The sequence below is a fragment of the Hibiscus syriacus genome, unplaced genomic scaffold (assembly GCF_006381635.1).
Source record: "Hibiscus syriacus cultivar Baekdansim isolate YM2019G1 unplaced genomic scaffold, ASM638163v2 tig00000773_pilon, whole genome shotgun sequence".
Taxonomy (NCBI): domain Eukaryota; kingdom Viridiplantae; phylum Streptophyta; class Magnoliopsida; order Malvales; family Malvaceae; genus Hibiscus; species Hibiscus syriacus.
The window spans coordinates 939,760-1,054,385 of NW_024061823.1; the positions used below are offsets into that span (position 1 = coordinate 939,760).

General features: G+C 35.5%; 4 protein-coding genes, 2 long non-coding RNA genes and 2 pseudogenes across 6 annotated transcripts; 4 read left to right on the plus strand and 4 right to left on the minus strand.

The window, feature by feature from the left end:
- Positions 1–17,439: 17,439 nt before the first annotated feature.
- On the minus strand, positions 17,440–29,184 carry LOC120218143 (coatomer subunit zeta-2-like). The gene is made up of 6 exons (XM_039215114.1): positions 29,060–29,184; positions 28,500–28,659; positions 28,085–28,232; positions 27,900–27,977; positions 17,775–17,859; positions 17,440–17,622 (listed from the first exon to the last, which is right to left on the minus strand). The coding sequence occupies exons 1-6, from the start codon at positions 29,060–29,062 to the stop codon at positions 17,563–17,565; spliced, it is 534 nt and encodes a 177-aa protein (XP_039071045.1). The 5' UTR covers positions 29,063–29,184; the 3' UTR covers positions 17,440–17,562.
- A 2,834-nt stretch (positions 29,185–32,018) lies between these two features.
- On the plus strand, positions 32,019–33,042 carry LOC120218159. The gene is made up of 3 exons (XR_005525215.1): positions 32,019–32,122; positions 32,211–32,254; positions 32,624–33,042. It is a non-coding gene; the product is annotated as an uncharacterized LOC120218159 (long non-coding RNA).
- Positions 33,043–35,169: 2,127 nt separating this feature from the next.
- Positions 35,170–35,862, plus strand: LOC120218154. The gene is made up of 2 exons (XR_005525214.1): positions 35,170–35,283; positions 35,645–35,862. It is a non-coding gene; the product is annotated as an uncharacterized LOC120218154 (long non-coding RNA).
- Positions 35,863–38,518: 2,656 nt separating this feature from the next.
- LOC120218134 lies at positions 38,519–41,598 on the minus strand (annotated as a pseudogene).
- Positions 41,599–60,817: 19,219 nt separating this feature from the next.
- On the minus strand, positions 60,818–62,305 carry LOC120217411. Its single transcript, XM_039214516.1, has one exon. It carries the CDS (start codon positions 62,303–62,305, stop codon positions 60,818–60,820), a length of 1,488 nt encoding a protein of 495 aa, XP_039070447.1.
- Positions 62,306–75,968: 13,663 nt separating this feature from the next.
- LOC120218166 (two-pore potassium channel 3-like) lies at positions 75,969–78,540 on the plus strand. The gene is given in 3 exon segments (XM_039215136.1): positions 75,969–76,023; positions 76,026–77,079; positions 78,041–78,540. Coding segments are annotated over 3 exon segments (1,242 nt in total). The 5' UTR covers positions 75,969–75,983; the 3' UTR covers positions 78,189–78,540.
- Positions 78,541–78,616: 76 nt separating this feature from the next.
- Positions 78,617–81,766, minus strand: LOC120217421 (annotated as a pseudogene).
- An 11,884-nt stretch (positions 81,767–93,650) lies between these two features.
- On the plus strand, positions 93,651–94,594 carry LOC120218175 (chlorophyll a-b binding protein of LHCII type 1-like). Its single transcript, XM_039215146.1, has one exon. It carries the CDS (start codon positions 93,697–93,699, stop codon positions 94,492–94,494), a length of 798 nt encoding a protein of 265 aa, XP_039071077.1. The 5' UTR covers positions 93,651–93,696; the 3' UTR covers positions 94,495–94,594.
- The last annotated feature ends 20,032 nt before the right edge of the window (positions 94,595–114,626 follow it).

Consider the following 114,626-nt stretch of genomic DNA (forward strand, 5'->3'; position numbering starts at 1 on the left):
CATCCTATTGGAATTGATGACATATTTTAGAAATGATTGAGCTATTTCAGGTAGGATAGAAATTTAGCCCTAGAGCCTAGGGGCAAACAACGTTACTTCCCCCCCCCCAAATATTTAGATTGCGTGATACTTAAGATTTGAGAAGATTAAGGATTATGTTATCCATGTAGATATAGGCAATTTACTCATTTGAAACACTTAGTCGTGCCAAAAATGTGAGATCGAATTGGGTTGTCTTGAGATAAGGACTTAAAGATAGGAATGGATCAGAAGATGGAAACTTCGAGATAATCTGGATTTTTCGCAATGGGACCTACCTCATGGTTAGGTGGCTCCTTCAGCTTTGCTTAGAGTATAAGAAGACGAAGACCATATTGCCTTCAGCAAAACCTGAACGAAGACCATATTGCCTTCAGCAAAACCTGAACGAAGATCATATTGCTTTGTGATAACATCCTTTGAGTTTGATCATCTTTACTGTTTTGGATTCCTTATGTGCAGGTGTTATGATGAACATTACTAGAGTATCTGCTAATGGAAAAATAGGTACGCAGAATTCCATCGCTACGCCACTTTTCTTCCTAATTTACTTAAAATTATAGCTACTGACGTTGAATGATCCTGACAAGCCCCCCTTCTTCCTGAATTTTCGATGCCATTATAAGAACTAGTGATGAATGTAACTTTTAGATGATAAAGATGATTTTTGTCATTTATAGTGTAATGTTTACTTTTTCCCTCCATCTCCTACTCTTATATGGTAGGAGGTGATTTAGAGGTTAACAGAGTTACTTTATACACCTTGGACCCTTCAAAAAGCTTTCATATAACCGATAATTTTCTTATCAAAATTGTACATTTTTAATTTTTTGTATATTCTTAGTTGCCACTTATTTATCAATGCATTGATTCATTTTGTTCAACTCTTGTGGTATCCTTAGACTAAAATAGTTCAATGCAGCAACAATTTTTCATTCTACTTACATTTCTTTGTTTCTCTCCCATGAACAAAACCAAGTTGATGAGATTTATATTTCTGCATTTGAATATGTATCATGTCAGGCTCTTAATGTTGGGAGATAAACGAGTAATTTCATTTCCGAAGATAGTTGCTCTCTCCACAACTGAAGTAGAATATGTCGTTGTTACGGAAGTCAGCAAGAAGATGGTTTGGCTCCAAAGTTTCTTAGAAGAGTTAGGCAAGAAATAAGAAAACAATGTCCTTTATTGCAATAGTCAAAGTACTATCCATTTAGCGAAGATTTTGTCTTTTCATTCTAGGACAAAGCATATACAATTGCGATATCATTTTATCCAGTCTCTTCTTGAAGATGGGATTTTGAAACTTGAAAAGATTAGTGGAGCTCAAAATCCGGCAGACATGTTAACAAAGACGGTGACTATGGACAAACTGAAGTTGTGTTTAGCTTCAGTTAACATGCTAGAGTAACAAGACCAGAAATGCTGCTGCATTGATCGAAGTGTGAAGACAGATTAAAATCAGTCAAGTGGGAGATTGTTCAAAAAGTCAAAATTGGGGCTAAGAAAAATCAATTAAGGGAGTATCGATTAAAAAAGGGTGGGCACCGAATTCGGTGCCCAATTTTTTATTGAAAATAAAAATGGGGAAATTGCATTTTAATCCATGCACACTACAGGGTATTTATAGTTGAAGCTTAAGGACTAATCAACTATAAATACCTTAAAGTATGCATGGACTAAAATGCAATTTTCCCATTTTTATTTTAAATAAAAAATTGGGCACCGAATTCGGTGCCCACCCTTTTTGAATAGGTGCTCCCTTAATTGATTTTCCTTAGCCCCCAATTTTAACTTTTCCAACAATTTCCCAATTGAAGACTGGTTTTAATCTATCTTTATACCTCGATCAATGCAACAACATTTCTGGTCTTGTTACTCTAGCATGCCAATTGAAGCTGAACACAACTTCAGTTTGTCCGTAGTCACCGTCTTTGTTAACATGTCTGCCGGATTTTGAGCTATACTAATCTTTTCAAGTTTTAAAATCTCATCTTCCAGAAGATGAAAATGAAAGTGGGGAAATTGTTCTAGCATGCTAACTGAAGCTGAACGCAACTTTAGTTTGTCCGTAGTCACCGTCTTTGTTAACATGTCTGCCGGATTTTGAGCTCCAATAATTTTTTATTGAAAATGAAAATGGAGAAATTGCATTTTAATCCATGTACACTTTAAGGTATTTATAGTTGATTAATCATTATGTTTCAACTATAAATACCCTAAAGTGTGTAGGGACTAAAATGCAATTTTCCTATTTTCATTTTCAATAAAAAAATTGGGCACTGAATTCGGTGCTCACCCTTTTTGAATCGATGCTCCCTTAATTGATTTTTCTGATCCCCTAATTTTGAGTTTTCCAATAATCTCCCACTTGAAGACTGATTTTAATCTGTCTTCACACCTCGATCAATACAACAACATTTCCAGTCTTGTTACTCTAGCATGCCAACTGAAGCTAAACACAATTTCAGTTTGTCCATAGTCACCGTCTTTGTTAACATGTCTGTCGGATTTTGAGCTTCACTAATCTTTTCAAGTTTCAAAATTTAATCTTCTAGAAGATGAAAATGAAAATGAAAATGGGGAAATTGCTCTAGCATGCCAACTGAAGCTGAACACAACATCCGTTTGTCCGTAGTCACCGTCTTTGTTAACATGTCTGTCGAATTTTGAGCTCCACCAATTTTTTTATTAAAAATGAAAATAGGGAAATTTCATTTTAGTCCCTGCACACTTTAGGCTATTATAGTTGAAGATCAACTATGATACCCTAAAGTGTGCAGAGACAAATGCAATTTCTTCATTTTCAATAAAAAAAATTGGACACCGAATTCGGTGCCCACCCTTTTTGAATCTGTGCTCCCTTAATTGATTTTCCATAGCCCCTAATTTTGACTTTTCCAACAATCTCCCACTTGAAGACCGATTTTAAGCTGAATACAACTTCAATTTGTCCGTTATAACAGGCCGAGTACATCAACAAAGTACTCTCCAGGTTCAACATGTGAGATGCTAAATCAGTAAATACACCTTTAGGTGTTCATTTTAAACTTTCCAAAGAACAGTCACCAAAGACGGAGGAAGAACGTGCACACATGGTGAATGTGTCGTATGCCTCAACAATTGGAAGTCCAATGTATGTCATGGTTTGTATTAGACTAGATATTGCTCATGCAATAGGAGCTGTTAGCAGGTACATGAATAATCCGGGCAAGGTACACTGGGAAGCAGTCAAATGGATCCTCAGATATCTGTGGGGTACCATAAACAAATCACTTTGTTTCAAAGGTGGAGATACGATACTGATAGGCTATGTAGATGCTGATTTAGCTAGAAATGTTGAAATTAGAAGGAGCACTACAGGGTATGTCTATACTCTAAGAGGTACTGCAGTGAGTTGGGTTTCTCAACTACAGAAGATAGTTGCTCTCTCCACAACTGAAGCAGAACATGTCGCTGTTACAGAAGCCAGCAAGGAGATGGTTTGACTCTAAAGTTTCTTGGAAGAGTTAGGCAAGAAATAAGAAAATAATATTTTGTATTGCGATAGTAAGTGTTATCCATCTAGCGAAGAATCCGTTTTTTAATTTCAGGACGAAGCACATACAATTGCGATATCATTTTATCGGGTCTCTTCTAGAAGATGGGATATTGAAACTTGAAAAGATTAGTGGATCTCAAAATCCGGTAGACATGTTAACAAAGACAGTGACTACGGACAAAATGAAGTTGTGTTCAGCTTCAATTGTCATGCTAGAGTAACAAGACCAGAAATGTTGTTGCATTGATCGAGGTGTGAAGACATATTAAAATCAGTCTTCAAGTGTGAGATTGTTGGAAAAGTCAAAATTGGGGGATAAGAAAATCAATTAAGAGAGCATCGATTTAAAAATGGTGGGCACCCTAAAGTGTGTAAGGACTAAAATGCAATTTCTCCATTTTTATTTTCAATAAAAAATTGGGCACCGAATTCAGTGCCCACCCTTTTTGAATCAGTACTCCCTTAATTGATTTTTCTTAGCCCTTAATTTTGACTTTTCCAACAATCTCCCACCTGAAGACTGATTTTAATCTGTCTTCACACCTCGATCAATGCAACAACATTTCTGATCTTGTTACTCTAGCATGTCAACTGAAGCTGAACACAACTTCAGTTTGTCTGTAGTCACCGTCTTTGTTAACATGTCTGCCAGAAGATGAAAATGAAAATGGGGAAATTGCTCTAGCATGCCAACTGAAGCTGAACACAACTTCAGTTTGTTCGTAGTCACCGTCTTTGTTAACATGTCTGTCGGATTTTGAGCTCCAAATTTTTTTTATTGAAAATGAAAATAAGGAAATTATATTTTAGTCCCTGCAAACTTTAGGGTATTTATAGTTGATTAGTCCTTAAACTTCAACTATAAATACCCTAAAGTATGTAGGGACTAAAATCTAATTTTCCTATTTTCATTTTCAATAAAAAATTGGGCATCGAATTCGGTGCTCCCTTAATTGATTTTTCTTAGCCCCCAATTTTGACTTTTCCAACAATCTCCCACTTAAAGACTGGTTTTAATCTGTCTTCACACCTCGATCAATGCAACAACATTTCTGGTCTTGTTACTCTAGCATGCCAACTGAAGCTGAACATAACATCAGTTTTTCCGTAGTTATCGTCTTTGTTAACATGTCTGCCAAATTTGAGCTCCACTAATCTTTTCAAGTTTCAAAATCTCATCTTCCAGAAGATGAAAATGAAAAAGCGGAAATTACTCTAGCATGACAATTGAAGCTGAACACAACTTTAGTTTGTCCGTAGTCACCGTCTTTGTTAACATGTCTGTCGGATTTTGAGCTCCACTAATTTTTTATTAAAAATAAAAATAGGGAAATTGTATTTTAGTCCCTATACACTTTAGGGTTTTTATTGTTGATTAGTTCTTAAGCTTCAACTATAAATACCTTAAAGTGTGTAGGGATTAAAATGCAACTTTTCCATTTTCTTTTCAATAAAAAATTGGGCACCAAATTCGATGCCACTCTTTTTGAATCGGTGCTCTCTTAATTGATATTCCTTAGCCCCCAATTTTGACTTTTCCAACAATCTCCCACTTAAAGACTGATTTTAATATGTCTTCACACCTCGATCAGTACAACAGTACTTCAGTTTGTCCGTTATCACAGGATGAGTACATCAACAAAGTACTCTCCAGGTTCAACATGCAAGATCTTAAACCAATAAGTACACCTTTAGGTGTTCATTTTAAACTCTCCAAAGAACAATCACCAAAGATGGAGAAAGAACGTGCACACATGGTGAAGGTGTCGTATGCCTCAACAATTGGAAGTATGATGTATGACATGGTTTGTACTAGACCAAATATTGCTCATGCAGTGTGAGCTTTTAGCAGATACATGAATAATCCGGGCAATGTACACTTGGAAGCAGTCAAATGGATCCTCATATATCTGCGGGGTACCACAAATAAAACACTTTGTTTCAAAGGTGAAGATACGATACTGACATGCTATGTAGATGTTGATTTAGCCAGAAATGTTGACATTAGGAGTACTACAGGGTATGTCTATACTCTAGGAGGCACTACAGTGAGTTGGGTTTCGACAGACATGTTAACAAAGACGATGACTACGGACAAACTGAAGCTGTGTTCAGCTTCAGTTGGCATGCTAGAGCAATTTTCCTATTTTTCATTTTCATTTTCATCTTCTGGAAGATGCGATTTTGAAACTTGAAAGGATTAGAAGAGCTCAACATATGGCAGACATGTTAACAATGAAGGTGACTAAGGACAAACTGAAGTTGTGTTCAGCTTCAGTTGTCATGCTAGAGTAACAAGATCAGAAATGTTGCTGCATTGATCGAGGTGTGAAGACAGATTAAAATCAGTCTTCAAGTGAGAGATTGTTGGAAAAGTCAAAATTGTGGGCTAAGGAAAATCAATTAAGAGAGCACCGATTCAAAAAGGGTGGGCATCGAATTCGGTGCCCAATTTTTTTATTGAAAATAAAAATGGAGAAATTACATTTTAGTCCGTACACACTTTAAGATATTTACAAGATTAATCTTTAACCTTCAACTATAAATACTCTAAAGTGTGCATGAACTAAAATGCAATTTTTCCATTTTTATTTTTAATAAAAAATTGGGCACCGAATTCGGTGCCCACCCTTTTTGAATCGGTGCTCCCTTAATTGATTTTTCGTAGCCCTCAATTTTGACTTTTCCAACAATCTCCCACTTGAAGACTGATTTTAATCTGTCGTCACACCTCGGTCAATGCAACAGTATTTTTGGTCTTGTTACTCTAGCATGTCAACTGAAGTTGAACACAACTTCAGTTTGTCCGTAGTCACCGTCTTTGTCAACATGTCTGCCAGAAGATGAAAATGGGGAAATTGATCTAGCATGTCAACTGAAGCCGAACACAACTTCAGTTTGTTCGTAGTTACCGTCTTTGTTAACATGTCTGCTACAAGATGAAAATGAAAATGGGGAAATTACTCTAGCATGCCAACTGAAGCTGAACACAACTTCAGTTTGTCCGTAGTTACCGTCTTTTTTAACATATCTGCCGGATTTTGAGCTATAATAATTTTTTATTGAAAATGAAAATAAGGAAATTATATTTTAGTCCTTGCACACTTTAGGGTATTTCTAGTTGATTAGTCCTTAAGATTCAACTATAAATACCCTAAAGTGTGCAGATACTAAAATGCAATTTCCCCATTTTTAATAAAAAAAAATTGGGCACCGAATTCGATGCCCACCCTTTTTGAATCAGTGCTCCATTTATTGATTTTCCTTAGCCCCAAATTTTGACTTTTCCAACAATATCCCACTTGAAGACTGATTTTAATCTGTCTTCACACCTTGATCAATGCAACATCATTTCTGGTCTTGTTACTCTAGCATGCCTACTGAAGCTGAACACAACTTCAGTTTGTCCGTAGTCATCGCCTTTGTTAACAAGTCTGCCAAATTTTGAGCTCTACTAATCTTTTCAAGTTTCAAAATCTCATCTTCTAGAAGATGAAAATGAAAATGGGGAAATTGCTTTAGCATGCTAACTGAAGCTGAACACAACTTTAGCTTGTCCGTAGTCACCGTATTTATAGTTGATTAGTCCTTAACCTTCAACTATAAATACCTTAAAGTGTGTAGGGATTAAAATGCAATTTTTTCATTTTCATTTTTAAAAAAAAATTGGGCATCGAATTCGGTGCCACACTTTTTGAATCGGTGCTCTCTTAATTGATTTTTCTTAGGCCCCAATTTTGACTTTTCCAACAATCTCCCACTTGAAGACTGATTTAATATGTCTTCACACCTCGATCAGTACAACAGTATTTCTGGTCTTGTTACTCTAGCATGCCAACTGAAGCTGAACACAACTTCAGTTTGTCTGTTATCACAGGCTGAGTACATCAACAAAGTACTCTCCAGGTTCAACATGCAAGATGCTAAACCAATAAGAACACCTTTAGGTGTTCATTTTAAACTCTCCAAAGAACAGTCACCAAATATAGAGAAAGAACGTGCACACATGGTGAATGTGTCGTATGCCTCAGCAATTGGAAGTATGATGTATGCCATGGCTTATATTAGACCAGATATTGCTCATGCAGTGGGAGCTGTTAGTGGGTACGTGAATAATCTGGGTAATGTACACTTGAAAACAGTCAAATGGATCCTCAGATATCTGTGGGATACCACAAACAAAGCATTTTGTTTCAAAGGTGGAGATACGATACTGACAGGTTATTTAGATGCTGATTTAGCCAGAAATGTTGACATTAGAAGGAGTACTACATGTATATCTATACTATAGGAGGTACTGCAGTGAGTTGGGTTTCGGCAGACATGTTAACAAAGACGGTGACTATGGACAAACTGAAGTTTTATTCAGCTTCAGTTGCCATGCTACAGCAATTCCCCTATTTTCATTTTCAACTTTTAGAAGATGAGATTTTGAAACTTGAAAAGATTAACAGAGCTCAAAATCCGGCAGACATGTTAACAAATACAGTGACTACGGACAAACTGAAATTGAGTTCAGCTTCAGTTGTCATGCTAGAGTAACAAGATAAGAAATGTTGCTGCATTGATTGAGGTGTGAAGACATATTAAAATTAGTCTTCAAGTGGGAGATTGTTGGAAAAGTCAAAATTGTGGGCTAAGGAAAATCAATTAAGGGAACACCGATTCAAAAAGGGTGGGCATCGAATTCGGTGCCCATTTTTTATTGAAAATAAAAATAGAAAAATTGTATTTTAGTCCCTGTATACTTTATGATATTTATAAGATTAGTCCTTAAGCTTCAACTATAAATACCCTAAAGTATGCATGGACTAAATTGCAATTTTCCCATTTTATTTTTAATAAAAAATTAGGCACCGAATTCGATGCCCACCCTTTTTGAATCGGTTCTCCCTTAAATGATTTTTTTAGCCCCTAATTTTGACTTTTTCAATAATCTCCTACTTGAAGACTGATTTTAATCTGTCTTCACACCTCGATCAATGCAACAACATTTCTGGTCTTGTTACTCTAGCATGCCAACTGAAGCTGAACACAGCTTCAGTTTGTCCGTAGTCACCGTCTTTGTTAACATGTTTTCCAGAAGATGAAAATGGGGAAATTGCTCTAGCATGCTAACTGAAGCTGAACACAACTTTAGTTTGTCCGTAGTCACCATCTTTGTTAACATGTCTATCGGATTTTGAGCTCAAATATTTTTTTATTGAAAATGAAAATAAGGAAATTGTATTTTAGCCTCTGCACACTTTAGGGTATTTGTAGTTGATTAGTCATTAAGCTTCAACTATAAATACCCTAAAGTGTGCAGAGACTAAAATGCAATTTTTACATTTTCATTTTCAATAAAAAAAATTGGGCATTGAATTTGGTGCCCACCCTTTTTGAATCAGTGCTCTCTTAATTGATTTTCCTTAGCCCCCAATTTTAACTTTTCCAACAATCTCCCACTTGAAGACTGGTTTTAATCTGTCTTCACACCTCGATCAATACAATAGTATTTCTGGTCTTGTTACTCTAGCATGCCAACTGAAGCTGAACACAACTTCAGTTTGTCCGTTATCACAGGCTGAGTACATCAACAAAGTACTCTTCAGGTTCAACATGCAAGATGTTAAACCAATAAGTACACCTTTAGGTGTTCATTTTAAACTCTCCAAAGAACAGTCACCAAAGATAGAGGAAGAACGTGCACACATGGTGAAGGTGTCGTGTATCTCAACAATTGAAAGTATGATGTATGCCATGGTTTGTACTAGACCAGATATTTCTAATGCAGTAGGAGTTGTTAGCAGGTAAATGAATAATCCGGGCAATGCACAATGGGAAGCAATCAAATGGATCTTCAGATATCTGCGGGGTACCACAAACAAAACACTTTGTTTCAAATGTAGAGATATGATACTGACAGGCTATGTAGAAGTTGATTTAGCCGGAAATGCTGACATCAGAAGGAGCACTATAGGGTATGTTTATACTCTATGAGGTATTGCAGTGAGTTGGGTTTCGACTGACATGTTAACAAAGACGGTGAATACGGAAAAATTGAAGTTGGATTCAGCTTCAGTTGGCATGCTAGAGCAATTTCCCCATTTTCATTTTCATCTTCTGGAAGATGGGATTTTGAAACTTGAAAAGATTAGTAGAGCTTAAAATCTTACAGACATGTTAACAAAGACGGTGACTACGGACAAACTGAAGTTATGTTTAACTTCAGTTGGAATGCTAGAGTAACAAGATCAGAAATGTTGCTGCATTGATCGAGGTGTGAAGACATTAAAATCAGTCTTCAAGTGGGAGATTGTTGGAAAAAATTGGGGGCTAAGGAAAATCAATTAAGGGAGCACCGATTCAAAGAGGGTGGGCACCGAATTCGGTGCCCAATTTTTTTTATTGAAAATAAAAATAGAGAAATTATATTTTAGTCCCTGCACACTTTAGAGTATTTATAAGATTAGTCCTTAAGCTTTAACGATAAATACCCTAAAGTGTTTAGGGACTAAACTACAATTTCCTCTTTTTTATTTTTAATAAAAAATTAGGCCTCGAATTCGATGCCTACCCTTTTTGAATCAATGTTCCCTTAATTGATTTTCCTTAGCCCTAAATTTTAACTTTTCCAATAATCTCTCACTTGAAGATTGATTTTAAACTGTCTTCACACCTGGATCAATGCAGCAGTATTTCTGGTATTATTACTCTAGCATGTCAACTGAAGCTGAACACAACTTCAGTTTGTTTGTAGTCATTGTCTTTGTTAACATGTCTGCCGGATTTTGAGCTTCACTGATTTTTTTTAAGTTTCAAAATCTCATCTTCCAGAAGAGACCGGATAAAATGATATCGCAATTGTATGTGCTTCATCCTGGAATGAAAAGACGGTTTCTTCGCTAGATGGATAGCGCTTTGACTATCGCAATACAAGACATTGTTTTCTTTTTTCTTGCCTAACTCTTCTTATAAACTTTGGAGCCAAACCATCTCCTTGCTGGCTTGCGTAACAGTGACATATTCTGCTTCAGTTGTGGAGAGAGCAACTATCTTCTGTAGTTGAGAAACCCAACTCACTGCAGTCCTCATAGAGTATAGACATACCATGTAGTGCTCCTTCTGATGTTAACATTTCTGGCTAAATCAACATCTACATAGCCTGTCAGTATCGTATCTCCACCTTTGAAACAAAGTACTTTGTTTATGGTACCCCGCTGATATCTAAGGATCCATTGACTGTTTCCCAGTGTACCTTTCCCGGATTATTCATGTACCTGCTAACATCTCTCACTGCATGAGCAATATCTGGTCTAGTACAAACCATGACATACATCAAACTTCCAATTGTTGAGGCATACGACACCTTTACCATGTGTACACGTTCTTCCTCCGTCTTTGGTGACTGTTCTTTGGAGAGTTTAAAATGAACAACTAAAAGTGTACTTACTGGTTTAGCATCTTGCATGTTGAACCTGAAGAGTACTTTGTTGATGTACTCAGCCTGTGATAACATCAAAGTTCCTGACTTTGTGTCTCTCTTAATCCTTATCCCAAGAATCTGCTTTGCAGCACCCAGGTCTTTAATTGCAAACTGCTTTGACAATTTTTGTTTCATGTTTATAATCTCTTGCATATCTGAGCCTGCAACGAGCATGTCATCAACATACAACAATAAAATAATGAAGTTGTTGTCAAACTTCTTGATGTTGTAGCAATAATCTGCTTGGCATCTGGTAAAATCACTGCTACTCATGAAACTATCGAACTTTTTGTACCACTGTCTAGGAGCTTGTTTTAAACCATACAAGCTCTTCTTCAACCTGTATACCAGGTTTTCTTGTCTACCTTTATGAAGCCTTCTGGTTGCCTCATATAGATTTCTTCATCCAAATCACCATGAAGGAAAGTTGTCTTCACATCTAACTGCTCAAGATGTAGATTATCTACAGCTACAATTTTCAACACCAGTCTGATTGTAGATAGTTTCACGACTGGAGAGAAAATTTCATTGTAGTCAATACCTTCTTTTTGCTGAAAACCTTTGACAACTAATCTTGCTTTGTAGTATTTTCTCCCATCGTACTATTCTTTGATCCTGTAAATCCACTTATTATCGAGCACTTTCTTGTCTGGTGGTAATTCAGCTAATTCCCACGTCTGATTTGACATAAACGAGTCCATCTCATCTTTCATGGAAGACTCTCACTCGACTGAATCCTCCACATGTATTGCTTCATCATAGCACTCTGGTTCACCATTATCAGTCAGAAACAAGTAGTGCAAAGAAGGCAAATAACGCTGGGTTGGTTTAAGAATTCTGGAGGAGCGTTTTTGTTCTGGTGTGCCTGGTTCTTCTTGAACTGCTTCAGGACTGATCTGAACACTATTTCCATAAATCTCCTCAAACTCAGCAAATTCCTTTGTTTCAACTTCGGTATTGGAGCTACTTAATTCTATGGTTGACCTGTCTTTGTACATCACATTCTTATTGAAAATGACATCTCTTCTTCTGATGATCTTTCAATTTTCATAGACTCAAAACCGGTAATCGAACTCATCACCACCATAACCAACAAAGATACATTTGTTGGACTTAGCATCAAATTTACTTCTTTCAGCAAAATTTATGTATACATAAGAATTACAACAAAACACTTTTAAGTGTGAAAGGTTTATTTCTTTTCTGCTCCGAAATTCCTCTGGTATTCCGCCATCCAAGGGAACAGAGGGCCCATAATTGATCAGGTAAGCTACAGTATTGATAGCTTCAGCCCATAGCAATTTGGGCAATATGGCATGTATCCTCATGCTTCTGGCACGTTCATTCAGAGTTTTGTTCATGCGCTCTACTACGTCATTTTGTTGCGGTATCATGGGAACTGTTGTCTCCATCTTGATCTCATTGTTTGCACAAAAATCTCTGAATCTACTATTTTTGTACTCTCCTGCATTATCAGACCTCAACCGCTTGAATTTTAAACCATACTTATTTTTCACCACGACCTTCCATTTTCTGAATGTATCAAAGACTTCTGATTTCTTCTTCAGAAAATAAACTCACACCTTCCTTATAGAATCATCGATGAAGGTGACATAATATAGTGAGCCTGCAAGAGATGGAACTGGAGATGGTCCTCATACATCAGTATGAACTAACTCTAACTTTTCAGTATTGAGTGTCTTGCCAATCTTTGCAAAATTGACTTTCTTTTGTTTGCCAAAGATGTAATCCTCATATAGTCGGACATCTACATTCTTTAGGGGGCGTTTGGATGGGGGAATGTGGGATTCCCATGGGAATGGAATCAACATTCCCCCATTTTGTTAGCCCGAGAATCCCATTCCCGGTAATGTAAGATTACCAAGAGTGGATTTTTTGGGGGTATATTACCGAGAATGTCATTACCTCCATTTCCTTAGGTATTGTTGGATTACCGACGTTTTGGACTAAAATACCCTTAATTTTTTCAAAAATATTATTTTTCTATCATTGAATAATAAAAATTCTACAAATGTTAAATTACAAATTTATCCTTAAACTATGTTAGATTTACAAAAAAATATATAATTAAAATTTTATATGAAGTTCAGGGGTTAAAATAAAATTTTACCATTTCATTAAACCTTTTTATATTTTCAAATTTGTATAAAAATTATATAAATTTTATTATTTAAATTTTTTAAAGAAAATATATAAATATTTTCCAACTTGTTAAAAAACAAATATATAATAAGGACAATTTGGTTAAATATACATTCCAATAATCTTTTATTCCTTTAACCAAACACGGTAATCTTACATTCCTGCTAAGCCAACGAAACACAAAATACAACATTCTCAGTAATCCTATTCCCTGGTAATCTTACATTCTCACTGGTAATCTTACATTCCGTGAACCAAATACACCCTTAGATCTAACAGCTTCCCTTTTGACAAAAGTGTCTTCATCCCTTTTTCGCTCATATGGCCAAGCCTTTGGTGCCATATGTTTGATTTTCCATCAGCATCTGTTACTGCAATGATTTTCTCTAAATTTGAGGTTACATAGAGAGTATCAATTTTCATACCACGAGCTATGACGAGTGCTCATTTGGTAATCTTCCATTCACAGCCTGAAAATGTTGTACTATATCCTTCTCCATCAAGTTGTCCTACAGAAATCAAATTTATTTTGAGGCCAGAAATATGTCTCACTCCTTTCAGCTGCCAGGTGGTCTAGTTTGGCAACTTTAATCGGATGTCTCCTTTTCCGACGATCTTCAAGGTTTCATCATCAGCTAGATGAACCTTCCCAAAATCACCACTGATATAGTTCTTCATGATTTCTTGGCATGGGGTGGAGTGGAAAGATGCCTCTGAATCAAAGATCCATGATTCAATCGGACTGTTGACGCTTAGAATCATGGCATCACCTGACTCCTCTGTCATGTTGGCAGATTCTTGTGCATCAGTATCTTTCTTCGGTGCTCGACAATCTCTTTTAAAGTGACCATTCTTGCCACAATTATAACAGTTAAAATCTTTCTTTCCCATTCTTGATTTTCTCCTTCTGAATTTTGATCTGTCACGATTTGAATTTCTTTCTGAAGTTCTCCCTCTAGACTCTGTGTGCAAGGCTGAGGATCTTGATGCTTCACCCGATTCTCTCTGTCGAATTTCTTCACTCAATACCAGATCCCGAACATCGTCGAATTTCAATATATGTTTCCCGACAAGCTGCTGACTGCTGTAACAGTAGCATTCCAACTATCTGGTAGAGATGAAAGGAGAATTAAAGCTCGAACTTCATCATCGAATTCAATTTCCACGGAACTCAACTGGTTTGTGATTGTGTTGAGTTCATTTAGATGTTGAGTCACTGATGCCCCTTCCGCCATTTGCAATTTGAATAATCGTCTCATCAAGTGAACTTTGTTCGAGGCTGATGACTTCTCATACATACTGGAGAGAGTCGCCATAAGACCCGCCGTGGTCTTTTCCTTTGCTATATTGAAAGCAATATTTCGGGACAACGTCATTCGGATAACTCCGAGGGATTGTTTGTCGAGAATAGCCCAGTCTTCATTCTTCATGCCCTCTGGTTGCTTTCCTGAGAGAGATTGATATAGATTTTTCTGGTACAGAAAATCTTCAATCTGCATCATCCAAAAGTCAAAATCCGCACCATCAAATTTCTCAATTTTCACATTCCCTTCGTCTGCAGTCATTGCTCCCACTCGAATTTGGCTTCGTTTGGATCGTTTCTTACAATTTCTGTGAACCACTGTATATTAGAACACCTCTGTCGACAAATTCGTATCGACGACCAAATTTTTACTATTCACGAAACTCGCTATTCATGTGAATAGTGATGAATAGTAACCTCGCAGAAAAATTGATAAAATTTACCACCAAAAGCTCTTATACCAGTTGTTGGGAAATAAACGAGTAATTTTCCTATAACCATATTAGTGAGAATGTGAAATAAAAGCGAAAAATAATACTTGAAATTGATAACGGAGTTCAGCCAATTATGCCTACGTCTCCGGATTGCTACAGATCTTTTACTAAAGAGAGAAAATTTACAGGTGTTTACAAAACACTCACAACTCATAAGAAAACTCTCTAAACTCTTTAGTAGTGGAAGAAAGAAATGATTTGGGATGATTTTGAAGCTAAATGAGTTAGGGTATTTATAGTTGAAGTTTAAGGATTAATCTTGTAAATACCCTAAAGTGTACAAGGACTAAAATATAATTTCTCTATTTTTATTTTCAATAAAAATTGGGCACCGAATTCGGTGCCCACCCTTTTTGAATCGGTGCTCCCTTAATTAATTTTTCTTAACCCCAATTTTGACTTTTCCAACACCTAAGAAAAAAAAGGTCTTGGACTGGTCTGTCAGATCAGCAAAACTGGGAAATGATGACTTGACGACTTGATGAATGGTATAATCCAATTTCGGAGTGGTTCAATGAAAATATTACACCCCAAACCGAGTTGGGATCAGGTGTTGAGTTCCGTTCTGTAGTTTACCCTTGAAAAATTGAATCATCAAGAGCATCTCATGCTCTCATCAACCAAAATTCGGTTTGAAATAATTGGAGCTAGCGTCCGATTGCGGTTTATGGTAGGATGATGACCACCTTGTGTCCTTGTCTACTGTCATCATCTCAACTCCACAGGAATCGACATTGAAGTCGGCCGCCATTTCTCTTTGCAACTTCATCTCATTGGAGTTAATGGCTGGATCTTCAGGCACAAACACCGGCAATTGAGGGTCTTCGATGTCAAGGGATGAAGAAGATTTCCAATCTCTAACAAGATCTAAGGATTTAGAGTCGAAGTTCATCTCCATAGGTTAAATTAATAAACTCGTCAAGTGTTTTGATATCTTTGACACCCTCATCATCAAGCCAAAGTCATTAGAAGAGTATATTATAATGAAAATTATTACTAAAATGTTAATTCTCAAATTTTGTTGATAATATATATTTTTAAATAAATATGAACGTACCCCGTATATATTTATTACAAAAATTTAATATTAAAGATAGGTGTGCTCTAATAATTATTTGTATACTATGTTCCAGGTACTCCTCAAATCATGGTTTAACCATTTCAGAAGTAAAGATTCCATGTGAAGTTGAGGTACTACAGTGCTATTCTCCTTTGCCTATGTTATTGCATAATTATGTCTTACCGAAGGAGATTTGCCTTGCAGTCAACAATCTCTTATTGATAAAATATCATGCAGCCAGTAATCACGGAATTCATTTTAAAGTTCTTCATTCTATACAAATACACTGCAACAAATTAAAAAGGAAAACAGAAGCCCACATATTATGCTAGAAATCTGCTTTGAAACCTGACGTGTAGAGATTTACAAAGAGAAAATGTAGCAATGGCAAGGCGAATCTGCTTTGGCAAAACATAACAGGGCATGAAAATAAGCATTTTTGGCAGAGGATAATTGCACTGTAATTCCTCAACTCCACAGCTACAGCTATCTTTGTTTCCAAAACAGATGTATTTCCTTGGCTGATGGCTGTAAAGATTCAAGAGTATTATTTGTAAGATTTAATTACCATTGGCTTCATAGCTACTTTAGGAAGAAGATGACATTAATGGAGTAAAATGTTTTGGATATGCCATTCAACTGAGTGGTATATGCCAAGTCAAACCTCTGAAGATTCCCCTCATTTTCTAGGAATTTGGTCCCCATTTTCTTATGTTCAAATATATGTTGAATGTAAGTGTCGAGTACGAATATGTTGATTTGTCCAAACCCTGAACCTTATTACAAAGAATTGTATATTCGAATCAAAATGAATACAAGTACTTACGAAAACTATCAAAATAGGTGTTTAACGTTCATTCCATAATTATTTTCAAGTTGTATCCTCAATTTGATGAGTCATGCAACCTTTTTTTTTGATCCAGCCCACCGTTACAAACGAAATCGAAGTGATTTGAAACTAAATTTTGAGAGTTAATCAAATCAAAGTGTTTGGGAGAACTTTTAGAACTCGTGACGTTTTATTTCAGAAAAGAGAATAAAGACACAAAAATCGAAATTGATGCATGAAAATAGATATGTTATCATAATCAAAGTGTTGAGACTAATGAATTCGATTTTTTAAAAAATAAATAAATTTTTAGAATTCTCCCCTTGTAAATTTTTTTGTTTGTTTCCCTAGAAAATGGAAAAAGAGAAAAGAAGAAAATGAACATGTATCACACCTCACATGTCACATATTCCTTAGATATTTTTTAACAGAAGAGCTGAAAATAAGAAACGAATTATATATCTAATTTAACAAAAACAATTTTAAACACAAAAAAAATGACATTTAAACATATCAAATGGCACCATCGCTTCAATTTCATGAAAGCAAAGCTCAGATTAAGCATTTCCACTGCACCAAAAGAAAAACAAAATCATGCTAAGCACGTCCGGTGTAGTATGCTTACAAATATATAGTATCTGTCCTCTCCTTTTTCTAGGCACTCATCATTTGAGGAGAGATCTTGTAAGATGTTCACGCGCAGTCGCCAATGCTTGCGTTATCGTCTGCACAACACCAAATTTGTTAATATGAGGCAATACTTGGATTTCACTTGTGGAAGAAAAGCACTCGCTTCCGCTTTCTTGTGGAAGAAATAACCAAAAAGACAAAACAGAGGAACAACGATTTGCTCATTTCAAGAACAAGGATCATATACCTGCTCAGACAAAGGAGCTCCAGCATCCATACTATGACTAGCAACCTTCCCCGCAATGACATTTGCATCAGTTTCAAGAATGATACTGCAGAAACAACAAACAGTTGAGTAAAATTACAAGCATATTTGATGTGATCCAATTCAGCATCATGTTTACCATGGCTATTCCATCCTTACAAGGGAAGAAACTTTCTAACTTTACACATATATATATATATATTTATTTCAAATGTTATAATATAGTTATTTTCATATATATAATATCTATGGTTATTATAATAACTCATTACTATATGAGATATAAGTTATTATATACTATGTTCACTTCTTATATTATACTTATATTTTATATACTTAGTTATTTCTTTATGTTATGCATGTAGGTACATTCGGCCTATACTTGGGAGCTACATTGGAGCTAAATGAAGCATGCAACAGCAAGGATACTTACATGGGAACGATTAAGAGAGCATAATGTCACGAAATTGGGCCTTTTCCCCACACTTTGGGCTATTTTGGCTATGTTGGGCCACATTTGGTCTTGGAGGTTGATAGAATAGTGTAGATTATTCTAGAACACTCAAGACTTGTACATATTCTAGAAGCATTCTAGAGTCTTCCATGTTAGGTAGGAAATAATGAGAATTCTAGAGAATCTCTCCCTACCGTAGGATCAAATCAATCTCCATCGTCCATTGAGGAGGTGGGATGCTATAAATAGGTGTAGAATCCTCATTTGTAAATCATCCAAGAGTTGTAAGCATTCAAGCATTCAACAAGCTTTCTCTCTAAGTTCTTCCTTTCTTCTTTGTTTCCTTGTCAATCCTTCTCTAGCACGAGTTCGAGTGAGGCTGACTTAGCTATCGCGGGGCGAAAAGGAGCTAAGGCCGCACGAGGCTTATTGAGCGATTAAGTCCGTGACAGTTGGTATCAGAGCCAGTAAAGGCGTCAATATCGTGCACGTGTATTGTAGGAATGGCCGGAAATTCGAACGAGTCGACTGTTGTGAGGAACGTGGAAGAGAAGCTGCACCCAACAAAGAATAAGAAGAGGGACCAAAGTAAGGCCCGCGAGAGCGCTTCCATAGAACCGATGGTGGCAGAGTTTGGCGAGAAGCTGGAGAGGTCCAACACGACTTCAAGACGTTGGAGGACCATGTCTTGGAGCAAGTTGACACACTCAAAGGAAATGCCGAAGAGACCAACAACGAGGTGGAAGCTCGGTTCATACAACTAGAGGATATGATCCAAGCCGTCGTGAAAGCATCGAGGGGATGCGGGAGGACTTGACGCTCTGCAAGAGCCCGCCGTTAGCGGGAGCGCTAACCATGTCTCCACCCCGAGGTCGAGTGCCCCAAGCCACAAGGGTTCAACGGGGCAAGAGACGCCAAGGAAGTCGAAAACTACCTATGGCGGATGGAGCAATACTTCGAGGGAATCGGCCTTAACGACGAGGCCGCCAAGGTAAGACCGCTGCCTTATATCTTTCCGATACTGCTATGTTATGGTGGCGTAGGAAACATGCCGACATTGAGCGAGGAGCTTGTCGGGTAGATACGTGGGATGAGTTCAAGAAAGAACTCAAGAAGCACTTTTATCCCGAGAATGTGGTCTACGAGGCTCGCAAGAAATTACGGGAGTTGAAGCAACGGGGTATTATGCGGGACTATGTGAAAGAGTTCACAACTCTTATGCTTCAAATTCCAATATGTTCGAAGAAGATCTCTTGTTCTACTTCATGACGGATACAAGGATGGGCCAAGCAAGAGATGCACCGTCGGGACATTAAAACGGTTGATGAGGCCATTGCCATCGCCGAGTCACTCGTCGACTTCCAACCCTATCCCACACCAATGCAACGAAAAATAAAGATAAGTATCCAGCCAAAGGTGGGGGAGAACGGCGGGAGAATTACCAAGGAAACCGAGACCGAGATCACCGAAGGCCACAAGCTAAAGAGGAGATCGTGATCGACGTCCGGGGCGAAGGGACTATGAAGAGAAGAAAAAGGCCTTCGTTCCCAAAGGAGGATGCTTCTTGTGTAAAGGACCGCATCCGATGAGTAGCTGTCCCAAACTTGGTTCATTGTCTGCCATCGTCGATCGTCAAGACACAGAGTCTCAAGCCGAGATGGGGTCACTCCAAGTTCTAAACGCCTTGAAGGCCAAGCCATTGACACCAACATCGAGTAATGGGCTCATGTATGTGGAAGCAGTGATCAACGAAAAGCCGACAAGAGCCATGGTGGACACGGGAGCTACCCACAATTTCGTGTCTAAAGACGAAGCCAACCGTTTGGGCCTAAAGTACACTGGGAGCACAGGATGGCTCAAGACGGTAAACACACAAGCTGTACACTCTATGGCGTGGCACGAGGGGTCGAGCTACGCTTAGGCACTTGGAAGGGCCAAGTGAACTTTTCTGTCATTCCCATGGATGACTTTAAGGTCGTTTTGGGGTTAGACTTTCTCCGACAGGTAACCGCTATCCCTATGCCTTCCTTTAGTTCTGTTTGCATCTTGGAGAAAGGGTCTCCTTGCATGATCCCCACGGTCGAGGCACCGAAAGAGCAAGGCGAGATGCCACACACTCTCGGCCATACAACTTGGTAAAGGCATCAAGAAAGGGGACATTACTTATTTGGCCATGCTAAGGAAGATGACAAGATCGAGAAAAACGGATGACCTACCATTGATCATCCGTGAAGTCTTAGAGGAACAAAGACTGATGCCGCCCGAGTTACCAAATAAACTTCCACCCGAGGCGTGAGGTGGATCACAAGATCGAGTTGGAACCTGGTGCCAAGCCGCCTGCCCTGGCACCCTACCGAATGGCCCCACCCGAACTTGAGGAACTTCGAAGGCAACTCAAGGAGCTAGTAGATATGGGAATGATTCGACCTTCGAAGGCACCGTATGGCGCACCGGTACTCTTCCAAAAGAAGCACGATGGGTCATTGCGCATGTGCGTCGATTACCGGGCACTTAACAAGGTAACCATTAAAAATCGCTACCCGATCCCTTTGATTGCCGATTTATTTGACAGACTTGGAGGAGCCAAGGTGTACACAAAGATGGACTTGCAAAAGGGCTACTACCAAGTTCGGATAGCAGAAGGCGACGAGCCAAAGACCGCATGCATCACCCGATACGGATCGTACGAGTGGTTGGTCATGCCCTTTGGTCTAACCAAGCACCGGCGACGTTTTGCACGCTCATGAACAAGCTCTTCCAACCGTACTTGGACCAGTTCATGGTGGTGTACTTGGACGATATCGTGGTATACAGTAACTCCATCAGAGAACATTGAGACCACTTGAGGATTGTGTTCAAGATACTTCGAGAAAACGAGCTGTACGTCAAGAAGGAAAAGTGCACGTTTGCCACCGAGGAGGTACACTTCCTTGGACATGTAATCGGCCACGGGAAGCTATTAATGGACAGGAACAAAATCAAGGCCATAACCGAGTGGGAACCGCCGACCAAGGTAAGTGAGATGAGGTCCTTCCTTGGTCTAGTAAATTATTATCGCCGGTTTATACAGGGTTACTCGGCGCGAGCATCACCATTAACGGACCTACTCAAGAAGGGGAAGGCATGGGGTGGTCCGAACAATGTCAAAAGGCCTTTGAGAACCTAAGGCAGCAGTTAGCCAAGAACCTGTCTTGGCCTTACCGACTTTACCATGCCGTTCGAGGTGCATACCGATGCATCCGACTTCGCTATCGTGGAGTATTAATGCAAGAGGGACATCCGATAGCATTTGAGAGCCGCAAGCTGAATGACACCGAGAGGCGGTACACGTGCAAGAGAAGGAGATGACAGCCATCATCCATTGCTTGCGGGTATGGAGACATTACTTACTCGGTGCGCACTTCACCATCAAGACCGACAACGTGGCGACGAGTTACTTTCAAACCCAGAAGAAGCTATCACCAAAACAAGCTAGTGGCAAGACTTCCTAGCCGAGTTCGACTACACGTTGGAATATAAGCCAGGCAAAGCCAACGTTGTAGCCGATGCCTTAAGTCGAAAGGCGGAGCTCGCCGCGATCTCTCTAGCCAAGGGAACCGTGTTGGAGCGCATCAAGGAGGGCCTTGAGCAAGATCCAATGGCAAGAGAATTAGTAAAGCTGGCTAGCGATGGCAAAACCCAACGGTTTTTGGGTAGAGGACGGTCTGCTCTACACCAAGGGACGACGAATCTATGTTCCAAAGTGGAACAACTTAAGGCGAGATCTTGTCAAAGAGTGTCACGACACCAAGTGGGCTGGTCATCCGGGTCAAAGCGCACTATGGCATTGCTAGAGACGGCATACTTTTGGCCCCATATGAAGGATAGCGTGGAGCTTTACGTGAAGACTTGTCTTGTGTGCCAACAAGACAAGTGGGAGAACCGACAGCCTACGGATTACTGGAACCTTTACCAGTTCCCCAAAGACCTTGGGATGCGATCACCTTGGATTTCATTAGTGCATTACCCAAGTCCGAGGGATACGGTTCGATCATGGTCGTCGTGGACCGATTTTCTAAGTATGGGACTTTCATACCATGCCCCAAGGATTGCACTGCGGAGGAGGCCGCGCGAGCATTCTTCAAGAATGTCGTAAAGCATTGGGGCCTACCAAGGAGCATCATCAGTGATCGAGACCCTCGATTTACCGGACGCCTTGGACGGAATTGTTCAAGCTCCTTGGCACCGAGTTAAATTTCTCCACAAGCTTTCACCCTCAAACTGATGGGCAGACCGAACGGGTGAACTCCTTGTTGGAGTGTTATTGCGGCACTTTGTGAGTGCTAACCAGCGAGATTGGGCTAAATTGCTAGACGTCGCCAATTCTCTTATAACTTGCAGCGAAGTGAAGCCACAGGCCGGAGTCCGTTCGAGCTTGCGACCGGACAACAACGCTCACGCCGCACACATTGACAATGCCACTGACGAGGGTAAGAGTCCGGGGCGCCAAGATGGCTAAGTCATGGGAGGAGAACGCCGACATCGCCGCGCATGTCTGGAGAAAGCACGAAAGAAGATGAAGAAATGGGCGGACGAGAAGAGGCGACATCGAGAGTTCTCCGTTGGAGACCTAGTCTTTGTGAAGCTTTTGCCACAACAATTCAAAGCCCTCCGAAGCGTTCACAAAGGACTAATACGAAGATACGAGGGACCATTCCAAGTACTTGCCAAGGTGGGAAAAGTGTCTTATCGCTTAGACTTGCCAAGTACACTTAAGATTCATCCGGTCTTCCATGTAAGTATGCTCAAGCCATATCATGCCGACAAAGAAGACCCAAGCCGAGGGTATTCGCATCGAGCACCTCCCGTAGTAACCAAGTCTTATGACAAAGAGGTGGAAACGGTGCTCACAAGCAGGACGGTCCGCAAGAGGAGTCCACCGCGTACCGAGTATTTAATCAAGTGGAAAGGCTACCAGAGTCCGAGGCAACATGGGAGCTAGCTGAAGACTTGTGGCAGTTCGAAGAACATCTCAAAGCGTACGAGGCGACGAGGACGACGCCAGAATAGGTGGGGGAGAATGTCACGAAATTGGGCCTTTTCCCCACTTTGGCTATTTTGGCTATGTTGGGCCACATTTGGTCTTGGAGGTTGATAGAATAGTGTAGATTATTCTAGAACACTCAAGACTTGTACATATTCTAGAAGCATTCTAGAGTCTTCCATGTTAGGTAGGAAATAATGGAGAATTCTAGAGAATCTCTCCCTACCGTAGGATCAAATCAATCTCCATCGTCCATTGAGGAGGTGGGATGCTATAAATAGGTGTAGAATCCTCATTTGTAAATCATCCAAGAGTTGTAAGCATTCAAGCATTCAACAAGCTTTCTCTCTAAGTTCTTTCCTTTCTTCTTTTGTTTCCTTGTCAATCCTTTCTCTAGCACGAGTTCGAGTGAGGCTGACTTAGCTATCGCGAGGGGCGAAAAGGAGCTAAGGCCGCACGAGGCTTATTGAGCGATTAAGTCCGTGACAATAAGGAGCAAATTGGTGAAAAGTGGTCTAGAGGCCGTGAGCTCATACCTGGATTGAGCTGAAGATTTGAGCTACAAGATGACCTCATTTCAGCTGGGAAGCTGCACCATCATCATCACCACTTAGGACACTTCAAATATGTCCTAAGTCAAAATTTGTGAAATCATACCTTTTCGCGAATAGTTGCCACCTCAAGAGGTACCTTTTCACAAGGAGCTGCCACAATGTTCACTATACTACAAGTCACCTATGGCCAGCTCACCTTTACCTCATTCACACCATAAGTAGCTCAAACATGAAGGGTTACCTTTCTCAAACATTGTGACTGTCGTAACCGGTTTTCGTCCGGGCACAAATTTTTTACTTGGCGGGAAAATTTATGTGAATAAATGGTTTTGAAAATAATTTGGGAGTCGCCATCGGCCTTTTGGGTCAGGTAGGTCGAATACCTAAAAATTATTATTTTTTTTAAAAGAGTTTTAAGAAAACACCAATAAAAATGAACTGATCTGCGTTTGTAACCAAAAATTCGTTCTTTTTAATAATAAAAAGGGATTCGTGGTCGATTACGTTTAGGGAAGGATTAGCACCCCTACAACGCCCAAAATTGGTACTTTTTTAATTATAAATTGTCTCTATTATTAAAAATTTAAAAAAATTCAAAATATATTTAATTTATAATCCTATTATTTCAAAATTATAAAAAATATTTAAAAATATCGGAAAAGAACTTCTAGGTGCCTTAAGACAGCTCTTTTCTTTGATATTGATAAATAGTAATTTAAATTAAATAATATTTTTTATAATTTTTTTAAATTTTAAAATACCAGAATAGGACATCCAGTTGTATTAAGACTGTCCTTTTCTTCGATATTGAAAAATAAATATTAAAATAATTTATTTAAAAATAAATTATTATTATATATATATATTTATGAATAAAAATATTTAAAATATAAACAAGTAAAATTAAAACAATAAAAATACAATTAGAACGATATATTTAAAAGCAATAAAATAAATGAAAACATTTAAAATAAATGACTAAATTATAGTAAAAATAAAATTAAAAACCTAATTCATAATTAATCAAAATTATAGGGATTAAACATGCTATTTCTTTAATTTATTTATTTAGTGACTAAAATAAAATTATTTAAAATTCGAATATAAGATTAAAAATATAAACTAGGGATTAAAATATTATTTATTAAAATTAAGGGATTAAATCTGTTATTTATCCTAAATATATTATTTTAATATAAAGGACTAAAATAAATAAAATTAAAATTTAGAGATCAAATTAAAAGGATTATAAATTCGATTTAGTGACTAAAATGTAAAGTTTACAAATTCGGAGGACTGCGGAAAGGATTTAACTATTATTAATTACACGAATAGCCCTTCCCAAAACGGCGTCGTTCGGGAAGGGCTATTTAAGCCCAAAATCAGCTGGCCCGAAGGGCCAGCTTCATTTCTTCTCTCTTCCCTATCTCTCTCTTTTCTGAGAGAAAGAAATTCTCTCGCTTCTCTCTAGAAAAGAGAGAGGCTCTCCGGCCGGCAGCCGCTTGCCGGCGTGGATCCCGCCGCCGGCCACCGTCTTCGGTGGCCGGAATAATTTTTTTTACATTGAAACGTAGATCGGACCGTCCTAATGACGGTTCCGATGATCTTTTCTTTTAAACGGCTCCCGATCGGAGCAAATCTAAGAAATATACCTTCGGTTTTTCGAAGGTTTTGGTGAGATCCGGTGGTCGGGGCTTCCTCGGTAAGTTTTTCTTCTTCCTTTTTCTTTCTTTTCTGTTTCTTTGCTGCGTTGTTGTTGAGATCGTTGGTAGCTTTTTTTTAGTATTTTGTTTCTCTGTATTTCTCTTCTCTGTGTATTTTCTGTCTCTCCCTGTGTTCCTCTTTGCTCGCAGATGGGGTGATGGCTTTATAGCCATCACCGGTGTGGCCATCGGACCGGTCCGAAGAGCGGATTTCGGTGAGTCACCGAACTATGTGGTGACTCACTGCTAGAGTAGTAACGTGGGTGGCCATCTGGGTCTTCTGGAGGCTTCGATGGAGGCGTGGCACTGGCAGCAGAGGCGGTTGCGCATGAACCGTTGGCTGAGGCGGCTGGAGGCAGAGGCGGCTGGAGGCAGAGGCGGCTGCGCATGGGGCTAGGGTTAGAAAACCCTAACTGAAACCCTAAATCTTTTGGGTTTCAGTTTGGTTTGGGCCGGAAATTTGGCTTGTAATTTTTTATTATTATATATATATATATATATATATATATATATTTAATAATAATAATAATAATAATAATAATTATAATAATAATAATTATTATAATTATTATAATAATAAATAAATTAATATGGGTAAAAAATTAGTATCTTCAGTGACCTTTCATGAATGTTGCTGCCCATGAAGATGCCTTTACATCTAAGAGCATGTTGGTGAAGACCTTGTAATCATTGGAGGCTTAAATCACCATGGGACATGATATAAAGCTTCATACATATTCGGCCACAACACATGATATGCACATGAGAGCATTTGGCGCCAACATAAGGAGGTACATCACCATTCGGCCAAAGAGGAGCAAATGGCGCCAAGATGAACAAGCATGCCCATTCGGTCAAGGGAGATGCCTTTCCATCCTTAGCCGAATCATCAAGTCCCTTTATGAAGGGATAGCCGAACCAACACCAAGCCTATAGACATGTTCTTTCTTTTTAAAGCATTATGTATCTTCATAAAGTCATGTATCTAGCCGAAACATCATGTAACCATTCGGCCAAGCCCTCTCATTTTCCTATAAATAGAGTGGCTTGCTTGCCATCATTTGTACTCATCTCATCTCATATATAAAATTTACTCTTGTGAGTTAATTTCTCTTCAAAGTTCTTTGTGAACTTTATCGATTAAACAAGTATAATTCCTATACTTGTGGCGTCATTCCTTCCATCCTGATTCCAAAATTCCTAGATTAATATCTAGAGGGTTGATGACACTATCACCACCTCTCAAACAAGTTTGTGAAGACCGGGATTGTGCTCCTTAGCACTATTTCATCTTTGGCATGTTTGAGATACAACAACAATACCATCTCCATTTCAACATCAACACTATCAACTTCATCCATCAAGACCATCATTTCCGCAGCCATCTCTATCCCTACTATTTCATTTCATCATTTATCTTATTCTTCCATTTATTATTCCAATATTAATCTTCTTTCTTTCTTATCTTATTTGCAGCCCAAGCTTATAATTCAAGGACATCAATACTTGTCAATCCTAGATCGGGGCACAATAAGGCTATCTACCCTCTTCCATCAAAGCGTGTAGATCACCTTACATCAATATTCTTGGGACAGTTGCTACTTTTCCCCTGGTTCTTTTGTTATAGGATGAAAGAAAATCTTTTCAAATTAGTGATTAGTGCAGATGCGTCCTGGTGTTAAACCTAGTCTACCATCACCATCAAAGTATATTCACGGGACGGGACCGTTGCTTCTTGTGACTTTCCTTCACCTTTCTTTTCACTTGGTTATTTGTTATATGATAAAAGAAAATGTGTGATATGTTGATGTTTAACCTAGCCTACCATCTCCATCGAAGCATATTCACAGGACAGTTGCTTCTTGTGACTTCTCTTCACCTTTCTTTTCCCTTGGTTCTTTTGTTATTTGACTAAAAAAATGTGTTAAAATGTGTGATTAGATTAGATGCATGCTGATGTTTAACCTAGTCTACCATCTCCATCCTCAATGGTATTTATAGGACAAAAATAAAATGTGTGTGACTAATGCAGATGCATGCAGATGTTTGACCTAGTCTATCATCTCTCTCCATGGAATTTAAGGGGTGAAAAGGACTGCGAGACAAATCAGGCCAGCAACTTTCTTGGTTTAATGTAATATCAGTGGAATATCATGTCTATAGACTATAATCGCAATCTTGCAACAACCAACTTTCGTTGACCGACGATTAGTCCATTGCATGTCAAACTTTGAATTGTAATACATCTTATATGTTTGCTGATCAAACTCAGAAATATACCATAGTCCATAGATACCTTAATAATCACAAAAGTAAAAGTGTTTACCAAGAGATTCGTTAAACTACAGTAGTAGAATGAATGATAATTCATACCCGCCATCAACAATCTCATCAATGCATAACAAAATGATATCTAAGTTCTCCAAAGCCTCCTTCTTGTCCACGTTGCCTCTGGAACAAGTGGTAAGGAAAACAAAATTCAGCATGGTGATATCACATACAAGCACACATATATCACAAGATGGAAAGGTTGAAGCAGGAAAGTATCATGGAAAAACCTTAAGAGAAGTCCAACTGCGTCAATAAAACCCTGAAGTACTGCGGCCAAGATAATCTCATTTTCATTTTCGCCTCCAGTGACAAAAAAGTGAAGGTCTTGGACAAACTTGTACACAACAATATAGTCATCAAACATTGTTATCTCAGCTGCAAACACAACACAAAAGCACCATGTTAGAATAGCAATATGAAGTGAACCAACAGATACACCAATGTCAACCAGGGTGCTCTACCATTCACCATAAAGAAACAATGAAAACAAAGTTCAATTCCATATTCTTGGTAACCTTCATGATCAGGCTAGAAACTGTTTAAGTTCAAAAATCCAATTGAATTGGTTAACTCATCATTTTCTAAACAAATCTATCTGAAATCTGAATTAAAAATATGCATTCTGTTCCAAAACTAGTTTACCTTCGGTACGGGCATTAGTCTTCTGAGTTTTGGTGAACACAGATTTCTCAAAGGCTTCCTTAGCAGCATTGGTTGGCCAGTCATCTGAATAATACTTAACAGCTATACGTTTCCCTTCGGAATCCAAAAGAAGGATGTTTTTAATTAAAGGGCATAACTCCTACAAACAAGATCACTAAAGCTCATTAAAGAATCATTTTTTCCCATCAAAATAACAATGCATTCAGCTAAGAACTAACACAGCTAATCAGAAGTAAGAAATAAATAACTACAGTTTCAAATCAGTTCCGAGTTCAAAAGTTTCTCCGGTATTCAAATTGAGTTCATTTGGAAGTTAGATCTAAAAGAAAGAGCTCGAATCGGAGTCTAGCTGTTTGAAAATTAAATATTACAGGGGAAATTAAATTCAAATGCGAGTAAAATAAGTTTAGATCTGCCCTATGGATAAACTGAACCCAGCCAAGGAAGATCTCTGAAACGCAAATTGGGAAAAATTATTTAAATTTCGTATAATTGAAAACAGAAAGACTGCGTAGTTGAAAGAGAGGAAGAAAGGTGACCATTTTTTTTTCTCTTTTGGAAATATTTTCTCGGAAACGATGGGTTTTTTGGTTTACTAATGTCCGTCAGAGCTGCAAATGGAGGGTTTTAAGCGACGGGGAAAAAACGGACGAGCGACGGATTAGGTGAATGAAATTATTATGGGTAAACTACAGGTTTAGTTCCTAAACTATCACATTTATTTTCTTTCAATACCTAAACTTTATCTTTTTCGAAATTGTAATCAACATTTAGTTCAGATTTCAATTTAGTACCCATCATTAAAAAATTAACGCACCAATGACTTGAAATAGTTTTCCCTTTATTTTTAATATTCCACGTATGCTTTCATTATCCACATCATCATTATATGTGGAAATGTGGAATATTAGTGGACTTATCTAAGAGAGTAAAACCCTAAAATCAAAATGGGTTTTTTTCTTCTTCTACATATATAATTATATGTTAGGTATAATTTAAAAAAATAAAATTTAAGTACTAAAACGGAATAAAAGTGATAGTTTAGATACTAAATATATCATTTACCAAATTATTATTAGGACTAATTAAAAAAATAAATGTTAAAACTATATATTTTAAGTGTTTAAATTTTTTTAATCGAGTGTTTAATCTATAACTATTTTAAGTATCTTATTTGTCATTAAAGAAAAGGGTTAACTACATGAATTATCATTTATATTTGTGTGTTGTCCACTTTTGGTCATTGATTTCAAAATACATAAGATATGATCACCTTCTTTCTTATTTAATTATGATGTAGTCACCCGAGTTAACTACCGTTAAATATTTTAGTATAATCACACATTTGGTCTCTGCTATTACATATTCTCTCAATTTAGTCATACTTTTAATAAATTAAAATATATTTAATCCGTCAATCGAATGATGCCACATGTCATTGTTATCACTCGTTGTGTCATGTGTCGCTAATAAGTTGGAAGACTAATTTTATTTTAATTTAACAAAACAAAGCAAATTGGTGGAAAATAAATATATTAAATTAAAATAAAGTCAGTCCTCCAACCGAATGGTGACACGAAGCACGACACATGACACCAGTGATATGTGACATCATTCAATTGGATGATTAAATTTATTTTAATTTATTAAAAGTATGACTAAATTGAGAGAATATGTAAATAATAAGGATCAAATATATGATTATATCAAATATCACACCACTTAATCTGTTAACCGTTAACGACAATTAACCTGTGGTTAAGGTTCATCTTCCTAGTTAGTTCGAACAAGTAGGAAATGAAGATGTGTGTTTTCAAAAATATTTAATTTCACTAATCTTGGCATTTCGTCGAGCAGTTGATTAGCATCACTAAAGCTATAGATTTGAATCGATGATGAAGATGAAAGTATTCAACTACTATTAAACATATATATTAGTTTTGTTAAGATTATAACAAGTTCTTAAGTTAACTTGGTGGTTGGGTGTTTGACATTGCTCATGAAGAGCTTTAGTTCAAATTGTTTGGAATGCAATTTTTCACCAAACGAGTCTAATAAAACGACGTCGTTTTGGTGAGGGGGCAACATCATCACTGTCACGGCGCAGAGTTACCATGTCATCGTTTTGTTAATGGATTAATGGCGGAGTGTCATAATTGTAGCTAAACATAAATGTCAGTGTTAAAATTGACATAATTGAAACGTCGGTGACATAAACGAGCCCAAGTCTAAAGGTCAGTGGTATTTGAAGTAGTTAACCCTTTCTTTTATTATCGTCTATGAGTTTTCGGCCGATTAGAGATTTATGTATTAAAGAAATTAGAGGATTCAAAAGATGATAAGGGTGATAGTTGATTAGTAGATGAAGAACTATAGGTGGGTGGACATTCGACGTTAGCGACAATTAATGATGATCGACAATAATAACAAGAGTTTATGATATTTTTAGATTTTAGTAAAATTTAAATTTATTTTATAAAAAAAATTGAGTTTTTATTTAAAAAAAAAATATAAGTGTGCTATGTGTTACATTTTGAGTGATTGATAGATTTTTTTAATGATTGTGAGAGAGAAGACACTAAGAATGATAACGAAGAAGAGATATAATTTAAACAATTATTTTTTAGGGTAAACTATGATTTAGTATCTAAACTATCAATTTTAATATGTTTTAGTAAACTTTTAATTTTTTCAAAAAACATACTTAATGTTCAATTTTTGTTTCATTTTTAGTACATTTCGTTAAAAATTTAACGTATTTAGTACCTAAACTATCAATTTTGGTATATTTTAGTACCTAAACTTTCAAAAAAAATTCATAACTTAAGGTTAAATTTTGAATTGGATACAAAAATGAAATAAAAACTAAACTTTGGGTATGATTTTGAAAAATTGAAAGTTTATGTATTTAAACTTATCAAAATTGGTAGTTTAGTTACTAAATGCATAATTTATTCTATTTTTTAATTTTATCACTATTATTATTGGGAGATAATTGTACGAGAAGTCCCCAAACTATGACACTCATTTTAAATTAAACCCTAAACTTTAAAATATTTTATATTAATCCTCAAACTATAATTCAAATTTAAATTAATCCTTAAACTTTAAGATAATTTATATTATTCCTTAAACTATCAACATCATTACTTTTTGATACTTCAGTTAACTTATTGTTAACTCACTCCCCAGGTTAAAAAAATAAAATTTATTTTTAAACATCTTGAAAATTGAACTCATGATCTTCTAAAAAGTTCTCAATCCCTTAAAAATAATATTAATTTTTTTATAATGTCAAGAAATTCAATTCTCAATACCTTCAAAACTAGATTGAGAAATGAGATATTGACGTGTCACAAAATTCAAATATTTATTTTAATTAGAAGACAATTTAAATATTTAAAGTAAAAGATTATAATTTAAAATTTTATTTTAATAAAAAATAATGTAAATACTGAATAAATAGGGAGCAAAGTATCTGGAAATTTTTTTGTACGGGTTCATTTGATTTTCTTTTGTGGGGTTTAAAATTGAAACCGTCAAAGATTGAGAAATGATCGCACGAATGCTACGAACTCCAGTTCTCTCTCTCTAAATCTCGGGTACTTTACTCATACATTCCAAGCTCTCTTCCTCTCACTTTCCTTGTAATATATCTGCTTTTACTTTCTTCTCTTTTTTCATTTTGAGCTGCCTTTTTGCTCGCTTCAAATCCTTTCCGGCTCTCATGGACGGTAATTTCCCTGAAAATTTGTCTTTTAGTCAGGTATTGAGATTTATTGCTGCTTCTAAGCTTATACGCTAAATTCGTTTAGGTTTTCCCTTGGTTAGGGTTTATATAAACTTGTTTCTTTTCAATTGTATCTTAATCTAGAGTTTCGGTTACGTGTTATTTTTTTTTAAATCGAGTTATTTTGAGGGTATCTTAATAAATTAATATACTGCTATCGTATAAGTTATTACTAGCTGAACTTGATCTTAGTTTCTTTTGATTTTGTGATATTGGAATACTAGTGAGGGATATAGTAAAGTTGAAATAATTTGTCTTGCTAACTTGTTAGAGAATGTTATTGTATGAAGATATGTTTTCTACTTATATGCAGTTCCGGTACTCAAGTGACTGAGATTTTTCGTGATCGTATAGGAATATCATCAAATACGATCTCTATTTATGAATTTAGAACGTATTGCACTAGCACTGATAGAGGTGCGTTGTAAACAATGACCATAGACCATCATCGTATAATGTTGATAGTATGAAGCAAAACCACATTACTATTGATCTGTTTCTTTCTGAATCTAGACTGTGTTTTTTGTTCGTTATCATGGCAGTTTACCATTTTGGAAAAGATTTAAGACCTTCCCTTTTGAACATTTTTTGCAAGAGGCAAACCAAATGCATTTTTAGTTTATAATATTCTCGAGAATGGATTTTAGCATTTTTTTGTGGAATGGTGATTGAAAAGGTCTTAGAATGGACTGCTTTTTAATCACTCTTACATTGGAAGTTGAGAGAAAATTATGCACTCTTTTTTTTTTATAGAAAATTAGGCCTCATTAAAACCCCCTTCGTACCCTCCATTTTGCAACAGTAACATGAAGGACATAGGAAGGAGGAAAAGAGTGCCTATGAACTTTATTAATCAGAACAATAATACACAGCCAGAACCATAACCTACTAATACAACATAACACTGATACATAAGACTTAAACAAACCCCCTACGGAAACAACATTTCCGTACCCGTTAACATACCAGAGCCATAACCTACTAATCAGCCTATTCCATCTTTACCTAACTTATCTGCTTCCCAATTAGCAGCTCTCAGAACATGCCTTGAAATGATATCTAGTCCTTCCATACGAGTAGCTATATCCTTCACCAAAGTCTGAAACATAGGGATGCATAAGTCCAGATTTTTAATCCACTTCAGTGCTGTACTTGAATCCGATTCTAAAATAACCCTCTGACTTAGGGCAGCTCCTAATTCTTCAATAAGAATCAGTCCTTTCTTAATCGCCAATAATTCTGCCATTATAGGAGGACCTCCCCCAACCCTTTCTGAAAACGATTTTATCAAAATACCTCTGCTATCCCTAATCAGCCCACCTATACCTCCTTTATCCCAGTCCCTCACCATCGCACCATCAACATTAAGTTTAACGAAACCATCAGGAGGATGCATCCACCACGAAGAAGTAGAACAGCCCTCGTTCTGTCTTCCTACTGAATCAGCTAGTTTTAAATCTCCCACTAAGGAATCAAACGGGATATTTACATCCTTGAATCTAGCCCCAAACCATGTAGTAGCTCTAAATCGAACAAGAAAGAAAAGCAATACTGCATCCACTTTCCCTTTTTGAAAAATTACCTCATTCCTGCATTTCCAAACAGTCCACATCACTGCCCTTGGAATGAATTTTCAAATGCTTGATTTCGGTAGTAAATCATCCCATAAAATAATGAAATCGATCATATTCTTAGGAACCACAAAAGAAACATTCCATAAATTGAGAAATCTATACCACAGACCCCATACTATCTCACAATGCAAAAAAAATTGTGAAACCGTTTCTTCATATGTACGACACATCGGACATAGGGGGTCTTCGATCCCAGCCACTCCTCTCTTCAATAATTCCTCCTTAACCGCCACTCTCTGGTGAGCAAGCTGCCATACAAAAAAAAATTATGCACTCTTAGTTCAATGGTTAAATTTATTTCTCATTTTGACTTCTTTTTTTTTTTGATAGAATTCATTTTGACTTCTTTGAAAAATATATTTTCTATTCTTTCATGCTCTTTCTTATTGTAGAAATTAAACTCAATTTCTTTGGCAGCCTAAGACTGTCTTAACTTCTTTCTTTACTTTTCCATGCTGCATTCTTTTTTCGGTGCCAAAAGCATCAATTTCTCTTGCCTTTTCATATGATCTTGCACTTTATTTTGACTATGCAGAGTTTAAAATGTAGGATTGAACTTCATTAGCTGAACTTAGTATGAATAAAGGCTATGAGATGGGATTAAGTTGGTCTATGTCCTTAATAAATGACTTTTTTTGGAACCATCCCTAATTTTTGAGGTGTCATTACTTTTTTAGGGTATTAAACCTATATGATATGCTGTGATGCATAGTTACTCTTTTCCTCGCTTGATGGTCTGTATTTTTTATGTATTACAGTAGTGGCAGTTCTACATATTGGCTCTCATTAGTTTCTGACATTTTTGATGAAATTATATTTGATCATAATGGATGGTTCTTGTTGCCTCATGTGGTTGATTTGCTTTGTTAGATTTGTCGACTAAGAAGTGTGTTCCGTGTAACTCAAAGGATCTACGGTCTATGACAGAAGAAAGTGCAAGAAAATTAATCCCAAAGGTATGTCTTCAAAATATCTATTAATTTTTTTAATTATAAACCGCTACCTTTACTGCCTAAGTTTTGATCAGGTGGATGGTTGGAATTTGTTAATGAAGGGGATACATTGAAGCTAAAAAGGTCTTGGAAAGTAAAGAGTTTCAGCAAAGGACTGGAGATGTTTCAGCTCATATCTGATATTGCTGAAGCTGAAGTACATTGTGTAATAATTTTTACTCGATATAGATCTCTGATGAAGGAAATGAACGTGTAATTGACTTGTTTGGAAATTTTGGTCATTGCATGGATGAGTGAAAGGATTGTTGTTAATGCAGGGCATCATCCAGATCTGCATCTGGTCGGATGGAACAATGTAACAGTTGAAATTTGGACTCATGCTGTCGGTAACTATTATTTAGCCCTTGAAAAGACTCTAAATTTTTGTTCTTCCTTTTGCCTCTTTTATTTCATTCTTTGTTTTTTCCTGTACTTGTGCATTTGGCAAGGATGGTTTGTATTTATTTTTCCTTTGTTCATTCATCACCTGGCTTTTACCTGTTTATGCCAGATGAGAAGCAAAGGTTCTCTGTTTCTTGAATGATTTGCGAGCATGACATTAATCTTGTTTTTTTTTAATTATTTAGTATTTACTGTTAAAACGAGTTGAGAGATGGAGCTGGCAAATTTTATCTAGCTTTGATGGAGCTAAGGCTTTAATTCTCCTCTAACTCGTATTGTTCAAATGTGAATATTCCTTCTGAATAGGTGGACTTACGGAAAACGACTTCATACTTGCTAGCAAGATCAATGCTCTCGACCTGCACCATCTTCTCAGAAAGAAAGTTACCAGTTGATAGGTATCCATGGAATGTTAAACTATACGCTCCTAAAAACATGTTTTTGGTTTGTTGAAACTTACAAGTTGGAAACAACTATGTTTTCCCTCTGCAACATTGCTGGTTAATCCTTTGTTCTATTAAATTCTGTCGAGGATTCGACAAACATGGATAAGTAGATAGATATAGCTAAATGAAGCACATGAAATTTGCCAATGCTAATACCTGCATAGAGTTCATGAGCTTCCAATGGTTTGGTTGGTTTTTCCCTTGCATTGTATCGAACTCCTGTGCATTGCCTCCAAATGAGATCCATATAATACAAGTAGCTAGGAGCGTAAATGAATTGGTTATCACTAAATGTAACACTTAGACTCGTCCTAGATGTTCTGATCGAATCTCGGAGATTACTTATTGATAATTTATAAAACATGTTCATTTTTTATGAAAACATAAATGGTTATCAAAATAGTTTGTAAAATAGATAAACAATTAATAACCTCATAAATAAATAATCATTAAATTTCATAATTATAAGGTAATGCATGCTAAAACAATGAGTACAAAGTACCAAAAGTCTAGATACATAATATTTCAGTCTAACCCTATAAAGATCAAAAGTCTAAATGCATCGTTGAGCCATCTTCCAAGTTCCAGAATAATTCTATCGAACAAATCTGAAAGAATAGAACTAAAGGGTGAGTTATAGAGTGAGTTTTTCTATGTGCGGGTTAAACAACACAAAATACAACACACAGTTAGTTCAGGGTAAACGATACTTTGGAAATGGCATGTTCATACAACATCAAACATGATATGTGTGCATTGTAAATCATCGTCCCATTTACATCGTCGTACAGTTCTCGGTGAATCATCCAATAAGGATGAATTAGCCTGTAACTCGGTGATTGAAATTTACCATCCAATAAGGATGAACCAGCCTGTAACTCGATAATTGGAATTTACCATCCAATAAAGATAAACCAACTTGTAATTCAGTTATTCGGTTACTCTTCCTCTTCACAACCCAACCCAATGCAAGATATACGATAAATGTCAATACAGTAAACATCGGTAAATCTTACGCAATCATATTTACGATATGGCGCACGATAAATACATACATTAGTGAATATAGATCATGATTATACATACAAAACATGGTTACAATCTCACACTCGAATAATCATAGAATAACAATTACCTTAAATAAATCAGTATATCATATAATCAGTCTCAAGCACGCAACATACTCTACCACAAGAAACGATAAACAATTGTAGCACTAGACGAGAAACACACCTTTTGCAAACTATGAACTCAAGCTAAGTTATATGCTTCTCACGAGTGGTAACATTAAGCTGAGACTGTTTCAAGTCCACTAATGATTGCTCGAGCAAAGTCGAGTCACCTTCAAACACAAATAACCGTATATGAGTCACTTTTCAAAAGATAATTATAATAGAAAAGTCTAATTAATTAAAAATAAATAAATAGGGGCTTTCAAGTTAGAATTTGATGAAACATACTAAAAATTAGACTGATAGTAAAAAAAATATTAGGGTAGAGGTCTTTAGAAAAAGTCAACAGGTTAAAGTCAAAGTCAAAGGTTAAAGTTAACTCTCAAAGTTAATAGGTAATGGTTAAAGTCAGAGTTAATGGTTAATGGTCAATAGGTTGGGTCAAAATTGACGCGTTAGGTCGGGTAGAGTCAATGGTCAGGTCGGGTCAATAAGTCGATTTATGTTGGACCGATTCGATTGAATAGAATTGGTCCAATTCAAATCGGTTCAGACCGATTCAAACGATTCTCTCCTGGTTGTTGATAACGCCCACACGTAGGGAGCTGCATGTGGGGTGCATGCGATGGCTACGGTTGTCGGGTTTTCACCTAATTATCCAGAATTGAATTTTAAAGTACAAGAGAAATCTCTTACCGAGGTTGGTTCGCGATGAAGAACGACAGATGTGTGATTTCAACGGCACCTGAAGCTTTCCTCTCATCACTCTCACTAACGACGGTAACAATAGCAAATACGAAGACACTGGTAGAACGAGGACGACAAGACGAATACAACAGTACCAAAATGGAAGAGGGGAAAATGCCAAAATGCTATAATGAGCTTTTTATACTCTAAGTTAGGGTTTTTAAAATTGGTTATTCTCCAAAACAATCCTTGCACTTCTCATAGTTTAAGAAATAGGTCATAAATCATTTGAAAATTAAGTTTTGTAGAAAAAATTTGCAAGAATCAAAATCACCTTAAATCCAGGTTGTGGAAGGCTTAAAGAAATAAAGTTGTGTTGTTTATTTTTGAATGTGTTTGTGTTTGACTCATTTAATGTTGACAAAAACATGTTTGTTAACATGTTTGCTAAAGGAAAATAGTGAAATTATGCCACTAGTGGTGAAATTACACCACTAATCCTTGAGCCTTAAGTTTCATAGTTTGAATTTTAAAATTTATTGTGTTCTATTTAATTTTTACCTCAACCAATATTTAAAATGTAAAAAAAAAGTGAATTGGATAAAAAACTTATAAATGAGTCGAAAAAGAACTTATTAGCGATTTTTAAACGAGTTTGTTTGTAAACATAATCAATTAAACACATCTTTCTTTCTTTCGTTTATTAAATGAATCTAAGAATTTTGTTCATACTCGTTTATTTAACTTAGTAAGCGAACATGAAATGAATCTAAGAATTTTGTTCATGCTCGTTTATTTAACTTAATAAACGAACATAAACATAAACAAACGTTATATGAACAACTTACAAACAATTTATCAAGCACACTATTTGCGTACACTCTTATAAATAGTTTTGTTCATTTACACTCCTATATCCAACAAATTATTCACGCTTAAATGGTCCCGGGGTTCTAAGTGGCTCCTTTACGAGGAACTGGAAAGTTGGAATGTACGCATCACGTCCTGGAGATAACAATGTGTATTAATCTCATGGTGTCTATGAAGGTATTAGATCATAAAATTTAATTCTGGAGATGACATTAATCCTATATTAGATCATAAATTTTAACTTTGGAGATAGAAGTTGATAAATGAAATCGGGCCATCTACTTTGACCACGTCAATATATATATATATATATATAGGACATCTTTTAAACGTGAAGATGCTCCTCAACAAACCTAGTTCACATCAGTAGTAAACAAATACGTCCCTTCTGTCACTTGATCAAAGGCTTTTCTTCCAGCTTTTCTTAGTGCAGGTGTGGCTTGTTTCCTTGCACCCAAGTAAGGGTGGTCCGACATTAATATCTATTAGAAAAGAAAAGAAGAATGTCGGAAATTCACCGGTTACAATAAGTAGTAATCCATTAAAAATGTAAACCACGTACAATTCACCCTCTAATTTACCCGGCTCCCTTTGGAAGACCATTGGAAAGGCTTCCAGTGCATCAAAACCGAGTTTTATGACGGATCTGTTGAAACTCTTAATACCAGGAAGCCTTACTAAGGCTTTTATGGTTCAGAGAACGCGTTGAAAGCTTTATCCAGAGATGTGTACAGATTTTTATCATGATAGTATGAATAACAGGAGTGCAAACTATGGTGAACACTCAACAGGATCAAACTAAAACGTTCCTTAAACAAGACACAGAAACTAAAGCTTCAGACTGTTTGAGAAGTTTTCGGTGAACATGAACCAGCATGAACACCAGGTGTCAAGTGAACCAATCTAATTATTGTACCATCCTCGGAAAGATACAGCTCGAACTCTCAATTATATGTACTTAACCCTGCTAACAAGATCATATCATCATAATCTTACTTGGAATGCAATTATGCTCTTGGTTTTCTATGGTGGCAATATGAACCTATCTAATTTCCCTTAAATACTACTAGATATATATATCAAGCATGAGTATGAGGTAAGATTCTCCAAATATATGGAAAAACTAGGAAAAATTTGAGTATGCTCCTGTCACATACATTCTTGTATCCAACACTTATATCCCAATTCCGAGTACCATACGCAAGAGCAGAACAAAACAATTTTAGATGAGGATCAGAGTCGAGAGACAAAGACAGAGGCTCAACGGTATGGAAATGCCAAGAACCAGTAAGGTTTCACAAATCAACATCAGATAGGATGCAAAGTACAGCATTATGAAAACATAGTGTTGTCTCTTAAGGTGATATAATCAAAGTCCTCCTTCTCACATAGTAGGACCTCAACTCAGATCATTCCAGCAACAAACAGAAAACGAGGGACGGATGAATCAGATAAAAATTTCGAATTCAAACGCAATGACTATGATTGAGATATGAAAGCTTATACCATAAGCTCAAATGCTGGTATAGCAAGATAAGCAACACTTACATTCATTATAACACTGACCTTAAACAACAACAATTCACTTCAAGTCTTGAAAATGCCACTAATCTAATTCAATATGAACATGCCTCATCTTCACCTCATAAAAACAGCAACCTTAACCAAGAATGCAGTAAAATTACCTGAAATTCAAAGAATCCTCAAGCCTTGAACCCCCAATCATCACCTTGAAACAGGCTTCTGCAACACAGCAGTCAAGTAAACTTCCCCATTCTTCAAACCACTTGGATCAGTCTTATTAGCCACTGCCCACTTCACTCTCTTATACCCAAGTCTCCCAATCATCGGCTCATAAACTTTCTCCAAATCCACTGCTTTACTAAAGAACCGATCCACCCACAAATAACCTCCTCCTCTCAACACTCTATCCACATCATACAACATAAATTCCATCACCGGTGAAGGTATCCACCGGTTCACCGCCCTCCCGCACCGGACCAGATCCATCGTCCCGTCGAAAACCGGCAGCCTCTGCTGCAACGGCACGTGTAAAGGCACCAACCCTCTTGCTGCTACGGCTTCATTGTAAGGCGCATTGACGTTCATGGTGGTGGTCAGCATCGTGACATTGTAGAAGATTTTCATCAGAGCGGCGAAGGTCCCGATTCCGCCGCCTATGTCGATGCCGATTCGGATCACTGAGTTGGCCGATTTAGCCAGTTGCATGAAACGGTTAACGGGAAGGTCGAGCTCGGAAGCGTATTTCAGCAGGGAAGAGCGTTGGGTATTGAGATCGAACCCTATGGGGTTGTTTTGTAAAAGACAAGCAAATGATTTACACGAGTATCTGTTCCAGATTACGGAGGAGTCGGGAAGGGCGGTCGGGAAAGGGTTGAGAGGAAGAGAAGAAGTGGGTTTTGATGGGGTCTTCGAGAAGCATCGCCGCCGTGGGAGTGGGTGGCAGCCGTTGAGAATAAGAGTTTCCTGGAGGTCGGGATCAAAAGGGCAGGTCGAGAAAGGAGTATAATTCATGTACCTATGGAGAAGCTCAGGGTGGTGGTGGCAGGAAGAAGCAATGGGACCGATTTGGGAGTGAAGGATTAGATCTTGAGGCACGACGGGCTTGCCGGGGGAGGAAGTGGAGGGAATGTGGCGCGTGAGGTGATTGATGGCGGCGCGTATGAGGTCAAGCTGGCGAACGAGGTGTTCGGGGATAGGAATAGGGACATTCGGATGATGTTTGGGAGATTGAACGGTGGTAGAGAGGTGATAAAGGGAGACTATATTGGTAGCCACATGGCTAAGAGAAGAACGAAGTTTAACCCCATAGTAAACCCATCGATCTGTCTTCTTCCTCCTTGCCACTCCTTCATACAAAGATGCTTGCTTTAATTCCTGGATCTTGGTGCTCGACTTTAAGAGGGTTAGTCTTCTTTGTCACTTCTCAATTTCCAAATAGTTTAAAGCTCATCATCTCTCACATGTCAATTTCCCTTTCGCCTTCTACTTGGAGTACTGAATTATAGAGTAAAGATATTATATTTTGTTTTATACCGTTTGAGATTAGATTATGGGATAATGAATGTGAACCAAGTGAGGTCAGGAGCCTGTTAAGAGAAAGATAAGAGTGTGAGATCAAAAGTGAAAAGAAGTGTAGAAAAATGAGGTATTACTGTTTCTTTGATGAAATTATACAGAATCTGGGGGACGAAAACTGCTTTTGTTGATTTGTTTTTTACCTCTAAAGACAAATAATTAATAGTTTGGGAGCTGTCATGCTCATTCTCTTGCATCATGTGGTAGACTGTTGTCATTTTGGCTTCCCCTAATTGCATCATGGACTCGTACTAACCGGTGGATCTAGAATTTGTTTTAGGGAGGATATAAATAAAGTTATAGTTTATTTACGCTCGAAAGCATTCAGTAATTCTTTTGTTAATGTTCGTTTATATTTATTTATTTATTTATATTTAATTTAATTTTTAAATCCATTTAAAATATTAATACTTAATATAAATTAACCTTAATAGAATTTAAACCCAAATAAAAAAAATACTCAAATCAATTAAAGAAAATATAAACAATAAAATTATTTGGAAAGAAAAAATTCTTTTCAAATATAAACTCAATTAAATTGATGTTCATATGTTTATGTTCGTTTACATTTGTTTAAGCTCGTTTATGTTCGTTACATTTGTTTAAGCTCGTTTATGTTCGTTCGTTTGTATTCGTTTATCATTTTAACGAACATGAATGAACACGAATAGGCTACATTCCTTGATGAACTAAACGAACAATAATTACGTTTGCTTAGTTGTTTGTGCTCGTTAGTTTATTCGGCTAAAGTTAAACGAATGAATATAACGTACTTTCGTTCTTGTTCGTTCGATTTATTTACATGCCTAGCGGAGAGGCATACAATTAGGAATCAACAAGGAAAGATGTTTGGATGCCGGGGAATATCTTGATTTTCTAAATTTCTTGCTTTTGTAAAAACTGAATTCATCTGTTTTCTTTGATGATCAAGGCACACATGAATCAGATTTGAACTATGTAGTGTGATATTTGTGAATGTAAAACTGTGAAATTTTATAACTAAATCCGAATAACATAGGTCAGAGGTGCAGATGAGTAATAGAGTTAAGACGTGGTTACATTTTTGTTGCATGCCTAATATATCAAGGGGTGTAATTGTTCTGCACCACATTTATAGAACTTAAAATTTGTAGGGTTGAATCCATGTGAAGGTTCATGAGGAAAAAGGCCTATATACGCTGCCATTTAACTGACAAAAGCAACCATACATTGTTGAAGCATTTTTACTTTCCCCACAATTTATCTAATTTTAGATATGCAGGCGTAAGTGTAGAGGGGCAAGAAATTTTAAACTGAGCGTTTTTATTTTATAAGATTAATTTAAAAAAATGATAGATTTGAAGGAGTCGAGGTCAAGACACAGTCAAATTTAGGATATACTACACCAACTACCCTATAATTTCTTTGTTTCCGATTCTCTCTTCCATAATTCTACGCACCCTATTTCTTATTCTCTATATCTCATTCGTAAATTGCATTTCTGTTATCACTTCTTAGTGTATTGAGTCTTAAGATCTTCAGAGTCCCTTGAAGCCTCTGATGCCCATGAAAGTCTTTGGAGTTCCATATTTTTTGATCAGTTATTGTCTCTTGACGTGATCTTCGATAGACTCATGTGATCATCACCAGTTAAATATACTATATGACAATTAGATTTGTGCACCCTTCTAAGCTACAAATAGTTATTATTACCCTAGGCTTGACACCAACACTAAGGGCAAGTATATAAGTCACCATCTAAGGTTGAAGAATGGGATTCAAACACACACACTCTCAGAATATCTCAAATTGTTCATCATTGTCACAGTAGGAGAAGAAGGACGAGGAATTGAAAAAGAATTAGGGATGAAAAGGCAAGGGTTAGGGATTGAAAGAAGGAATTGGGAATTAAATTAGCTGGCATGTGAGAGGCATGGGAAAATTAATTTCAGTTGACCCAGAAGCTATAAGAAGTCAGCCCAGGCTTGAAAGCCCATCACATGCTGAAGAAAAACATAATCGAAAGGACAAACAACTGGCAATGTTAGATTCTCTAGTACTATTGTAAACAAATAAAACTAGTACCTGTATAGAATCAACTAAGCATATTTTGAATGAAAATCTAATTTCCTCATATATTCTCTCTTCTTCTTCCTACGTTCTTTTCTCTATTCTTCTTTATTCTCTTGCAAGCTATAACAAATTGGTATCCAGAGCCAGGTTTTTGTTAGCAATCATCGTTTGGTATGCCAAAGAAAAATCAAACCATGCTCGAAACACCTGACTTTCCTGCACTACAAAAACAACTTGAGGATTTAACGACCTTGGTCAAACAATCTCAGGATGAAACTACACCTCCTAAATGGTGGGAAAACCAGGAAAATTATATTACCTCATTGGAATCCAGATTGGTCACAAATCAGGGTTATATGAAGGAGCTTTTGAAGATTCTGATTGGCAGAAATAGAGATCAGAACCAATCTGTTAATGACTAGGTACAAACTCCTAATACTTCTAAAACGGATGAAAAGAAACCTATAAAGGTCACAGTGATTAACGATAAGTCCCAGTTTACTTATAAACATAATGAACCTGAGATTCTAAAGTCTAAACCTGATTATTTGCCTGTTCATATGACTAGTTTTAAACCTGATAATCAAATGGGAGAGAACAATGCAGTTAGACCCAATATACTTGGCATAGATGAGGATAAACGAGGCACGGGATACTTCGGGAACAATGTGGCATAGACCCAAGATTGAGATATCTTTCTTTGAATGAGTCAATCTTCAAGGGTGGATACAAAATGCCTTAAGTATTTTTCTCTCTGTAGTATTCCTAATGATCAACAGGTGGAGGTGGCCACGATGTATTTAACGGGTAAGGCAGAGATGTGGTTTGATGGCTATATCATGCAGAAACACCATGTGACATAGCATGAGTTTGAGGCAGATCTTTTTCATAGGTTCAGTGATAGATCATTTGTTGATATAGTAAAGGAGTTTACAGAACTGGTGCAGAAGTACCGGGACCGATTTGAAGAACTACAACCTCATATGCTCTTACAAAATCCTACCTTATGTGAGGATTTCTTTGTCTCTCTTTTTATCAGTGGACTAAGAGAAGACATTAAACATAGAGTTAAGGCTCTAGACCCTAAAATAATTATTGAGGCATACAGGCAAGCTAAACTATATGAGCTATCGGTCGAGTTTGAAAACAGACGAATGCGACCATCTTTTAGAAACCCACCCTACCCGAACCCAATACATGCTTCTAAACCAAACCCACCATCATTACCACAAAAGGGAACATGCATACCACCTCCAAAACAGAATCTCATTGACTACATAAGACAAAATAACCTATGTTTTAAGTGTGTTGAGAAGTTTGCTCCAAGCCATCGGTGTAAGACAAGGCACCTAAACATGATTATTGAGGAAGAGGTTGTTATACCTTCAGAAACCTTACCTAGTGATTCAGATCAAGAACTGTTACAAGAAGAGGAAATCCTAGAGATCTCTATGAATTCTATTACTGCTGCATTGGCCATAATACATTGCAAATCCATGGAACCATTCAAGGCAGACCATTGAACATTTTGATTGACAGTGGCAGTACACCGTTTTTTAACACCACAATGGGTTGATGTTGGTATTCAAGTGACTACCCCTTATCCTTTGGCCATTACAATAACTAATGGATAACAACTTTTCAGCTCAGCTAGATACAACAAGGTAGAATGGCAGATGCAGAGTCACTCATTTTTACATGATTTCAGACTACTTAAATTGGTTGGAAGTGATATGGTGTTCGGGCTGACTGGATGAAATTATTTAGTCCAATCTTAATGGACTTCAATAACATGACCCTAAGCTTTGTACACCAAAGAGAACATATTTTTATACAAGGCCAACAACCTTCTACTACTTTGCAAAATATCTCAGGGGCAACCTTGTTGAAAATGAAAGCCTCGGATCCAACTATTTTGGGTCATGTGGTAATGTCGAGTATAACAGGGAATTCTCCACCTATTCCTACAACAATCCAACCTCTACTGGAGAAATATAATTCTATTTTTGCTAAGTCTACAGGCCTACCATCTACAAGAAGCCATGATCATGGTATTCCACTCAAACCTAAGGCTACCCCTGTTAATTTAAGACCATACAGATTTGCCCATAATCAGAAGGCTGAAGTAGAAAGGCATATTGCTAGCATGTTCTCCTCCTCCATTATCCAACCTAGAAAGAGCCCATTTGTATCTCCATGTCTCCTAATCAAGAAGAAGAATAGTACTTGGAGATTTTGTGTTGACTACAGGCCATTGAATAGTATGACAGTAAAGGATAAATTTCCTATTCTTATGGTTGAGGATCTACTGGATGAACTAAATGGGGTAGTTTACTTTTCCAAGATTGATCTGAGATCAAGTTATACTGGCAAATTATAATTAAGGTTGAACACATTTACAAGACAACAGTCATAACTCATTAGGGCCATTATGAATTCAATATAATGCCTTTTGGTCTTACAAATGCCCCTGCTACATTTCAAGCACTAATGAATTATTTGTTTAGCTCTTTCCTTAGAAATTTTGTATTGGCGTTCTTTGATGACATCCTAGTATATAGTAATTCTATGACATACCATATTACTCATTTGCGAATGGTTTTGGAAGTTTTGCAAGTAAACCAATTATTTTCCGAGTTGTCCAAATGTTTCTTTGGACAGACTCAGGTGGAATATTTAGGTCATATCATTTCAGCTGTAGGAGTGGCTACTGATCCTAGCAAGGTGGAAGCAATGAAGAGTTGGCCTGTGCCTAAATCCTTAAAATCTCTACGTGGGTTTTTGGGTTTAACAGGCTACTATAAAAGATTTATCATAAATTATGGAACCGTCAGCAAACCTTTGACACAGATGCTAAAGAAAGACAATTTCAAATGGAACCCTGAAGCTTTTATAACTTTTGAAGATCTAAAACAAGCTATGTGTGCTGCCCCTATTTTAGTTTTACCAGATTTTGATAAGAGCTTTTATTTAGAAATAAATGTCAGTTCTGAGGGTATAGGTGTTGTACTTTCTCATGATGGCATACCTATAGCCTATCTTAGCAAAGCTCTAAGCCCTAGACATTCTGTCCTTTCCATTTATGAAAGAGAATATCTTACTATCTTACTAGTAGTCTCTAAGTAGAGATATATTTAGAGAGCAAACATTTTGTCTTTAAGACATTGCATGAACCTCTGAAGTATCTTGGAGCAAAAATTAACTACCACCATCCAGAAAAAAGGATTGACTAAAATACTAGGGCTAGGCTAAACTATTCAATACAAAAAAGACAAATCTAATGTGGTAGCAGAAGCTTTATTTGGCAGTGGGAAGATCAAGCTCAATGTCTTGCCATGGGAACTACTTTATTAATACCATGCTGGGTTCAAGATATAGATGACAGTTATAAGGAGGACACACTGACTACTGAATGGATTTTAATCTTGATTGTCAATTCCAATGCTGACCCTAGATGGAAATATTCAAAGGGTATCCTTAGATTTAAGGACATAGTTTATATTGGTATTGCTGAGACTCTTAGACTACATATTCTTCAATCCTTGCATGATTCCCCTTATGGAGGTCATTCGGGAGCCCAATCCACTTATCACAAGATTAGATCTTATTTTTATTAGCCTAGACTTAAGGCTATGGTGGCTACTTATGTGAGGTCCTGTGAAGTTTGTCAACAAACTAAAGTGGAGCATATAGCAAAACCAGGCCTGCTACAGCCCCTACCTATTTCTCACCAAACCTGGGAGGTAATTATAATGGATTTTATAAAAGGCCTACCTACATCATTAAGGAATAACTGCATTCTGGTTGTGGTAGACAAGTTCACTAAATAAAACCATTTATTGGCACTGTCCCACCCTTATTATGCAGCTGATGTAGTTAAATTATACTTGGATAATGTCTATAAACTACATGGCTAGCCTAAAATGGCCATTTCAGACAGAGACAAGATATTCACTAACCTCTTTTGGAGAGAACTAATGAAGTAATTGGGAACTAAAACCCTGTTTAGTACTGCCTACCATATAAAAACAAATGGACAAACAAAAAGGGTCAATCAATGTCTCAAACAGTATCTGAGAGAACTATGTTTTTTTCAACCTAAACAATGAGCCAAATGGTTGCTTCATGTCAAGTGGTGGTATAATACCACTTACCACACAACCCTAAAACTTACCCACTTTCAAGCTCTATATGGCTACAAACCTCCTACAATGGTATGACACACAGAATCATAAGTAAGTGAATTGATGAACAGCAGAGAAGAAATTAGACAGCTAGTTAAACAACAGTTAGAACATGCTAGCAATCGAATGAAGCAACAAGCAGAAATAAAATATCAGAGAGAGTTTTTGAAGTGAGAGATGAAGTTTACCTCAAACTGAAACCTTACAGACAAATTTCCCTCGCCTTGCGCAAAAATATAAAATTAGCAGCTAAGTATTATGGTTCATACAAGATTGCAAAAAGAATTGGAGAAGTTGCATATCGTCTAGACTTACCAACGACATCAGGACTGCACCCCGTTTTCTATGTGAGTCTCCTGAAGAAACATATTAGTGAATCCACAACATCTCCAACTGATCCTCATATAATATATGAAGACAGTCAGTTCAGGATCGAACCTTCAAAGATATTAGACAGAAGAATTGTTAATCGAAATAACAAAACAATGACTCAGCTACTAGTTCGATGGGCAAATATAGATGAAACGAACGATACTTGGGAAGATTTCTCCGTTCTCAAAGGTCAACTTCCCACATTTGATCCTTGGGGACAAAGATCATCTCAAGGGGAGGGTATTATCATAATATGAGAAGAAGGATGAGGAATCAAAGAAGAATTATGGATGGAAAGGCAAGGGTTAGGGATTGAAAGAAGAAATTGGGGATTAATTAGTTAGAACATGAGAGGCATGGAGAAAATGAATTCCAGGTGACCCAAAAGCTATAAGAAGTCAGCCCAGACTTGGAATCTCATCACCTGTTGAAGAAAAACATATTTGGTTAGCAAGGTCAACCACCTAGCAATGTTAAATTCTCTAGTACTATTGTAAACAAATAAAACCAGTAATTGTATAGAATCAACTAAGCATATTTTGAATGAAAATCTAATTTCGTCATCTCTTCTCTTTTCTTCTTCCTATGTTCTTTTCTCTATTATTCTCTATTCTTTTGCAAGCTATAACAATCATATTTCGAATCTCATTTATTCTCTACCAACTTCACATGACCAATGATCGTGATTCTCTATCCAAATTAGAAATTATGAATCTTCAAAAGCCATCACAACATTATTTCTTTCATCAATACTTGGTGTGATGAACATGGACAAGTATTGTACGTCATTTAGACTTCTTCTGCAAACTGGCCTCCATTGTCATTCCTCCCTCCTATTAAGTCTTAAGACCTCCGGAGTTTCTCGAAGTGTAACTTCCCAAAATCTGGGTCAGTAGAATCGGTCTCATAATCGGGTAATTTTCATTATTTTCAATAAAAATATTATTTTCAAATTTTAAAGTGGAAAATAATTCTAAAATATTTTTTAATATTAATTGTGATTTTTAATAAGTTCAATTGAATTATTTAAGTGACTAAATTATACTATTTTTATAATAAGAGAATTAGGTGACTAAATCGAATGATTTCAAAATCTTAAAAATCCATAAAGCAATTTCACCAACGTTGTGATTGTTCTCTTTTTCTCTTAATTCCACCATGTTTCTTTCATCCTTATCTATGAATTTTACTATGTTATTTTATTAATCAAAAGTTAGTTTTAATTTCCATATTTTATCATTCACCTTTTGTGCAACCCAAAATATTTTCTTTATTTCCTTGATTTTCCTTCTCATGGCTAACAAAACTTCCTCTTTCAAATGTCCATCTCCCTTGCTGATTTTTAGTTCACTTTTAATTATCCAATTCTAAATTTTATAATATTTTCATCTTCTTTAATCATCATTTTTGGCCGATTCTTCTTAAAGGTATCTTATACTTCTTCTCCAACTTCATATTTCTCTTTTCCATGGATTTTATAATGACATGTGAAATGATTATTTTACCCCTGCATAGTTAATAGCATTCATCTTGTGATGCATGAGTGTACAACTGCAGTAAGTGATAAAATGCATATTAGACATATATTCTATGATATTTTCCTCATATTTGAATAACTAAAATTACTTAAATCATGGATTTTGATCATATTTTGTATTTTGTGGATTAGGTTAAAGATTTGGATAAAACAAGTTCAAAATCTAACGATTAGCATGATCTTAAAAAAATCCCCAAATTAAGGAAGAAAAATCGAAATTCAAGAAGTTGGCAAGACCAGAAGAGGTTTTCGCATAAGGCATGGGCACAACTTTTTCATCCTGAGCTATCGCAGAAGAAGTCTTCAGTTAAGGCGTGGGCACGCCTTATCAATCCGTATAACTCTAAATTAGGGTTACGAATTTACAAGGGAAAAAGAGTTTAATGACTGATGTAAGACTCTTTTGAATTATTCTTATCTTTAGAAAAGGATAAGGGCATTTAAAACTCCTATTTTTGTGGTATTTTCTTTAAGGGAAACTTCCTTATCTAGAGTAGGAAAATCCTTATAAAAGGGGAGCTAGGGCATAAGTTTTACATCAAGTTTCATTAAGTTTTCTTTAAGTTTTTCTTTTGGTTTTATTTAATTATGAGTAGCTAAATACTTTTATTCCAACTGGAGGATAATTGAAGTTTTGGTTCTTCAAGGATTGTGAGATCTAAATAATTTTCATTGTTCTTTTACTTCTTTGCTATTTATATATCTTCTTTTTTATTAAGAATTATTGTCTTGATTGATTGTGCAAAGGTTCCGTTGTTCAATTATCAGGTTGATAAATTGCCATTTAGAACTTTAAATCCATAATTGTTTAAACGTTCTAATATTAGTGGTAAAGTAACATTGTTGATTTTGATTATGTTATGAAGGTATATATCTAGTCTAAATGAATCAAGCTTGTGTATTCGTTAGCTAGAATTGGTGGTCCCTCTAGTGGTTAATGATGTTGGTGGATTAAATCTTAAGAGCTTGTCTACAGTTGTTCATTAACAAGGGAAATAATCAAAGAGCTTCTCTTGATTATCAAGAAACTAAGGAGAGACATGTTGTTAGAGCTTCTCAATAACCATAACCAATTTAGTGAAAAGTAGAAGATTTTATCATTGCATCTATGATCAATTCTCTGAACCAAATTTGAAATTATACCTTTAGTTGGATATTTGTTTTATATTGATTTCTCTAAATTCTTAGTTGATTATAATTGCTTTTTATTTTTATTTTTCTCAATTTTAAAACCCCCTTTATTTACTTTACTTTTCATTAAAATAAGTCTACCCAATCCCTGTGGATTCGACCTTGCTTATCACTACTACAATTTATATTTGTAAAAGCAAGTATTATTATTTGTTGGTTTCGAAACCCACCAAATTTTTGGCACTGTTACCGGGGATTAGTGTCATTTAGACATATTTTGATGCTCCATTCTTCTCGTGCAGGTGAACTCCAATACGATCATGAGATCGAGAAGATCGCTCGCATGTTAAGAAAAGAAACTAACTTGCACAACAAACAAGCTTCTTATTCTTCATCACCCAAATCAGAATCCGCAGTCAACTTGGTTGATTCATCCAGCAATTCTGAAATAGATGGAACAATGGCCAACGAAGAAAGAACTCTAAGAGAATTGGTTGCACCAAATGTGAAACAACAACCGCTTTGTATTGACTACCCAGCCTTGGAGGTCGCTTTTGAATTAAAATCTGGTTTGATTCATTTGTTGCCTACTTTTCATGGACTTGAGAATAAAGATCCTCATAAGCATTTGAAGGAATTCCATGTGGTATGTTCAAGTATGAGACCGCAATGAGTGACTGAAGAGCAGATAAAACTGCGTGCTTTTCCGTTCTCGCTAACCGATAGAGCTAAAGATTAGCTTTTCTATTTACCCCCTGGTTCTGTAACTACTTGGGCCGAGATGGTGAAGATGTTCCTTGATAAATTTTTCCCTGCTTCAAGAGCCACTAAAATTCGAAGGGAGATATGTGGAATAAAACAAAAAGATATTGAGACCCTTCACGAATATTGGGAACAATTCAAACGACTGTGAGCCAGCTGCCCTCAACATGGGATTTCTGAGCAACTTTTCATCCAATATTTCTATGAGGGACATCTACTCATGGAGAGTAAGATGATGGATGCAGCCAGTGGAGGTGCCATAGTGAATAAGACTCCTCACGATGCTAGGGAATTGATCTCCATCATGGCCGCCAATTCACAATAATTTAGCTTTAGGCAAGACACATCTTCAAGAAGGGTGAATGAGGTAGGTTCGTCCTCCATTGAACATCAATTATCGCATGTCACCTCCCTTGTTCAACAACTAGTTGTAGGAAAAACACAGCAAGTGAAAGCTTGTGGGATATGTGCCGTGATCGGTCACCCAACTGATATGTGCCCTACACTTCAAGATGATTCTCATGAGTACGCCAATGCAGTTGGAAGGTTTCTCGATCCTCTACAAAGGAAATGTGATCCTTACTTAAATACCTATAATCCAGGATGGAGGGATCATCCTAACCTGAGCTATGGACAAGATCATCTCAATTCTAGCGTTTTCCACCTGAGCAGTCTTCTTCAAAGCCATGTATGTCCCTAGAAGAAATTGTTAAATCACTTGCAACTAGTACAAAAAAATTCAGCAAGAGACAATAACAAGCATACAAAATTTGGAGAATCAAGTGAGTCAATTGACATCCTCTATGAGTCAGTTAAAATCCCAAGGTAAGCTACCTTCACAAACTATTGTTAATCCAAAGCAAAATGTTAGTGCAATCACATTGAGAAGTGAGAAGAAGTTGAAGGAACCTAGTCCATTGGCACATGGGAAAGACTTAGAGGAAGAAAATGAAAAGGAAGTTGTTGCTCCCCAGACTCATAAAGACCAACCTAAAGGACTCAAAAGCGAAATGTCGAAAGAATTTGTCATAAAACCACCTTTTCCCGCAAGATTCGCTAAGTCCAAGAAAAAAACAGAAGAGAAAGAAATTCTTGAGACATTTCGCAAGATCGAGGTAAATATTCCTTTACTTGATGCAATTAAACAAGTACCTCGATATGCTAAAGTTCTTTAAGAATTGTGCAACAACAAGAGAAAACTCAAAAGGTAAGTATGGGGGAGAATGTTTCAGCTGTCCTCCAGAAAAACTACCCCCAAGTGCAAAGATCCAGGTATATTTACTATCCCTTGTAAACTCGGTAATGTTAGGATTGAGAGAGAAATGTTGGATCTAGGAGCCTCAATAAATATCATGCCTCTTTATATTTATTCATCTCTGAATGTTGGTCCTTTGAAAGAAACATGAGTGATTCTTCAACTTGCTGATAGATCTAATGTATATCCTGAGGGAGTTTTAAAGGATGTTTTGGTGCAAGTTAATGAATTGGTTTTTCCTGCAGCTTTTTATGTGCTTGATATGCAAGAAGATGATTCTTCTAAATCAACATCAATTTTGTTAGGAATGTCATTTTTAAAAACAACTAGGATAAAAAATGATGTAAATGATGGTACACTTACCATGGAATTTGATGGTGAAATTATTAAATTCAATATTTATGATGCCATGAGATATCTTAGTGATGTTCATCTATTTTTGTCATGGATGTTATTGACCCTTTAGCACATGAAACTTTTGATCAAAATAATGATGACAAGTTGAAAGATACACTCAACATGAATTTCACTTCTGAAAGATTACAAGGAATCATGAAAGAGTTTGTGTTGGATCTTGATTTGCAAGATACAATCCAAGAACTAGAATCACTCAAACCCATGAGGTATGATGTATCTTATATTGAGTCACTTCTTTCTCACACCAAGCTTCTTCTTTCTCTTGTGCAGACACCCAAATTGGAAACGAAGCCTTTGCCAAATCATCTAAAGCATGTATATCTAGGAGAAGAGGAAACTATTTCGGTGATCATTTCTAACAAACTCTCTCGCTTAAAAGAAGAAAAGTTGATTCGAATGCTTAGAGAGTACAAGGAAGCTATTGGGTGGAGGAAAAATTTCTATATCAATGAAATACAAAGTTTGGATAAAAGTCAATTATTTAAGGTCGATGATCATCGTTTCAAACCTTTTTATGAAGGTTCTCTGGTGTATACTGCTGGTCAAACCATTTTGGAGTACCCAACTTAGGATGACTAAGAAGCTACGACGACTAGCCAAAGACGTTAAAAAAAGGCGCTCTTGGGAGGCAACCCAATTTTTCCTTTTTCAATTTATATTTTCTTTCTTTTTATTTTTATTTTATTTTTATTTGTTTCCTTGATTTTTCGGAGTACCATTAATCTTGTTTTCCTCTTTAGGTCAGAAGATAAATTTTTTTAACCCGTGGGCATGCCTTACAAAAGCAGAATTATTCCTAAAGTCTCTCACTATCTAGGAGATATTTTTGTTTAAGACGTGCCCATGTCTAAACTCAACACCACTTTTGGTTTATGAAGCAAGATTCAAAGAAACTTTTTAAAATATAAATGTGTCTTATCCTTTCTTGATTTTCTGTGCTCCTTTAGAAGAATGCGCGTCACAAACCGTACCTCCCGCTCCACTCGACCCACGTCTCCGCTCAGTCCGAGAACCAGCCCAGCCGACAAACAACACCTTCACCCCCAGCTCGTGACAGATATCGTGGTTGATGTTCAACATTTTCAAGGGAATTTTCCACTCTTATTTTTTTATGGTTTTTGAGCATCTACTTTTTATACATTGAGGACAATGTATGGATTAAGTGTAGGGAGAGTATTTCATACATGGTTTTGCTTTGAACATAATTTTGCTTCAATTTTTTTTCAAAAACAAGTATGATTTAGTTCTTGTTTGTGATTTTCTCTACGAAATTCCAGATTCTTTCGATGTTTGTCTTTACATGATTTGGATTGTTGTGAATTATCAAATTAAGTTGAAGCATAATAGGGGATTAGCTTGAGTAGTTGAATTCTTATTTGCTACACACTGGTTCATTACTCTTGATGACTGATTGAATGAAAAATGTGTGGGATTTAATACATGTTTACCCTTTTGCGAGATTTTGGGCCAATGAGCACTCATTTTTCAGCATGCTCCATTTCTTGATTGAGTGATTGCCATACATAGTTAATTTTTCTAGAACTTGATTTTCTATACAAGTCGAAGACCGCATTTTATAATTTGATACATCAAGAACGATAAGGACATTTAGGTGAAACCACTTTTAGCTTTCGTAAAGAGCCTACCCTAATTATCATCCTTAGAAAGCCAATTTTGAGTCTGAGCCTTTTTGTTTGAAATTAACCATGGTACAAGCAAATATCAAATCCTTTTTGTTAATTTCCCCTCTTTTGAACCTTTAATTAGAGGATTTGTAGGAGCTTCTTCACATGGGAATTCAAATTATCTTGAGAATATCGGAAGAAGTTGGAATATAGTGATTCGAGTTACAATCTATTTCATTAAAAAAACAAAAAAAAGAAGAAGAAGAAGAAGAAAAAGAAGGAAAAATTGTGCAAAGAAAAGAAAGAAAGAGAAATTGTGCAATGAAAAAAAGGTTATGTGGCTTGAAGAGAACATTTGAAGATTGAGTTTCATGTGGATAAGTTTGTATGACTCCTTCAATAAAACAACTCAAATTCATTTCCTACCAAACCTCACCTAAGCTCCATTACACCCTGTTTAAGACCTTGAGGTTTTTATGCATTCAATTCATTGATTAGTGGTGGGGATGTGATAGGTTAGTAAGCCTATGGTAAAACTTTTCTATGTTTTGGTTTAAGAGTTTATTGACACCCTAAACACTTCGAGTGTATTGAGTGAATCCAATGTGAGGGTATTAGATCCCACTGCATTTTGATTTCGAAAAGATTGATGGAGTGATTATTCATATGTGTTGGTTTATGAGAATTTCTTCTACGAATTGCTCATTCCTTACTTGTGTCTAGATTTGAGTCTTTAAGGCATGACAATTTTGATTGTGGAATGATGAGCAAAGGAAGAAGAAGGATTGATGTTGAGAAGAGTTATAAATTTGAACTATTGTATGCTTGAGGACAAGCATTGGTTTAAGAGTGGGGGAATTTGATAAGATGCATATTAGACATATATTCTATGATATTTTCCTCATATTTGAATAACTAAAATTGCTTAAATCATGGATTTTGATTATATTTCGTATTTTGTGGATTAGGTTGAAGTTTAGGATAAAACAAGTTCAAAATCTAACGATTAGCATGATCTTCACAAAATCCCCAAATCAAGGAAGAAAAATAGGAATTCAAGAAGTTAGCAAGACCATAAGAGGTTTTCGCATAAGGCGTGGGCACGGCTTATTCATCATGAGCTATTACAGAAGAAGTCTTCAGTTAAGGCGTGGGCACGCCTTATCAGTCTGTACAACTCTAAATTAGGGTTATGAATTTACAATGAAAAAAGAGTTTAATGATGGCTGGAAGACTCTTTTGAATTATTCTTATCTTTAGAAAAGGATGAGAACATTTAAAACTCCTATTTTTTTGGTATTTTCTTTAAGGGAAACTTCCTTATCTAGAGTAGGAAAATCCTTATAAAAGGGGAGCTAGGGCATAAGTTTTACATCAAGTTTCATTAAGTTTTCTTTAAGTTTTCTTTTGGGTTTCTTTCAATTATGAGTAGCTAAATACTTTTGTTCCAACTGGAGGATAATTGAAGTTTTGGTTCTTCAAGGATTGTGAGATCTAAATAATTTTCATTGCTCTTTTACTTCTTTGCTATTTATATATCTTCTTTTTTTATTAAGAATTATTGTCTTGATTGATTGTACAAAGGGCCCGTTGTTCAATTATCAGGTTGATAAATTGTCATTTAGAACTTTAAATCCATAATTGTTTAAACGTTCTAATATTAGTGGTAAAGTAACATAGTTGATTTTGATTATGTTATGAAGGTATATAATCTAGTCTAAATAAATCGAGCTTGTGTATTCGTTGGCTAGAATTGGTGGTCCCTCTAGTGGTTAATGATGTTGGTGGATTAAATCTTAAGAGCTTGTCTACGGTTGTTCATTAACAAGGGAAATAATCAAAGAGCTTCTCTTGATTATCAAGAAACTAAGGAGAGATAGGTTGTTAGAGCTTCTCAATAACCATAACCAATTTAGTGAAAAGTAGAAGATTTTATCATTGCATCTATGATCAATTCTCTGAACCAATTCTGAAATTATACATTTAGTTGGATATTTGTTTTATATTGATTTCTCTAAATTCTTAGTTGATTATAATTGCTTTTTATTTTTATTTTTCTCAATTTTAAAACCCCCTTTATTTAGTTTACTTTTCATTAAAATAAGTCTACACAATCCCTGTGGATTCGACCTTGCTTATCACTACTACAATTTATATTTGTAAAAGCAAGTATTATTATTTGTAAAAGCATGAGTGTACAACTGCAGTAAGCATGATTATGGTATATATATCGTTGATGTGTATTGCATGATGAATGTTTGTTTTTAATTTTTTTCGCTTGGTACGCATGATTAGGGTTTTGGATCTATCCGACTTTATCAAAATCTAATATGAAATCAGAATATCCAAGTCATCCTACGTGGCTGGGTATAGGGTATTACATTTGCTGGTATCAGATCCATGTTTGTGTATGTTTGAATGTGTGTCAAGGTGTAATTTGGGAACCATTTGCCTCGTAAAAGTTTTTATTTTTCAGGAACTTACCTTTGATCATCGGTGTCTCTCTCACTCCAGGTTTGGTTATATGCATGCTTTGATTATTAAATTTGATATTTTATACATTTAATTTATTTCCATATATATTCGGATGTGTTAATTGATTCATTTTACCTTGAATGTATTCTTTTAAACCTAATGAGTTATTGGATTTATTGTATTCGAGATTATGTAAGTGTTAATTGTTTGATTAGGCAGTCCGATTGAGTCAAGTGACGTCACTATGGTTGTTTTAGTGTCTTGGTAGTAATATCTTGGTTGATAAGGAAAATAAGAGATGTTCATAGGCGTTCCTAAGTATTGCAAATCATGTCGTTTTTCAGAATTTTCATTTTGAGGTTAATGAAATTATTTGTGTGTGAAATAGTAAGTGTGTTTATTAAGTGCATCCGAATTTCAGATTATTGTGTTGATTTTGGATTGATTTTAGTTTTGTGATTATGAATTGATTGTTCGAATTCTTTTCGTATGTTGATTTAACATTGGAGGTGAGCTAGTTGTTAAATTATGTTGAAAAAGTAACATTTGAGGTGAGCTAGTTGTTAAATTATGTTGAAAAAGTAGCTTGGTTTGGTTATTTAAATCGATTAGTAATGAGTAACATGTGTAAGATATTTTGGTCGAGCTCTAGGTGTAGTTTCAAAAGGGTTTTCAGGTTTTTATTGGAGCATAAAGTTGAGTTTTGCACCAAGAATTTTTATATGACTTTTGTGTCTGTTGTTTTTCGTCGTGTGGCATCAAAAGAATCATAAGAAATGAAGTTTGGGTTGTAAAATTCGTTGGATCATGGTTTTCTTTAGGCAAGTGTTTCCTGAAGCGTGTGTTCAAAAGAAGGTTAGTGGTTATTGCTTGGTTATCAACGTATCTCATGTTAATTAAGTAGGTGGATAGTGTAATGTGTAAGTGCATTGACTATCGTTGGCAGAACAAGTTCGTAATTTTGAATCGGTACCCTCATCAAGGATTAATATCTTATTAGGTTAAGTTTTGAGGAGCTAAGGTTTTGTCAAAGATTAATTTGCGAACGTGTTGTTAGCAGTTGATGGTTTGTGAGTCTGATCTGAAAGAAATTTATTTTCGATGCATTAAAGTTGTTATGAATTCTTGGTAATGTCGTTTAATTTGGCGAACATTCCTATTGTTTTGAAAGTTTGATTAGTTGAGTGTTTCGCCCGTAATTCACCTAGTTCTTACCGTTGTGAAAGGCTATCTTGCATGCTTTTATGTCGAAAAGGAGTGTGATCGTGTCTCTGAGATGTTATTCAAGTTCGTGCCAAAAGTAGTTAGATATAAAGTTATGTATTGTGAGTTTTGGTTTCAAGGAATGACGTTTATGGGTTGTGATGTTGCAGGTAAAGGTAACCATATTAGTTTGATTGATGCTTAAGCTGTTATGAATTGGAGTTCGTTGAGGAGTGGTAATAAGGTTTGTAGTTGTTGTGTTTGGTTGGTTTCATCATTAAGTTGTTGAAGAGTTTTTTGTTATTGTTGCTTCTTTGTTGATTTGCTTTGAAATATTTGCTTAGTTTGAGTGAACTAAAGTTCATTATTGTTTCAGTTGGATTTGGGAAACTTTTGTGATTTTTATGATGTTCGATTTAGAGTTGTTGATATATATTAATGTTAGATGGTAAGGCGGTTATATGTTTTTAAGATGGATGAGGTTATACAAGTGCAATTATCTGATGTATAGCATTGGGCTATTTGTTGTCGAGTTTTTGAAGGATTGTGAATGATTGATTGCGTATCGTTTGGAAAATCTGTGATTGTTGTCAATGTTATGAGTTAAAGTCAATGTAAGAGTTACGTGCCTCGTTGTTGGGTTGAGTATCCATATGGTGGTGTATGGTTCATTGAGTTTTGGTTTGATTGAAATTGTAACATTGTGTTTAGTGTTTGGAATGAGTTGTTCTAGATTTTGTTGTTAAGGAGTTTTTCTAGGGTTCGAAAGATTTATCAGAGTGACGTAGGGAAGCATGGTAGTTCGAGCTAAGTTGTGCATTGTTGAGATTGAGAACCTATATGGTGTTTCGTTTTGATCATTCTAGATTGTAATTTGAATTAGTGATGAGATTCAGGTATTGGTTGTAAGAAGTTTTGGGTTTGAGGATATGCTTGGTTCGATTTATGTCTCATTGATTGGTGGTTACTTCAAGGACTTATATGTTCAGAGGTGTTGTATTTTTTTATTTCGGATAAAGAGTTGGAGGGTGTTATGTTGTTGGTTTTGTTCAGTTCGCAAAGTTGATGTTAAGTAAAGTCGTTTCTTAGGCTAGTTAAGGTTGTGTTTGATTGTCGGTAATTGTGTGATAAATTGCAATGTGGTGAGATTTCGTGTTGGTTTAGTAGCTTTGTTTCCAAAAGGTTTTATCGTAGAAGAAGGTTCTGAGAGGGAAATTTACAAGAAAGAATCTAGTTAGTGGTTTACTAGTTATGAGATTGTTGTGTGTATTCGTTTTGTTGCTCATTGTCTATGTCGGTCTTTTGAGTTGGGTTATGTCTATGGTATTTCTATGTGTTGATGATTAGGAAGAATTGTTTTATTATTCATGTGAATGAAGTATGTGTTTATTTTCCCTTTGACAGAAAGTTTATTAAGATTTAGCTCATATTTCAGGTAAGAAGTTTTCTTTCGGTATGTTATAGTGGTATTACCATGACTACGGGTAAGTTACTTGTGGGTATGTTAAATTGTCATTAATTTGATCTTCGTATTTGTTTCCTTAAGTTAATTTCGAGGATGAAACTATTTTTAGGAGGGGAGAGTTTTAACATCCCAAAATTCATGTAAGTAGAATCATGCTTATAATCGGGTAATATTCGTGATTTTTGACAAAAATATTATTTTCAAATTTTGAAGTTGGAAATATTTCTAATATATTTCCAAATGAGTTTTTAATATTAATTGTGATTTTTAATAAGTTCAATTGAATTATTTAAGTGATTAAATTATATTATTTTTATGATAAGAGAATTAGGTGACTAAATCAAATGGTTTCAAAATCTTAAAACTCTATAAAGCAATTTCACCAAGGTAGTGATTGTTCTCTTTTTCTCTTAATTCCATAGTGTTTTCTTTCATCCTTATCTATGAATTGTACTATGTTATTTTATTAATCAAAATTTTATTACCCAAAGTAAAGTTTAAGTACAACCAATCAACCAATCAACAGTAAAAAAAATCAAAAGAAATCGACATATACAAAAAAGATTGGTTAGACTATACCCCAAAAATCACAAAGCTTAAGATTAGTACTATCAAGTCTATTAATATTAGTACCCCTAAGACGGATCCCAACAACGTCTTTAACTTCCTTGAGCAAGCATTCCACCATTCTATGACGTCCCAAGAAGATTCTTTGATTTCTTTCCTGCTAGATGAAGTAAAGAAATACAGTCCAAGAAATTTTCAAAATGGTGGTAAGGAGTGACCTTCCTTTCCATGTAGAAGAAGCCTTTGAAACCATTTCAACCCATGTCATGGAAGATGAATTCATCCCATTAAGCTTCAGAATAGCATTCCAGAGATCTGCTGCCAGTGGGCATTGCATGAAGAGGTGGTCCCTTGACTCCATATTAGTGTCGCAGTTTACACAGTGGAGATCAGTGCAAATTCCCATTGTATTGAGTCGGTCTCTAGTTGGCAACCGGTTGAGTATTATCATCCAGGCAATCAAACTTAACTTTGGAATGTGTAATGGGAACCAAGTTAATTTGTGCCAAGTTACTTTCTGTTCTTTGAATCGGATCAAGTTCCATATGTCCCTTGTTTGCACAGGATTGGATAAAATAATTGGTGAAGCTTCTGTCCGCAATTTTAAAAGCCTTCTTATGCTCCACCTAACGTTTACACCAGCTTGATACTGCCAAAATTCATGTTCCTTGAATACATAAGCTTTTAGCCAAGCTACCCATAGAGAACCATTGCCTGTAAGAATTTTCTGAATGAGACTCAGCAGGCATGCTCTATTCCAAGTTTTAATATTTTTCAGTCCTAGTCCTCCTTCGGATTTAGGAACGGTAATTTCCCCCCAGCTAATTCTTGCACCAGCAGCAGATTTATCTGCTCCTTTCCAGAAAAATCGGGAGCAGATTTGTTCCACCTTTTTAAGGATTGAAGCTGGAAGAACAAGTTGCCTGCACCAGTAATTGCTAATATTGAATAAAACAGAATTTATGAGTTCTAATCTCCCTGCGTAGCTGATATTTCTCCCGGACCAGATGTGAAGCTTACGTTTAATGTTATCAATAAGAGCTTGGCAGTCCTTCTCGGTTAGCTTGAGGGTAACTAGGGGAATTCCAAGATAGTGAACATGTAAAATTCCGACTTGAAAACCTGTGATTAGTTTTACCTTCTCAATGGTTCTAGCATGAATACCCGCAGAAAAAATTTCACATTTAAAAGAATTCAACTTGAGTCTAGAGACTTCATAGAATTGATCAAGAATACTAAGGACTCCAACCACTGATTCAATATTTCCTTTGCAAAAAATTAGAAGGTCGTCGGCAAAGGAGAGATGAGTAAGACCAATTTTCCTTGTTTTTGGATGAAATCCAAATATACCTCTTTCAGCTGCCAAGTTAAGCATTCTTGATAAGATATTCATAGCAAGCACGAAAAGGTAGGGGGAAAGAGGATCTCTCTGTCTTAGACCTTTAGCGCCTTTAAAATATCCAATAAGAGTCCCATTGAAAGAAATCGAGAATCTTGTTTGTGTGAAACAAGCTTCGATCCAAGCAATGAAAGTGTGAGGAAGATTAAGAGTTTTGAGAATATCAAAAATGAATCCCCAATGGATGGAATCGAAAGCTTTATGCAGGACGATTTTTAGAGAACATCTCGGGGAAATAATCTCTTCCATAACCTTTAACCATCTCTTGAGCAAGGAGTGTATTATCAATTATGTTTCTTCCTCTAATGAAAGCAGTTTGATTCAAGGATATAATCTCAGAAAGGAAATCAGTGAATCTTCTCACAATGATTTTTGTGATAATCTTGTAAATCACTGAACAACAGGAAATTGATCTAAAGTCTTTTACACCACTCGGATTCGGAATTTTCAGAATAAGAGCAATTATAGTAGAGTTAAAAGTCGGATGAATAGAACCATTATGAAAGAAAAATTTTACTGCTGGAATAACATCCTCACCCACAATAGACCAAGTAGACTTGAAGAAATAGGGAGAAAATCCATCAAGTCCAGGGGCTTTATCATTGCCTTGGCTAAAAATAGCTTTTTGATTTTCCTTTTCATGTCTAACAAAACTTCCTCTTTCAAATGCCCATCTCCTTTGCTGATTTTTGATTCACTTTTGATCATCCCTTTCTAAATTTTATAATATTTCCATCTTCTTTAATCATCATTTTTGGTCGATTCTTCTTAGAGGTATCTTAGACTTCTTCTCCAACTTCATATTCCATCTTTTCCATCTTATCTCCTTCCATTTCCAGCAAAGTAAGCTTATTTCCTTGGTTTCCTTAAGCTTTGTTGATTAAAAAGATTTTGATATCAATGGGTAATACATGATTGCATAAGTGATTTGGTAATATTTCATTTTGGAATGATTTTCAGAACAAATAAAAGGGGTATTTTTTTATTTCTATTGATTCTTAATGGATTTAAGATGCTTAAAGGTTGATTATAATGTTATTAAAATAGTTTTTCAAATGGATTTTATTTCAATTTTGATTTGAGCAAGAAATGATGATTTTAGTTATTTTTTGGAAATCTGGGAATGTTTGTGTTAGCTGTTATTTTTGGTAGATTTATTGGGTTTTAAATCAAGTTTTTGATTGTTTAGGGATCAACTTAAGTGTTAGGAAGAAAAGATTCTCAAGTTAGAATGTTTAGATCGCGTGGATGGTTAGGTTTTTGGATTCTTTGTTCGATTTTCGTTCTGTTTTATAAGCAGAATTTTCTGCTCTGTTTTGAAGGGTATTGTGACATGTTGAATTGATTTATAAGGAACCTAATGTGTGTATGTTTGCTAAAAATGGTGCATCAATTGTTGGTGATCATTTGGTTAGCGTTTGGGGTCAGATCATATGGTTTCGTCACTGAGGTGAGTGCCTGTCCATTCACTTGTGATGAATGTGCTTAATGTTGAATGAAGTTTAGTATGTGTGAACTTTAAATCTAAGGTTCTAAATTTTTTTAATTGTTGTTTATAATTAATGATGTAAATCCATGATGTTTGATTTAAGTAAGTGATTATAAAGAGCATGTATTTTATGACATGATTTGTGGCATTGAAAGAATATGATTTATGCAAGCATGTGTAATATGATAAGATGATCACGAGTTGTGGTGTATTGCAAGCATGTATATTTAAGTATGTTAATTATGAGCTATGATGAATTGAATATGAGTGGTTATTGCAAGCATGTACATTGAAACATGATTTATTATGAGTTATGAAGCATGAGATGTAAGTGATCATTGTGAATGTACATGTATCATGATGAGCTGGTTATGAATTATGATGCTTTGGAGGAATGTGATTTATGGAAGGTGAACTGGATATGTGATACGATTTATGATATGTGGATTGCATAAGTTGCTTTTGATGCATAACCGTTTTGGAAAATTATGTTTCAAGCCTATGTGATATTTAGCTTAGGGATGAGTAGAGACAATCTACTATCCATGGACGAGTGGAGACACTTCGTTGTCTAAGAATGAGTGGAGACACTTTACTATTCTATTTGGGTTGATCATGACAACCATCCTTCGTTTGTAAAATTATGTTTAAGAAAATATATATGTCTATGTTATGCATCGATTGTTAACTACTCGTGATGAACTTGGATTGATTGACTGGGACCTTTGGATATGAAAGGCATACCTAGGAAAGAGAACTCTATGTTTTTTATAAGTATATGTGTAAAGGTAACGAGGTAAGGTTTTGCTCCAAGAAGATTATACGAGGTAAGGTTGGTGCGTTGAGATTTGCTCCAAAATGTGGAAGTTGGGACCTATGTGAGTCCAAAATAAAAGGAGTGGTATGGAGTCCGTTTATCCAATGAGTACTTGTGTTTCGAACAAATGCCATTGATCTTATATGGAAACAAATGTGTGTTGCGTGTGAACATTCCAAGAAAGGTAATTGTGCATGAGTGTATGTGATTGACAGAAGTGAATATGTTGTATTTAAGCATGTTTATATTCTGTAATTTGTTTGTAATTATGGTGCATTAAATAGCATTGAATCATGACATTATGGTATGATCCTTGAGATAAAAACAAGTGAGGTTTCATGGCATATAGGTTGTTTTCCTTTAACATTGACATGTGCATCATACTTGAATGTTTAGTCATTCGCTGAACTTTATAGCTCACACTCGTTGTTTTGATTTGAGAGCTTGAGAGGCAAGTCACTTGGTGATGATCAAAGAAAGGAGGCATTTGTAAATTTATTTTGAACCTTGATTTCATTTTGAGGCAATATGGAATCCTTTATTTGGATATGTGTTGGCTTGTACATTTGCTACTTGTTAGTGCACAAGTGACCTTTAATGACCTATGTTGAACTTTGATCCTTGAATATATGATGAAATGATATATTTTGATGTTGAATTTCATGTTATGCAATATGTTCCAGTATGCCTTAAATGACCAAATGTTGTTATATGCCTTAAATAAATGCTTTAACCATTTAGACAAGTGACATTAAGTGAACTTAACTTGTTAGGCCTTTAGGATGCATAAAATGACCAATGATGCACAAAATGGTTAGATTAATTACGTTAGCTTTTTATGCAATTATTGACTTTGAATGCCAAATCTTTGTATGTTATATTAAATGATGTTATGGAGCATGCTACATATGTATTATGACATGTTCTAAGTGGTTTAAGCGTGTCCAAGCATGTTCGTAGACCCTAGGATCAATTTCATGACCAATTGGATGCATATTCTTGCTCATTAATATGCATTTTCTTCATTTGTTTAGAAAAATGACTGATCCCTTGCTCAAAAGGATCGATCCCTTCAAGCAAATAATCAATCCCTATCTCCATTTTTAGTTACTGTTTTGCAAAGGATTGATTTCTGTGAAAAGGGATTGATTCCTTCATTGTAAGATCGATAAAAATATGTAAAATTACATTCATTAAAGTCCTAAAGTTTTCCCCAAGTCCTTGGATGGTTCCTAAATTTTTAAAATATATTCAATTTGGTCCAGAAACTTGATTTTGCGATTAATGATTCATTTTAAGTCAGATTTTGTTGAAATTTGTTCTATGACTCTATATATCACTAATTTAATAATGTAGATTTCAATTTCATGTTTTTGTTTTATTTTCATATTTTGAAAAGTTTATGTTTTAGTCCCTAAACTAAGCATGTTTAATTAAGTCCCTAAATGATGTCAGATTAAGCTCAAATTTTACAAGTGATTAATTAAAGGTTAGAAATACATATTGGTAAGTTTAAATTTCTATTTTCCATGGATTTTATAATGACATGTGAAATGATTATTTTACCCCTACATAGTTAATAGTGTTCATCTTGCGATGCATGAGTGTACAACTGTCGTAAGCATGATTATGGTATATCTATCATTGATGTGTATTTCAAGATGAATTTTTATTTTTAATTTATTCCACTTGGTATGCATGATTATGGCTTTTGATTTGTCTGACTTGATCGAAATCTAATGTGCACTCATAATATATGGGTCATCCTGCGTAGTTGGGTATAGGGTGTTACACGAAGCCTCTAAATCAATATATCTCCTAGTCAACTACAGTCTCTTGAAGTGACATCTAGTAGATCCTCGCGATCATGACAATATAATTCTACTATCCGACAGTCAGATCTATTCACTGTGTTAACCTATGAATAATCATTATCATCCTAAGCCTGATACCATCACTAAGGGTTTGTATATAAGCCACCATATAAGGCTGGAGAAGGAAACTCAGACTCTCTCTCTCTCGAACTAGTCATCACATTTCTGAGCTTGTTTATTTTCTACTTTCTTCACATAACCACCAATTGTGACTCTATCTCCTAATCAGAATAAGTGAACCTCTACCCCAACCTTATTTTTCTTATCAATAGTAATCAACTTTAATTAAGCATTATCGTACATGCTCAAGTAATTTAAAATGTACCTGAAATAAAGCTCAACACTTAAAAAAAAATAAAAGGGTAAATGGTAAGAATTGTCACTTTTGTTCAGTTTTGCTAACTAATTCTATAAAAAGTTAAATTTAATTACTTACATTATCGATTTGTTATATTTTAATCATTGAATCATTAACTCTCATTAATTTGATAATATGTCACATTAGTGAAATAATTAGTTTTAAATTCATACTTCTATATCTTTAATTTTAATTACTTATTGTTAATTGATTTTAATTTAACAAATACTTTTATTGATATGATATATAACATGTCATATTTTAAACTATTAATTATATATGAAAATGTTATGTCAACATTTCAATTCACCTGGATTTATCTCGTCAGATAGAATAGTTAATTATTAATCAATCAATGGTTTTTTCAAAAAATAAGTTGTACAAATTAATCATAAAAAATTAAAAAGAATATATATAATTATTCGTTTAAACTAGAATATTGAATTTTAGTTTTATGACGGTAAAATTGTCATAAACCTTGAAATTTAGATGAATTTAAAATTAAAATAGGAAAGAAAATAGAGTGAAATTTAGAACAACCAATTGGTCTAGTAGGATGAGGCACTAGGTCCCTTAAGTAAGGTCAGAGGTTCGAATCCTACCGTTTGCGATGGAGTAAACTGGGTTGGGAGGGTCGCCCTCGCCTCTACAATACCCGATCTAGATTAATCGATCAATAGATTAAATACCAGTGATTAATTAAAAAATCTATTGTGTCTCCTTTCAAGAAGCCTGCTCGTCCGCCAACTTGTATTATTTTAATAGAAAGATAAAATGGGAATAGAAAGTTTTCATATATAATCGTCCATCTCCTTTACACATTGAAAATGGGTCTACAAAAAACCAAGACGAATAAGTTTTATGGTATGAAGACACTAGTTTTTTTTATTTCATTTGTTTTATTTATTATTATTATTTTGTTTTAATATTATTATATTATATTATATTATTATTATTATTAAATAAATAATTAATATTATTACAAACAGGCCCAATTACAAGATCCCAGAGCCCAGATCAAGTCCAACAGTGACCCAACATGCCCAGACCCAACTCTGGCCCAACAGCCCGGATGCAGAGGAAACCCTAGGGTTTCACATTTCTCAGCTGCATCCTTTTTTCTCTACCGTTGGATCTGGCAAGATTCAACGGCCCAGATAACTCCAGCAGATGAAACCCTAGGGTATCATAACCCTAAGGCCACGTCCCAGCCGCCGCTTCCAGAACAGCTATTGCCGACGTTTTCGCAGCCAGATGTTCGAACCCACTTCAGCCACGACGCCGCCGCCTCGCTGAAAACTCCAGAAGCTTTGCTGCTTCAACACCCGCCGCCCACGTAGCAAGCTCTAGGGGTGAGTCACCACATAGTTCGGTGACTCACCGAACTCGACTTTATACCCGGTCCGACGAGGGCCTCATCGAGGCTATAAAGCCATCACTTGCAAGACGAAAAAGAGGAGGAACAAAAAAGATACCCAGAAATACACAACACAGTAACGACGAGAGCAACCATATCCAAAGAAAACGAAAGACAGAAGGAGAGAAACAGAGAAGAAACTCACCATCGAAGAGCTGCCGAACCACCGTGGAATCAAAAGTTCGGAGGTAAAAAAAATTAGATCTACAGGAACCTAAGGGTTTTTAGGGAAAACAAAGACCGGATTCGGTCTTAGGGTGTTTAGATCTATATTTTAGGTAAATTTGGGAATTTCCGGCCACTGGAGGCGGTGGCCGGCGGCAGGGATTACGGCGGCAGACGGCTGTCGCCCGGTAACCGGCTTCCCTCCGATGAGGGAAGCTAGAGAGAACCGAGAGAGAGTTTAAACTCTCTCAGTTTAGAGAGAGGAAGAAAATGAGAGAAATGAGATCTGGCCCTTCGGGCCAGCCGATTAAGGGCTTAAATAGCCCTCCCCAAACAACGCCGTTTTGGGGAGGGGTCTGTCTGTAATTAACTAAAAGTTAAACCCTTTCCGCAGCCATCATAATTTGTAATCCTTACATTTTAGTCACTAAATTAATTTATAATCCTTTTGAGATGGAGCAAGTTGGCACAAATTGAAGCTAATATCACAAATTCTCATATCGATCTACTGAACAATATGAAAGAAATGATTGAGAAGCACCAGACCGCTGGAAAGAGTCTTGTTGAAAACCCCAGAAATTCTTTGGATGTTACACCTGTTCATATTCCTGAGTTCACCTCTATACCCCAGGAAATTCAATCACCTGTTCACAAATTCAATCACCGATTTACTTCGCTGTTCATTTTCTGATATTTTTAAATAAATAAATATTTTATTGTATAAATTATATTTTAATTATTTTAATTATTTATTTATTTTTTAATATAAAAGAAAAGAGATGTCTTAAGGCACCTAGAAGTCCTTTTATGATATTTCTAAATAAATAAATATTTTATTTATAAATATATATAAATTAATATATATTTTTCATAATTATAATCTTAAAATAATAGGATTATAAATTAAATATATTTTGAATTTTTAAATTTCTAATAATAGAGACAATTTATAATTAAAAAGTACCAATTTTGGGCGTTGTAGGGGTGCTAATCCTTCCCTAAACGTAACCGACCACGAATCCCTTTTTATTATTAAAAAAGAACGAATTTTTGGTTAAAACGCATATCAGTTTATCTTTTAATCGATGTTTTCTTAAAAACTCTTTTAAAAGATGATTTTTAAGTATTCGACCTACCTAACCCAAAAGGCCGATGGCGACTCCAAAATATTTCTAAAACACCATTTTTTATCCATATTACTTTTTCCAACCAAGTAAAATTTGTACCCGGGCGAAAACTGGTTACGACATGGTAGATAGGGGTGGATTGAGAAATACTGGTTTCAAATATTGATAGAATTTAGACACTTTTATATATTTTTAGTGATGATTTCATTTTATATTTTGTATTTAAATTTTAGTATACTTTTTTAAAAAGAATTACAGTCTCATCCTAAAATCTTATATTCCTAACTGATTATAGGAATGTTCTTTTATGGCTATTAGAGCTAAAACAGAAATCTATACAAATCCTTTGATTCTAATAGTGATGCAATGTTATTGTTTGAGTGGTCTGTGGTTAATCTTTGAGATTTTAAGTTCAAATATTGTACAAATAGAGGTATCAATGTTTATTGTTGTTGAAAATCTTTAAATATATATTATCTTAGATTTATAAAGGAAAAGAGTGCAACTTATCTCAGATTTATAAAGGAAAAGAGTGATGTACTCATATTATTAAAGGGGTTTGAAGTGGAAGTTTCATTTGAATATGATAATGAAGGGCATAGTAAATGATATGGGTGTTAACTATTCGGTTTTAACCGAATTAATTGATCGAACTGAATTAGTTCGGTTAATTAGGTCGGTCACTGAATTAGTTCGGTCGGAAACGGTTAATTTGGTTCGAAATCGATTAATTAACCAAAATTGACTGAAATTATTAAATATTATATATATTATAAACATATTTTAAGCTCAAACCCATTAAAAATGAATACCTGATTATTTTTTTCATCACACTAGACTCATTAAATTATCAATACCTAATTAATTTTTAACTCAAATAAAAATATACATCTATTATATTTAAATTAATCTAATTATAATAAATTAATCTAATTATAAAAAATTATAAAAAAATTCGGTTATTTTGGTTAACCGACCGTAATAATAGAACTTTGATCGGTATAATTAATATTAAAAAAAATTTGTTTCGATTAACGATTAAAAAAGTTCGTATAATACGATTAATGGTAATTATATTCGGTCGATGACCTAATTAATCGTGTGAACAACCCTAAATGAGTCAAAACCGAGGGAAGATGAGAAAACCCATTTTTCTTTACACCATTGGTTCACATAAACCGACCAAGCCCGCCCAAAATAAATTGATTTTATACGATTATATTAATTCAATTTAATATTCAAAATGTTAATTCGACCACCGACCAAATTAAGTTACCATTAATTAAATTAATTGAACTTTTTTCTTTAACTGTTAATTGAAACGAACCAAATTTTTCTTTTTGAAAATATTAATTGAACTGAATAAAGTTCGGTTATTTCAGTTGATTAACTGAATTAATCGAATTTTTTATATTTTTATTTAATTATTTTAAATTGAATATAATAGAAGTATTTTTTATTTAGGCTAAAATTTAATCATGTGTTAATAATTTAATGAGTCTAGTGTGATTAAAAAATAAATTTTTTAATGTGTTTGAGCTTAAAATATGTAAATAATATATATAATATATTTAATATTTAATAATTTCGGTTAATTAACCAATTTTAAAATGAATTAACCGTTAATCAAATATTGAAAAAAATATTAATCGTTCTCTGACCGAACTAATTCGGTTCGCTAGATTAATTAAAAATGAAAACGTCTACCAATTTCTAATGCTAACCCGGTTTAGTTTTGATAGATTATTTGATTCAGTAGGATATGAGAAGTCCTATCGTACGACAGCTTTAATATATGGTTAAAGAAAGACACTACCGGTTTATTATTATTATTTTAACAAAACCGGTAAAAATTACTAAAATATTATTATTTCTACCTAAAACATTAATGTTTTTAACATTTCCGGTAAAGTGTCCAATAATAACAAAAACATGTAGGAAAAATAATGTTTTAGGTAGCGTTTTATCGGATATGTTAACAAAATCGGTAAAACGGCCAATAATAACAAAACCGATAGAAATAATAATATTTTTGATAATTTTTTACCCATATTATTAAAAAATAATAACAAAAATGATAATGTATTTCATTAGCTGTATAATAAGACTGCTGTACTCGAGATTTTCCCATACTATATTAATAGAAAAATAGAATCGAATAAAACTATTGGTCCGCTTCCACCGGTAATGGTAAGCAATTAGTTCCCCCATGTTGGAATTAATTCTGGACAAAGATGTTTAGCAGTTTACATTAATTACATAGGGGAAGGAGAGCAACAAGTCTATCAAGAAGGGCATCAGTGTAATTCTCTCTGTTTTGGACAAATCTGGCGTTTAACGGTATCCATAGAGTGATACATAAGCTAATTATATAAAATTGAGGGATTGAAGGAAGTTTGTCATGCCATTGCTTAAAGGATGATTGGAGACTTGAACGGAATTGAGCTTAATTTATTATAATTTTTAAAAATGATTGAGATTTATCGATGAAAATAATTGAGTTACGATTATTATAGATAGATAAAAAGTAATAATTGATAAAAGACGATAGTTAATTATTATGAAAATTTTGCATTTCCGATAAGAAAAATGAGTCGAAGCAAATAATCCATATATTTTGAGTAAACTGAGGTGATTGTAAAGTAGTATTTATTTTAAATACTCTTAACCACTTGGTAATGAACACTCAATGCAGTCGTTGATGCTCGAACCGTAATCTCTAAAAATAACAACGATTTATTTAACCACTTATAACAAGTGTTATTTAGGATTAGAAGTTTATAAAAATCATATATTGTTGAGATAGAGATTTGGTATGAGCCAACCGAGACCTCGTAAGGAAAAACTAGTCATTTGTCGAGAAAATCTCACGTGCGGCAGCCTTAATATACGACTAAGGAAATGTGCTACCGGTTTTATTATTTTTTCTATCGATTTTGTTATTATTTGACACTTTACCGAAAATGTTAAAAAATATTAATACATAATCACGAGGTGATTTTACCGAAAAATCACCATGACATATTTTATTTACGTGTTAGATATTTTTTTAAAATTTTACCGATTTAGCATTTGTAGATAATTAGTTTATGTTAAATCCCCGCGGATGATGACGCGGACTTTTATAGAATGAGTGTTAGATTCGTAAAATATTTTAAAATAGTGTCTGATAGGTAATTAATTTTAGAGTGATTTTGTGTAAAAACGCCAAGTAGCTTTGTTTTGTTTTTTTTTTTTGAAAAAAATAAAATTTAATTAGCCAATTATTTTCATTTTTTATCTTCTGAAAAATTAATTCTTATAACCATAAAAAAGATCATGTGCCTTTCGCGCATATCATTTTCTTCTAATAATTAAATTTTTTTAAATAAAAATTTTCATTAAATCCTGGAAATAATATAATAAAATACCCTTTTTTCTTCAATAATAATAATAATAATGAAAAATATTGCTAATAAATTTTATCTCGTCTCTTGATTTTGTCAATATTTAACCAACATTTTTGTGTTAAATATGTTTTTAAATTTAATTGAGCTTCAAAGTTATTCTTATATACGTTGAGATAATATATATATATATATATATATATCGAGTATATAATTCTTATAAATCTATATTTTAATATGTTTCTGATACGCTGATTGAATGAATAATTAGTGAATTCTTATAAATCACTGTTGGTTTAAAGGGATACACTGCTTAAGGGGATGACACACATTTAAAGGTTCACTAGCATTAACTCATTAAATTTTTATTAATGTGTGATGCCAATAAAAGAATACAAATTAATAACTCAATTATCAAAATAAAACGAATTAAAAATATAATAATAATAAATAATTTTTTGAAAAATCAATGATAAAAACTTAATCATCAAGGTCAACGTCGGTCTTGTCTAAGGTAAGCATCACTAGTTTATTGGTTAAATAATGACAAAATCAATAGACGAGATAAAATTTTTTGACACTATTTTTCATTATTATTATTATCATTATTGAATAAAAAAAAGGTATTTTATTATCTTATTTTTAGGATTTAATGAAAATTTTATTAAAAAAGAAAAAAATTATTTGAAGAAAATGATAAGTGTGAAAGTCACGTTATTTTCTTTATGGTCATAGAATTTAATTTTCCAGAAGATAGGAAATGAAAATAATTGGCTAATTAAATTTATATTTTTTTCAAAAAAAAAAAACTACTTCCTTAATATTTTTGTAGTAATTTTGTACAAAAATCACCATAACAAAAATTGATTACCTGTCAAACATCGTTTCAAAAAATTTTACAGATATTACATACATCCCATAAAGACTCGGATCATCATCCTCGGTTTAACTAAAAAAATATAAAATCGATAAAATTTTCTGAAATGATATCTGACACGTAAATAAAATATGTCAGGGTAATTTTTCAATAAAATTGCCTAATCACGACTGTCCTTGAGTATGACTCAAACAATATCAACATAGATAGATCAAAAGGAGCGGATGGATACAATCATCCTTTAAAAGTTAAAATTATTATATATTTTAATTTTTTATGTATTTTTTTATTAAAAATATATTTTTGTTATTCTTAATATTTTATAAACTTAAGTTCGTCCATCTTATTCGTCTCTTAATATAAAATGTTGCATCCGTCCTTGGATATTAATATAGTAAAAAATAATAAATAAACATTGATGTAAAGATATAAATTTTCAGTTGAAAATAGTGAATATGCAAAGAATTTTGTTTTTTTAAAAAAATTTATCGTCTTGCTATACTATTTTTAATACTTCTCATTAATGGTTTTTTTAAACATTTTTAAATTTTTATTGATTTCCATAATTTTAATATTTTTTATTTTTATTTATTTAAATAATGCTCATTTATTCAAAATTTTCTTATTAATATTTTTTAGATTTATAAATTTATAATTTATATTTAAGAATTAAATAAATCGAAATTTAAGATCAATCACACCCTATTACTTCATTAATTTATATTAATTATCATATTGATACATTAAAAATGAATGTCAACCAAAATAATTTGTTTAATTTTTTCTATCGAGTTAATTTCATTGTGTGTCTTTAAATTATAACTTTCATTTTAAATCGATCCTTAGACTTTTAAATATTCTAATTTCATCCCTAGATTATGACTATTATTCTAAAGTAGTTCTTAAACTTTAGAACATTATAATCTCATCCCGAAACTATGACCCTCTTTCTAAATTAATCCCAAAACTTTTGAATCTTCCAATTTCATCCCTAAACTAATCCAAAATATATAATTAGTTTCAACCATAGTTAAACGTAATTTTTTTAATATATAATAATATAACTTGGTACAGTGATTTTATTAACAAAGGATGTGCTTAATATATACGTATAATTTAGGATAAAATTAGAATATTAAATTTTTTTAAAAATTAATTTAAAATGAAGGTCAAAGTTTAAAGATAAAATTGAAAAAAATTGAAACAGCTCTATAATTGAAGCTTTTAGCATGATGTAAAGGTGACAGCATTAAATAATTGCAACTAATTAGTGGTTGAATTAGATGACAAATGGGACAGCTTCTTCGCAGGCCAGTTGGCATTTTTGGCTCAAATCCCTTGGCACCCAGTCATTAATTACTTCAGTAGCCGCAGACTTTTATTTTCCTTCGTAATCACAACTACACGCGTTCTTCAACAGCGCGTGCACTCAGCTGGCATATTCCTCTCTGGAAATCTAATCTAAAAGGACACGTCAAAGTCTAAAAAGAAACCACGGATACTTTCTTCATAATGCACGTACGTGCATTATCTCAACTCAAATTTAAGCTAAATTTATTTGGGTAAACTACATGATAGTTAAATTGAATATTAATATATCGATTGATATATGATAAAATTATATTTTAATGATATTAATTAATATCATTATTATTTTTAAGTATTAATTCAACGACATAATATTTTAAGCATTAACTCGATAACATAATATAAATAGAGACTCGATGCACAAAATACAACTTAAATAGTTTTGGGATCAGATTTATTATATTGGAGTCAACAAGTTAATGTTCTGCTCAGAAGGTCCTAAAATTTTTAACAGTAAAAAAAAATTAGAACATATGAATAGTTGAGTGATCATTTTGTAACTTTTAATAATTGAATGACTCAATAAAACAATAAATTATAATTAAATACTCTTTTATAACTTTTAATAATTAAAAGACTCAACAAGATTATATTATATAATTAAAAGAATATTTGTGCACTTTACTCAATTTACTTTTAATAATTCTATAAAAAAAAATCTAAAATAGCTTAGGTGTGAATTAAGACTCCAAGTATGAATGTAGCTCCGTCAATGTATATGTATACGTACTGCATTTGAATGACAACACGGTTTTTTGTTTCAAAAGAAGTAAATGCAGTAATATAGTACATAATATAGATTCCTATTTTTATGGTAATATAGAAATTTTCATTTCTGTTCAAGCAAAATACGACTTTTACCCTGTCCTCTTTCAGGTTTATGTTCCACACACAAAACACAATCACCCGCGCAGTCCCTCCATTTGCTTAAACGGGACGGATGTACTTCGAAAAAGACACTGGTCTTCTTCCTGCTTCTGTTCATGTCGGATTCTTTTTATTTATTTTCTCTTTCCTGTTTTTTTAACCTTTTCCAGACGATTTTCCTTATGGATAATGATCCGTTGCTTCCCTACGCAAGTGGCCGGAAAAACCACCGCCACCTCCACCTCTTTTCCCTCTACCGGAAAACGATGAAGTTTCTCTCCCAATCCCTCTAACCCCATCGGAGTTAAAAGAACGACTGATCTTCGGCCCATCTCCTTCTTCCTCCCAATCTCCATTCGATTCATCTCCTTCATCTTCTTCTCAAGATCCTCTTTTGCAACAAAACCAACTGAACTCACCCTCAACAGCTTCATGGTTAATAGACCCAGATTTCACACGGGAAAAATCCAATCTTCACAGGTCCAAAACGGCACCCGCCATGGCGGTTTTGAACGATATCGTCCGCTCATCAATTCCCAAGCCTCAATCGGGTTCCCAATCCATTGTAAGACAAGCTTTCCTTCTTTTGGTCTTGTATTTGGCTTTGGGTGTCGTTATCTTTTGGTTTAACCGTCATAATTTTCTGGGTAATGAAACTCACCCGGTTGTCGATGCATTGTACTTTTGTGTTGTCACTATGTGCACAATTGGATATGGTGATATAATCCCTAATAGTGTGGCTACCAAGTTGTTTTCCATACTGTTTGTGTTGGTTGGATTTGGTTTTATTGATATTTTGCTCAGTGCAATGGTTTGTTATGTGCTTGATTTGCAAGAGAGTTATCTGTTGAGAACCGTTGAACATGAAGGTCAAAAGAAAGATTCTGCAAGATCTTATATAATTGATGTGAAAAAGGGGAGGATGAGGATAAGAATGAAGGTTGGATTGGCATTAGGAGTTGTGGTTCTTTGTATTGGAATTGGTGTTGGTGTTATGCATTTTGTTGAGAGTCTTGTCTGGTTGGATGCCTTTTACCTTTCTGTTATGTCGGTCACTACGGTCGGATATGGTGATCGGGCGTTTAAGACGATGTCTGGTAGGATTTTCGCTGCTATTTGGTTGCTCGTTTCTACTCTGGCTGTTGCTCGAGCGTTTCTGTATTTGGCCGAGGCTAGAGTGGATAAGAGGCATAGGAGCATGGCGAAGTGGGTGCTCGGACAGGACATGACTGTCTCGGAGTTTCTTGCGGCTGATATTGACAACAACGGTTTTGTGAGGTATGCTGTTTTATGAAATTTGTTAGTACTTGATCTTCATCTTGTAAAGTTGTGCTAGTAGTTCGTCGGTAACTGATTTAGTGTTTAGTTAATTAGTTGACATTTGATTGTGTTGGAACTTTTTTTTAGCTTTGTTTCAGTTTAAAGGTTATGGAGAATATGTATTTACTTGGGGCTTGAACAACTCGTATTCAGAGTCATGGTGGATTTATTAACACGCAGTTGCTTAAATTTTCAGATAACAGATTCTCCGTCCGAATAACTTATCCGAATTATGATAATCATCTGCCTAGTATAGACTACAGAACTGTGTCTTTATGCATGCGGGACTTTGAAATACTTTATCGGGGACAAACCGAAGCAAGGAATGTATACTGCTTCTTCTTGTCGCAATGCTAGTTTTCTTGGTCAGCACGGTTTATCTTTGGCTTCGATTACCGTACGGACTACATTTTATGATTATCTCAGACCATATAGTGTACATGGGGTGTCGATGATATTCAAGTGCAATAAATAGTCGCTTCATAATTCGGAGGTCTTCTACGGAAGCTGCTCTCAACCTGGTGTTAGGGTCAGCCTACTATCTTACCTCCCCTTACCCCATTACATATGGGAACAAGGGGAACAAGGGACAGCCAGCCAGCCATTCAGTGATGCATCGAAGATGACGCTTTTTGCCCTTTTGCATATAATATGTAATGGATTCAGTTGTTTGTTAATTTATTTCCAGTTGTAAGTTCTATTCTTCTGTTTCTCCATCTTTCCATTTGCTGCTTCATGGACTTGAGCACGAACGAGGAATTGATAGTACGACCAATTGAAGTCCATGATATGTCTAAATTTACTATTTCCAGAAATTCGATTATCGATCTCGATGTTTTTAGTTATTCATTTACTGTTGAACTAATGCGTAGTTTACTTGATTCGTTGTTTAGTACTAATATTGTTTTTCTGTATGCAGCAAATCCGAGTTTGTGATATACAAGCTGAAGGAGATGGGAAAGGTCTCAGAAAAAGACATTATGCAGATCAGCGAGACGTTCGATAGGCTGGATGCCGGCAACTGTGGGAGGATAACACTTGCCGATCTTATGGAGCATAATCATTAATCTGCGAGAAGCCTTGCTAATAAATGTCGTTACGATACACGATGATGGTCGCATAGATGGTCACAGATGACATCGAATCAACAACAGCAGAAAGGGCTGGTTCGTTAGCATTCGAGGCAAGGGACGGCGAAGTTCGTTCGGATCTTTATGCATGCTAAGTTGGTCCTCTTCCTCATCCACAATGCACCATCCCTTTTTATTGATCAGAAAAAGTCCGATGCTTGGTTTTTGGTACCATATACGATCAGGGTATGTGTCTGATATCAATATGTTAAAATGTAGGCGGTGGGAGAAAAATTGATATCCCTTCGTGAGATTAACCTTCGTATATGAAAATATTATTTCCGGACCATATATGTATTATGTCTTATGAACATATGATACTGTTATATGTTCTTATTTTTTTCATTAGTACCATACCAATCCATCTAGAGTTCCAACCGGTAGAGAGCTGGATTTGATAGCCTTGGCAGTGGAATGGCAACAAGTGGATTCTTCAACTTGAGCACAATCCCGAACTTCTCCGAAACATCAAACTTGTCTTCCTCCGCCACTTTCCAGTCAAAAGAATGCGAAACCGTGGCAATCGTTTACTACACCATCCGCTCAGCCATTGCCACACCGGCTCACATTCTTCTCCCGGACCCGAAAGGAAAATAACCGAAGTCATTCCCACTGAAATCCCACCGGCTGTTCAAGAACCGGTCAGGGTTGAACTCCGACGGGTTCTCCCACACGCAAGGGTCCCTGTGAATTTCCCACGCGTTGATGAACACCATACAACCTTTACGGATAGTGTAGCCCCCCACGGTGAAGGCTTCTTTGGGGCTATGGGGGACCAGCAGAGGAAGAACCGGGTGCAAACGCAACGACTCTTTCATGATTGCGAGTAGGTATGGTAATTTATGGATATGAGATTCTTCCACAATGTTGTCTTTGCCGACTGCTTCGTCTAGTTCTTTCTGTGCTTTTTCCTTTACTTTTGGGTTGTTTATGACTTCGGCCAATGTGAACTCAATTGTATTGGAGGATGTATCCGTTCCTCCGACCACCATATCCTTGCCAAATATTAGGAAAAACATAAAATTGGATTAGTAGATAATAGTGTTTAAGCTTTAAGACTAAATAATTATTGACTTATTTTCAAAATTAACCCCTAATATTTATTAAGATATTTATTTGGATTCTTTTTTATTAGCCTAATATTTCATTAAAAAAGAAGAAGAAGCATGTTCTTAACTTTTGATTGAATAATCACTTTGACAATATTTTAGCTTTAATATTTTATTTTAGGGTGAAAAACACTTATTTTAGAGCCTAAGATTTTTTATTTTTCAAAATAAAATGTAGGAGTAAAATACTTTAGAAAATGAGTTAAAAAAACTATTAGAGTATTTATTTTATTTTATTTCATAATTATTTTGACTTATATTATTTTAAGTAGTTTTACTTCTAATGTTTTATTTTAAGATAAAAATACATATCTTTAATTAAATAATCACTTCAAATCATATTTCATATTTTTGGATAATTTGAGTCCCAACATTTCTTATTTTATAAAAAAAATATTTTTTTTAAAATGTTAATAGTTTGTAGACTAATCATTTCTATCTACAAAAATATTTTTAACCCAAAATAAAACATTTTGATTAAAATAATAAAGAAAAATGAAAATAACTATCTTTCACTATAAATATATAAAAGATAAATATAATAAAACGTTAGGTCAAAAATTGACCACACTTTAAGTATATAAAAGATAAATATAACATTATGTTGGATCAAATTGAAATTTTTCACTATAAGTCTAAACTCAACTCAATCACCCTTTAAAACATTTTAGAAAAATCTGACTTATAATGAAAAATTTAGGGACTTATTTTTACCAAAAACAATTTAAGTACTTAAAGTGATTACATATAATAGTTTAAGGTTTTAGTTTGATAAAAATAATTTAGGTACTTTAAAAAATGACATTTAGTTTGATAAAAAAATAATTTAAGTACTTAAAACAAAAAAAAATGACATAATTTGAATAAATTTTTTAGTTTAAACCTTTTTATTTTTAAAATTTAAATTTGATTTAAGTCTAAACTCAACTCAATCACTCTTTAAAACATTTTAGAAAAATCCGACTTAAATCAAATTTAAATTTTAAAAATAAAAAGGTTTAAACTAAAAAAATTACTCAATGTCATTTTTTTTGTTTTAAGTACTTAAATTATTTTTTATCAAACTAAATGTCATTTTTTTGAAGTACTTAAATTATTTTTTTATCAAACTAAATCCTTAAACTATTATATGTAATCACTTTAAGTACCTAAATATTTTTTGTCAAAATAAGTCTCTAAAGTAGGACTCTTTTTACTTTGACAACTTAAACTTAATTTTTGTCAAAATAAGTACCTAACTTTATATGATATGTCAACATCTTACAGGACAAAAAATATTAGGACTTAAAATGATTAAATACAATAGTTTGATAAAAAAATTATTGAGATGCTTAAAATAAAAACAATACATAATTTGAATACTTGTTCTTACTTTAACCAAATAAAAAAATTGATCTGACTTGATCCGAATGCAATGATTATCCCTATTAATATATGATACTGTTTAAGCTCAGTTAATACAAACAAATGTAAAAAAAAACTCACCAAGAGCAAGGCTTTGATATGATCTATGGTGAGAGCTGTCTTGGAATCATTTTCATCCTTCAACTGTATCAGGAACTGCAAAAAGTCCTCCACTTCCCCTGACGACTTCTCACTTTTCTTTAACCGTTGATCGATCATTTCATCGATGATTCTATTCAACTTCTCCAATGGTTTTGAAATGCGTTTGCATAGACCTTGCAAATCAAGAGGGGCAAGCACCGGGAAAAATCGGAAATGTTAGGCAGACCAAGAATCTCTGTTATTTCGGACATAACTTGCTTGAACTCCGCACCGGAGTTAGCTCCGGCATCCCAGATTCACCGGCGCTCCGGCGTTACCGTATAGGTAATCCACGGTTTCCCGTACTTCTCTACGGCGGAGCATATACATCTTGTCCAAAGTAGCATTGTTTAGCATTTTTAGAACACATTACCTTTCTTAACATCCGCCACTGAGATCCGTAGGGGCTCCAAACTATATCACGACCACCGGTTGATAACAGGCCGACCACCGGCTCGTCACGGTTGGCGAATATGATGTCTTGGTCTTTGAGTACTTGTCGGGCGGTGGACGGGGAGGAGAAGAGGATAGCGATCTTGCTTCCGAGCCGGAGTTTGACGACTGGTCCGTAGGTGCGAGCTAGTTGAGCGAAAAAAGAGTGAAGGTCGGGTTCAGGGAAAGGTAGGCTTCCCACTATCGGGAGGCCTCGAGGGCCTGGTGGTGATTTTGGGTTTCCTTTTTTTTAACTTGATGCAAATAAATGAATACCGGAAAACCACGAAAACGCCGACGAAGGTGAAAAGGAGGCGTGCGAAATCATCAGTCCGGCGGGTATCGTTGCTAAAGCATGACCAGATTTTGGAATAACTTGAAATGATAGCCATGACCAAAGAACGAAGAGAGATGGATAACTAAGCTCAGCTGTCGTGGTGGAAAGTATGTAGTACGCTATCTATTTAAGGCATATAATCTTTATGGATATTATAAATATCCAATGTTTTTAAAATCGGATCAGACATTGAACCGATAAAGGTACTGATTCACTGACGAATTCAACCGCAGTTGAATCGAATTTTATATAAAATAATTTTTTTTTTAAATTTTACATAATTTTAAAAGCAATATTAATATATATGTAAGACTTTTTTTAAGTTTACAATATTAAAAGGTATAAAAATATCACAAGTCATAACATATATAAGTTAAAAACTATAAAATCAAGTGAAATAAAATAATTCAAAAAATAAATTTGGGACTGAAAAAAATCATAATAAACGATGTCATTTGGTTTAATTTAAAAAAAAACAATCTCACATGGCTAAGAAACATAGAAGAGCATCTCAAAAGTCTAAAGAGTAAAAATATGAGAACAAACAATCCCACATGGCTAAGAAACATAGAAGATCATCCCAATTGATTTCTATAAATAATAGAGGTAATTTGACATTCAAAATCATGGAGTCTTTTGGTGAGTACAGAGCGAACTATTCTTTCGCTTCAATCGAGCTCGAATTTTAGGCTTCAATCGAGCTTTTAATTTTTTTTTTAGTTCGAGCCTTTTCGAGTTCAAGTTTCAATATTATATTTCCAGTTCGAGTTGAACTTGATAATTTTTAGCTTGTGAGTTTTTGAGTAAAATTGAGCTTACTTTTAAAGTTTTTGAGTTCGAGTCGAGCTCAACAATACTCGAGTTCGACTCGGCTCGTTTAACAAACGCCGTCGTTTGGTTTAATTTTTTTTAAAAAAAGAAAAAAAAATGGTGGTTCACACCGATTTTCAGCTGGTTCACCCCGATTTTGCCAGTTTTCAGCCGGTTCTACCGGTTATGTGCATATCCGATTTTGGAAGTTAACCAGACCGAACAGGCAACCGGTTTCCGGTTCAATCGGTCGAATCGACTGGTCTGGTCTGATTTTAATAACATTGTAAATATCAGACTTAATTGCAACATATGTACTCAGATCATGATCCTATTTTTAAATTGGTCCCTAAACGCCTAAATATTTTAATTTCATCCCTAACTACGACTACCCTTCTAAATTTGTTCTCAAACTTTTGTAAATTTTAGTTTCATCCCCAAACTATATCATTTATTCTTAATTGGTCCATAAACTTTTTCAACATTTCAATTTTATCCCAAATTATATGTATATAAAAATCATGTTCCATGTTAATAAAATTTTTAGGTCAAGCTATATTATTATATGTTTGAAAAAAATAAAGTCCAAGTTAAAGCATGGTTAAAACTAAATATATATTTGGATGAATTTGGGAATGAAATTGGAATATTTAAAAGTTTGGGGAATTAATTTAGAATAAGGGTCATAGTTTAAAGATAAAATTGGAATGTTCAAAAGTTTAAGGACTAATTTAGAATGAGTATCATAGTTTGAGGATGCAATTAAAATATTCAAAAGTTTAATGAACAATTTAGAATGAGGGTCATAGTTTAGAGGCATGTGATGCAATTAACTCTAGATAATATTATTTAAAAAGTAATATTATATTTTTCTAAATCACCGGTATCTGATATATTGATCGACTAATCTCGATCAATACTACAGAGGCAAGAACAATTCTCTTAATCCAGTTTGCTCTATTCATAAAAACTAAAACTTAAACCCCAAACCTTACTTAAAGATCTAATATTTTATCCCACTAGACTAATTAGTTGTTGTCATTAGTTTTATATTCATAAGATATAGTTATTTATATATAAAATAAATATGGCAAAATACATATTTAATATCTTAATATCATTTTTGTTCTATTTTGGTCACTCAACTATTTTTTAAATCATACCTAATGTTACGTTTCAATTTCATTTTGGTAATTTTTTGTTAAAAAATAACAGTGATTTTGATGTGTCATATAAGGTAATAGTGTGACAATTGCATATGTTGTTCGGAAATGGTCATCTAATACATTTATGTTTCTCAATGGGGATCCATGTGAACATTTTGTCTCAGTCATGCAATTGATTCAAGAAAAGCCAGAGAACTATGTTGACCATTGTTACTATAGGTCAACTGAAGAGCAAATCAGTGAGAACCAATCCCATCAATGGAGCCAATAATTTCTCCAATTTAAAGGAGGCCACTTGGTAGACCTAAAAAACAAAGGAAAAAGATTGTTGATGAACAAGAAAGTGGTCCTAGTAGGGGGCAAAGAACCCTAGAAATTAAGTGCAAGAAATGGGGTAAAAATAGGCCACAATATAAGGACTTGTAGAGGTCAAGTCAGAGGCAATTCAAGGCTTAACACACCACCTGCATCAAGTGCACCTCAAGAACCTTCAACAACATCAAATTGAGTAGCTTAAATACCTCTAAGGTTTCAATCATCTTCAATTAGTGCACCTCCAGGGTTTCAATCATCTTTAACTGGTGCACCTGCAACTGCTCCACCTTTCACTCTATATCCATCAGTTGGCAAAGTACCAAAAATAGCTTAATTTCATAGAGAAAAAGGTCTATCATTTTTCGTCAATCATTTTTGGTGTGGCATTCCTTTATTAACAAGCTAGAGAGTGGCGAGCTAGGCGTCCGAGAGGAGCTAGGAAGCTGAGGCAGTTTGTGGTGGTCGAGGGGAGCTTTGTCAGTGCACGTCGAAGGCTTTTCCTCATTCCCTTTGTTGTTTTCTTTCTTTTATCTTATTTGTGTTGTATGGGACATATTAATTTCTTGCCTTGTTGCTTGGAATATTCGAACCCCACCATGAACTAGTCTTATTTGGTGGGAGTTCCTTATGGATATTTAAGTGTTATTTTAATAGTTGGTTGTTTTTGTATGATGTTATTTGTTTTGTTTATGATTTTTAATGCCTTAAGGTTGTAGGAGCTATGAGAGTAGTCATTCCTTAGGAGATTGCTTAGTGTTCGAGAGAATGAAGTAGCATATCCTTAGTGTTCGAGAGAAACTAGGGAGGATATACATAAGCAATGGGTTCTAGATAGTAACTAGGTCTAATACAAACTTATACATAAGGCTAGGATTTCAATCGACTAAAAGTAGTAGTGCTCGGTCAAGAGGTTAGATGCTAGTGTTGCCGCTAAGTGGTATTGTCGTGACATAGTTTGTTATCTGAACCAATAGGATCCCTACACTTGCTAACACCAATAGGTTTTGCCATGGCATCTTGAACCTGTCGAGTCCCTTGATTAGAGATAGAGTAGGTCACTGTTAGTAAACTTTGTCGGACAAGTAAGGCATAAAAGTAAGACCATCATGAGAAGTAGACTTAAATTTCCTAAGTGACTCCTATAATTCATTCCCATAGTAGCTTGTTGTGTGAGGATTATCAAGTCATTTTATTCAAGTCCAGTGTTTACATTTTGTTTTGCCTTTACATTTTCATTTGATTACACTAAACACAAATTAATTTGTCATAACATTTCCTTCCGCTTTGCCATGACATTTCCATTTGCTATCATATTCTATTACACCATCATTTCATTCCCACCAACATCCATTTCATTTTGCCACAACATTCTTATTTGTAAATACTATCACTAACTATACTTAGGTGAAATAGTAAATTGCATTGATAGAACTTATAAATTTTCTCCAATCCCTGTGGATACAATACTTACTCATCACTGTATTACTTGTTCGATTGTGTATACTTACATATATTTTCGTGACCATATTTAGTAGTCAAAATTCGCGGACACTTATCGACTTGTTTTCTGCAAATATTTCCACTTATCGGTTGAGCTTAAGCATAACGTGTATTGGATTGTTAATGAGTGTAGCATGGAGATGATTGTTGTAGGCGAGGCATGAAAATTACACATCCAATAGCTTGAGGAGATTAGCTGAAAAGCATACGATAACGTACGACACTATAAAGAAAAAACGAAGGTGTTTCATGACAAAAAAATTTCATTTATTTAAATCTTTTTATGTTGGGCTAAAAGTTATTCTGTTTAACTCAAAATTAATTTTTTTTTACAGGAAAGCTTAAATCTATGTGGATTGGACCTTTGATGGAAGTCGACGTTTTTCCTCATAGAGCCGTGGAAGTTGAAGATAGTTCAGGTGCTTAGTTCAAAGTAAATGGTCAGAGGCTCAAGTCTTTTTACGAAAGCGCACCAATCAGACTTATTGACGAAATCAGTTTGGAAGAACCAAGAATTTGAAAAATAAAGGTCGCCGAGCTTAAACGACGTTAAACAAAACGCTTGTGGGAGGCAACCCACTTATTTTATTTTATTTTATTTGTTTTTATCTCTATTCTTTGATTTCTTGTTTTAGTTTGCTAAAAATAATTTTTATTTAATTTTTTGTAGGAACATATGCATTTTTTTCGAGTTTGAATCGAAGTTGATAAGCAAAGATTTTAGTTTAAATAACCAAGTTTCGGACAAATTGTCGAGCAACAGGCATGAAAATTTTCTCCAAATAAAGGTGCACTGTTTCATTAAACACATAGCATGTTAACGTTCCTCCATCAAGCATAGCGCATGGTATCGTTCCTCTATCAAGCGCGACAAACGTTAGCAAAATCACACAACTTTGACTAGCCAATAGGAATTAGTGTTTCAAATTTTGAAACAAACCTGTCCAATCATCATGTAAGTTTAAAAAAATTCCCTAAAAACGTTATCTTTTGTTTTTTTATTATTTTAACCCACCTCATTTTTTTCTTCTTCACCTCCTATCTCTTCATTTTGCTTTGCTGACTTTTCGCTTGCACCCCTTCTATTTTGAGTCGTACGCCAACACCAACCTCCAATCTCCATCGTTCAACCACCTTACAAAAATCGAAAAATGGTTTGCACTCACCACCAAGGTAATGATTGGTCCTCCATTCAACCAATCGTCCTCGGTGGACGTCGCGTTTCACCGCTCCAACGACATTCGTAAAGGTCCCTAGTAACTCTGAACCTATCCCAACTTTGCCTCCTACATGTCATCAACATTGGCAGTAGAGCCAAATTCCTCCACACGTGTTAGCTGAATGATCCCCTGCCTCTCTTCAATCGATTAATCATCGGTCATGCCATCCCGACATTATCGAACCTAGTCGCAACCATCGTCCGTCTCCACCATGGTCACCTTCGTCTTCCATTCATCCAATGCCTACATTGGCATTCTCATCCTCCTCTTGATCACAGTAATTTTCTTCTCACCTGAAGTACTCGACCGTCCCCTCTTCCTCGATGCATGCTGCTGCTGATGACCATCACCCTAAGGTAAATTCTAGTCATATTTCTTTTCGACCATTACTGATGTATTATCCTTCATTTGGTTTTACAGAGGACGTTTTGACCGATCACTTTTTGGGTGTCACCACTATTTCGGGCAACAATCACTCCACAATCAAACCTCTAGTTCAAACGTGTAATACCCTAACCCGTACCCGACTTAGATATGAGTCCGAGATGTCACATTAACTTTTAAAAACGATATTCTTACAAAATATCAAAACATTTGAACTCATTTTAAAAAAAATACAATCACATATTTTTTGAATTATATTTCATTATAAAAATTCAAGTAAAAAACGTATTTATGAACAGTACTATATGGTATGAACAGTACCGTGAACAATACTGAATGCTAAAATTTTTCCAGATTGCTTCAGGGGTATCGATACCCTTGCTATAGGTATTGATACCCTGCTACAGTAACTTCTGGCAAAACATATAAAGCTCACAAAATACTTAAACTTCCATAACTATACATTTACCATTTACATAAATTCGTTTAAAACATTACAAAACTCGATCAGAGCATATCGGATTCAAATCTTTTATATTATATGCCAACTAAATTCTATGTAACAAAATACATATAATTCAACTACACTTCTGATCTGATCTTTGGTAAGGAGAACTGACCTGTCTTGTTCCTCTTTACTTTTTTTTCACTTTCCAAACCTACGTGTGAAACAATCACATGCTAAGTCAATGACTTAGTGAGGCATATAAAACATAATTATATGCTAACTGTAACTTCTACAATGCATGAACATTTGATAATACTTTATCATACCAAAACATATATTCTTCTTTGTAACATATACATACATGCACATATCATGTAACATAACATCATTAACATGTTTATCATTTCTCATTTTATCATCATTAATTTCTTTTTATACCATATCAGCATATAATATAAACTCTAAATCACACTAATGCATAAACGATTTACAATCTCATATAACAAATACTTTTCACTTAGGAATACACACAGTATCACATATAAATCTTATAAATACTTTTGGTATCTTTTATAGGTCCATGTACATTATTGAGAACTCAAGGTATTCGAGTACATTGAGGTTGTGCACTATTGCTGTCACCACAGATCGTATAAGTCCCACTGAGTGGCATATGAAATTTGTCCCGAAGGACCTATGTAACTGTCCATATGTTCCGAAGAACATAGGTAAACTATAATTGTCCATATGCCCCAAAAGAAATAGGTAAACCCTCGACTCTTGGCATGCCAACTATACCACTAGCTCTCATATCATATAACATGGGCATTATCATTTATACATTTCATATCACTTGTTCTTTCTCTTCTGTCACATACCACATATATGTGTAACCGTATATCTCATATCATATCACATGTATCACAAGTGCATGTATTCACGTAGTTTACTTTCATGTAATTCATGTCACTTTTCATATGATTTCATATTCGTTTGTCACATAGCTCGCATCACTTTGCATAGTTTCACATAAACATATATATAATATCTTGTTCACATATATTTCCCATATAACTCATATCATTTGATTCATGTCTTATTATTATATCATCATATATATATCATCTATGTTCATTCACTTAATCTCATATCACTTATCTCATGTCAGACATAGCTCATATATAATGATGCATATAATAACTCCGTCACAGGCTCGTCGCAAGCCAATGTTTGTTCAATCTCATATCACTTAATCATGTAGGTCATGACACATAAAAATCACAAATCATTTAACATTTTAGGAGTCACTTCTTACCATAATAACTCCGTCACAGGCTCGTCGCAAGCCAATGTTTGTTCAATATCATAAGTATAATTAAAATTTCGGAACTTGTTTGATAATTCTTGATTGTTCTGGAACTTGTTTAGGCTTAATATCTACATAAACATAATTTCCGAGATGATTATCAGAAGCATAAACCTTATAACTTGATGTTAATAACTTAAGCTAGTTTAATAAACCAAAATTCCATTTTTCCTTTAGGGGTATCGGTACCTTCATTGTATTCTGAATTTTCCCCCATAATTTACTATTCAAGCACGAAAATTCACCATTTCGAATTTCCACCTTCAATACTTCATGTTTCATTCCCTTTCATATTCCTAACTCACATATACATACTTAAACCAATTTATATTTATTTATCTCATCTTAAACCTCAAAATCTTCTCCTCTTTATAAACTTTAAGAATCATACCCAATTTTCAACGTGTTTCAAATCCAATTCTAACACTTAATACTTCTTAATTAAGTTGATGACAAGTTAAATTTAACTTCAAATTCAACTTATCAACTCTATTTCAAGATTTCACTCAAGATCTCCAAATCTTTAATCTTCTCTAACTCCTTTACCTTTTGATTTTAAGATAACTTAAGCTTAGTTATCATCTAATGATCAAAACCCAAACTTTAAATTAACAAATAATAAACAAAATAGAAAACTCACCTTTGCTCTAGCTTGGCACACGAGAAGAAGAAGAAAGCAAGAGGAAGAAGATAACTCTCTTCCCCCCCACGTGATTCATTTATATAAAGGGGAAAAATATCTTTCTTGTCAAATGACCATTTTGCCCTTTAATTCCTTTGATAATTACTAACAACTTTCAGGAAATATTTCCAAATAAATCATTAAACTATTTAACTAATCTACTTTAATCACCAAATTCTAAAATTTTACAATTTGGTCACTAACCCGGTATTGAGGATGTTACAAAACGCAGTTCCATCGTCTTCGAGTAGTCCACCACCGGCATCCGAACACTCAAAACGCAATATGCAAGGCCACACCTACGATGTGTCATCCGAGGAGAACTTAAAGGGGTTCATTCACTTCGAAAATGAACATATCGTTCATTTTCAAGATATCTGTCACCACCCTTTCCGAGTATGTAAGTATATTCCAATGCAATCTCTTCAAAATTTGCACATTTAGGATGTTCTTTTTACTTATTTTGCTACTATTGGACGGACACTTTACTCACAAATAAATCACTTTCATATTTTCGCATGCTCAGTTCATCAATGTCGAGTCTCCTAGTGTAGTGTCCTTCTGTTTTGGCAGAAATCAATTTGATATGTCTATCTCTGATTTTAATCTTGCTATGGGATTCGAGACAAACGTCTCGAGTCTAGATTATTTAACCGCTTTATTTGAGATTCCACATGATTTTGTTGCGGATATGGTGTACTCCATGCTTACCGATTTTGGCACTCAACCTTTTAACCCACGCTCGACGAAGGCAATTCACCTCCACAACCTAGCTCTGCGTTACATCCATCGCTTTTTAGCGCACAATTTCTCGTGACAGAATGACTCCTCCGATATTTTAAGTAAGACTGAGTTATTTTTCCTTTAGTGTATGTTCACCGGAAGAAAAATAAATCTCGATTTTTGGTTCGCCAAGCAATTTTATATCGTCATTCAATCCAACCAACCTTTTATAATTGGTCCATATATTTCTCATTTAGTCTCTCGTATAGCTAATTTCGATATTTTTAATTAAACTTATGCATTTTATATGGATGGATTATATGAGCGTTGTTTGGACTCTATGAGCTTGTTTGTCAGCTCCTTACATTGTTCCATCGGGAGTTATGATGCCACGGACCGAACGGGTCTTCACTCGTCAGAATGCAGCACCTCGCTCTCCATCTTCACCTCATTCGAATGCGCAAGAACAAGTGCCCAATTTTTTTGAACGTTTCATGCCCTTGAGGAGAACATCACAGAAATTCTCTCATACCTTCGCCCTAGCCGCGACCATGGCCGTGGCTACGGTCACCATTGATAATGGGGAGTTTCCTTTACTCTTCTCTTTATGCTTTAATTTTGATTTATTTCGTATTGGGAGAATACAATGAAGTAAGGGGGTAAAGGTTGAATTAAATTTGGTCTTGCTTGTCTTACTTGTCTCATGGCATGTTTGGTTGAATTGGTTGAATGTGTAATTGAAATGAACCATTTTCGTTGCTTGCCTTTAACATCTTGTGATCGTTTAAGCTCATATGAATACTTGACTTTTAGCATGCTTGATAGACTAATTGCATGAGTAGAATACTAATTTAAGGACCTTTTGCCATATGTCTTGATTTTGTTAATTGAATTCTTTGCCTAGCTTGATTATTTAGCCCATTTTGTGAGATTTTGAGACTTGAGCATGAATGTCCTTATTTTTATGCTCTTTTGCTTGCTTGAGAGTGTCAAATTGAATGATGGAAATCTAGAACTTGTGGCTTGGATGCATTTTGAGACAAGTGAGGGGGAATTTGTTGAGTGCTTGAGATTGACACTTTTTATTTGATAATTCACATGCTTTAAGAATTTTTCATTACTGAATTGGGTTGATTTTTTTTATTTTTATGTGCAGTGATTAGCTTACTGGAATTGGTAGCAAAAGGATGTATTTTACACTTTTTTTATTTTTCTGATCGTGGCTGGGACTATGGACACGACGTGGGGCTGATGTGGCAAAATTACAGAAGATACTGAAAGGTTCTGGAAGCATATCCAGTCAGCACGATTTTGGATAGAGATTTTAGGATTTCAATTTCTTGAAAACACTTGAATTTTTATTTAGATTATCTTGAATTTTATTTTGTTATTTCTAGATTTATGGAGCCTATAAATACCCTTCATGGGTAAAGGCTTGAACATATGTTGTTTTTACTTTGTTTATTTTTCAGCATTTTTATTTTAATTAAATTTTCTTTTCATTTTCAAGTTATTTTATTTTACAAATCCATGCTAAGTATGATGATCAATATCATGCTTAACTAATTTCCTCGTGCCAAGAGCTAGTAATGAATCAATTTCATACGTGAGAATTGAACAACACTTAATTACTATCGAGATACATTCTTGATTTTTTGGTTTATTAGTTTGGCAATCGACCTTACTTACAAATTTTTAAGATTTTTTAATCAAAAAAATCGACGTTGGTCTGAATATTGTTTGAAAGTATTGTTGGGAGGAAGGATCGGCCTGTGACACTTTGACTTCCTGTGAACATGCTTAGAGGTGATCCGCTAAGGGAAAACAAGATCGGAATTGATTCTCGATGAGACAATATCCGAGTCGGGCCTTTCTAGATTTTAATATGAATGTTTTAATGTCAATAGATGTGGTTAATCTACTCAAGAATCATCTTTCGAAGATAGATTTGGGAAAATCAATTACATGAGAGAAGGGCAAGTTACAATGGGTTGGACCTTGTAGACTATAACCGACATTAATCCTGGAGCAAAAATCAATTTCAATGATCAATGGAATTGAAACAAAGATAGCTCAAGGCGATCTTTTTCATTGATCTTTCTCAACTTATTTTCATTTACTGTTTCCTTTCATTTTATTTGAGTTACTTAGTCTTTAGTTTGCTTTCATTCATTTCATCTCAATCACGTCAATCCCTTTTATTTTTATTTGCTTTTACAACAGCTTATGGGATTAAAATTAGAGTACTTTTGAATCAGAGATTTCAAATTTTCCTGTGGATTGACCCTCTTCCACTGTTCTATTTTCCATTTATTTATTTTATTTTCGAAGAGATTTACTTTATTTTGGTGAGTAAAATGACGCTTGTGATCTAGATTTCTCAAAGATAACTGTTCAAATCTTTTTGAAATTACTATACTTCATTTACACTAAATATTTGACGACTCCTAAGATTTTCATAAGATATCCCAAGATTTATTTGAAGATAAATTCGTCATTCTCGATGTAAATCACATTATCAATGAAAACTGCTATCAGAGGCCAGTTGTCGTATTATTTGGTGTTGGGAGATATATATACTCGTACAAACAAGATTGAAAGAAATATCTTCAACCCCATAAATTTCACAAGTACACGTAAACACTCTTGATTTGGATTTTTTTTACAGATTCAATACAACTAGCTTCAGAGTTTTATGTAAATGAATCAAAATCGTGCAAGTCACAATAGAAATGGCTTGAAAGATAGATGTTTCTAATGAAAACGAAGTTTTAGTGTGATAACATTCACCCAAGAAGGAAAACCTCATTCCAATATGATTTCTCTTGTAGTAAAGGCCATTCTCACGTTGAATGAACCCAAACTGTTTCAATCATTTAGCCTAAAAAATTATATCAGTATTGATATAACCCTACTCTAGAACATTTAGGAGAGAAATTCATTTGTTGAGATATGATGTGGGAACAAGTTTTGATTGAAAATGCATTTCCATAAAATTAATACATGGCTGTCCTGCAAGAATTCCTGAGCAAGCAATGCAAACTATTGCATTTGCTAAGTAGAACAGATTGTGATGTACTGTGTGTCTGTTCCAAGCAGATATGGGGCTATCCGATATATCCACAAGTGGCCTAATATGATTGGAGCAATAAGGAACACTTAAATTGCTGCGGATTGTTGATCACAATGGCTTCACCCAAATTATCCAACGGTTTGATAAGTGGGGCAAATGCAGCCAAGTAGACATTAAAAAATCTGACTTCCGAAATGTTGTAAACCAATGGGAATTGGGATATCGATCTCCTAAGATAAGGACCCCTTTCCTTGGACAACAATATTAATACCCCACCCGTCCAAGCAAAACTACCATCTCTTCATCTTTCACTGCTTATCACTTTCAATAGTACAATGGCAGCGACAACCATGGCTCTCTCTTCTCCTTCATTCGCCGGAAAGGCTGTCAAGCTGTATCCTTCCGCCCCTGAAATCCAGGGCAATGGCCGTGTTTCCATGAGGAAAGGCGCCACCAAGCCTGCAGCTTCTGGAAGCCCGTGGTACGGTCCCGACAGAGTTTTGTACTTGGGTCCACTCTCCGGTGACCCTCCATCCTACTTGACCGGAGAGTTTCCAGGTGACTATGGTTGGGACACTGCTGGACTTTCCGCCGACCCTGAGACCTTTGCTAAGAACCGTGAACTCGAAGTCATCCACTGCAGATGGGCCATGCTGGGAGCTCTCGGATGTGTTTTCCCTGAGCTTCTGGCCAGGAACGGAGTCAAGTTCGGCGAAGCCGTCTGGTTCAAGGCCGGTTCTCAGATCTTCAGCGAGGGAGGACTTGACTACTTGGGAAACCCAAGCTTGATCCACGCCCAGAGCATCTTGGCCATATGGGCATGCCAAGTTATCTTGATGGGAGCTGTCGAAGGTTACCGCATTGCCGGTGGTCCTCTGGGTGAGGTGACTGACCCGTTGTACCCAGGTGGCAGCTTTGACCCACTGGGTCTTGCTGATGACCCAGAGGCATTCGCCGAGCTCAAGGTCAAGGAGATCAAGAACGGCAGATTGGCCATGTTCTCCATGTTTGGATTCTTCGTCCAAGCCATCGTCACCGGAAAAGGACCACTCGAGAACTTGGCTGACCACCTTGCCGACCCAGTCAACAACAACGCCTGGTCTTACGCCACCAACTTTGTCCCCGGAAAGTGAACTTAGAGACTGTCCTAGGATTTATCTTTGACGTTTTCCTTGTCGGTGTGATGTAAATTTGCTCCAAATCAATGAGAGCATAATGTTAAACTTTCTCTCTACAAACTGCAAATTGTCTGTCTTCTCTAACCAATTATTAACTACGCACCTTAAGCTTAACTAAACGCGTGAAGTTCAAAAGAAAACGCACAACAAGTACCTTTTGAAACTAACCAGACTGAATCGGACACTGAATATGTAGTGGTAGAAAGTTCGATTATGTTGTCCTCTATATCAGAATCTTCATCTGTAGTTTGTTCAATGACATTAGCTTCTTCAGAGGATCTAATCCGCTCAAACTCCTTAGCAGCTTCTTTCATTGTGGGTCTTCTCTTTCCATTAAGATTCAAGCACCTCTTTGCTAGCTTAGCAACTGCTACAATCTCTTCTTCGAGACCATCGTTCATCACCATACCATTGGATCATCAATGTCGAGTAAGGAATTCTCCATCACAGTAGAAAAAAGTTCAACTCTAGGTGACGCCGCACACACCGCACCAACAATTGAACATATGTGAAAATGTCACGATAGTAATATATGTTGACTGTTAGTCAACTAATGATTTTCATCCAACATGTTTTGTTTTGACAAAAATTTAAAACATTGTGGATTAAGGTGATCTAAAAAATATAGGACTAAGTGATCATTTGTGTCACTACAGCAGAACAAGTCACGTTTCAAAGAGTCGTTAAAAATCCTTCCGACCCAAAAAACTATGCCACAAGAAGCGCCGCTAAAACAAATGCCACAACTATTAGCTACGTTTTAAGTTAACAAATATCGCAAAAAGTCTAGTTTGTATCTCAAACGTCGTTAAATGTCATGATATGTAGCAACGTTTTTGGGATACAAAGATCGCAAAAGGTTGGTTATTTAGACGCAAATAATTATGTATATAGTGGTGTTGGTCCACACAAACACCGCTAAGTATGTACTCCATTAGTGGAGTTTTTCATCCTAAAATGTCACTAATAGAAACTGATTTTTCAAATATTTTTTCCTACTCTATATTATCTAAATTTAACTTGTAACAATATCCAATAACTTTAAAATTTAATTATGAATTGAATTTAGTAAAAATAGTTAAAGACAGGAATAAATCAAAGTTTACAAACATCCAAGTGTAATGTAATGTAGTTCAACATTGTTCAATAGAATAAACAAAGCATTAACCTAGAAATTACCTACGATGGTAAATTTCGCGCTTGATTCTGCTGCTTCATAGCTTCAAGTTGATTTTGAAGTTCTTCATATATTTTCTAAAATATTACTTTTATCTATGTTTCTCTCGCTTCTCTCTCTCTATGCTTCTTTCGCTTCTATCTCAACTTCTCTTCTTTCAGCTTCAGCTTTCATTTGAGCAAGTTTCTCATCCACTTGACTCAACTATTGTTTTAATAGATTAACTTCTGATTGGAAAGACTAACTGTGTGATGACATGAACTGAAACGAGCTAGATCCAAAATATTTGGTTGGGGGTAACGAATGATCCCTGACACCGAACTCGATCATATCTTCCAGGATCGAAAACTTCAGCAATAACTTGATTTTCAATCTCGTCTATACTAATAGAACCATGAGATGAAGCTGTAGTTTCATATTCCACCCTTTTATCAATCAATTTTTCTTAATAATCAATTAAGAAAGTAGAACGAATTTTAACATTATTTAAAATAAAAATGTTATTCTATAAATATACGTATAATATAACTCAAATTTTATGTCCAATAAATATACCATAACTTTTGCAGTTTTAGGAACCATATGAGAACTATATTTTTTTTATATATGTCATTTTGAAGAGCTTTAGTTGTCCAACTCTATTGCCTGACGTAATATCCTACAATGTAGAATATAAATTAATACTTACAAAAAATAATAAAAAATATGAAAAATGTCCATTATGTGCTACCAACTTAAAATCACTATGTGAATAATCATAATTAAAAACAGAATACCTCGTCATGAGCTACACCAGCAAAGCTCTTCGATCCAACTATGAGTACACTTTTATTGTCGTTTGCTAGCAATACCAATGTGCTCTCTGTCCTACAATTTGAAATTTACATGACTTATAAAGTCAGTATTATAGTAACATAAAAAGTCTTTGAAGACAAAAAAGTCTTTGAAGCCAAGGAAAATACCACATAATCTTTACTGGCTTCTTTCTTGATCGTGCTTCAACTTCCTCCTCGCTCATATTTTCCACGTCTTCATTCATCCAATGAGATTTTCTACATACATGACATGACTCGGTGTTTTTTCAATCACCTCAGTACAACATGCAATCATTCGGACAACTTTGAATTTTCTCATAACCAAAGCTCAAATCTTTTATCATTTTCTTCAAATATTTACATGATTGGGGGATTTTTACAAAAGGAAACATTTCCCTCAAAAACTATAATAACCGCGTAAAAGAGTTACTGGTTCACTCTCCCAAACATTTTGATCCCTCATAAAGTTATTGAAATATTTCATTAATCAACTTGTTAAACTTTGTCGCGTCTCCATTTGGCTCCTCATCACATCCACTTCTTTCCATCTCGGTGAAATCAATAATACAATCATCTTCTCTAACAGATTGATGATGATTGTACATATTAAATACATTTCACAACATACCGTTAAGACTAAATAAATGAAAAAAAATACTTGATTTCATTGTATAATAAACATGTACACTTGCATATTTATATAATAAATACAACACTAGCAAACTAATAATTGCTCCTATAACAAACTAACCTACATTGCACAACTAAGTAAACATCTTTTACTCCCATCTTGGACATCAAATAGTTGTGTTGGTTTGCTCCCAAACCCTAGGTAAAAATATATGCTTCTTGCTCTGCTGAGGCTACATGTTCAATTCAAATCAGGTTTTTTCGGATTTTTTTCTCTGAAAAAATGGCAAACTATCTCTATATGTTTTGTTCTCTCATGGAAAACTGGATTTGAAGTAATCTGCAAAGCAGCCTTACTATCGCTCATAAGCCTAACTAGTTGAGATCTTTTTATTCCAAGCTCTTCAAGCAAACCACTTAGCCACACAATCTCAAACATATTTATTGCCATGCTCCTATACTCAGCTTCAGCTGAGGATCTAACAACATTAGTTTTTTTTTATTTCCCAGAGATTAAAGACTCCCCAATTTTACACAATACCCAGTAACAAACCTTCTAATCATCAGGCACGCTGCCCAATCTGAATCGCAATTTGCCATAAACTCACATTTACTTGTTACCTTCATCAGAATACCTTGACAATGATTCTTCTTTATATATTTCACAATCCTCAAGGCTGCCTCTTCATACTCCTTCTTTGGCTGAAGCATAAATTGGTTGAGGTATTGTACTCGGTATGCAGTGTCAGGCCTTGTGTTTGTTAAGTACAAAAGCATACCAATCAGTCTTTGATAATTTGTTTTATCACACAAATCTTCATATCCCCCTTGCTGCTAATGCACATCAGATTCAATAGTGGTAAACCTACTATTATTCTCTAAAGGTGTAACAACATGTTTTGCTCCACTCATTCCTGAATCTTGAATCAGCACGAGAGCATATTTGCGTTGATTCAATAAAATTCCATCTTTTGATCTAGAATTTCAAGTCCAAGAAAGTACTTTAAATCACCTAAGTCCTTCATCTTAAACCTTTTGAGTAAAGCAACTTTGAGTTCACCAATCATTTTACCATCATTCCCGGTAATCAGTAGATCATCAACATAAACCAAAACCAGAACAATTTTTTATCTTTGTCTTTGTGTGAATAATGAGTAATCGTGTTTGCTCTGAAAAAACCAATCGCAAGTAATGCCTCAGTTAACTTTGCACTTCACTGCCTCGACGCTTATTTCAAACCATACAAAGATTTTTGTAGTCTATAAACTACATTCTCCCCATGACTACAAAAGCCTTATGGAATCTGCATATAAACCTCGTCAAACAAATCTCCTTGTAGGAAAGCATTATGCACATCTGTTTGCCACAATGGCCAATAAAAAATAGAGGCAAGGGCCAAAACCTAACAAACCGTAGTCATTTTAACAACAGGAGAAAAAGTCTCCACAAAGTCAATTTCTTCCTACTGATTATAATCCTTGGCAACAAGTTGGGCCTTAAACCTCTCCACCCCTCCAGAAGCTTTGTACTTAACCCGAAAACCCTACTTACAACCAATACACACCTTGCTAGGAGGCAAAGGTACCATAGTCGAAGTATTTTTTAATTCCGGAGCATGAATCTCCTCTGCCATGGCTTATATACATCTCGGATCAACTTTGGCCTCATCATAAGTTTGGGGTTCAAAATCTTGGGAAAAAGAAAGAATATAGGATTGTGTAATGACAGGTAAATGAGAATAAGAAAGATATTTAGAAATGGGATATTGACTTCAAGGGGAAGTGGACTGGCAAGATTGGAGTCATGCAACCAATTAGGAGGTCTAGAAACTCTAAAAGATGACTGAACAGACCGAAAAGGTTCAACAACAGAAACAGGAGGAGGCACAATGTCAGCAACAGGTGGCAATGGTTCAGAAACACTCTCATGTTCAGAAACAGAGGACCTTTGATATGATTCTGTGGAGTACGTGGATACAAGATTAGGAAGGAAAAAACCAATAAGACTCTGAAGAGGTAAAATAAAAGGGAAAGACATTTTCATGAAAGATGACATCACAATTAACAAACAAGACTTTAGTAAAGAGATCAAACAAAATGTCCCCTTTTTTTACTGCTAGAATAACCAAGAAAAACAGAAGGTGTAGCTTTAGAAGATAATTTGTCTTTGTAGTTGGGTTTTGTAGTATAACACAGGCATCCAAAAATTCAAAGATGGGACAAATTCGGGGGTTTATTAAAAACAACTCAAAAGGAGATTTCCAGCCTAACACAGCAGTGGGGAGTATATTTATAAGGTAACAAGCAAATAAGACATTCCCAAAAAATTTTATGGGAACCCTAGAATGAAAACACAAGGCTCTGGCTAGTTCTAAGATATGTCTATGTTTTCTCTCAGCAACCCCATTCTGTTGGGGGTATGAACACAGTAATTTTGATGGACAATCTCTAGGGAAGAAAAAAATTTGTTGCATTCTGTACTGAAAAACTCAACCATTGTCACTTCTAATTAGATTAACAGTAACTAAAAACTGGTTTTTAACCATCAACAAGAGCTGTTTTAAACAGAGAATGTCATCACTCTTATTTTTCAAAAGATAAACCCAAATATACCTAGTACAATCATCAACAATTGTGAGAAAATACTTTCACCCACTATGAGTGGAAAAACGGTAAGGGGCCCCATAAATCCAAATGAATGAGCTGAAAAGGTTCTTTTCACCGAGAAAAACTGATAGGAAATGGTAAACGTGTTTGTTTGACTAAAGGACACACAACACACTTATGAATAGAATCAGAATCAAAAGAAACATCATGCAAAAAAACCACTTTATTTATCTTAGACAGAGCAGCATGCGCAAGACAAGCATGCCAAGTACATGTAGAATTACTCTTGGAATTAGATAAACAAACAACCAAATCAGAATTACAATCAACAACAACAATAGAACTAGACAAATGAGACTCAACACTTTTTGAAAAAGAATCTAACAAAGCTAAAGCTTTAAAAGACAAACCCATTGCACTTGCTGAAGACTCGAAAAAAATATAACCCTTTGACTTGCCTACCTATCCCCTTCATCCTTCCACCTAAGAGATCATGTTAAAGGCAAAAATCAGGGTAAAAATGAGATTACAATTTAGGTCTTTAGTCCATCTAGAAACTGAAAGTAGGTTATGATGAAAGGAAGGTACATGAAGCACATTAGTAAGAAATTAGCCAGGGAAAAACTCATAAGAACCAAGATGTTTAACAGGTACTGTTTTACCATCTAGTAAGTGAATAAGGCGGGAAAAAACACAAGGGACATGATTGACCAAGCTCTGAAAATCACATAATATATGATCTGTGGCACTTGTGACTATTATACAACAAAATGAAGTATTAGCATAAGCAGAATTATCATGAAGTATTAGACTATTTTGTATTCTGATATCCTCTTCAGCATGTGCACGTGATACGGTTAAGTTGTTGCCAGGTTGTTAGCTAGGTTGTTAGGCTAACTAACTGACTTCAGTGTATAAATAATGTAGAGGTTCATGTGAAAATGCAGATCATTTTTTCAGCAGTATTCTTTGCTTTTCACGTGTTACAGTAGTTTCTTAAGATGGTATCTTTCGCCGTCGATCTTGGGTTTCTTGCCTGAGCTTCCGTTGCTGCTCGCCTGTCATGGAGTTCTCCAAGGGTTTCTCGCACAAGAAGGTTAATGTAGTCCTCGACGAGATGAATTTTCTGCTCTGGAAGCAGCAAATTCTGCTTACTGTCCGTAGCCATCGTATGGAGCGTTTATTGACTGGTGCCTTGATGCCACAACCGGAAACGATTCTTGATGCTAACGGCGAAGTAAGTGTCAATGAGGCCTTTGAGGATTTTGTAGCACAGGACAGTGCGTTGGCGTCGTGGCTCCTCTCTACCATCAGTCCTCATCTCCTTCCACAGTTCGTTGGTGCTGAATCGGCTGCGGCGATCTGGAATATGGTGCTACAGCTCTTTGCCAATAGATTTACGACTGCTGTAATGAGCTTGCGCTGCAAGATGCAGTCGTTGAAGAAAGGGAACGACAATATGCGTGTTTACCTTACACGCGTGAAAGAGATCTGCGATGCGTTTGCTTCGTGTGGTTATGCCGTTTCTCACGTTGGTCATGTTGCCAGTATTCTGAAAGGTTTACCCCGGGAATACCAATTGTTTATGGCGGTTATTACGACCATAAAGGATACACTATCATTAGACGATCTTTATATGATGCTCCTCGATGCTGAGGCGCAACTTGCCGGCTTTGATGACCAACTGGAATCTCTTCCTATGAGCGCACATCTTGCTCAACGTGAAGTGGTTCGTGACTCTTCTGATTGAGATCGGCATGAATCAAGGTCGGTTCGATCGTCATCTGCATCCAGAGCTGGGGGCCATGGTCGAGGTAGACCTTGGATTCAATGCCAGCTGTGTGGCAAACTTGGCCACTTGGTCGATCGATGCTGGTATCGATATGATGAAGATTTTACATGTGTTACGTCTGATTCTTGATCCAATAAAGGTCAGTCTGCTACCGTGCATTATACTGCTAAATCCTCTAATCCGAGTTGTATGTTTTGTAAAGGGTGCTCTCAGGCAGCTGGTCAATCACAAGCTAATATAATTTCTAACTCTGGCGAGCAACACTGGGTTGTAGACTCCGGTGCAACGCATCATCTTACGCCTGATGCTACCAAAGTATCGAGCCCGACAGAGTTTAGAGGTCCAGGTAAACTCACTGTCGGTAATGGCGTCTCACTTGATATTCGTTCTATTGGTAGTTCGGTTCTGCCTTCTACTTCTTCTCGAGCCTTGTTATTGAACGATTTATTGCATGTGCCTAGCATAACAAAGAATTTGCTTTCGGTCTCTAAGCTTGCTAGGGACAATGCTATTTACATTGAGTTTCATGCTGCGACGTGTTATGTTCGATATGAGTCAACTAAAGAGGTTCTTTTGCGTGGAAGAATGGATGGTGGCTTATATACGTTTGCTCTTGATGATCAAAGTAAAGACATTTCTGGTGCTTCAGCTAATTTGGTTGCGGCTGATTCGTCGTTGTCCGAGCTATGGCATCGCTGTTTAGGACATCATGCTAGCTTTGCGTTAAATAAAGTTGCTAAGGAACTTGGTGTAAAGCTTGATTCAGAAATTAATAAAAATTGTGTGGTATGCTTTATGGGCAAGAGCCACAAATTGCCGTTTACTCAATCTAATATTCAGTATTCTGCTCCCTTTGAACTCATTTTTTCTGATTTGTGGAGACCTCCACATGTTGTGTCAAATGGATTTCGTTATTATATATCCTTTGTTGATGCGTTTACTCGGCACACATGGCTCTATTTACTTAAAGATAAGTCACAAGCTTGGCTTTTTAATTGTTTCAACAGCTAGTAACAAATCAGTTTGGAGTCACAATTAAGGCTTTTCAGTCAGATTGGGGTGGTGAGTATCGTTCTATCTCATCCGTGCTTGCCAAGTCCGGGATAGTTCCTGCCCGCACACGTCGGAGCAAAATAGCGTTGCAGAACGCAAGCATCGCCATATTGTTGAGCTTGGTCTTGTGTTACTAGCTCAAGCATCCTTACCTATGAAAGATTGGTCCTATGCTATGGTGACTGCAGCTCACCTAATTAATCGACTTCCTACAAAGGTCCTTGATGGGATAACTCCGTTTGAAAAACTCTACAAAAAAAATGCCTGATTACTCTTCTCTAAAGGTTTTCGGGTGTCAATGTTTTCTGCATTTGAGACCGTTTTAGAATTATAAATTATTATTTCGGTCTCAGTCGTGTACAAATCTGGGTTTTAGACCACAACACAAGGGTTTTCAGTGCCTTGCAGATGATGGTCGTGTTTATATATCCCGTCATGTGGTGTTTAATGAGGAGGTTTTCCATTTTGCAGGAAAATATTCAAACCTCTCAACCACCCCAAGCAATATGTTCCGGTCGCAGGCAATTCCTATTACTGGTGATCCTCGAAAATGGCAGCATGGGACTAGTTCAATTACTGGAGAGGGAATTGTGCATGAAGGAGCTATTGATGAGGTTACGTGTCAACCTCATTTTGCTGCTCCTTCTCCTGTTGACACTGGTTTACCTGATGAGTCTTCGGACGTTGCTGAAGCTTCAGATGAACATGATATCGAATCAGGTTCCATGCCTATTGATTTGAGTGTGAGTACGAGGCAGCCTGAACATGCAAGTACATCATCAGTGTAGCCGACACATAATTCACATTCTATGTTGACGAGCAGCAAATGTGGAGTGTTTAAGCCAAAGACATACTCAAGCTATTTTGAAGCTGAAATACCTTCTACTGTGCAAGAAGCCATGCAATCGGCTCATTAGAAAAAAGTTGTGCAATCGGAGTATGATGCTCTCCTTAAGAATAACACATGGTCGTTGGTTAAACTTCCTGCCGGTCGCATTCCTGTTGGTTGCAAGTGGTTGTTCAAACTTACGCGTAATTCGGATGGTTCTGTCAACCGGTACAAAGCACGCCTTGTCGCGAAAGGTTACTCACAGGTTCCGGGTTATGATTTCATAGATACGTTCAGCCCCGTTTTGAAATTCTCAACCTTTAATGTTGTGTTGGCCTTAGCTGTATCAAAGGATTGGGAGTTAAGGCATGTAGATGTGAATAACGCATTTCTTAACGGAGATTTGTATGAGGTTGTGTTCATGGAGCAACCACCAGGCTTCGAGCATGTTGCCGATGATGGAACGCCTCTTGTGTGCAAACTTCAGCGGGCTCTTTACGGTCTTCGCCAAGCTCCACGTAACTGGCATGCAAAGCTTCGAGCCAACCTAGTTCAGATAGGTTTTATTGCTTCGTGAGCTGATCCATCGCTCTTTATTTCTAGACAGGATGATGGTGACATTTATGTGCTCGTGTATGTTGACGACATTGTCATTCCTGGACAATCGTCTAATTCCATTCAAGATGTAGTGCAACTCCTTAGTGCCCGATTCTCTCTTAAAGATCTTGGTTCCCTTAAGTTTTTTTTGGGAATTGAGGTACTTCGCTCTTATGGTTCGATTGTGTTATGTCAGAAGAAGTTTGTATTGGAGCTTCTTACAAAAACAGGAATGAAGGGCGCGGCTGCTTGTTCCACGCCAATGATTCTAGCTTCCAAGCTCTCGGCAGATGAGGGGAAGTTGCTAACCGATGCTACTGAATATCGCAGCATTGTTGGGTCTTTACTTTATGTGTGTCACACATGTCCTGATCTAAAATATAGTGTTGGAAGAGTTGCACAGTTTATACATGCTCCACGTGAAGCGCATATGGTTGCTGTTAAGCTAATACTTAGATACTTGGCTGGTACTGTTGACTATGGGTTGCTGTTCGCATTGGGTGATGTTGGGTTGATGATTTTTGCATTTACTGATGCTGATTTGGGTGCTAATATAGACGATCGTCGATCAGTTTCTGGATATGGTGTCTTCGTTGGTTCTTGTCTTGTTACATGGAGCTCCAAGAAGCAAAAAACTGTGTCGCGTTTAACGATGGAAGAAGAATACAAATGTGTTGTCGACACCGCAGCAGAAGTTACCTGGGTAAGTGCATTACTTGCTGATCTTGGAGTAACCCCGCGACAGGAACCGGTTATATGGTGCGATAATACGGGCGCTGTGGCGTTGAGTGCCAATCTGGTTTATCATACTCAGTCGAAGCATATTGACTTGGACGTTCACTTTGTTCGGGAGAAGGTTGCGTTTGGACAAATGCGGGTTAACTATGTTCCTGCACCGCATCAGCTTGCAGATGGTTTCACTAAGCCTCTGTCGAAGGCTGTATTTGAAGATTTTCGAAGCAAAGTTGGTGTGGTGTCTGGATCATTTGTTTGAAGAAGATGGCAAAGAAGAGTAGGAAGAATATTAGACTATTTTGTATTCTGATATCCTATTCAGTATGTGCACGTGATACGGTTAAGTTGTTACCAGGTTGTTAGCTAGGTTGTTAGGCCAACTAACTGACTTCAGTGTATAAATAATGTAGAGGTTCATGTGAAAATGTAGATCATTTTTTCAGCAGTATTCTTTGCTTTTCATGTGTTACAGTAGTTTCTTAAGATGAAGTATACTTGCAGTGTTAACAAACGAGGAAACTGAAGGGGGTTGATTTAGTAACTGCAGAATTTGATCATACTGATCCCGACTAAACGTAGAGGCCAAGGAGGCAAATTGCGAATCACCATTACCTCTAGAAATCGGTAAAACAGAACTTACAACCACAGAAGATTGACCTCCCTTTTTCCTCGAAGACTTATAACCAGGAGGAAATTCAATTAGCCGGTAACACTGATCTTTCTTGTGACCACGAACATGACAGTAATCACAAGTCCCTGTGAAGCGACGCCATCAGAACCAGACCCCTTAAATGAACTCGAAAACAAAGCTGTAGCCTCATGAACAATAGAAGAAAGGTGAGATCGTTGAGACTCCTCCTGATCAATCATCGAGTAAGCTCTGTTGACCGAAGAAAGCCACTATATGATTAGAAATTGACTCCTAATCGCAGCATAACTCTCACTCAAGCCCATCAAAAACTGAAAGAGTTTCTGTTGCACCAGATGTTCCAAATTTCTCTGTGAAACCTCACACTCACACGAGACAAATGGAATAAGAGCTTCATACTCATCCCAAAACAATTTTAGATGAGTAAAATAAGCACATACAGTGGACTCACCCTGACAAATCATACCAATCTCGCGGTGCAAAAAAAAATATTCGAGACCCATCCACCTTATTGAAATGCTCCTGAAGATCTTGCCAGACCAACGCCGCACTAGAAGCAAAGACAATACCCACAGAGCGCTCCTTACTGACCGAATTCAAGATCCAATAAAGCTTGACAGTGTTACATCGATCCCACTGTGCCCTCAAAGCCTCTGGAATAGAGCTCCGCTGACAAGAACCATCGATGATCCTAACTTTGTTCTTCGTGAGCAAAGCAATACGCATGGAGCGACTCCATACCCCATTGTTCTCAATACCAGTTAAAGACTGAGAAACCAACATCGTGCCTGGGGTATCGGAAAGATGAAGATAAACAGGATGGTTGAAATCAAGAATTTCATAATCGGAAGGCACCGCACAAAACAAAACCTGAACCTAATCAGAAAGATTTCGGGGGAAAATGAAAGAGAGAACAGAAAAAAACCGTAAAAAAGAATTATGTCCCAAAAGCAAAAAACAATCTCCAAGAGGCCCAAAAACGAATATGGATCGCGACCTAATCTGATACCATGTTAAGACTAAAGAAACGAAAAAAATACTTGATTTCATTGAATAATAAACTTGTACACTTAATATTTATATAATCAAATACAACACTAACAAACTAATAACTGCTCCTATAACAAACTAACTCCGTTGCACAACTAAGTTTGTAACAAACTCAACACATACCCTCCATGTCATCTTCTCTCTCATATCAATGATGAAAATAATAATGATGATAAGTCAAACTACTCGTGGAAGAAGATCTATGAGGCGTAATCTCTCCATTAAATATCCACTTTATAGCCCAGAACAAAGTCTTCAACAATTAGATGCTTGCAAACAACTTCACGAATGTGTCAATTAATGTTAACACACACTTTACAAGGGCAAATAATCATATTTGTTTCACTTGTATTTATAAAATAGTCGTCGTTTACCTTTGACAAATTTATCCAACTCTTATCAATTTTATATTTCTGAAATATCCATGTCAAATGTTAATTGTTGATACTATAGAGAAAGTTAACATTATTAATTCTAGTTCGTACTAAAGCAACTAAGAAACAAGGTCTCAGTTCAATGCTTTAGTGAAATCAATTAAATAGATTAGAAGTAGACCTATCAAGGTTAACAATTAGGAAATATTAGAAATAGACTTAATTTTATAATATTTTTTATTTAAAATTTTGAAAATCTGAATAACTATCCATCACTAATATTCTATTAACATACTATTGTTACCGGACAACAAGTGATTAGGTTTTAGCATACAATCATCCTGTAAGTGTCCCCTTCATATTCTATTAACAGACCTCAATGTAACTTGGAAACACAAGTTTGGTTTGACATAGGGAAGACACGAGCTTTAACAAATATAAACAAAATTAAAAGAAAAACAAAACAAAATCCAATCCATAAAATCAAACAAAAATTAAAAGAAAAACAACAGCAGTGAAAATTAAAAGTTAATTGAAAGTTGAAATGGTTACAAGTGAGTCGAGTTCAAATCAGAATCAGAATCCAACAAGATTGAATTTCAAACAGAAACAAACGACAACAGCAGCAAACGGCAACAAGATTGAATTTCAAATCAGAATCCTAATCCAGTTTTAACTATGAAAAAAAAGTGAGTTAACTTCCTATGGCTTTTGTGAAGCAAAGCTAGGTTTCTTATTAGGAAATGGGTTTCTATGTCATAAAGCAAACAACAGCAGAATCGGCGGTGACTGACGTTCTTAGGAAATGGGTTTTTATGAAGCGAGAGCCTATTCCCAAACTAAATCTGGGCAGTGTGCGACGGAGATGGCCTGATAGCTATATTTTTGTTTCATAAATAAAGAACGAAAATGGACATACCTGATGGTTTGCAGTTGGTAACCGGAAGCTAGTGACGACCGCGTGATGCTGCACTTGTGGTGATGGCTGCACGGTGGTGGCTTCACTTTGATTGATGGGCACTAGAGTTAGAAAATTAGGAAAATGGCAATGAAAATATTATGGATTTGAAACCCGGTTGGTTAAAGGTCTGTACTATTGTGGCCTTTTTTTTATATAAAAACGCCACTAGAATACGCGTTAGTAGTAAGATTTACCAATAAACCCCACCTTATATTAGTCAATAGCTTCGTTTTTCTTAAAAACACCACTAAAGGTGCATGACTATTGTCTCACTCTATCAATAAAGTTGCTAATGTTTTTATTTTGGGGTTTTCTACCCATAAATATCGCGTTATGTTCAAATTTAGTCGTGTTTTCTTTTAAAACGCCGCTAATAACCTATTTTGTTGTAGTGTGCATACATTGGGAGGTAAATTTTGTCAATATGCCTGAAAAATATCCTTTAACTAATCACTTTAGATCATATTCTTTTTTTGGAACACTTTATCCCAACGTTTCAATTTGAGGAAAAATGTCACTTGATTAGATGAAAACTGTTAATTGACCAACTATCAACACTTATCACTGACGTAACAAGTCTTATGTGTCCAAATTGATGATGTGACATATGTTATTTGTTCATAAATGATAACACAATATTTTGGACACTTAAAACTTATCACATCGGCAACATGTGTTGACTGTTCAATCAACGATTTTTATCTAACCAAAATTCATTTTGTCTCAAAATAGATGTCGGAGCTCAAGTGTTCTAAAAATTATAAGCTGAAATGACTATTTTGTTAAAAATTAGATAAGAATTTTATATGCCAACTAAATTTATCACGTACCTATAATGGAATATTTTATGCCAACTAAATTTAATGACCGGAAAATTCTGAGATTTTTGATCCTTGTCTTCAAGGACTCTGATGAATTACTAAAATCTTAGGCCATGCACATATCTTCCAAGCTCAAGTATTCGTATCAAGCAGGACGTGAAGACCAATTGTTGCCGGGAGCATTCAAGCCAAGCATAAAACAGTTCTTATATTTCATATCCACACATTTACCGGCCTCTGTGGTTTATGAAATGAACTCGAGAGTTAGAAAAAGTTATTTAAGAAATATCAAAACAAATGAAAGTTTTAATGTGATACCTTGGCATGCATCAGTGGAAAGGTAATCGTAGTCCTTAAAGTTATCCGAGGTGCAAACACATAGATGCCTTTGGCTCAAGCTTGTCCGACAATATCGACCATCAGGGCTACAAAGGGTGCCCGATTCTTCTCCCAACACACACAGCCCTCGTGTGATGTTTGCATCAAAAGAACTGAGACCCGGGGGAGTATTAGTGGAGCAACTAACAGTTGAAGTCATAGTATTGCAACAAGCAGGTTGCTTGCAACCATGAATACGAGTACCATGAGTCGAGCTACGTAGAAAAGTAGCCAAATTACCACAATCTACAGACATGAACCTGTTGAAGATATGCGAGAAGAAAATGGGGTGCCTCCTAGGTTACCAATGGCACTAACCCCATTATTTTTCCGATCTCTTCCAGGGCAATCAGAATAAATTATTGAATTGTTGGCAATAACCGTGCCATCGTAAAATGAAACATTGAGAAGTTGCATATTGATGTTACTGATGAAAGGTTTCTCCCCATCAGCAGTTCTGTTGCAAGTTACTCTGAACCATTTACTCTTGTAACATCCCACTTGAATTCCAATTGGGAATGGAATTTCAACATCCCCACATGATTCTTTACAACCAAATTTGTCTGCTACTTCATAAGGTGGTTCTACTTCTACTACAGGGCATAGTGGGGCTGCATAGAAAAACAGTACAGCACCGGTTAAAGTATCGGAATTTGATTCATTCTTCCTCTTTGGTTATGTTTATGGAAGATTAATTAAAATCAAATTATCATAAAATCTATGAGATGATTCGATCCAAGCATAAAAATGTAAGGTTAGAGACATTATTATTAAAATATAACTCGGTGTCAAAATAGAAAAGAAACAATAAATTAGTGACTAATGATGTAGTTTACCCTTGTTTTAATTAGTTTTGTATTTATTTTCTCTCTCGTCAATAATATCTAGGGATGGCAACTCAACCCGAATCTGACGGATTCCGACCCGACCCGACCTGATCGGGTCGGATTTTTTTAAAAAAATTTCGGGTTCGGGTCGGGTCGGGTTTAGGGTGAAAAAAATCCGACCCGACCCGACCCGAAAAATATATATAATTTTATCTTATATATTTAGGAATAATTACAATAATGTCCCTTCATATATAATTTTTTTCAATTAAGTCACTGTTTTCATTGAATAAATTTTTTTTTATTATTATTTCGGGTCGGGTCGGGTCGGGTCGGGTTTATAAGTCATATATTCGGGTCGGGTCGGGTCGGGTGAAACCTTAATTTCGTCGGGTCGGGTCGGGTCACGGGTGAAAAACCATTTCTTCTCGGGTCGGGTCGGGTGGCCCAAAAACCCGACCCGACCCGACCCATTGCCATCCCTAATAATATCACCTCAATGTATTATCCATACATCTTGATTTAATAAATGTTCAATTGGCGACAACATTGAATTATAAATTCAATTGATCTGATTTAGTGGGACTAGATGAAGTTGAATTGGAAGGTTTAACTAAAAAAGATTTAAATATTAAATATTAAATAACAATACCATTGAATTTTAGGATTGATATTAATTTTATCAATCAACTTTAATCTGATTCAATTATAACTCTAAATTTTAGTCTTTGATTCAATTAAAATAGTAAGTTGTTAAACCACTAACAATCGAATGATGCGACAATTTGGCCCTGTCATTGGCTAAAGTAGAAGCACGAAAGAAAAAATTTCACCTCACCATCTTCTTCATCAAAGTTAGGATTTTTTTTACCCATTTTTAGTCATTCGAAATCTTTATTCTTCAACGTCTTTTCTGGTTAACTTGGATATCGATGAACTCGTCTCTTCCTCTACCACTTTATCGGTTTAAATTTTCTCAAAATCTATTCAAAACTCATGTAATTAAACAAAAAAAAAACTATTTTTTTGGGATTTGGGAGATTTTTTAAGATGTTTGTTCAAAAATTCAAATAGTGAGAAGTATTCTTTCAAGAAGATGAACAATTAAAACTGGCCTCATGGGACGATTGTTGGAGGAGATCAGAGATTCAGAGTATTAGATCATTGAACCTTTAGATGGATTCTCATCAAAAACCAATCTCGACAGAAGAAAGAGGAGTAAAATGTGAATGTTTTAATCTCAGTCTTGACGTGAATGACGACTGATGATTGATGAAGATTAATCGACATTAGCAACTGGAGAAGTGGAGGATTTTTCTACAACAATGAAATTGATATACAAACTAAAATTTGAAGATTAATCGACATTAGCGACTGATGATTGACGACTGATGATTTCACTATATAAAGTTGAAGTATTTTAAAATTTAGTGATAAAACTGATGCATTAACTAAAGTTCACAAGGAAGAGATCACGGCATTAACAATTTAACGACCCTAATTATCCAGAAACTAAAATATGATACTAAAATTAATGTAATTTAAAGATCAATGGTTAAAACAATACATAGCCTAAAGTTCAGTGACATTCGATGTAGTTTACCCTAAATAACAAATATAATAAAAACTTGGGCCAAACCGAGCAAGAGCTAACAAATTTCTTTGAATGGTCAATTTGCTCCACTGAAGTCTCCTCCACCCAATTTCTGTTGATTTGTTGACCCGATTAAGTCCTTTTAAACAATCTTCTATCCAAAATGAAAGAACATCATAAACAAACAATACATGTTGGGAGAAAAATAAGAAAGAATGGGCAAAGGCATGGTGTTTTACTTCATTCTGCAGCTACCATTGCTCATACGTCTAACGACATCGTTCGAAGCAGGCGCGTCTAGTTGCAGTGAAACATGTGGGGCTCTTGTTATTCCTTTCCTATTTGGAATCAAAACAGTTTGCTATAACAATTCCTAGTTTAGAGTAACTTGCAACGAAATAGCTAATAGACCAAAGCCTTTCATCAGTCGCATCAATTTGGAGCTACTCTATTTCTGGTCCGACGACGTGCGCAACCTTGTCACATGTTGAAAATTGGTTTTGAATAATGCACCGAAAGTTGCATTGATAGTTGGCATCAACAATTATTGAAAATTGGCAGCATGATTTGGTTGAAAAATAGCATGGGAAAATTGTTCATTTAGTCTCTATACTTTAAAATATTTACAATATTAGTTCTTAAGCTTCAACTATAAATACCCTAACCTATTTAGTTTCAAAATCATCCCAAATCATTCTAGCTCTCTCCCAATACTAGAGAAATTAGAGAGTTTTCTTGAGATCAATTTTCAGGGTGTAATTGGGTTGTGAGTGTTTTTTGTAAACACCTGTAAATTTTCTCCATTTAGTAAAAGATCTGCAGCAGTCTGGAGACGTAGACATAATTTACCGAACTCCGTTATCAATTTCGGGTGATATTATTCCGCTTTTATTTCGCATTCTCACAAATCTGGTTATAGAAAAATTATTCATTTTAATTTCCCAACAACTGGTATCAAGAGCTTTTGGTGGTGAATTTTGTCAGCTTTTCAGCGACGTTACTATTCATATGAATAGTAAATTTTGTGAATAGTAAAATTGGTCGGCAATATGAGTTTGTCGACAGAGGTGTTATAATACACGGCAATTTGCAGGAATTGTTAGAAACGATCCAAAAGAAGCCAGATTCGAGTGGGAGCGATGATTGCAGACAAATGGGAGGTAAAAATTGAGAAGTTTGATGGTGCAGACTTTGGCTTTTGAAAGATGTAGATTGAAGATTTTCTGTACCAGAGAAATCTATATCAATCTCTCTCAAGAAAGCAACCAGAGGACACGAAGGATGAAGACTGAGCTCTTCTCGACAAACAAGCCCTCAGAGTTATCCGACTGACGTTATCTCGAAATGTTGCTTTCAACATAACAAAGGAAAAGACCACGACAGGTCTTATGGCGGCTCTCTCTAGTATGTATGAGAAGCCATCAGCCTCAAACAAAGTTTACTTGATGAGGTGATTATTCAATTTGCGAATGGCGGAAGGGGCAACAGTGGCTCAACACCTAAATGAACTCAACACAATCACAACCCAGTTGAGTTCCGTGGAAATTGAATTCGATGATGAAGTTCGAGCTTTAATTCTCTTATCATCTCTACCAGACAGTTGGACTGCTATTGTTACAGCAGTCAGAAGCTTGTCGGGAAACATTAAATTGAAATTCGACGATGTTCGGGATTTGGTATTGAGTAAAGAAATTCGACGGAGAGATTCGGGTGAAACATCAAGCTCCTCAGCCTTGCACACGGAGTCTAGAGGGAGAACTTCATAAAGAAATCCAAATCGTGGCAGATCGAAATCTAGAAGGGGAAAATCAAGAACGGGAAAGAAAGATTTTAGTTGTTATAATTGTAGTAAGAATGATCACTTTAAAAGAGATTGACGAGCACCGAAGAAAGATACCGACGCATAGGAATCTTCCAATATGACAGAGAAAATAGGTGATGTCATGATTCTAAGTGTCAACAGTTCGATTGAATCATGGATCTTGGATTCAGAGAATCTTTTCACACTACCCCATGCCAAGAAATCATGGAGAACTATGTTGGTGGTGATTTTGGGAAGGCTCATCTAACTGATGATGAAACCTTGAAGATCGTCGGAAAATGAGACATCCGATTAAAGTTGCCAAACCAGACCACCTGGAAGCTGAAAGGAGTGAGACATATTCCTGGCCTCAAAAGAAATTTGATTTTTGTAGGACAGTTTGATGGAGAAGGATATTGTACAACATTTTCAGGCTCTGAATGGAAGATTACCAAAGGAGCACTTGTCATTGCTCGTGGTAAGAAGATGGGTACTCTCTATGTAACCTTAAACTTGGAGAATATCATTACAGTAGTATATGCTGATGGAAAATCAAACATATGGCACCAAAGGCTTGGCCATATGAGCTAGAAAGGGATTAAGACTCTTTTGTCAAAAGGGAAGTTGTCGGATATAAAAAGTATAGATGTTGGACTATGTGAGGATTGCATCTTTGGAAAATAAAAGAAAGTCAATTTTGCAAAGATTGGCAAGACACCCAAGGCTGAAAAATTAGAGTTAGTTCATATTGATGTATAGGGACCATCTCTAGTTTCATCTCTTGCAGGCTCACTATATTATGTCACCTTCATCGATGATTCTACAAGGAAGGTGTGGGTTTATTTTCTGAAGAAGAAATCAGAAGTGGTTCATATTGATGTATAGGTACCATCTCTAGTTCGATAGCTTCATGGGTAGCAGTGGTTTTACCAGATGCCAAGCATATCATTGTTGCTACATCAAGAAGTTTGACAACAACTTCATTATTTTATTGTTGTATGTTGATGACATGCTCGTTGCAGGCTCAAACATGCAAGAGATTATAAACTTGAAGCAAAAATTGTCAAAGCAGTTTGCAATGAAAGATCTGGGCACTACAAAGCAGATTCTTGGGATGAAGATTAAGAGAGACATAAATTTGGGGGCTTTGATGTTATCACAGGATGAGTACATCAACAAAGTACTCTCCATGTTCAACGCAAGATGCTAAACCAGTAAGTACACCTTTAGGTGTTCATTTTAGACTCTCCAAAGAACATTCACCAAATACGGAGGAATAACGTGCACACCTGGTGAAGGTGCCGTATGCCTCAGCAATTGGAAGTTTGATGTATGTCATGGTTTGTACTAGAACAAATATTGCTCAAGCAGTGGGAGCTGTTAGCAGATATATGAATA

Coding starts and splice junctions, on each gene's coding strand:
- LOC120218143 (XM_039215114.1), bottom strand. Junction 28,233..28,499: donor GACTAATGCCCGTACCGAAG/GTAAACTAGTTT, acceptor TTGTGTTTGCAG/CTGAGATAACAATGTTTGAT. Junction 27,978..28,084: donor GCAGTTGGACTTCTCTTAAG/GTTTTTCCATGA, acceptor CACTTGTTCCAG/AGGCAACGTGGACAAGAAGG.
- LOC120217411 (XM_039214516.1), bottom strand. CDS start 62,305: ATGGAAGAGATTATTTCCCCGAGATGTTCTCTAAAAATCGTCCTGCAT.
- LOC120218175 (XM_039215146.1), top strand. CDS start 93,697: ATGGCAGCGACAACCATGGCTCTCTCTTCTCCTTCATTCGCCGGAAAG.